This window comes from Salvelinus alpinus, chromosome 6 (genome assembly GCF_045679555.1).
Source record: "Salvelinus alpinus chromosome 6, SLU_Salpinus.1, whole genome shotgun sequence".
NCBI classification, from domain to species: Eukaryota; Metazoa; Chordata; class Actinopteri; order Salmoniformes; family Salmonidae; genus Salvelinus; species Salvelinus alpinus.
The window spans coordinates 14,495,252-14,639,430 of record NC_092091.1 but is presented as its reverse complement, the minus strand read 5'-3'; the positions used below and the strand labels follow the sequence as shown (position 1 = coordinate 14,639,430).

The 144,179-nt window shown below is 42.4% G+C and overlaps 1 protein-coding gene across 1 annotated transcript; it reads right to left on the bottom strand.

The window, feature by feature from the left end:
* Window positions 1-9,600: 9,600 nt before the first annotated feature.
* On the bottom strand, window positions 9,601-10,688 carry LOC139577539 (gamma-crystallin M2-like). Its single transcript, XM_071404590.1, has 3 exons — window positions 10,571-10,688; window positions 10,127-10,366; window positions 9,601-9,957 (listed from the first exon to the last, which is right to left on the bottom strand). Exons 1-3 carry the CDS (start codon window positions 10,601-10,603, stop codon window positions 9,682-9,684), a joined length of 549 nt encoding a protein of 182 aa, XP_071260691.1. The 5' UTR covers window positions 10,604-10,688; the 3' UTR covers window positions 9,601-9,681.
* Window positions 10,689-144,179: the final 133,491 nt, after the last annotated feature.

The following is a 144,179-nucleotide window of genomic DNA, read 5'->3' as shown; positions in this document are numbered from 1 at the left end:
CATGTTATTCAGGACATCACAGGTATTATTATTCATCCAGACCCATGTCATCTTCTAGGTATTTTTCCTGTGGATACACTCCAATCCTCCCCACTTAAATTGATAGATCATCTTTTAGCAGCAGCAAGGAAATATGCAACAAAATGCTGGAATAATTAACATGCACCCTCAAAAGATATGTGGTTAGGTCTATGCAAGGAACGTGCTGATATGGAGAGAATTACATACAATCTTTCAACATAGACAGCACAGGTATGAAGGTGTCTGGTCAGAGTTCCTGACATATCGTACAGGTCTTTTTCTTTAATTTATGGGCTTTTTGTTTGTTTTTTGTGTGGCTTAATCCAAATTGTATACTTATTCAGACTCTTGAAATATTTGCTCTATACAGCCAAAATATACCCTTAACATGTGAATGTAACTACGGTCCTTAGTAAAGACAGCAAAGATAAGTTGTGTATGTATGGTACATGTTCTTTATGTGCTCTTGATTGAAAATGTATGTAAAAAAAAAGATACAAGGTAAACTCAGAAAGTCCGTGTAGCTATTTTGTTAGTTATTTATCTGTTGTAATGCTTGGGAATAGAAGCTGTTCAAGAGCCTGTAAAAGACAGACTTGATACACCTCTACCTCTTGCCTTGCGGTAGCAGAGAAATATGTCTATCGCTTGGTTTGTTGGAATCTTTGACGATCCAGTTGCAGAGGGAAGTGTTCAGACCCAGAGTTCTAAGCTTGGTGACGAGCTTGGAGGGGACAATGTTGTTGAACGCTGAGCTGTATGAGAATGAACAGGGCTACATTAGAGAATAGAACTTCACAGATGCTGTATACTGTATCTCATGGCTAAACAGATGGCCCTATCATCTCAATGGCAGTATTTTCAAAGAAAATTTTAAAATTGGTCTCGGAATCGTTTCTCATTTAGCTGTGTTCTGCTACAGTAATGCAAATCTGTTCATTCTTATTTCCATTTCCTATTTTACGTGGCAGTCTTGGAATATATTATTGATGTATAACAAGCATGAAGAATATGATAATCAAATATATCATGGAACAGCTGCCTTCTAGGCATGTGAGGATGTGAGGTGCATAAAGAGATGGCTGGTTAAGTAATAAACAAATATAACTGCTGTTGTGCGATTTGTTGCTGTACAGAACAAAACAGAACTAAGATAGTCCATACAAAAGCTCTCATTATTTCACTATCTGTTGTTATTCTGTGACAGTTCATACTGGGCAGGTGGGAAAAGAAAGTCAATCATCTCGTGGATATTAGTAATCTTGTCTCTTAGTAGCCAGTAACCTGAGGCAATGTTGGCATCATCACCTGTTCAAACCTAGTCATCTCCACCGCATCTCAGGGATTGGCTCTATCGATCAATATCTGGCTTGAGCTGGAGGCAAACACCTCGCTCCAGCCATATCTTATACACTGTGACAGTTTACAGGTTTCACAGTATTGTAGATGCCATTCAATAATCCAACAAAATGCAGCTGTAAACATGGCACGGCACCTGCTATTTTATTGTTCTACAAATCATTGTACAAGTAGACTATGTATACAAAAGTATGTGGACACCCCTTCAAATGAGTGGATTTGGCTATTTTCAGCCACACAAGTGTATAAAATAGAGCACACAGCCATGCAATCTTCATAGACAAACATTGGCAGAAGAATGGCATTACTGAAGAGCTCAGTGAATTTCAACATGGCACTGCCATAGGATGCCATCTTTCCAACAAGTCAGTTCGTCCAATTTCTGCACTGCTAGAGCTGCCCCGGTCAACTGTAAGTGCTGTTATTGTGAAGTGGAAACATTTAGGAGCAACAACTGCTCAGCCGCTAAGTGGTAGACCACACAAGCTCACAGAGCGGGACCGTCCGAGTACTGAAGCTCGTAGCGGGTAAAAATCGTCTCTGCTCGGTTGCAACACTCACTACCGAGTTCCAAACTACCTCTGGAAGCAACATCAGCACAATAACTATTTGTCGGGAGCTTCATGAAATGGGTTTCCATGGCGAGCAGTCGCTTAAAAGCCTAAGATCACCATGCGCAAATGCCAAGCGTCGTCTGTAGTGGTGTAAAGCTCGCTGCCATTGGACTCTGAATCACTCCTCACCATCTGGCAGTCGGGCTGACAAATCTGGGTTTGGCAGATGCCAGGAGAACGCTACCTGCCTGAATGCATAGTGTCAACATTCAAGTTAGCTGGAGGAGGAATAATGATCTGGGGCTGTTTTACATGGTTCAGGCTAGGGCACTTAGTTCCAGTGAAGGGACATCTTAACACTACAGCATAAAATGACATTATAGACGATTCTGTGCATGCAACTTTGTGGCAACAGTTTGTGGCAACCTTTCCTGTTTCAGCATGACAATGCCCCCGTGCACGAAGCGAGGTCCATAAAGAAAAGGTTTGTAGAGAGCGGTGAGGAAGAACTTGACTGGCCCGCACAGAGCCCTGACCTCAACCCCATCAAACACTTTTGGGATGAATTGGAACGCTAACTGCGAGCCATGCCTATTCACGCAACATCAGTGCACGAGCTCACTAATGTTCTTGAGGCTGAGTGGAAGCAAGTTCCAGCAGCAACGTTCCAACATCTAGTGGTAAGCCTTCCCAGAAGAGTGGAGGCTGTTATAGCTCCTTCACCCAAATCCAGATAGCTGATGTTCTGAAAGAGCTGCAAAATCTGGACCCCTACAAATCAGCCGGGCTAGACAATCTGGATCCTCTATTTCTAAAATTATCTGCCGAAATTGTTGCAACCCCTATTACTAGCCTGTTCAACATCTCTTTCGTATCGTCTGAGATTCACAAAGATTGTAAAGCTGCCGCGATCATCCCCCTCTTCAAAGGGGGAGACACTCTACACCCAAACTGCTACAGACCTATACCTGTCCTACCCTGCCTTTCTAAGGTTTCGAAACCCAAGTTAACAAACAAATTACCGACCATTTTGAATACCACCGTACCTTCTCCGCTATGCAATCTGGTTTCAGAGCTGGTCATGGGTGCACCTCAGCTACGCTCAAGGTCCTAAACGATATCATAACCGCCATCGATAAGAGAATTACTGTGCAGCGGTATTCCTCGACCTGGCCAAGGCTTTCGACTCTGTCAATCACCACATTCTTATCTGCAGACTAAACAGCCTTGGTGTTTCAAATGATTGCCTCGCCTGGTTCACCAACTACTTCTCTGATAGAGTTCAGTGTGTCAAATCGGAGGGCCTGTTGTCCGGACCTCTGGCAGTCTCTATGGGGGTGCCACAGGGTTCAATTCTTGGCCCGACTCTCTTCTCTGTATACATCAATGATGTTGCTCTTGCTGCTGGTGATTCTTTGATCCACCTCTACGCAGACGACACCATTCTGTATACTTCTGGCCCTTCTTTGGACACTGTGTTAACTAACCTCCAGACGAGCTTAAATGCCATACAACTCTCCTTCCATTGCTTCCAACTGCTCTTAAATGCAAGTTAAACTAAATGCATGCTCTTCAACCGATCGCTGCCCGCACCTGCCCGCACGTCCAGCGTCACTACTCTGGACGGTTCTGACTTAGAATATGTGGACAACTACAAATACCTAGGTGTCTGGTTAGACTGTAAACTCTCCTTCCAGACTCACATTAAGCATCTCCAATCCAAAATGAAATCTAGAATCGGCTTCCTATTCGCAACAAATCATCCTTCACTCATGCTGCCAAACATACCCTCGTAAAACTGACCATCCTACTGATCCACGACTTCAGCGATGTCATTTACAAAATAGCCTCCAACACTCTACTCAACAAATTGGATGCAGTCTATCACAGTGCCATCCCTTTGGTCACCAAAGCCCCATATACTACCCACCATTGTGACCTGTACGCTCTCGTTGGCTGGCCATCGCATCATACCTGTCGCCAAACCCACTGGCTCCAGGTCATCTACAAGTCTCTGCTAGATAAATCCCCGCCTTATCTCAGCTCACTGGTCACTATAGCAACACCCACCCGTAGCAAGTGCTCCAGCAGGTATATCTCACTAGTCACCCCCAAAGCCAATTCCTCCTTTGGCCACCTTTCCTTCAAGTTCTCTGCTGCCAATGACTGGAAAGAACTTCAAAAATCACTGAAGCTGGAGACTCATATCTCCCTCTCTAGCTTTAAGCACCAGCTGTCAGAGCAGCTCACAGATCACTGCACCTGTACATAGCCCGTCTGTAAATATCCCTTCCATCTACCTCATCCCCATACTGTATTTATTTATTTATCTTGCTCCTTTGCACCCCAGTAACTCTACTTGCACATTCATCTTCTGCACATTATTCACTACAGTGTTTAATAGGTATATTGTAATTACTTCGCCACCACGGCCTATGTATTGCCCTATCTCCCTTGTATTACCTCATTTGCACACACTGTAAATATACTTTTTTTTCTACTGTATTATTGACTGTATGTTTGTTTATTCCATGTGTAACTCTGTGTTGTTTTATGTGTCGAACTGCTTTGCTTTATTCTTGGCCAGGTCGCAGTTGTAAATGAGAACTTGTTCTCAACTAGCCTACCTGGTTAAATAAAGGTGAAATAAAAAATAAAAAATGTGGAATGAAATGTTCGATGAGCAGGTGTCCACATACTTTTGGTCATGTAGTGTAGCTTCGACAACCTAAAATGCAATGCAATTTGTAAAGTACTAACACTTAAAAAATATGCATAATTACAAGTCAACTATTATTGAACTACTTCTACCAATCATCAATTTATGTCATCCTGATCCTTATTTGATCTTCCTCATCACCTAAGGACACTGCATTGGGAATCCAGCATTTTTTTGCATGGTAGAGGAAGCTAAGGAACGAGTTAGGGTAGAAAATAGAGAGCTAGGCTGCTGAGGGCCCAGAGAGGGAGAGGAGAAGGCTGTATCTGCCTTGTTGCCCTGGAGATTCATTACCTTCCTCATCAATCATCTTGGGCTGATGAAATTGTTCCTTCCCAAAGCGCCTCCTCTGGCCCAGATGAGTGGGGCATAAATCCTGCAGTCAGGTCGCAGTAATAGAAATGGAGGTGGATTATATGGTATGGTATATACTATATTATATGGTATGGTAAATATTATATGGTATATACTATGGTATGGTATATAATATATATTATATTATATGGTATATAATATATTTTATTATATGGTACGGTATATAATATAAACAGGGAGGTTCGAGCCCTGAATGCTGATAGGCTGACAGCTGTGGTATATCAATCCGTATACCATGGGTACAAATATGTATTTTTACTGCTCTAATTACATTGGTAACCAGTTAATAATAGCAATAAAGCACCTCAGGGGTTTGTGATATATGGCCAATATACCCCGGCTAAGAACAGCCCTTAGCCGTGGTATATTGGCCATATACCACACCTCCTCGGGCCTTAATGCTTAATTATATTATATGGTATGGTATATAATATATAATATTATATGATACAAATGAATTGTCACCTCCACACACAGTATTTTTGCCCATCTTCCAGAGGCAGTGGAGCATGGGAAAATGTACCTTGATGTCTAGGTTGTGTCTCAAGCCGTATCCTAGAATATACAGTACTACACTTTAGATTGTAGATTTGATTTATAGCATGGGTTGTTCCACACCCACTTGTTTGATTATCGAATTAACTTAATACATATCTTATACGTGTACAGTAACAATATACACTACATGGTGAAAGTATGTGGATACCTTTTCGTTGAACATCTCTTTCCAAAATCATGGGCTTTAATATGGAGTTGGTCCACCTTTGCTGCCAGAACAGCCTCCACTCTTCTGGGAAGGCTTTATGCTAGATGTTAGAAAGTTGCTGGGGGGTCTTGCTTCCATTCAGACACAAGAGCATTAGTGAGGTTGGGCACTGATGTTGGGTAATTAGGCCTTGCTCACAGTCGGCATTCCAATTCATCCCAAAGGTGTTCGATGGGGTTGAGGTCAGGGCTCTGTGCAGGCCAGTCAAGTTCTTCCACATGATCTCGACAAACCATTTCAGTATGGACCTCGTTTTGTGCACGGCGCTATGTCATGCTGAAAGAGGAAAAGGCCTTCCCCAAACTGTTGCCACCAAGTTGGAAGCACAGAATCGTCTAGATTCTAGATCATTCTAGACTCTAGAATGTCATTGTACACTGTAGCTGTAACATTTCCTTCACTGGAACTAAGGGGCCTAGCCTGAACCATGAAAAACAGTCCCAGACCATTATTCCTCCTCCACCAAACTTTAAAGTTGACACTATGTATTCGGGGAGGTAGTGTTCTCCTGGCATCCGCCAAACCCAGATTTGTCTGTTGGACTGCCAGATGGTGAAGCGTGATTCAACACTCCAGAGAATGTGTTTCCACTGCTCCGGAGTCCAATGGCGGCGAGCTTTATGCCACGCCAGCCGACGCTTGGCATTGCGCATGGTGATCTTAGGCTTATGTGCGGCTGCATGGCCATGGAAACCCATTTCATGAAGCTCCAAATTAACTGTTCTTATGCTGACGTTGCTTCCAGAGGCAAGTTAGAACTCGGTAGTGAGTGTTATGACCGAGGACAGAATATTTTTCCGCACTTCAGCACTCAGCGGTCCAGTTCTGTGAGCTTGTGTGGCCTACTACTTCGCGGCTAAGCCGTTGTTGCTCCTAAACGTTTCCAATTCACAGTGGCATATAGTACTTAAGTAGACATACTTTTAAGTACTACTGAAATAGTTTGTTATCGTATCGTATCTGTACTTTACTTTACTATTCATATTTTTGATTACTTTTACTGTAACTTCACTAAATTCCTAAATAAAATGTACTTTTTACTCCCTACATTTTCCTTGACACCCAAAAGTACTTGTTACATTTTGAATGCTTAGCAGTACAGGAAAGTTGGCCAATTCACACACTTATCAAGAGAATACGCGGTCATCCCTATTGCCTCTGATCTGTTGGATTCAATAAACACAAATGCATCGTTTGTAAATTATGTCTGAGTGTTGCAGTGTGCCCATGACTACACGGACATTTTAAAAACAAGAAAGTGGTGCCGTCTGATTTGCTTAATATAAAGAATTTGAAATGATTTATACTTTTACTTTTGATACTTAAGTATATTTTATCAATTACAGCTACTTTTGATATTTGAGTATATTTAGAACCAAATACTTTTAGACTTTTAATCAAGAAATACTTTACTTGGTAACTTTCACATTTACTTGAGTAACTTTCTATTAAGGTATCTATAATTTTACTCAAGTATGACAATTGGGTACTTTCACACCACTGCCATTTCACAATAATAGCACTTACAGTTGACCGGGGCAGCTCTAGCAATTTGACGAACTGACTTGTTGGAAAGATGCCATTCTATGACAGTGCCACGTTGAAAGTCCTTGAGCTCTTCAGGCCATTACACTGCCAATATTTGTCTATAGAGATTGCATGGCTATATGCTCGATATTATGCCCCTGTCAGCAACGGGTGTGGCTGAAATATCCGAATCCACTAATTTAAACAGGCGTCCACATACTTTTGACAATGTAGTGTATCATTCATCGTGCTGGCATTGTCTCAGTATGCAGTGAAGTATAACTAACGTAGGTCCTTATCGGCATCAAGGGCAAATCCTCATAACTTTACAGAATCTTTGACTCAGTGTGTTTATTTGATGGATTACACGTATGCCTGACCTTCTTCCTTGGTCCCATCTGCACCTATTAAACCTGTTAAGAAAACACACAGACATCTATATTGCCTGTCATGAAAAGAGACCCCAACAACTCTATCTCTCAAGATATCGATCCACTTCAGGCTCTCGCCCATTGATATCTCCACACAGCCTGACCCTATCCCAACCCTGCGTTTCCACACAGATTGACCCTTGACCCTGACATGGCTCCAGGCCACTGACTGAAGACACTGATCTAGGACATGATGTTTGACTGTGTACAAGGCTCCCTTCACCACCCTGCTCATGTTTCATGCAATGCAGAGGTGCACAGGTCTCAGTGTCTGCTAGTTTCTGCCCTTTTTAGCACAGGGAAAACAGGTTAGTTGTATATCTGTCCAATCATTCATACACAGCAAATTCTCCAGTGTTAAAACAACACTGATAGTGATCATTGGGCCAGTGTCTATACAGGTCCACACTTTTCAGTGTTAAATTAACACTGTGCTTAGTGCTGACACTTTTACACCTTGTCCAAGTTAGGAAATTAACACTTGCATTGTTACACATTAACACTTCATATAGAGTTTTTAACCATCACACAAAGAGGTCTAAATCTCTTGACAAGGTAACTAATTTTATAACCCTTTAAAAATCCACTTATATAAGCATTGATGAAGACTACAAGACCTGCAGCAAATAGCTTCAACATAATCATATACTATTTCAACTGGTACAACAATTCCACTCACGGGTTGCCAAAATAAACTAATTGAAAACCACACACCTACTAAGCCACGCCTCCAATATAATTTCCCAGTGTGCCTTGGCTTTTTGAAGGGAATTGTAGAGTTACCATCCAGGACTGTATTTGTTAGGGACAGAGACATGGTTATTGAATTCAATCAGCTGCAGTTCTATGGACTTCACCTAATGAGTTCCTGGGAATATAATCAAGATACTCTTTAGGGCAATAATATGAAATAAATCATAAGGTCTTAAACAGTGATGTTAAGAATCTCCTGGTTTACAGGACACTTTAGGCCTGAAAGGCACAACACACTGGTTTGCAAAGTGAAATTCCTGTTGGAATCCAGGCAGAGAAAGGACATCCAACAGTTGGAATTGTATTCACCTGCAACTTGCCTTCAGAACAACTGACAGAAATAGGAACAATGTGAAGAGACACTACATAAACAATTTAAACTGGAACAACCATTTCAGTAATGGGTGCAATAAATCGAACTAACTGAGTGGATTTGTTTAAAAAAATGTATGTTATTTACCTGTGTGTTGCATAAGATTAATCAATCAATGTACATGCAAAAACACAGATATTACAAACAATCCTAAAAATGTTTAGCTGCAGTAGAGCATCCTTGGAATTCTGATAATGATGGGGCTGTGGTTTTGATTGGAATGTTTTACTCTCCACATAGTAAAACTGACACAATCACTCTCACACTCAACATTGGTTATTAACACCAACACTGGGGTTATTTTACACCACTGAGTGCTAATTTAACACTTACAGAGTTAATTTAACACCTGAATCAACACTAGAAATGTAACACTGAAAATCAACACTAGGTAATACTGTCCAATTTGCTGTTTAAATATTGCTTATTTAACAGCATACGTTTTCTATTCGAAAATTTGAATTTCTGGAACAGGGTGCTGAGTCTGTTTTTGAGTTTATGCAAAATATGTAAATGTCTTTCCTCTCAATTTGATTTAGAATCTGCCATGTTGAGTAGCTTAATGTTAGAACAATAATTTCTTTGTCAACTGACATTTATATTCTTTGAGATGATAATGGTATTAAAGACGTTTCATTGTTGAGAATGGCTTAGGAAAGTGATACATGTTGACCTAGATGACATGGGTTCAGGTTAAGTGTAAAAAATCCATTTGCAAGATGTCCTTTTTTTCAATGTTTTTATTCACTGGCTTCTCGTATTTGTTCACTGGCTTCTCGTATTTGTATCAGTAAAAGCTATATCTAGTAACAGGACTCGTTGATACGTCTCATGCTCATGAACCTCATGCCCATGCCCATCTGGTTAAAGTTTCTGTACTCTCCAGGCCTCATGTACATCATCCTGCCTTTGTATTGGGGCTGCTCATACATGAGCCAGTGGCCGTCCATAACGTTGCAGGACATGCAGTTGTTCATGCGGTAACGATCCATGATGCTGTCACAGTCGTCCATCATCTCGTGCATCTGACCTCCAAAGTTCTCCCTCTCGTAGATCCTCATCCTGAAAGATCCTCTGTGCTGTAACATGATGAACAACATGTTTTAGGGAGAAATCTGCACAGCTCAAAAGCTCTGGAACCTTCCTAAAAAATGTGTTATGGAGTATCATTGATTGTAGACAAATTGAGTAATGGACATAGATCAAAAAAGCTAGAAGAGGCGTCAAACTGAAAGTTTTTGTGCTTACCATGGAGATCATGCGGCAGGACCTGATATCGGTCATTCCCATCATGCGCTGATAGTCAGAATACTCTCCCCTCTTCATGAACCACTGGTTTCCCATGTAGTTGGGGCGGTCGTACACCATGAAGCAGCCGCTCTCAACCCTGCAGGACTGGCAGCGGCTCAGGTAGGAGGACATGTCAGGGCAGTCGCTGCTGCACTCATAGGAACGACCCTGGAAGTTCCTGTCCTCGTAGAAGGTGATCTGAAAATAAGCAAGAATCGTTTCTGTTCACCATTCAAACAGACAAAAACACAATGCTACATGTTGGGCCTTGCCCAATCCCACTGACAATCAGCTTTCTGGGATTAAGGTTGCCTTGTGCTCTGACACTAGAGTACTAAAGTGCACTCAGTCTAACAAGCTAGGAACATTTATATTAATAAATACACTAAATATAATACTTACTCTGCCGTTCATGTTCATGCCGGTAGAGGTCATTTTGTCTCTCTGTGCTGCTGCTGCTCTTGCTGGGGAACTGTTATCCTACTGGTTTAAAACCTTTCTTTTTATACCTGTGAACCCCATTGTACTAACCCCTGACTCAGCAACATGGAATAGAGGGCCATAGAGCACTGAGGTCTGTCCACATGTCCAGGGACACATGTCTCTCAAAAGAACAAAGTACTGTAACAATGAGCCTTTGTGAAAGGGTTTTAACAACAACAAAAAAATCACACCTTCGCAATTGTAAAGTGTGCATTTTGTTGATCTCACAAAACGTTTCTAAATTTAAGATTTACCCCTTAGTATTTTACTATTGGAAATGCTATATTGTGAAATATTGTGGATGTTTGAAATGTGTTCCTTTATCAGGTGCTTCATTTTGTGAATCCATCATAAAAACCTTAAACTTAGCTCAAGTTTGATGAATTAGAATATATGTACAGCATGTACACATACAGTACCAGTCAAAAGTTTGGACACAACTATTCATTCAAATGTTTTTCTTTATTTTTACTATTTTCTACATTGTAGAATAATAGTGAACACATCAAAAATATAAAATAATAAATATGGAATCATGTAGTAACAAAAAAAGGTGTTAAATAAAAAAATATGTTTGATATATATATATATATATATATATATATATATACACACATTTCAGATTCTTCAAGGTAACCATCTTTTGCCTTGATGACAGCTTCTTGGTCAAATAGCCCTTACACAGCCTGTATGTGTGTTTGGTCATTGTCCTGTTGAAAACAAATGATAGTCCCACTAAAAGCAAAACAGATGGGATGACGTATCGCTCCAGAATGCTGTGGTAGCCATGCTGGTTAGGTGTGCCCTGTATTCTAAATAAATCACTGACAGTGTCACCAGCAAAGCACCCCCGCACCATCACACCTCCTCTACTCTGCATCTCACAAAGACATGTCGGTTGGAACAAAAAATCTCAAATTTGGACTCAACAGACCAAAGGACTAGCTCAAGCAAGTCTCTTCTTATTATTGGTCTCCTTTAATCGTGGTTTCTTTGAAGCAATTCGACCATGAAAGACTGATTCACAAAGTCTCCTCTGAAAAGTTGATTTTCAGATTTGTCTGTTACTTGAACTCTATGAAGCATTTATTTGGGCTGCAATCTGAGGTGCAGTGAACTTATCTTCTTCAGCAGAGGTAACTCTGGGTCTTCCTTTCCAGTGGTGGTCCTCATGAGAGCCAGTTTCATCATAGCTCTTGATGGTTTTTGCAACTGCACTTGAAGAAACTTTCAAAGTTCTTGGAATTTTCAGAATTGACTGACCTTCATGTCTTAAAGTAATGATGGACTGTCATTTATCTTTGCTTATTTGAGCTGTTCTTACCATAATATGGACTTGGTCTTTTACCAAATAGGGCTATCTTCTGTATACCACTCCTACCTTGTCACAACTCAACTGATTCGCTCAAACGCATTAAGAAGGAAATAAATTCCACATATTAACTTTTAACAAGGTACACCTGTTAATTAAAATGCATTCCAGGTGACTACCTCATGAAGCTGGTTGAGAGAATGCCAAGAGTGTGCAAAGCTGTCATCAAGGCAAAGGGTGGCTACTTTGAAGAATCTCAAATCTCAAATATATTTTTATTTGTTTAACACTTTTTTTGCTCACTACATGATTCCATATTTGTTATTTCATAGTTTTGATGTCTTCACTATTATTCTACATTGTAGAATTGTAGAAAATAGTAAAAATAAAGAAAAATCCTTCGATGACAAGGTGTTTCCAAACTTTTGACTGGTATTGTATTTGTAATTCAAAGTGACAATTTGATTTAGCTGAATTGTGTAGGCATTATACGAGAAAGTATCCATATTGTCTTGAGTAAATTAGTGTTTTCATGTCTGAATCGGGCCCTGAATGATTTGCCTTGAATTACCCTGTTCATGTCCTACACTCGCGGACTATTGCAGCAACCACTGTCAAAGTACAATCTCTGGAATTTGTATTAATTATATCTGTATTATACCAGTTTAAAAGCAGATATGAAGAGTACTTAAACAAACACACATCAGGTGTCATGAATGGAAGAGTGGCCATGAAAAAGCCATTGCTTAAAGAAAGAAATAAGTAAACACATTTGGTGTTCGCCAAAAGGCATGTGGAAGACTCTCCAAATATATGGAAGAAGGCACTCTGGTTAGATGAGACTAAAATTGAGCTTTTTGGCCATCAAGGAAAACGCTATGTCTGGCGCAAACCCAACACCTCTCATCACCCCAAGAACAACATCCCCATAGTGAAGAATGGTGGTGGCAGCATCATGCTGTGGGGATGTTGTTCATCGGCAGGGATTGGGAAACTGGTTAGAATTGTAGAAATGATGGATGGCGCTAAATACAGGGAAATTCTTGAGGGAAACCTGTTTCAGTCTTCAAGAGATTTGAGACTGGGACGGAGGTTCACAATCCAGCAGGACAACAACCCTAAGCATACTGCTAAAGCAACACTCAAGTGCTTTAAGGGGAAACATTTAAATATATTGGAATGGTCTAGTCAAAGCCCAGACCTCTATCCAATTGAGAACCTGTGGTATGACTTAAATATTGCTGTACACTAGCGGAACCCATCCAACTTGAAGGAGCTGGAGCAGTTTTGCCTTGAAGAATGGGCAAAAATCCCAGTGGCTAGATGTGCCAAGCTTATAGAGACATACCTCAAGAGACTTGCAGCTGTAATTGCTGCAAAAGGTGGCTCTACAAAGTATTGACTTTGGGGGGATGAATAGTTATCACGTTCAATTTTTCATTTTTTCTTTTCTTATTTCTTGTTTGTTTCACCCCCCAAAATATATTGCATCTTCAAAATGGTAGGCATGTTCTGTAAATAAAATGATACAAACCTCCCCAAAAATCTATTTTAATTCCAGGTTGTAAGGCAACAAAATAGGATACTTTCGCAAGCCACTGTAAGTATTCACACCGCTGAGTCAATACTTTGCAGAAGCATCTTTGGCAGCAATTACTGCTGTGAGTCTTCCTGGGTAAGTCTCTAAGAGCATTCCACAGAAAGATTGTGCAAAATTCCCATTATTCTTTTCAAACTTCTTCAAGCGCTGTCAAAATGGTTGTTGAGCATTACTAGACAACCATTATTAGGTCTTGTAATACATTTTTGACTTAAATCTACTTGAAAATCTAAGTCAAAACTGTAATTTGGCCACTCAGGCACATTCACTTTCTTCTTGGTATTTAACTCCAGTATAGATTTGGCATTGTGTTTAAGGTTATTGTCCTGCTGGAAGGTGAACTCATCTCCCAGTGTCTGGTGGAAAGCAAATTGAATCAGGTTCTCCTCTAGGATTTTGCATGTGCTTAGCTCTATTCCATTTCTTTTTTCATCCTGAAAAACTCCCCAGTCCTTAATTAAGCTTACCCATAACATGATGCAACCACCACTATCCTTGAAAATATGGAGAGTGGTACTCAGTAATGTATTGTATTAGATTTGCCCCAAACATAACACTTTGTATTCAGGACAAAAAGTTAATTGCTTTGCCACATTTTTTGCAGTATTACTTTAGTGCCTTGTTGCAAACAGGATGCATGTTTTGGAATATTTGTATTTAGTACAGGCTTCCTTCTTTTCACTCTGTCAATTAGGTTAGTATTGTGAAGTAACTACAATGTTGTTGATCTATCCTCAGTTTTCTCCTATCACAGCAATTCAACTCTAACTGTTTTGAAGTCACCATTGGCCTCATGGTGAAATCTCTGAGCTGTTTCCTTCCTCTCTGGCAACTAAGTTAGGAAGGAACCCTGTATCTTTGTAGTGACTGGGTGTATTGATATACAGTGGCAAGAAAAAGTATGTGAACCCTTTGGAATAACCTGGATTTCTGCATAAATTGGTCATCAAATTTGATCTGATCTTCATCTAAGTCACAACAATAGACAAAAATAGTGTGCTTAAACTAATAACACATAAATTATCGTATTTTTCTTGTCTATATTGAATACATAATTTAAACATTCACAGTGTAGGTTGGAAAACGTATGTGAACCCCTAGGCTAATGACTTCTCCAAAAGCTAATTGGAGTCAAGAGTCAGCTAACCTGGAGTCCAATCAATAAGACGAGATTGGAGATGTTGGTTAGAGCTGCCTTGCCCTATAAAAATCTCTCACAAAATTTGAGTTTGCTATTCACAAAAAACATTGCCTGATGTGAACCATGCCTCGAACAAAAGAGATCTATGAAGACCTAAGATTAAGAATTTTGGACTTGCGTAAGGCCGGAAAGGGTTACAAAAGTGTCTCTAAAATCCTTGATGTTCATCAGTCCACGTTAAGACAAATTGTCTATAAATGGAGAAAGTTCAGCACTCTCCCTGAGAGTGGTCGTCCTGCAAAGATGACTGCAAGAGCACAGTACAAAATGCTCAATGAAGTTAAGAAGAATCCTAGTGTCAGCTGAAGTCTTACAGAAATCTCTGGAACATGCTAAAATCTCTGTTGACGAGTCTACGATACGTAAAACGCTAAACAAGAATGGTGTTCATAGGAGGACTCCACGTAAGAAGACACTACTGTCCAAAAAAAAACATTGTTGCGTGTCTGAAATTTGCAAAAGTGCAGCTGGACAGATTAAACTAAAGTGGAGTTGTTAGGAAGGAACAAACAACACTATGTGTGGAGAAAAAAAGGCACAGCACAGCACACAAACATCAAAACCTCATCCCAACTGTAAATATGGTGGAGGCAGCGTCTTGGTTTGGGGCTGCTTTGCTGCCTCAGGGCCCGGACAGCTTGTTATCAGACAGAAAAATGAATTCCCAAGTTTATCAAGACATTTTTCAGGAGAATGTTAGGCTATCTGTCCGTGAATTGAAGCTCAACAGAAGTTGGGTGATGCAACAGGACAACGACCCAAAACACAGAAGTAAATCAACAACAGAATGGCTTCAACAGAAGAAAATATGCCTTCTGGAGCGGCCTTGTCAGAGTCCTGACCTCAACTCGTTTGAGATGCTGTGGCATGACCTCAAAAGAGCAGTTCATACCAGACATCCCAAGAATATTGTTGAACTTCAACAGTTTTGTAAAGACGAATGGTCCAAAATTCCTCCTGACCATTGTGCAGATCTGATCCCCAACTACAGAAAATGTTTGGTTGAGGTTATTGCTGCCAAAGGAGGGTCAACCAGTTATTAAATCCAAGGGTTCACATACTTTTCCCACCCTGTACTGTGAATGTTTACACGTGTGTGTTCAATAAAGACATGAAAACGTATAATTGTTTGTGTGTTATTAGTTTAAGCAGACTGTGTTTGTCTGTTGTTGTGACCTAGATGAAGATCAGATCAAATGTTATGACCAATTTATGCAGAGATCCATGTTTTTCCAAAGGGTTTACGTACATTATTGCCACTGTACCATCCAAAGTGTAATGAATAACTTCACTATGCTCAAAGGGATATTCAATGTGTGCTTTTTTTTCCCGTTTTCCTTTTTTCACCCACCTATCAATAGGTGCCCTTCTTTACAAGGCATTGAAAAACCTCCCTGGTCTTTGTAGTTGAATCTGTGTTTGAAATTCACTGATCTACTGAGGGACCTTCAATTATCTGAATGTGAGGAGTACAGAAAACATTCAAAAATCATGTTAAAAACTATTTTTGCACCCAGAGTGGGAGTCCGTGCAACTTATGTGACTTGTTAAGCAAATGTTTACTCCTAAACGTATTTAGTCTTGCCATAACAAAGGGATTTGAATGCTTATTGACTCCAGACATTTAAACTTTACATTTTTTATAAAATTGTTAAACATTTGAGAAACATAATTCCAATTTGACATTATGGGGTATTGTGTGTAGGCCAGTGACAACAAAATGTAGGAAAAGTCAAGGGGTGTCAATACTTTCTGAAGGCACTGTACATCATTAAACATCAAATACACAAACAGATGGTGCAGGCTTGGGGGTCTCGCCCAATTCAAAGTTGACTTGCACTGACATTGCTGATAACTACTTTGTTGATAGAAAATATACTTGCTTTGACTGTGATATGTGGTTGTCTCACCTAGCTATCTTAAGACGAATGCAATAACTGTAAGCCTCTCTGGATAAGAGCGTCATTTTAATGACTAAAATGTAAAATTAAATGAATCACTATTTTGGCCTGATTTATTTTTTGTCCCTATCCTTGTTTTCACACTCGCAACTCCACCTCACAGTTTGGGTAGCAGAGGCCTATCTTTACCTCAGAGAAGCTTTTCCAAAAGTCATCCTCATTAGTGTTTAATACAGGACTCCCGTTGGCAAGGTCACCGTCGCCCCCAGCGACATTCTGTTGTCAGGACGATGCCAGGAATAATGAAAAGGCTACCATCAGTAGTGGGGGAAATCACCTTACACTAGTGTTTTGGAATGGTCAGAAAATTGTGAAGAACATCCCCACAATAGACAAAATCTGTCAAAGCTAATCTGGTAATTCTTAGTTGCGAGCGTCAGAAAGCTGGACTCGAGAAAGCATAGGAAAACATAGGAAACAGTATGCAGACCACTGCCGGACTAGCAACATTTTCAAATTAATAAAATAGTCTGTTTTTTATAAAAAAATGTCTATAAAATCATCAACACTACTCTCTTGTTACCAAGGTTCCATTTGTCTAGCTTGTCAGCTAGAAAGGTAGTTTGCTTCGTTCATGGAGGAAATGCTAGCTTGGTACAAAGCTGCATTGTCTTGGTTGAAGCTGACCTGTATGCTAGCCAGAGCCTTGTATTTATGTGTATTTTTTAAATAAATAAATTATACTACATAACCAAAAGTATGTGGACACCTGCTTGTCGAAAATCTCATTCCAAAATCATGGACATTAATATGGAGTTGGCCCCCCCTTTGTTGTTATAACATCCTCCACCTTTCTGGGAAGGCTTTCCACTAGATGTTGAAACATTGCTGCGGGGACTTGCTTCCATTCAGCCACAAGAACATTAGTGAGATTGGGCACTGATGTTGGGCGATTAGGCCTGGCTCACGGTCGGCGTTCCAATTCATCCCAAATGTGTTCGATGGGGTTGAGGTCTGGGCTGTGTGGAGGCCAGTCAAGTTCTTCCACACTGTTCTCAACAAACCATTTCTGTATGGACCTCGCTTTGTGCATTGTCATACTAAAATAGGAAAGGGCCTTCCCCAAACTGTGGCCACAAAGTTGGAAGCACAGAATCGTCTAGAATGTCATTGTATGCTGTAGCATTATGATTTTCCTTCACTAGAACTAAGGAGCCTAGTATGAACCATAAAAAAACAGCCCCAGACCATTATTCCTCCTCCACCAAACTTTACAGTTGGCAAGCTTTACATACTCCAGCCGATGCTTGGTATTGTGCATAGTGATTTTAGGATTGAGTGCGGCTGCTCGGCCACCGGGGCAGCTCTAGCAGGGCAGAAATTTGACCAACTGACTTGTTGGAAAGGTGGCATCCTATGACGGTGCCACATTGAAAGTCACTGAGCTTTTCAGTAAGGCATTCTACTACCAATGTTTGTCTATGGAGATTGTATGGCTGTGTGCTTGATTTTATACACCTGTCAGCTACAGATGTGGTTGAAGTAGCCAAATCCACTAATTTGAAGGGGTGTCCACATACTGCTGTATATATAGTGTACCTAGCCGTAATTGCAATGTTGTATAGATAGCTAATCGTTTCCATTCATGAAAACAACAACAATTATCTCAGGGGCATTTTAAGTTATCCAATCTTCACACACCGGCACTTTGTAGCCTGCATATATCCAAAAACAGTTGCTAGCTAATGTTAGCTAGCCCACCTGAAGCCCCCAACTACCTAGCTAACTAGTTAGTTAGCTAGCTGAGTTCCAGTTATTGTGTTATTTTTCAGCTATCTTGTTTGAACACCCAATGACCACAAGCTGCCTGCCAGTGGGTGTGGTAGCTAGCTAGCTAGCTCTGCCATGCCGTTGCATTGGGTATCTTTCCAGCACGGATGGATGAATGCAGATGTCAGTCTTGTAACGTTAGCAAGCACAGACAACCCTTGTTTTCAATGAATAAGGTGGCTTGGTAGCTACATCAGCACACAAATATGTCCTTACCCAATGATGGGTAATTATTGTGATTATATTATATAATTACTGTGATTATTATTTGACCATGCTGGTCATTTATGAACATTTGAACATCTTGGCCATGTTCTGTTATAATCTCCACCCGGCACAGCCAGAAGAGGACTGGCCACCCCTCATAGCCTGGTTCCTCTCTAGGTTTCTTCCTAGGTTTTGGCCTTTCTAGGGAGTTTTTCCTAGCCACCGTGCTTCTACACCTGCATTGCTTGCTGTTTGGGGTTTTAGGCTGGGTTTCTGTACAGCACTTTGAGATATCAGCTGATGTACGAAGGGCTATATAAATACATTTGATTTGATTTGATGGTTCCATAGCCTGCCATACTCTGAGCTGGGGCTGGGAGGTTATCAGAAAGTGTACTAGCTAGTTTAACAAGCTGCCTGTCTTGCATAAGCCTGTAATCATTGCAATGTGGAAGATGTTTTCCTCTGCTAGCCATCCAGCAACCAGGTTTGGACTAGTCCGCTTGCTTGCTAGTAGATAATGTTATACACAGAAAATAACAATCTCTGTTTAAAATACAATATTATTGCTTGACTGTGATATCATTCCCCATTGTTCATTTGCGAACAAGCAGTTTTGGACGTGGCACGCTAACGTCACATAGCCAGTTTATGGAGTTACACTAGTGCCTCACTCCCGTCATCTGCAAGATAATTTTGAGATTACACCATGAAATAGCACTGTGACATTGACAATGGTTCATGTTATTGGAAAGTTGATTTACTATACTATCAAATACATTATGCGATTACTGATTTGTAAATACTGAGCACATCCATGCAGAGAACCACACAACTTTCTCTACCCGGAACTAAATTTGCTTGCTATTGACATCATGGTGATCTCTTGTATTACACGCCTCAAGGAAAGAGAAAAAGTAAAGGGGGGAATGACGTGAAAGGGGAATTTGTAATGGAAAATGTTTAATTGTTCAGCGTTTGATTATGTTTTATGTTGCTCGAACCGACATATTAGAAAAAACAATCTTGTTAAAACCTGTTAAATATTTTCATTTCGTTCTGTTTGCTTTGCCCTTGTATTCATTTTCACATCAATTCTATCTTTTGTGTAATAGGATTAGAAGGAATGACAGATAATTAAAGGATTGTTTGAGGACAGGAATATTGGCTGGTTGCTGAGGTGAAGGGTTGTTTTGGACCACATTCAGTTTGAGTCACACATAAGGGACTGAGGCGGTCAGACACTCTGGATCTGTACACTTAATGAATTGATGACCTGCCCTCGTGTGTGTGTGTGTGTGTGTGTGTGTGTGTGTGTGTGTGTGTGTGTGTGTGTGTGTGTGTGTGTGTGTGTGTGTGTGTGTGTGTGTGTGTGTGTGTGTGTGTGTGTGTGTGTGTGTGTGTGTGTGTGTGTGTGTGTGTGTGTGTGTGTGTGTGTGTGTGTGTGTGGGCATTGTAAAAAATATTTGTTGATTTAACTTAAAATATTAAGGCAACCAAGCTGCAAAATAGCATTGAAGTTTGTTCAACTTGAACTATCAATTTGGGTATACTAGCTAAACCAACATAGATTTTCAAATTGAATTGTGTGTTTGCTCAACTTAAAAATGTATTCTACAATATTTTCATATTTCCCATTGTGCCTTTCAAGTGAATTGCAGTTACCACCCATGACTGTATTTGTTAAGGACAGAGACATGCTCATTGTATTCAATGGCTTTCCGTCCTGTATCCTTCACAAAGTAAGTGTCTAAGGGCTCTTTCATACCGGTAGCATTTGCTGGCTGAGAGTACTTAGTAATTTGTGAACAAAGTGTGCACTGATTTCATATGTAGAATTGCAAGAAAAATGTCAGAAGTCTACGGCGGGTGTTCCCTAAAACACAGCACGCTGAACGGTCGTCGGCAGACAAACGCAGGTTCACATTTAGTGCGATTGTTTTTCAAGCCTTTTGTGAATAAGTTTGAAAAAAACATCATAAGGAATAAGGTTTTGAATTGCCTGTCCTATATATCTAGGAGAAATAATAAAGCTCAGGAAATATATATATATATTTTTACACATATATATAAAAATATAAGACGTAAAAACGAAACGTAAGAATGGAAAACATAGAAATAGCGCACATAGAACAGATATACGGGTTCTTAGACTTGACAATGACAATGACCGATATATAACTTACATTTCTATGTGAATTTGGTCGTGTCGCCCCAAAAGTGACATATTGCAGCTTTAAGCAATAGGTTAAGTTGTCATTTTTACAGTGTGTTTATGTGTGCATTTCTGCAAACTAAGAACTGGACTGGCATCTATCCTCCCACTTCAGTTGACTGCTGAATGGATCACTATGAGGATTTCACATAGTGTTTAAAAAATTGGGGTTTGTTTTTTTACTTTAATTGAAAATTGTGTAGCTGCACAATCTTAAATTGAGCCAGTTTGCAACAGCAGGAAAATAATCCTGCAGCAAAAGGAAATGTGCATTACTATGTGGATTATAATTAATGGACATTTTGGAAGGTGTTGATATATTTTTTGTAAGGGAAACTCAAGTCTGCAATTTGTAAGTGGAAATTACAAATGTCAGACACCTTTTAAAACCTCAAATACACTACAAATTTTACATTTCCTTCATTGCTGAAAAGTTCTCCTGCAACAGGGTGATCAAATTAAGATCCTACATCTGTATCATAATCTTCAGATGTTGGTGGAGCATGTCCCGAATAAAATCACATTTTCAGTGTTTGATGCCAGTATCCGGAAGCCCAGAAAGGTTCCAGCTTTCCAATGGCACCACAGGATCGACCAGGATGGATAGTCCATTTGAATTTTAGTTGGACTATCAAGACTTGCCCCACTCTCCCAGCTCACCTATCAATGATCTGTTATAGTTACTGCACCCACCATTTCTAACCCATAACTTATCTCTTAACTAGGTTCGTATTGCACCCTCTGCCATTTTAGCCCACACATAACATCCAGGCCAATTATTTGTGACATTACCCCTCCCACGACCATCACCCTACCTAAAACTGTTGCTAGGCAACTTGGCAATTGGCAGCAAGCAACATGAGCTCCTGAAAAATATCTTGAAAAGTTGTTTATTTTTTAAACTGAATAAGGAAAACAATAGTTGTCATAAAACCATAAACCTCAGAGACAGAAGCACAAAAGGTAAGACCTCTGAAATACCAAGAACCTTAAAGAAAACACCAACAAACCGAGAAGCTAATGTGCTATTAGCATTAGCATAAACAAGCTCAACATGCTGAACACATACTGATGTCATAATGAAGTACCAAGCCATAGTCCCAGTCGGTATTCACATAATAATAAGAAATTCCCCTTGACCACACCCACAAATTAGGAAAACCAATATACTTTCCTATTGACCCCCATTGTAAAAAAGGCAACTTCGTCATCGATTTTTTTGCTATACAAAAATAACAAAACATGCCGAAAAGCTGCTGTGTTGTTAAATCTACATGTAGCCAGGTCAAAAATCCTATGCTATGGTTCACAATGCTCCCACACAGGGAAATAGAGCCTGTGAGAAAAGCCCTGTTGCTTCAGGCTAATCATTGTGGGAGAGTGGGAAATGTGGGGATGTGGTGTCCAAGTAGGCTACACGCAGCTATGTGTGTGGAAAAAATATAATCACAGGTAAGACACTCTGCTAGCATTGTCATGAAAAGGGGCATGCCCTACAATATTATGCTTTTCTAAGTAGTGTCTGCACTAGGGAGCAGGCAATGTTGAAAAGTAATCTTTAGACATGTTTTACTTTTCTTAAATGTAGTTTTGTAATTTACTAAAAGAAGCAGACAACAAGAAAATTGCATTTGAATTGCTGTGAGGCAATTGGGTAACCTAGGTAACAACAGGTTGTTTTCTTCACACGCGGGCATGGTCGCGACATTCTATCTAATACCGACGTTGTCTGTAGCAAGCCATGCAGGCCCAGGTGCATCTTTTTAAAATATAAACAAGGTTGAAATTGAATACCCTACAGATATTACAACAATCATAGAAAATAAGCAATTCAAACAGAAGACCCAGAGGGACCACCCAGAGACCATTTGAGTGACTTTAGTGGACCTGAAGAGAGGAGAGTGAGATGCAACCTGGAAGAGGAAGGACATTTACAGTTAACAGTTACAACAATGGAACAACAATGGTTTAGGATCCTGAGAGCAGTGTCATGTGTCTGGACTATCATTAAAGGTGACTTATTTATATCAAATCAGTTCTCTAAGTGTAATTATTATGTGATTAAACAAATCATGTAAACATGAATTAGACTAGGAAGTCGGGGAACCACAGAAGATGTTGAGATTTACAGAGTTGAAATTTTCTGAATATAACTCTTCAGATCTGATCAATTAGTCTTCTATTAATTAATTATTATTATTACCTCATCAGTTCTCATTACTGAACGTCGCAAACCGTTGGATATCTGCACAAACCCTAGTTTCCATAATGAATCAGCAATATACAAATTTACTTAATTATTTATTTACTAACTAACTAATCACAGAAATACAAAACAAACAAACAGTAGATATTGGTAACTAACAATGATAGAAAAGTCCCTAGTGGGCTAATCCGATATGACGGCATGGTAGACAAAGGAAAGGGGTGGGGACTGAGAAAGAGCGGGAAAGACAAAATGGATTCACGTCACACAGCAGATGATTATAATCATTGAACGGCCACTCATTCGAGAATAATTGCAATGTATATATTTACCCCCGTATGTCGTTGTTGTTTTCTCGTTCTAGATTTACATAATTTGTAGCTGCAGACTAGTAATTTGTGTCGTCTAGAAAAAGTCAAAGTCATAAAACTTGTGGTGGTAAGAGTGAGAGTGGGGGGGAGCCACGATATACACCTCCAAAGGGCCACGTCGTGACAGCAGCCTGGAGGGGTTCAAAAAGAGAATTTCCAATACTAAAAGCGGCTATAGGGCGCTTTAAACAGGAGAAGCCGGAGGCTACACATGAAGATGTGTCAACATCAGAAACAACAACAGGGTACCCCTTCCCCACCTCCTCATTCACACCATTCCCCCAGAGTTAACGCTCTGAAAGACAGCCTGGCTGAACAACAGAGAGACTACACTGTCTAAAGTGAAAAGACCATCTCCAGCAACCAGATCAGACCTAACCCACAGACCTGCAACCAGCTAACATCACAGATACAACATATGTGCTGTGCTGTAAAGCAAGAACTGCGGATGGAGCTGAACCGCACAAAGGAGGAACTCATCAGGAGGGAGCAGCACAGCCAGTCCCTGGAGAGACAGCTGGAAGAGATGAGGACCATCCTGCTGTCCACCCTGAAGACAGACATCCACACACACCACACACACTACTGGCACACAGACCCACAACCTCTCCAAATTCAACACCCTTCATTAATAGCCATACACCCAACATTGACAGCCACACAACCAACCTCCCCAGCACTAACACACACGCACACATTCTCAACCCCTGCCCCATGGAGAGCGTCACTCCAGACACCACCCACGACAGCAGCACACAGCGAGAGAAACAGACTGAGGACAACATTGTCATCCTGTGTGACTCCAATGGAAAATACCTTGATGAAAGACTGCTGTTCCCAAGGAGAAGAGTGAGGAAGATCTGGTGCCCAACTAAGCAGTCTGCCCTTGGATAACTGGCAGAGCAGAGACTGAAGGCATCGACCCACATAATCCTCCACACAGGGACAAATGATCTCAGCACAGGCAGGGTGGATGTAACTAAGGCTCTGACCCAGGTGGCTATAACAGCCACACAGGCCTGCCCCACAGCCAAGATCATCGTTTCCACTCTTCAAATCAAATCAAATTGTATTTGTCACATAAACGTGTTTAGCAGATGTTATTGCGGGTGTAGCGAAATGCTTGTGTTTCTGGCTCCAACGGTGCAGTAATATCTAACAATTTCACAACAATACACACACATCTAAAGTAAAGGAATGGAATTAAGAATATATAAATATTTGGGTGAGCAATGTCAGAGCGGCATAGACTAAGATACAGTAAAATAGGATAGAATACAGTATATACATATGAAATGAGTAATGCAAAATATGTAAACATTATTAAAGTGACTAGTGTTCTATTATTAAAGTGGCCAGTGATTTCAAGTCTATGTATATAGGCAGCAGCCTCTAATGGCTATGATGGCTATTTAACAGTCTGATGGCCTTGAGATAGAAGCTGTTTTTCAGTCTCTCAGTCCCAGCTTTGATGCACCTGTTCTGACCTCACTTTCTGGATGATAACGGAGTGAACAGGCAGTGGCTAAGGTGATTGTTGTCCTTGATCATCTTTTTGGCCTTCCTGTGACATCGGCTGCTGTAGGTGTCCTGGAGGGCAGGTAGTTTTCTCCCGATGATGCATTGGGCAGGCTGTCTCGTCATTGTTGGTAATCAGGCGTACTACTGTTGTGTCATCTGCAAACTTAATAATTGAGTTGGAGGCGTGCTTGGCCACGCAGTCATGGGTGAACAGAGAGTACAGGAGGTTGCTGAACTCAGGAAGTCCAAGACCCAGTTGCACAGTGCGGGGTTCAGACCCAGGGCCTCGAGCTTAATGATGACCTTGGAGGGTACTATGGTGTTGAATGCTGAGCTATAGTCAATAAATAGCATTCTTACATAGGTATTCATCTTGTGAAGATGGGATAGGGCAGTGTGCAGTGAGATGGTGATTGCATCGTCTGTGGATCTATTGGGGCGTTAAGCAAATTGAAGTGGGTCTAGGGTGTCAGGTAAGGTAGATGTGATATGATCCTTGACTAGTCTCTCAAAGCACTTCATGATGACAGAAGTGAGTGCTACGGGGCGATAATCATTTAGTTCCAGTTACCTTTGCTTTCTAGGGTACAGGAAAAATGGAGGCCATCTTGAAGCAAGTGGGGACAGCAGACTGGGATAGGGAAAGATTGAATATGTCTGTAAACACACCAGCCAGCTGGTCTGCGCATGCTCTGAGGACGCGGCTAGGGAGGCTTAAATGTCTTACTCACGTCGGCCACAGAGAAGGAGAGCCCACAGTCCTTGGTAGTGGGCCACGTAGGTGGCACTGTGTTATCCTCAAAGCGGGCGAAGAAGGTGTTTAGCTTTTCTGGAAGCAAGACGTCGGTGTCCGCGACGTGGCTGGTTTTCCTTTTGTAGTCCGTGATTGTCTGTAGACCCTGTCACATACGTCTTGTGTCTGAGCCGTTGAATTGCGACTCCACTTTGTCTCCATACTGAAGTTTTGTGTGTTTGATTGCCTAACGGAGGGAATAACTGCACTATTTGTATTCTGCCATATTCCCAGTCACCTTGCCATGGTTAAATGCGGTGGTTCGCGCTTTCAGTTTTGCATGAATGCTGCCATCTATCCACGGTTTCAGGTTAGAGTAGGTTTTAATAGTCACAGTAGGTACAACATCTCCTATACCGTTCCTGATAAACTCAGTAACCGTATCAGTATTTTCATCAATGTTATTCTCTGAGGCTACCTGGATCATATCCCAGTCCACCTGGAGTGGTAGGTAGCTTAGTGGTTAGAGCGTTGGGCCAGTGATCCAAATGGTTGCTAGATCGAATACCTGAGCTGACAAGTTAAAAATCTGTCGTTCTACCCCTGAACAAGGCAGTTAACCCACTGTTCCTAGGCCGTCATTGTAAATAATAATTTGTTCTTCACTGACTTGCCTAGTTAATTAAAGGTTTAAAAAAATATATACAGTGGGGAGAACAAGTATTTGATACGCTGCCGATTTTGCAGGTTTTCCTACTTACAAAGCATGTAGAGGTCTGTCATTTTTATCATAGGTACACTTCAACTGTGAGAGACGGAATCTAAAACAAAAATCCAGAAAATCACATTGTATGATTTTTAAGTAATTCATTTGCATTTTATTGCATGACATACGTATTTGATACATCAGAAAAGCAGAACTTAATATTTGGTACAGAAACCTTTGTTTCTGTTTCTGTAGTTCTTGACCAGGTTTGCACACACTGCAGCAGGGCTGTCGCTGGGCAATACGGACTTTCAGCTCCCTCCAAAGATTTTCTATTGGGTTCAGGTCTGGAGAATGGCTAGGCCACTCCATGACCTTGAGATCCTTCTTACGGAGCCACTCCTTAGTTGCCCTGGCTGTGTGTTTCGGGTCGTTGTCATGCTGGTAGACCCAGCTACGACCCATCTTCAATGCTCTTACTGAGGGAAGGAGGTTGTTGGCCAAGATCTCGCGATACATGGCCCCATCCATCCTCCCCTCAATATGGTGCAGTCGTCCTGTCCCCTTTGCAGAAAAGCATCCCAAAAGAATGATGTTTCCACCTCCATGCTTCAGGGTAGGGATGGTGTTCTTGGGGTTGTACTCATCCTTCTTCTTCCTCCAAACACGGCGAGTGGAGTTTAGACCAAATAGCTAAATTTTTGTCTCATCAGACCACATGACTTTCTCCCATACCTCTTCTGGATCATCCAGATGGTCATTGGCAAACTTCAGACGGGCCTGGACATGCGCTGGCTTGAGCAGGGGGACCTTGCGTGCGCTGCAGGGTTTTAATCCATGACGACGTAGTGTGTTACTAATGGTTATCTTTGAGACTGTGGTCCCAGCTCTCTTCAGGTCATTGACCAGGTCCTGTCGTGTAGTTCTGGGCTGATCCCTCACCTTCCTCATGATCATTGATGCCCCACAAGGTGAGATCTTGCATGGAGCCCCAGACCGAGGGTGATTGACCGTAATCTTGAACTTCTTCCATTTTCTAATAATTGCGCCAACAGTTGTTGCCTTCTCACCAAGCTGCTTGCCTATTGTCCTGTAGCCCATCCCAGCCTTGTGCAGGTCTATAATTTTATCCCTGATGTGCTTACACAGCTCTCTGGTCTTGGTCATTGTGGAGAGGTTGGAGTCTGTTTGATTGAGTGTGTGGACAGGTGACTTTTATACAGGTAACGAGTTCAAACAGGTGCAGTTAATACAGGTAATGAGTGGAGAACAGGAGGGCTTCTTAAAGAAAAACTAACAGGTCTGTGAGAGCCAGAATTCTTACTGGTTGGTAGGTGATCAAATACTTGTGTCATGCAGTAAAATGCTAATTAATTACTTAAAAATCATACAATGTGATTTTCTGGATTTTTGTTTTAGATTCCGTCTCTCACAGTTGTACCTATGATAAAAAATGACAGACCTCTACATGCTTTGTAAGTAGGAAAACCTGCAAAATCGGCAGTGTATCAAATACTTGTTCTCCCCACTGTATATAATAATAAAAAATCAATTAAAATCATAACAACATTGAAGTGTGGATTCCACACCAGTGGTGTTTATGGGCTGTGCTTTGGCAAAGTGGGTGGGGTTATATCCTGCCTGTTTGGCCCTGTCCAGGGGTATCGTCGGACAGGGCCACAGTGTCTCCCGACCCCTCCTGTCTCAGCCTCCAGTATTTACACTGCAGTAGTTTGTGTCGGGGGGCTAGAGTCAGTCTGTTATATCTGGAGTATTTCTCCTGTCTTATCCGGTGTCCTGTGTGAATTTAAGTATGCTCTCTTTAATTCTTTCTTTCTCTCTCTCGGAGGACCTGAGCCCTAGGACCATGCCTCAGGACTACCTGGCCTGATGACTCCTTGCTGTCCCCAGTCCACCTGAACGTGCTGCTGCTCCAGTTTCAACTGTTCTGCCTGCGGCTATGGAACCCTGACCTGTTCATCGGACATGCTACCTGTCCCAGACCTGCTGTTTTCAACTCTCTAGAGACAGCAGGAAAGGTAGAGATACTCTAAATGATCGGCTATGAAAAGCCAACTGACATTTACTCTTGAGGTGTTGACCTGTTGCACCCTCGACAACCACTGTGATTATTATTATTTGACCCTGCTGGTCATCTATGAACATTTGAACATCTTGGCCATGTTCTGTTATAATCTCCACCCGGCACAGCCAGAAGAGGACTGGTCACCCCTCATAGCATGGTTCCTCTCTAGGTTTCTTCCTAGGTTCTGGCCTTTCTAGGGAGTTTTTCCAAGCCACCGTGCTTCTACACCTGCATTGCTTGTTGTTTGGTGTTTTAGCCTGGGTTTCTGTACAGCACTTTGAGATATCAGCTGATGTAAGAAGGGCTTTATAAATAAATTTGATTCGATTCCGATTGGACAGACCAGCTTTGAATAGTCCTCAGCACTTCCTGTTTGAGTTTCTGCCTATAGGAAGGGAGGAGTAAACTGGAGTCATGATCAGATTTGCTGAATGGAGGGTGGGGGAGGGCCTTGCAGTGGTTGAGTTGCAGTGGTTGAGTGTTTTAGCAGCGTGAGTACTACAGTCAATGTGTTGATAGAACTTCGTTAGCACTTTCCTCAAATTTGCTTTGTTAAAATCCCCAGCTACAATAAATGGTGCCTCAAGATATGTTGTTTCCAGTTTGCATAAAGTCCAGTGAAGTTATTTTAGGGCCGTCATGGTATGGACGTGAGGGGGAATATACACGGCTGTGACAATAACCGAAGAGAATTGTCTTGGGAGATAATACGGTCAGCAATTGATTGTGAGGTATTCTAGGTTGGGAGAACAAAATTACTTGAGTTCCTGTATGTTATCACAATCACACCATGAGTAGTTAATCATGAAACATACACCCCTGCCCTTCGTCTTCCCGGAGAGATATTTATTCCTGTCTGAGCGATGAACTGAGAACCCAACTGGCTTTACGGACTAAGACAGTAAATCCTGAGAGAGACATGTTTCCGTGAAACAGAGTATGTTACAATCCCTAATGTCTCCCTGGAAGGAAATCCAGAGACTGAACATTAGTGAGTAATATACTCGGAAGTGGTGGGTGGTGTGCATGCCTCGTGAATTGGACTAGAAGTCCACTCCGAGTACCTCTTCTCCGGTGGCGATGTTTAGGGTCAGCCTCTGGAATAAGTTGAATTGCCTGGGGGATTCGGGAAAGTCGTTTTCCTGGTCATAATGCTGGGAGTTACCGCACCGCCACTCTGATATCCAAAGTTCTTCCCGGCTGTATGTAATAACACAAAACATTTTCTGGCCTAATAATGTAAGAAATAACACATAAAAAATCGAAAAACTGCAGAGTTGCTGGGGGCTAGAACCACGGTTGCCTTCTATATCGCCGCCATTTTTCTAATTTTTATTTCGTCACCAAAGCCATGTTCACTGCACATGTTGCTGAACTATTCAACCCTTTTGTTAGTGTCATTGATATGGAAATGCACATACAAATATTTAGTTCAGAAACATTGACTGTAATACCTCTAGGATCCTGTGGTGAAAGACTGCTGTGCAAGGTATTTGGCAGCAGCTTTCTTCCCGAGCCCATATTTACAAAGTGTCTTCAGAGTAGGAATAGTGATCTAGGACCAGCTCCCCCGTGTCAATGTAATCATTAATTGTGATATAAAAGGAAAAACTGATCCTAAAATCAGTACACAGACTGAGATGCTTTGTGAATACAGGCCCTGGTCTGTCTGCATGCTGCTTTCTAGTGATCCAACTCCCTCTTTATCTGAAATGCAACAGCACCAAAAACATGAACAAGAATTAGCGTAGTCAGTTAGTAACATAATTAACTAATGAAACACTAATGTAAATGTTCACAAGCCTCTTCAGACAAATTATACCATAACAACAGCATATTTACAGTGAAATCAAGAGGGGCAACTTTTTCAGTCACAAGTGCAACAATAAACAGGCAGAGGAACAAAGTATTTTGACAAAAATTGTTCACACTAGTCAGTATTATAGCTAGCAAATATATAGTTGTTATTTTGTAGAAACCTAGCTACAGCCCACTTAGCTAGCTAAGGTGGTGACCTGACTGATAGTGGGAGTTAGGAAACATTAGCTAACTTTCCCCCAGCAGTATCAATATAGCTAATGGGATTTGTATCAACTTTATCAATCAGATGGATAGCTTAGCAAATATAGCTATTTGTTTTCTCATCACATCTAAAGCTGCCTGATACAGCTTGCCAGTTGCTAGTAAAGTGGGATGAATAAGTCAGAAGCCATCGAGCAATGCCAAGTTCAGGCCTTTTACTAACACAAATCATGTACAAAAGAGACAATTACCTTCAAGCAGATTTTTTTAGTTTTTTTCTAGGACTTCAGACCAAGGAGTAATAGCTACTTGTTTGTAGAACTGGCATCTACCAGATGTTGTCCACAGTCAGCTCCAGAGTCTTCACCTGGATCACCGTCACAGGCAAAATCACAGGCTGCGTCATGCACTTGAGTACTTCACACATTTCTTTCTTCAGTAGGCTGGGCGGAAAAATCGAAGCTTTTTTTTATTGTCATCTACAAGGGGTGTATATTCTAGTTATATTGGCAAATTTAACTTGCAACATGGCCTTTAAGCTCTGTCAAGTTGGTTGTTGATCATTGCTAGACAGCCATTTCCAAGTCTTACCATAGATTTTCTAGCCAACTTAAGTCAAAACTGTAACTATAGTAGGACACTCAGGAACATTCAATGCTGTCTTGGTTAGCAACTCCAGTATAGATCTGTTGGAAAGCAGACTGAACCAGGTTTTCCTATAGGATTTTGCTCCCTAGTCCTTGCCGATAACAAGCATACCCATAGCATGATGCAGACACCACCACGCTTGAAAATATGAGGAGTGGTACTCAAATCAAATCACATTTTATTTGTCACATACACATGGTTAGCAGATGTTAATGCGACTGTAGCGAAATGCTTGTGCTTCTAGTTCCGACAATGCAGTAATAACCAACGAGTAATCTAACCTAACAATTTCACAACAGCTACCTTATACACACACAAGTGTAAAGTGATGAAGAATATGTACATGACGATATATGAATGAGTGATGGTACAGAACGGCATAGGCAAGATGCAGTAGATGGTATCGAGTACAGTATATACATATGAGATGCGTGATGTAGGGTATGTAAACATTATATTAAGTGGCATTGTTTAAAGTGGCTAGTGATACATTTTTTACATGTATGGCAGCAGCCACTCAATGTTAGTGGTGGCTGTTTAACAGTCTGATGGCCTTGAGATAGAAGCTGTTTTTCAGTCTCTCGGTCCGTGCTTTGATGCACCTGTACTGACCTCGCCTTCTGGATGATAGCTGTGTGAAAAGGCAGTGGCTCGGGTGGTTGTTGTCCTTGATGATCTTTATGGCCTTCCTGTGACATCGGGTGGTGTAGGTGTCCTGGAGGGCAGGTAGTTTGCCCCCGGTGATGCGTTGTGCAGACCTCACTACCCTCTGGAGAGCCTTACGGTTGTGGGCGGAGCAGTTGCCGTACCAGGCGGTGATACAGCCCGACAGGACGCTCTCGATTGTGCATCTGTAAAAGTTTGTGAGTGCTTTTGGTGACAAGCCAAATTTCTTCAGCCTCCTGACGTTGAAGAGGCGCTGCTGCGCCTTCTTCACCACGCTGTCTGTGTGGGTGGACCAATTCAGTTTGTCCGTGATGTGTACGCCGAGGAACTTAAAACTTTCTACCCTCTCCACTACTGTCCCGTCGATGTGGATAGGGGGGTGCTCCCTCTGCTGTTTCCTGAAGTCCACGATCATCTCCTTTGTTTTGTTGACGTTGAGTGTGACGTTATTTTCCTGACACCACACTCCGAGGGCCCTCACCTCCTCCCTGTAGGCCGTCTCGTCGTTGTTGGTAATCAAGCCTACCACTGTAGTGTCGTCTGCAAAGTTGATGATTGAGTTGGAGGCGTGCATGGCCACGCAGTCGTGGGTGAACAGGGAGTACAGGAGAGGGCTCAGAACGCACCCTTGTGGGGCCCCAGTGTTGAGGATTAGCGGGGTGGAGATGTTGTTACCTACCCTCACCACCTGGGGGCGGCCCGTCAGGAAGTCCAGTACCCAGTTGCATAGGGCGGGGTTGAGACCCAGGGTCTCGAGCTTGATGACGAGTTTGGAGGGTACTATGGTGTTAAATGCTGAGCTGTAGTCGATGAACAGCATTCTCACATAGGTATTCCTCTTGTCCAGATGGGTTAGGGCAGTGTGCAGTGTGGTTGCGATTGCGTCGTCTGTGGACCTATTGGGTCGGTAAGCAAATTGGAGTGGGTCTAGGGTGTCAGGTAGGGTGGAGGTGATATGGTGCCTGACTAGTCTCTCAAAGCACTTCATGATGACGGAAGTGATGTGTTGGATTTTCCCCAAACATAACACTTTGTATTATGGACAAAAAGTTAATTTCTTTGCCACATGTTGTGCAGTATTACTTAATTGCCTTGTTGCAAACAGGATGCTTGTTTTGGAATACGTTTTATTCTGTACAGGCTTCCTTCTTTTAATTTAGGTTAGTTTTGTGGAGAAACTAAAATGTTGTTGATCCATCCTGTAACTTAAAATCAACATTGGCCTCAGGGTGAAATCTCTGAGTGGTTTCCTTCCTATCCGGCAAGTGAGTTAGTTAGGACGCCTGTATCTTTGTATCCAAAGCCTAATAACCTTACAATGCTCAAAGGGATATTCAGTCTGCTTCTTTTATTTGTTTATTTATCTACCAATCGGTGCCGTTCTTTGCAAGGCTTTGGATATCCTCCCTGGTCTTTGTGGTTGAATCTGTGCTTGAAATTCACTACTCGATTGAAGGACCTTACAGATAATTGTATGTGTGGGGTACAGAGTAGGGGTAGTCGTTCAAAAATCATGTTAACCCCTATTATTAAACACAGAATGAGTCCATGCAACTTATTATGTGACTTTTTAAGCAAATGTGTACTCCTGAACTTATTTAAGCTTACCATAACAAAAGGATTGAATGCTTATTGCCTCAAGACATTTCAGCTTTTCATTTCTAATTAATTTGAAAACATTTCTAAAAACAAAATGTAGATCAGTGACACAAAATCTAAATTCAATCCAAGGCAGCAGCTATTCTTCCTGGGGACCTGCAAAATTAAGGCAGTTATACAATTTATTTATTTTTTTAATTTTTTTTATAAATTTTATCCCCTTTTCTCCCCAATTTCCGTGGTATCCAATCGCTAGTAATTACTATCTTGTCTCATCGCTACAACTCCCGTACGGGCTCGGGAGAGACGAAGGTCGAAAGTCATGCGTCCTCCGAAGCACAACCCAACCAAGCCGCACTGCTTCTTAACACAGCGCGCCTCCAACCCGGAAGCCAGCCGCACCAATGTGTCGGAGGAAACACCGTGCACCCGCCCCCCTCAGTTAGCGCGCACTGCGCCCGGCCCGCCACAGGAGTCGCTGGAGCGCGATGAGACAAGGATATCCCTACCGGCCAAACCCTCCCTAACCCGGACGACGCTAAGCCAATTGTGCGTCGCCCCACGGACCTCCCGGTCGCGGCCGGCTGCGACAGAGCCTGGGCGCGAACCCAGACTCTGGTGGCGCAGCATAGCACTGCGATGCAGTGCTCTAGACCACTGCGCCACCCGGGAGGCCAGTTATACAATTTTAAAAACATTACAATGCATTAATTTCACAACGCACTAAGTGTGTGCCCTTAAAATGCAGGCTATAAAATAAAAGGGTATAAAATACTTTCTGAAGGCACTGTATATCATGCTGTTTGGTACATGGCAAAGAATAAACTCCACAGCTGGCAATTTCAAAATTCATGCAAGTGATGGAACAATGCGTGAAACTGTTGATTGTTTGAAATATCTGGGTTTGAGGATAGATTCTGAATTATCTTTTGGAAAGAACATTGATTTTATGAAAAAAAAAAAAAATTAACTATAAGCTTGGGTTACTATACAGATCTAAGAATTGCTTTAGTGTATCCATTAGAAAGACCTTAGTGACCCAACTGATGCTTCCTCTCCTAGACTATGGTGACTGTAATGAATACTCAGGGAGGAAAAGGTGTAGATTCACGTGCAGAGAGCAGCAGATGTTTATTTCGCCTTCGCAGAAGGCAGGAATCGTGGTCACAGGCAGGCAATGGTCATACACAGGTAGGCAAACAGGCAGGTGATTCAAAACTAGGACTGAAGGCTATAACTGGTTCTGAACAAACGAGCTAGGAAAAGGCTTAGTAGAGTCAAAACGAACACATTGAAGCAGAACACAAGGTTGACTAAGAAAATAAATACAGAACCTTATCTATCAAAACATCATCTATCAAAACTTACTTTGCGAATTAGATGTCATTCATTACAATCTTTGCAGATTCATTCTTGGATGCCATTAAAAGACACATCATTGCATAATGTAGAATCACTAAATTGACTAAATAAGTCACTCTCAAACAGAAGACAAATGCATTGGTACAGTACAAATTTATTTTTAAATGTATCAACTTTAATGTCCCTGTATATATTAAGGAACACCTAACTTTACAAAGACCCTACTGACTGGAATAATTTACCTATAGAAATCAGGCCATTAAAATGACACAGTGAATTTAAGAAAGCAATTTTTCAAACGTTAGAAACAAACTGTTTGTGTTTTTAACTAATAGAATCAACATGTGAAAATATGTATAAATATGTACGTACTGTATGTACAGCATATATTACACATACTTCGTTTTCTTGTTGTTGTATTAGTAGTTGAAGCAGTAGTTTGTATTAGTTGTAGGCCTATTAGTAGTTGTACGGCAACTTTTCTACGCTGTTATTTTACATTTTTTATTATTTAATTGTTATTATTATTAGACAGTAGATGCCATATTATTATTGTTACAAAGCATCTTTTATAAATACTTTTTTTGGGACACTTGAAAACGAGATGGTGCATCTCAAGAGATTTCATCATACAAAATACATAGATATTTCCATTAGTTGAGACAGTATCTTTGGAGAGAGGAAAAGCAATCTAATTTCAAATGCTCATCTAGGCAAAGGTGGAATCCCAGCTACAGCGATGAGTGATTTTTTGGAAATGTGCAAGTGTCACATTTCAAAGTGGAGAGGTAGAGTGGTGTCTCCAAGGGTTCAACTTAGAATAACAGCAAAGAGCTGCTGCGATGGAGAAGCCAAAATATCAATCTCAGCAGCCTTGTGGGAGCAGACCTGTCACAAGTCGCCCTGCTACTTCTCTCTCCCTCTAACAAGCACACCTCTCACACTCCTTTCTGGCCACCTTACCCAAATTCCACACCTGGTTAAGTCTATCTAATGATTCTTACACCCGGCAGACAGTCCACAGTGCCTTTCTAAGTGGTACTCATGTCTTAGAACAGCACAAAAGAAAAGAGGGAATCCTCCTGGCCATGTCGGATCTCTCCGTAGAATCTTGCATACATTACACTAAGTACTCTTCATTTCCGAGTAGTGGTTCGACTAATTCCTCGTCATTAGTTCCCTTGTTGAAAAACAATATGGGGATTTCAGTTATGTGTAACCCTGAAATTGTGTTATGTTAATGTTAATGTTAATAAATACAAAAATAAATAAAAATAATGTTAATAAAAATAAAACGTTTTGTACATTTTTCACGCCATTTATGATCATGCGTATCATTCTTGTATAACATGAATGGCTGTTGAAGGGTTATCATTTATTCCTATGCCAAGTTTATTTATAATCTATAACCATCAAACTCAACTCTGGACCTTTAAGCCAGTTCCACTGCATTTTTTCATTGTGCCCCGATAATCAGGGACTGATTTAGACCTGGAACACGAGGTGGTTGCAATTCATTATAAGGTAGAACAGCCAGCAGGCTCCGGACCTCGTAGGGTAAGAGTTGAATACCCCCAATCTCTAACATGACAGTCAATTCCACCTAACATATCCTGCAGCTGCAAATATAGGACCTGAATTTTACATACAGTTCAAGTCAGAAGTTTACATACACTTAAGTTGGAGTCATTAAAACTCATTTTTCAACCACTCCACTAATTTCTTGTTAACAAAATATAGTTTAGGCAAGTCGCTTAGAACATCTACTTTGTGCATGACACAAGTCATTTTTCCAACAATTGTTTACAGACAGATTATTTCACTTATAACTCACTGTATCACAATTCCAGTGGGTCAGAAGTTTACATACACTAAGTTGACTGTGCCTTTAAACAGCTTGGAAAATTCCAGAAAATTATGTCATGGATCTAGAAACTTCTGATAGGCTAATTGACATAATTTGAGTCAATTGCAGGTGTACCCTTGGAAGTATTTCAAGGCCTACCTTCAAACTCAGTGCCTCTTTGCTTGACATCATGGGAAAATCAAAAGAAATCAGCCAAGACCTCAGAAAAAGAATTGGTTCATCCTTGGGAGCAAAATGCCTGAAGGTACCAAGTTATTCTGTACAAACAATAGTATGCAAGTATAAACACCATGGGACCACACAGCCGTCATACCGCTCAGGAAGGAGACGTGTTCTGTCTCCTAGAGATGAACATACTTTGGTGTGAAAAGTGCAAATCAATCCCAGAGCAACAGCAAAGGACCTTGTGAAGATGCTGTAGGAAACAGGTACAAAGTATCTATATCCACAGTGAAACGAGTCCTATATTGACGTAACCTGAAAGACCGCTCAGCAAGGAAGAAGCCACTGCTCCAAAACCGCCATAAAAAAAGCCAGACTACGGTCTGCAACTGCACATGGGGACAAAGATCGCACTTTTTGGAGAAATGTCCTCTGGTCTGATGGAACAACAATTGTTCCAAGAACTGTTTGGCCATAATGACCATTGTTATGTTTGGAGGAAAAAGGGGGAGGCTTGCAAGCCAAAGAACCCCATCCCAACCGTGAAGCACGGGGGTGGCAGCATCATGTTGTGGGGGTGCTTTGCTGCAGAAGGGACTGGTGAACTTCACAAAATAGATGACATCATGAGGACGGAAAATGATGTGGATATATTGAAGCAACATCTCAAGACATCAGTCAGGAAGTTAAAGCTTGGTCGCAAATGTGCCTTCCAAATGGACAATGACCCCAAGCATACTTCCAAAGTTGTGGCAAAATGGCTTAAGGACAATAAAGTCAAGATATTGGAGTGGCCATCACAAACCCCTGACCTCAATCCCATAGAAAATGTGTGGGCAGAACTGAAAAAGGGTGTGCGAGCAAGGAGGCCTACAAACCTGACTCAGTTACACCAGCTCTGTCAGGAGGAACGGGCCAAAATTCACCCAACTTATTGTGGGAAGCTTGTGGAAGGCTACCCGAAACGTTTGGCCCAAGTTAATCAACTTAAAGGCATTTCTACCAAATACTAATTGAGTGTATGTAAACTTCTGACCCACTGGGAATGTGATGAAAGAAATAAAAGCTGAAATAAATCATTCTCTCTACTATTATTCTGACATCTCACATTCTTAAAATTAAGTGGTGATCCTAACTGACCTAAGACAGGTAATTTTTACTAGGATTAAATGTCAGGAATTGTGAAAAACTGATTAAATGTATTTGGCTGAGGTGTATGTAAACTTTCGACTTCAACTGTATATTGTCACAGAAAAATTATTCTGCAGCAACAGGATTATTTAGTCGGTAGTTTAGTTGCTTGATCAGTTGTTAGGCTGCTTGGTCAGCGGTTAGGCTATTAGCTGGCCAAAAGTAGGCTACATGAAAAGTGCAATACTGTTAATATAAATGTGTGGTAGTATGGGTTTTCAGTGAAGTTATGTAAATCTCAAAACATCCTGTAAAGCTCAACTGTATTTCTCAGCAACAAAGAATGATCAAATTAAGATCCTAAATACATCAGTGCATCAGTGCAAGATCATCTATGAATATTTGATAAACATGATGTTCTCTGCCCTTCTATTTGACATGCTCTGAGAGGTCCCGAAAGGTCCTAACCATTTCAATATGTTTTTGCTTTGACAAAGTAGTTTCTGAGGATTATTGTTTATTTCAGGTGATTAGTTATTAATTTATGCATGTCCCTCATTTTAAGGTCGACCTTGTTACGTGAATTGAACTCTTGTTTCAATTTGGTGAAACTATTCCTTTTCAAATTGTATTTTAAAAAGAAACATTAAACATCTAATGGTCATATCATAGTGTAAAAGCAGGTGAGCTGTTTCTACTCTTTTTTGCCATTTTCCGGTGTTTTGTGGTGGAAAACTGAGCCGGTCGAGCATAACGTGTCAACCCTGTTACCCATAGATAGACATCCTAGACATATTTTATTAATTTCAATTTTTCTGTGGAGCTTGCATTCAATTGCCCCTCCCTGTTGCACACAACAAGCTTCCATTCCCCCTGTCACAAGAAGATTAATGGCTGATTTAAGATGAAAACCTTAACCCTGTCACGGTCAACTCTGTTTGTGGAAAAACGTGTGGTTAACCCGAGGGTGCTTGTTTCTCAGTAAGTTTTGTGCGGGAAAAAAAAAGGAGAGCTCAGATGTAATAATTTAATAACCAACGTATGGACAGACAAGCTGTCTTCATCAGGTTATAATGACAAACACTGCGGGTTGCTAATTTCTATAGTTTTAAAGGAGACACAGGTGTGTGTAACCATGGCCGGGTGTGGCTTGATTTCATTGGTTAATTCACAGATGTAAATAGAACATATAAACATCATGGGGTTTAAAACAGACAGAAGATTAGAAGTGAGGAATATGTTCAGAATTATGTTGTTTGTTTTTCTTGTATACTGTACAAGTATGATTCCTGCAACGCTGTGCACATAACACCTCCCTGTCAGATAAATTATATGTCAGTAGAAATGCTTTACAACCCTATCACAATAAATATGATCCTGTTCACCTTGCCATCAGCCTATGCCACTGCTAAAGAGTGGGCCTTCAAAACCTTTCTGACCCATTAGACTACAGCAACAGGTCCTGCCTTATGCCATTTTAGATTGTAATTACAGTTGATGTGCTGTCATGAAAATCTCATTCACAGGATACTCAGTGCAATTTATCTGCAGGCACCAGCATTAACCTTTCAGTTTGAGAAGCACTGGGTCAATGGGTAGATCGCTCAAAGGAGAAAACATCCCTGGGCATTTGTGTCCTCTGATGACTGTGTAGACAAATTGTTTTTACTATATATCTCTCCTGAAACTCTCTCCCTTTTACTGTGTCTGTGGTGTGACTTAAAACACTTTTGCATTCTGCCATTCTATGACACTTATGTTATAAACAAGGTTGTTAACTAGACTGTCCACGTGGTAGCCATGATGCTCTTTGCAGTCTTCCTGGTACAGCTATTGTGACTTCTTACTGTAGCGTACACACTCTAGAGAAAATAGAATCTGTGTACAGTGTTATTTCAGTCTGTCACATTTACCCTGTTAGGACATTGGAATGGATGTGTACAAACAAAAATCCATAGAGAGCCAGAGTTCCAGTGTTTCAGTAATACAATGTGACTTTTAAATGCCGATTTAGAGCACAGCACTCAGGCCGGTGAAAACACTTCATCTCTCGTTTAACAAAACATTCATAACCAATTCTCCTACAGAGCTGCTGAAACAGCAGCAAGCATTTAAAAGAATAACAGCTCCAGGATAGCTCATTAGGAACTAAACTAAACTAGTTTTGGGCTTTTGTAATTCAAATTGTAAAGCTTTCTGAAGCACGATCCATGAGGCACCAATCTGCAATTTATGTGAGTGACGGTGAATTTGAATAAACGTGAATACATTTTGTGGCTTTTCCTGTGAAATACCGCCTTCATCAGGTTTCCAGTCATTTAAGTGGAACTGACAGCATTTTAGCAACATGAAATCTTATTAAAATCTGTTCATATACACCCCCATGAAGAATATTACACTTTTTAAAACATTTTTGACAAGCGAGCACTTAGATATGGTCATTTTCACGTTTTCATAAATTCTTAGAATGTTTGGGAATTACATGTACTAAGGCATTTGGGGAAATTATATAGCAATATAGAGGGCTTGCAGTTATGTCACAAATCACCTAACATTAGCAACCGCACAAAGTGCCATGTTGGAAGACCAAACTCAGTCTGTTATATTAGTTAGTTAGCTATTTTGATGTATTTATCACTGTAACTCCAAATGCATTTGTAGCTAGCTAACAGTCATGGAAAAGGGTGAAAGGATTAGCTACCACTTCGTCTGTTGGAAGTCCTCCAATCGTCCACATGGCTGGCTGCGTTTTGCTACCACCGGATACTTTTGGAAGATTTTCCATTATTTCGTTTTTATAAGGAACCAGAAAACAGAGGCAGTTCGAGAAGCTATTCAAGTAAGTAAATATATTATATATAAGTTAACAATGTATTATTAGCTAGCTAGCTAGCAACAGAAACTTAGTGTGCAGGCTAACGCAAATGAGCTGCTAATGTAATGTTCCCTAGTTAGCTAACTTTACATACTGTATCGCAGGCTAGGTGAATTAAATATCAACCGCTTGCTTACTTCATATTAGTTAGTTAGCTATTTTGATGTATTTATCACTGTAACTCCAAATGCATTTGTAGCTAGCTAACAGTCATGGAAGAGGGTGAAAGGATTAGCTAGCACTTCAAGCTGTCAGAGAAGGGAGAGTAGGCTACTCGGGTTAGAGCAAGGAGCCTTTGTGGGAAGACATTATAAAACTATTCTCCAGTTCTAGTCCTTAGCGAGAAAAACTGAGGACAGAGAGATTATAGCAACATAAAATTCAGGGCTGTCTAACTTGAGTATAATGCAGCGTGTTTCTTTGTGATTTTTTCTGGCCTAAGATATAGAGAGCCATCCAACCCTGTATGCAGATGAAGAGGTCCCAATGAATGTCCCAAGAGTATAAAGGGTACATGTGTAACAGTTAACTTTAGTCCGTCCCCTCGCCCCGACCCGGGCGCGAACCAGGGACCCTCTGCATACATCAACAACAGTCACCCACGAAGCATCGTTACCCATCGCTCCACAAAAGCCGCGGCCCTTGCAGAGCAAGGGGAACCACTACTTCAAGGTCTCAAAGCGAGTGACGTAACCGATTGAAACGCTATTAGCGCGCACCACCGCTAACTAGCTAGCCATTTCACATCCGTTACACATGGTTATATGTTAGCAAATTTTGTGAACAAAAATACAGTTTAAAAGGTGTGCAGGCTTCTGTTCCAGCCTAGTACTAACGCACCTGATTCAACGTATCAAACCTAACTAATAATCAAGTGTGATATTGCTGGGCTGGAACAGAAGTCTGCTCACCCAGTAGATCAGGGATCAGTGGAGTGAGGTTGGCCACCTCTGGTATTGACTTTTGTTTGTTAATTAACCTGAAATTGTTTTAGTAATAATAGCCTCCTTGTTACTAAAATGTCTAACCTTTACATATTAATTAGTTTACTTGTACACTTTGAAATGATATGAAAGTGTTGAGTCTTTGAAGTTATGCATTTAAATGTGTTTTAATTCTTAATTTAACTATTATTCAAGATAAAGTAGTGTCTGTGTTTTATTCTTCACAATCCTGCAATAAAGGAGGGGAAGGGAATCTGTTTCTGATTTGTCTGTGTAGTATTCTCAACTGAACATTAACTTTTTGTTCAATCATAAGCTCTCCAATTAGTTTTATTTGATTGTCAAATTTTTTTCAGGATATCAGCCATGTGAACCCATTTTGCAGCTGATAGGCATGCAATGCCAACGCAGCCATAGGCTTACAGCCGAGGTTCCCAGCTCCAGTCCTTGAGTACCTCCAACAGCACACATTTTTGTTGTAGCCCCGGACAATACTATACCTGATTCAACTAATTGAGGGCCTGATTATGAGTTGACTAGTTGAATCAGGCTTGTTTGTCCATGGCTACAATATAAACTGTACCGTTGTGGGTACTGGAGGACCGGAATGGCCTACAGTATGGCCTACAGTACGATAACATTAGCCTCATGGGCATTTGCAATGTACCCCTTGACATATTGCATCTGAAGCAGAGAATAGCTTAACTCACACATTGTTTACATATTGTTCAGCTATATGTTCTCAATTTAAAAACAATACCAGTAGACAATGTATACGAGGCTAATCATTATAATAGATTATATAGTTTGGCTATAAACAACAACAAAAAAATTCAATGGGGCTAGGCAAAGCAGAGATGACAAAATACTTTTCACTTCATCCATACAACAACATAGCCTATTATTAAAGTACAGTATGTTTACAGCAGCAGTAAATAACAATAGCGGGGCTACTGTATATACCTTTGGTACCAGTACAGAGTCTATGTGTCAATATCAGGGGGTACCAGTGTCGAGGTAATTGAGGTAATTATGTACATGTAGGTAGAGTTATTAAAGTGATAGATAATAACAGAGAGTAGCAGCGGGGGGGACAATGCAAATAGTCTGGGAAGCCATATGATTAGCTGTTCAGGAGTCTTATGGCTTGGGGGTAGAAGCTGTTTAGAAGCCTCTTGGACTTAGACTTGGAGCTCCGCTACCACTTGTCGTGCGGTAGCAGAGGGAACAGTCTATGACTAGGGTGGCTGGAGTCTTTGACCATTTTCAGGGCCTTCCTCTGACACCGCCTGGTATAGAGGTCCTGGATGGCAGGAGGCTTGGCCCCGGTGATGTACTGGGCTGTACGCACTACTCACTGTAGTGCCTTGCGGTCGGAGGCCGAGCAGTTACCATATCAGGCAGTGATGCAACCCATCAGGATGCTTTCGATGGTGCAGCTGTAAAATCTTTTGAGGATCTGAGGACCTATGCCAAATCTTTTCAGTCTCCTGAGGGGAAATAGGTTTTGTCGTGTCCTCTTCATGACTGTCTTGGTGGGCTTGGACCATGCTAGTTTGTTGGTGATGTGGACGCCAAGGAACTTGAAGCGCTCAACCTACTCCACCACAGCCCAGTTGATGAGAATGGGGCGTGCTCGGTCCTCCTTTTCCTGTAGTCCACAATAATCTCTTTTGTCTTGATCACGTTGAGGAAGAGGTTGTTGTCCTGGCACCACACAGTCAAGTCTCTGACCTCCTCCCTATAGGCTGTCTCATCGTTGTCGGTGATCAGGCCTACCACTGTTGTGTCATCAGCAAACTTAATGATGGTGTTGGAGTCATGCCTGGCCATGCAGTCCTGAGTGATCAGGGAGTACAGGAGGGGACTGTGTCATGTTTTGTCTTTGATCATGTCTTGTCCCTGTGCTTCCCTCTGCTGGTCTTATTAGGTTCTTTCTCTTTCTCTCTCTCTATCGTTCCGTTCCTGCTCCCAGCTGTTTCTCATTCTCCCTACGACCTCATTTACTCTTTCACACCTGTCCCCTGTTTTGCCCTCTGATTAGAGTCCCTATTTCTTCCTCTGTTTTCCGCTCCTGTCCTTGTCGGATTCTTGTTTGATGTTTGCTGTTCCTGTGTCCTTGTTTCGCCCTGTCGTGTTCTTTGCCTTCTTCAGATGCTGCGTGTGAGCAGGTGTCTATGTCAGCTACGGCCAGTGCCTTCCCGAAGCGACCTGCAGTCTGTGGTCGCGTCTCCAGGCGTTCCTCTCTATTGACGAGAGGATTTCAGTTTCCTGTTTTAGATTACCATTGATTATATCCAGGAGAATCATTATTTGTTTAATACTGGAATAAAGACTCTGTTACTATTACGTCGCTTTTGGGTCCTCATTCATCAGCATAACAGAAGAATCCGACCAAGATGGACCCAGCGACTATGGATTCTCTCAACACTGCCGTCGAGTTCCAGGGAGCAATGCTCGGCAGACACGAGCAGGAATTGTTTGCTGCTCGTCATGCCGTTGAGACCCTGGCCGCTCAGGTCTCCGATCTCTCTGGACAGTTTCAGAGTCTTCGTCTCGTGCCACCAGCTACTTCCTGGTCTTCCGAGTCTCCGGAACCTAGGGTTAATAACCCACCATGTTACTCTGGGCAGCCCACTGAGTGTCGCTCCTTTCTCACCCAGTGTGATATTGTGTTCTCTCTCCAGCCCAACACGTACTCAAGAGAGAGAGCTCGGATCGCTTACGTCATATCACTCCTTACTGGTCGGGCTCGGGAGTGGGGCACAGCTATCTGGGAGGCAAGGGCTGAGTGTTCTAACGATTATCAGAACTTTAAAGAGGAGATGATACGGGTTTTTGATCGTTCAGTTTTTGGGAAGGAGGCTTCCAGGGCCCTGGCTTCCCTATGTCAAGGTGATCGATCCATAACGGATTACTCTATAGAGTTTCGCACTCTTGCTGCCTCCAGTGACTGGAACGAGCCGGCGTTGCTCGCTCGTTTTCTGGAGGGACTTCACGCTGAGGTTAAGGATGAGATTCTCTCCCGGGAGGTTCCTTCCAGCGTGGACTCTTTGATTGCACTCGCCATCCGCATAGAACGACGGATAGATCTTCGTCATCGAGCTCGTGGAAGAGAGCTCGCGTTAACGGTGCTTCCCCTCTCCGCATCTCAACCATCTCCTCCCACCGGCTCAGAGACTGAGCCCATGCAGCTGGGAGGTATTCGCATCTCGACTAAGGAGAGGGAACGGAGAATCACCAACCGCCTTTGCCTCTATTGCGGTTCTGCTGGACATTTTGTCATGTCATGTCCAGTAAAAGCCAGAGCTCATCAGTAAGCGGAGGGCTACTGGTGAGCGCTACTACTCAGGTCTCTCCATCAAGATCCTGTACTACCTTGTCGGTCCATCTACGCTGGACCGGTTCGGCTGCTTCCTGCAGTGCCTTGATAGACTCAGGGGCTGAGGGTTGTTTTATGGACGAAGCATGGGCTCGGAAACATGACATTCCTCTCAGACAGTTAGGGAAGCCCACGCCCATGTTCGCCTTAGATGGTAGTCTTCTCCCCAGTATCAGATGTGAGACACTACCTTTAACCCTCACAGTATCTGGTAACCACAGTGAGACCATTTCCTTTTTGATTTTTCGTTCACCTTTTACACCTGTTGTTTTGGGTCATCCCTGGCTAGTATGTCATAATCCTTCTATTAATTGGTCTAGTAATTCTATCCTATCTTGGAACGTTTCTTGTCATGTGAAGTGTTTAATGTCTGCTATCCCTCCTGTGTCTTCTGTCCCCTCTACTCAGGAGGAACCTGGTGATTTGACAGGAGTGCCGGAGGAATATCATGATCTGCGCACGGTCTTCAGTCGGTCCAGAGCCAGCTCCCTTCCTCCTCACCGGTCGTATGATTGTTGTATTGATCTCCTTCCGGGGACCACTCCCCCTCGGAGTAGACTATACTCTCTGTCGGCTCCCGAACGTAAGGCTCTCGAGGATTATCTGTCTGTTTCTCTCGACGCCGGTACCGTGGTGCCTTCTTCCTCTCCCGCCGGAGCGGGATTTTTCTTTGTTAAGAAGAAGGACGGTACTCTGCGCCCCTGCGTGGATTATCGAGGGCTGAATGACATAACGGTTAAGAATCGTTATCCGCTTCCCCTTATGTCGTCAGCCTTCGAGATTTTGCAGGGAGCCAGGTGCTTTACTAAGTTGGACCTTCGTAACGCTTACCATCTCGTACGCATCAGAGAGGGGGACGAGTGGAAAACGGCGTTTAACACTCCGTTAGGGCATTTTGAATACCGGGTTCTGCCGTTCGGTCTCGCTAATGCTCCAGCTGTCTTTCAGGCATTAGTTAATGATGTACTGAGAGACATGCTGAACATTTTTGTTTTCGTTTACCTTGACGATATCCTGATTTTTTCACCGTCACTCGAGATTCATGTTCAGCACGTTCGACGTGTACTCCAGCGCCTTTTAGAGAATTGTCTCTACGTGAAGGCTGAGAAGTGCGCCTTTCATGTCTCCTCTGTCACTTTTCTCGGTTCTGTTATTTCCGCTGAAGGCATTCAGATGGATCCCGCTAAGGTCCAGGCTGTCAGCGATTGGCCCGTCCCTAAGTCACGTGTCGAGTTGCAGCGCTTTCTCGGTTTCGCTAATTTCTATCGGCGTTTCATTCGTAATTTCGGTCAAGTGGCTGCCCCTCTCACAGCTCTGACTTCTGTCAAGACTTGCTTTAAGTGGTCCGGTTCCGCCCAGGGAGCTTTTGATCTCCTCAAGAAGCGTTTTACATCCGCCCCTATCCTTGTTACTCCTGACGTCACTAAACAATTCATTGTCGAGGTTGACGCTTCAGAGGTGGGCGTGGGAGCCATTCTGTCTCAGCGCTTCCAGTCTGACGATAAGGTCCATCCTTGCGCTTACTTTTCTCATCGCCTGTCGCCATCGGAACGCAACTATGATGTGGGTAACCGCGAACTGCTCGCCATCCGCTTAGCCATAGGCGAATGGCGACAGTGGTTGGAGGGGGCGACCGTCCCTTTTGTCGTTTGGACTGACCATAAGAACCTTGAGTACATCCGTTCGGCCAAACGACTTAATGCACGTCAAGCTCGTTGGGCGTTGTTTTTCGCTCGTTTCGAGTTCGTGATTTCCTATCGTCCGGGAAATAAGAACACCAAGCCTGATGCCTTATCCCGTCTCTTTAGTTCTTCTGTGGCTTCTACCGACCCCGAGGGGATTCTCCCTGAAGGGCGTGTTGTCGGGTTGACTGTCTGGGGAATTGAGAGACAGGTAAAGCAAGCACTCACTCACACTGCGTCGCCGCGCGCTTGTCCTAGTAACCTTCTGTTCGTTCCTGTCTCTACTCGTCTGGCTGTTCTTCAGTGGGCTCACTCTGCCAAGTTAGCTGGCCACCCCGGCGTTCGGGGTACGCTTGCTTCTATTCGCCAGCGGTTTTGGTGGCCTACTCAGGAGCGGGACACGCGTCGTTTCGTGGCTGCTTGTTCGGACTGCGCGCAGACTAAGTCAGGTAACTCTCCTCCTGCCGGTCGTCTCAGACCGCTTCCCATTCCTTCTCGACCATGGTCTCACATCGCCTTAGACTTTATTACCGGTCTGCCTTCGTCTGCGGGGAAGACTGTGATTCTTACGGTTATCGATAGGTTCTCTAAGGCGGCACATTTCATTCCCCTCGCTAAGCTTCCTTCCGCTAAGGAGACGGCACAAATCATCATTGAGAATGTGTTCAGAATTCATGGCCTCCCGTTAGACGCCGTTTCAGACAGAGGTCCGCAATTCACGTCACAGTTTTGGAGGGAGTTCTGTCGTTTGATTGGTGCTTCCGTCAGTCTCTCTTCCGGGTTTCATCCCCAGTCTAACGGTCAAGCAGAAAGGGCCAATCAGTCGATTGGTCGCATTTTACGCAGCCTTTCGTTTCGAAACCCTGCGTCTTGGGCAGAACAGCTCCCCTGGGCTGAGTACGCTCACAACTCGCTTCCTTCGTCTGCTACCGGGCTGTCCCCGTTTCAGAGTAGTCTTGGCTACCAGCCTCCTCTGTTTTCGTCCCAGCTCGCCGAGTCCAGCGTTCCCTCCGCTCAGGCTTTTGTCCAACGTTGTGAGCGCACCTGGAGGAGGGTCAGGTCTGCACTTTGCCGTTACAGGGCGCAGACTGTGAGAGCCGCCAATAAACGTAGGATTAAGAGTCCTAGGTATTGTCGCGGTCAGAGAGTGTGGCTTTCCACTCGTAACCTTCCCCTTACGACAGCTTCTCGCAAGTTGACTCCGCGGTTCATTGGTCCGTTCCGTGTCTCTCAGGTCGTCAATCCTGTCGCTGTGCGACTGCTTCTTCCGCAACATCTTCGTCGCGTCCACCCTGTCTTCCATGTCTCCTGTGTCAAGCCTTTTCTTCGCGCCCCCGTTCGTCTTCCCTCCCCCCCCCCCGTCCTTGTCGAGGGCGCTCCTATTTACAAGGTACGGAAGATCATGGACATGCGTTCTCGGGGACGTGGTCACCAGTACTTAGTGGATTGGGAGGGTTACGGTCCTGAGGAGAGGAGTTGGGTTCCATCTCGGGACGTGCTGGACCGTTCGTTGATTGATGATTTCCTTCGTTGCCGCCAGGGTTCCTCCTCGAGTGCGCCAGGAGGCGCTCGGTGAGTGGGGGGGTACTGTCATGTTTTGTCTTTGATCATGTCTTGTCCCTGTGCTTCCCTCTGCTGGTCTTATTAGGTTCTTTCTCTTTCTCTCTCTCTATCGTTCCGTTCCTGCTCCCAGCTGTTTCTCATTCTCCCTACGACCTCATTTACTCTTTCACACCTGTCCCCTGTTTTGCCCTCTGATTAGAGTCCCTATTTCTTCCTCTGTTTTCCGCTCCTGTCCTTGTCGGATTCTTGTTTGATGTTTGCTGTTCCTGTGTCCTTGTTTCGCCCTGTCGTGTTCTTTGTCTTCTTCAGATGCTGCGTGTGAGCAGGTGTCTATGTCAGCTACGGCCAGTGCCTTCCCGAAGCGACCTGCAGTCTGTGGTCGCGTCTCCAGGCGTTCCTCTCTATTGACGAGAGGATTTCAGTTTCCTGTTTTAGATTACCATTGATTATATCCAGGAGAATCATTATTTGTTTAATACTGGAATAAAGACTCTGTTACTATTACGTCGCTTTTGGGTCCTCATTCATCAGCATAACAGACTGAGCATGCACCACTGAGGGGCCCCTGTGTTGAGGATCAGCATGGCAGATGTGTTGTTACCTACCCTTACCAACTGGGGGTGGCCAGTTAGGAAGTCCAGGAGACAGTCGCAGAGGGAGGTGTTTAGTGCCAGGGTCCTTAGCTTAGTGATGATCTTTGAGGGCACTATGGTGTTGAACACTGAGCTGTAGTCAATGAAAAGCATTTTCACATAGGTGTTCCTTTTGTCCAGGTGGGAAAGAGCAGTGTGGAGTGCAATAGAGATTGCATCATCTGCTGATCTGTTGGTGCGGTATGAAAATTGGAGTGGGTCTAGGGTTTCTGGGATAATGGTGTTGATGTGAGCCATGGCCAGCCTTTCAAAGCATTTTATGGCTACAGACGTGACTGCTACGGGTCAGTAGTCATTTCGGCAGGTTACCCTAGTGTTCTAGGGCACAGGGACTATGGTGGTCTGCTTGAAACATGTTGGTATTACAGACTCAGACATGGAGCGGCTGAAAATGTCAGTGAGGACACTTGCATGTTGGTCAGTTCATGCTCGGAGTACACGTCCTGGTAATCCGTCCGGCCTAGCGGCCTTGTGAATGTTGACCTGTTTAAAGGTCTTACTTAGAGGAGAGCGTGATCACACAGTCGTCCGGAACAGCTGATGGTCTCATGCATGTCTCAGTGTTACTTGCCTCTTAGCGAGCATAGAAGTTATTTAGCTCGTCTGGTAGGCTTGTGTCACTTGGCAGCTCTCGGCTGTGCTTCCCTTTGTAGTCTGTAATAGTTTGTAAGCCCTGGCACGTCCGACGAGCTTTGGAGCCGGTGTAGTACGATTATACAGTGGGGCAAAAAAGTATTTAGTCAGCCACCAATTGTGCAAGTTCTCCCACTTAAAAAGATGAGAGAGGCCTGTAATTTTCATCATAGGTACAAAATCCAGAAAATCACAAAAAATCCAGAAAATCACATTGTAGGATTTTTAATGAATTTATTTGCAAATTATGGTGGAAATAAGTATGTGTTTGTTTTCTCATTTTGTCTGTCATAGTTGAAGTGTACCTATGATGAAAATTACAGGCCTCTCTCATCTTTTTAAGTGGGAGAACTTGCACAATTGGTGGCTGACTAAATACTTTTTTATATTTTTTGAAATATATACAGTATTTATTTTGTTATATATTTTCCCTTTTTATTATTTTATTCTTTATTCTTTTCCCCTAACCCTACCACCCCTCCCCACTACAGACCCCGTGAAATGTATGTAGTATGTAAGTGGAATTCTAAATACTGTTGTCTGTTAGTTTACTAGTAACAATATTTAGGCTTCCACTTCCACCTTATACATGCTACATACATTTCACGGACAGTATATTTGACATTAGTTATCTTTTGTTAGACTAAAAACAATCTCTGAAGACCATCCAGTAATAATTTCTAGCTGCCTGTCACGTTCCTGACCTTATTTCCTTTATTTTGTCTTTGTTTAGTATGGTCAGGGTGTGAGTTGGGGTGGACATTCTATGTTATGTGTTTCTATGTTGGGTTCAATGTATTAGCCTGATATGGTTCTCAATTAGGGGCAGGTGTTTTACGTTTCCTCCGATTGAGAACCATATTAAGGTAGGCTATTCTCACTGTTTGTTTGTGGGTGATTGTTCCTGTGTCAGTGTTTGTGCCACACGGGACTGTTTTCGTTCGTTTCTTTCATTTCGTGTGTTCCTTCCTGTTCGTGCGTTCATGTTGTATGTTCTCAAGTTCAGGTCTGTTAATGTCGTTTATTGTTTTGTAGTTTGTTTAAGAGTTTTTCCTTCTTCGTCTTTCTGAAATAAACAAATATGTATTCAACCCACGCTGCGTTTTGGTCCGATCCATGCTCCTCTTCAGACGAGGAGGACGAGCGTTACACTGCCATATATTTTTCAACAGTGCTATGATCTTTAACAAAAGTTCGGAACCTTTCTATTCTCATACTTTCTACAGTTTCTATGACTTTTCAAATCACCCGGCAGGGCTACTTGCAGAGTAAGAAAATGTTGCCATTTTTCAGCCATTCCTCAACCTGCGTCCAAAAACAAGCTACATATGTGCAGTACCAAAATAACTGATCTAATGACTCTGTCTCTTCACAGCAAATCTGTAGAGCTAGGATGGTTGTATCCCCATATATATAACATTATATTGGTTGTAAGAAGTTTGTATAAGAATTTATTAATCACAATTTTCTATAGCCAATTTTGGTCTTTAATGCAGGGCCGACAGACAAGTTCCTTACATTCTCCCCTTTCCACTTGCCTCCTACATTTTTGCGGTAATGCTGCAATCGGTTGTAATTTTGGGTAGAGCAGACATTTCCATATATTTGTGTTAACTGCATGTGTGACATAACTCCACCAGCCCTATTTATGATAAAATATTATAGAGTTAAAAAAATGTCTTCTCCAAAAGTAAGATACATTTTTTTAGTTTGAGTTTAACAATCATTTTTGTTCTAATATTTGTTCTGTCTTTTCTGGTGCAATTTCAGTTTAATCCAATCACCTTCCTATTGCTTGTTTTAAATTAGCGATATTTTGGAGATCATTTAATTTTCAAACAACCGAAAGTGAAAGGTTGTAATCTGAATGAAAGGAAAAGGCCATTCTTGAACATGGGTGAGCCATTCTTACTAATCGACTAGAACCAGTTCGGATTTAAGTATAGTTTTTGTATGATTGAAACAATGTACCTTTGACACCTTTGTTCTTAAGCCTTGGATTTCTAGCTCCTTGATATAATTGTTGGATCTGATTTTAATAGCTAACAATTCGATGGCCATAATAAATAGATATGTCAATAGTGATCAACCTTGTTTAACTCCTCTTGACAATTTGATACTTTCTGAGAAGTAGACATTATTTACTATTTTACACCTGGGCTTACTATACATAACTTCAACCCTTTGTATGAGAGATTCTCAAAAATTAAAGTAGTCTAAGGATTTATATATAAATTCCAGTCGTACTTATTCAAATGCCTTTCCAAATTCAGCTATGAATACCAGGCCTGGTTTCCCAGATTTTTCATATTGTTCAATTGTTTCTAGTACTGTCTTATATCAATCAAATGTATTTATAAAGCCCTTCTTACATCAGCTAATGTCACAAAGTGCTGTACAGAAACACAGCCTAAAACACCAAACAGCAAGCAACGCAGGTGTAGAAGAAGGGTGGAAGCAATGCAGGTGTAGAAGAAGGGTGGCTAGGAAAAACTCCCTAGAAAGGCCAGAACCTAAGAAGAAACCTAGAGAGGAACCAGGCTATGAGGGGTGGCCAGTCCTTTTCTGGCTATATTATCTCCAATGTACTGTCCATATAAAAACATGTCTGATTAGGATAAATAATATCTGACAATACCTTTTAAATTCTATGCGCTATGCATTTTGCTAGGATTCTGGCATCACAACAGTGAAGTGTAAGGGATCTCCACTTTTTTAAGTGGACTGGATCTTTATATTTACCACCTGGGTCCTGTGTCAGCAATAGTGAAATCAGACTGAGTATATGATAGAAGTGGTTAAAACATGTGGTTAAAACAGGACCTTTGAGTACATCGAAAAATGTATGATATACCTTAAATGTTATGCCATCCATCCCTGGAATTTTCCAGGACTTGAAGGCTTTAATTGCATCTAGAAGTCCCTCCTCTATAATTAAGGCTTCACATGAGTCTTTCTGTATAGCTGTTAATATTACACTATTAATATAAAAAATATTCTAACAATGAACTTATGTTAGTGGAAATGGAGGAGACTGAAATTAAAGTATATGGTTAAAGTACTTTGCTTCTTCTTTCAAAATATTGTTTGGTGAATGGATGACATTTTTCCCCATATTCCATCCAGTTTGCTATATTTTTATAATATATTACACTTCATCTTTCTTGAATAAGTTCCTCCATTTCTTTTTGTTTTTCCTCAAATGTATTCTGCGTCTCTGTTCCAGTTTTTATTGCTATTTATCTGTACAGTTAGTTCCTCTATTTCCTTTTTGTCACGTTGGCATGAAGGATCGGAAGAACAGGCGCAGGAATGCGCAATATTTATTTTTATTAAGCCAAAATTACGACATGCGTGTAAAGGCACGGGGACAAAGACCAAACAAACACATAACAAAAATATAGGGTTGATACCTAAACAAGAGTGAGGAGTACCTCGAATAAATAACACGCTCACAATGATTAACACACGGGACGAGGCACGGTAATCATCTGCGCAATCATCAAGGGCACGAAAGCCCAAAACACAGCACAGGTACTCACACGCACCAACGGACATTGGAACAATAATCGGCAATACCGTGGTGAACAAAGAGCACATACAGTGGGGAGAACAAGTATTTGATACACTGCCGATTTTGCAGGTTTTCCTACTTACAAAGCATGTAGAGGTCTGTAATTTTTATCATAGGTACACTTCAACTGTGAGAGACGGAATCTAAAACAAAAATCCAGAAAATCACATTGTATGATTTTTAAATAATTAATTTGCATTTTATTGCATGACATAAGTATTTGATCACCTACCAACCAGTAAGAATTCCGGCTCTCACAGACCTGTTAGTTTTTCTTTAAGAAGCCCTCCTGTTCTCCACTCATTACCTGTATTAACTGCACCTGTTTGAACTCGTTACCTGTATAAAAGACACCTGTCCACACACTCAATCAAACAGATTCCAACCTCTCCACAATGGCCAAGACCAGAGAGCTGTGTAAGGACATCAGGGATAAAATTGTAGACCTGCACAAGGCTGGGATGGGCTACAGGACAATAGGCAAGCAGCTTGGTGAGAAGGAAACAACTGTTGGCGCAATTATTAGAAAATGGAAGAAGTTCAAGATGACGGTCAATCACCCTCGGTCTGGGGCTCCATGCAAGATTTCACCTCGTGGGGCATCAATGATCATGAGGAAGGTGAGGGATCAGCCCAGAACTACACGGCAGGACCTGGTCAATGACCTGAAGAGAGCTGGGACCACAGTCTCAAAGAAAACCATTAGTAACACACTACGCCGTCATGGATTAAAATCCTGCAGCGCACGCAAGGTCCCCCTGCTTAAGCCAGTGCATGTCCAGGCCTGTCTGAAGTTTGCCAATGACCATCTGGATAATCCAGAGGAGGAATGGGAGAAGGTCATGTGGTCTGATGAGACAAAAATAGAGCTTTTTGGTCTAACTCCACTCACCGTGTTTGGAGGAAGAAGAAGTATGAGTACAACCCCAAGAACACCATCCCAACCGTGAAGCATGAAGGTGGAAACATCATTCTTTGGGGATGCTTTTCTGCAAAGGGGACAGGACGACTGCACCGTATTGAGGGGAGGATGGATGGGGCCATGTATCGCGAGATCTTGGCCAACAACCTCCTTCCCTCAGTAAGAGCATTGAAGATGGGTCGTGGCTGGGTCTTCCAGCATGACAACGACACGAAGCACACAGCCATGGCAACTAAGGAGTGGCTCCGTAAGAAGCATCTCAAGGTCCTGGAGTGGCCTAGCCAGTCTCCAGACCTGAACCCAATAGAAAATCTTTGGAGGGAGCTGAACGTCCGTATTGCCCAGCGACAGCCCCGAAACCTGAAGGATCTGGAGAAGATCTGTAGGGAGGAGTGGGCCAAAATCCCTGCTGCAGTGTGTGCAAACCTAGTCAAGAACTACAGGAAACGTATGATCTCTGTAATTGCAAACAAAGGTTTCTGTACCAAATATTAAGTTCTGCTTTTCTGATGTATCAAATACTTATGTCATGCAATAAAATGCAAATTAATTACTTAAAAATCATACAATGTGATTTTCGGGATTTTTGTTTTAGATTCCGTCTCTCATAGTTGAAGTGTACCTATGATAAAAATTACAGACCTCTACATGCTTTGTAAGTAGGAAAACCTGCAAAATCGGCAGTGTATCAAATACTTGTTCTCCCCACTGTATATAAAAATACAATCAGTGGGAATAGGGGACAAGTGTGTGTGATGAAAGTTCCGGAGGGATCCGTGACATTTTTTTAAGATGAACTCTTTTTACCTAAATTGTTTTTGTTTTAAAGATGAGTATTGAATTGCATGCCCTCTAAAGATACATTTAAAGGTACCCCATACAATAAGAGGATCTGCAGTACTTACTTTATGTTATGTAGGAAAAAGTCAGTTATAAAGTATTATGTCTTGTAATCCAATAATCTTTGATTCAATTTCCAATATCCTCGCCTTAGCGGAAATTCTGTAACAGTACTGTGTATACCAATTATTGATCGTTCGACCAAATTCTATCCCCTATAAACACTCTTTTAACTTTTGGTACCAGCGAAAATGACTTAAGAAAGTAGTCAATAATGAATATACTTAATTGGAAAGAAAAGCAGAACATACTTGATGTTTGATTTTACTGTAGCTGAACATAGAGATTTCTGTTCATATCCAGTCATTAGGAAGCTCATACTTATTTGTGGGTGATAGTCTGGAGTATTAAGTGTTTTTGTTCTATACCTTTCTATCCATATGTCCTATACTGTAAATGCAATTGAAAGTGAGGATGTCAGTAAGTAAAAATGAGGGCGAAACATCCGCTGAAATCCATTCTCAATTTAAACGATGTTGACTGGAGTATGGCAAGATGCAATGAAGAGAACATCATCCAATGACTATCAACTGACACTCCAATGCTACCACGTGTTTTTCAAAATGTTGTTTTTTACTATGTACTATTTCATCACTCTGCCACATTAATATTGCATATTACATAACGTGCATAAACACACATGCCAAACAAGCTTCAATCATCAAACGCGTCATTTCTTTGACACTCCCCTGGTTGGCTGTATATCCCAGACAAAAGGCCCCAGACTGCCGCTTCCTGCTAGTGCTGTAGCTACAGCTGTGGCCACTTCCGCCACCACTCTCGAGAAGCATGAATAAACAAGCGCTAGCCAATGAAATATTGAAATCGAGATGCGAGTTAGAAAGCCAGCGAGGGGCGGGTTTAACAACTGTTGGAGATTTGCTATCACAGTGTTGTACCTGTGCTTTCAGTCATTTGATATTTTCTCCTTCAGCTATGTTTACATTCAAGTCCACGTGTTGCCCATTTCTTTGTCTATCTAGTTCACAGTGTGTGTGTGCTAACCAATTAGCTATGCCACTAACCAACTAGCTATCCTATCTATCATTTGAAAACAGCACTGATTGATAGAACCAATGTAACTTTAATCAACCACATTACCATTGAACTAACCTGTCTCTTGTCTTCAGTTCCCTTTCATTCCTCTGGGACTGAGTCCTGGTCTCTCTCCTGGGAAGTAGAGATTAAATCATATCAGGTCAGTTCCCCTGGGCCACCATCACATGAACACAGACTTCCCTTCATGTCAGACGTGAGAGAGAACCCCCATGGGACAATTCTCCCTATGAGTAACAGAGCAAGGTATGAAACACATGCAAGTATGTACAGTACTAGGCACACACAGACACATGCACACCTACTCAAATCAAATCAAACTTTATTCATCACATGCGGAGAATACGAGTGTAGACCTTACCGCCAAATGCTTACTAACAAGCCCTTAAGAAGCTTTTTGGTCCTAGACTTGGCGCTAAGGTAGGGTTTTCCGTGCGGTAACAGAGAAATTAGTCTATGATTTGGGTGACTGGAGTCTCTGACAATTTTATGGTCCTTTCTCTGACACTGCCTATTATATAGGTCCTGGATGGCAGGAAGCTTGGCCCCAGTGATGTACTGGAACGTACGCACTACCCTCTGTAGCGCCTTACGGTCAGATGCCGAGCAGTTGCCAAACCAGGCGGTGACGCAACCGGTCAGGATGCTCTCGATAGTGCAGCTGTAGAACCTTTTGAGGATCTGTGGACCCATGCCAAATATTTTCAGTCTCTTGAGGAGGAAAAGGTTTTGTCGTCACGACTGTCTTGGTGTGTTTGGACCATGATAGTTCATTGGTGATGTGGATACTCATGCACAAACACACACACACACAGGCACACACACACACACAACTTGAAAGGGGTTATATATCAATCAATCAAATTTGTGATGTCACAAAGTGCTGTACAGAAACCCAGGCTAAAACCCCAAACAGCAAGCAATGCAGGTGTAGAAGCACGGTGGCTTGGAAAAACTCCCTAGAAAGGCCAGAACCTAGGAAGAAACCTAGAGAGGAACCATGCTATGAGGGGTGACCAGTCCTCTTCTGGCTGTGCCGGGTGGAGATTATAACAGAACATGGCCAAGATGTTCAAATGTTCATAGATGACCAGCAGGGTCAAATAATAATAATCACAGTGGTTGTCGAAGGTGCAACAGGCCAGCATCTCAGGAGTAAATGTCAGTTGGCTTTTCATAGCCGATCATTCAGAGTATCTCTACCGCTCCTGTTGTCTCTAGAGAGTTGAAAACAGCAAGTCTGGGACGGTAGCACGTCCGGTGAACAGGTCAGGGTTCCATAGCCGCAGGCAGAACAGTTGAAACTTGAGCAGCAGCACGGCCAGGTGGACTGGGGACAGCAAGAAGTCATCAGGCCTGGTAGTCCGAGAGAGGGAGAGAGAAAGAAAGAGAGAGAATTAGAGAGCGCATACATAAATTCACACAGGACATGGATAAGACTGGAGAAATACTCCAGATATAACAGACTGGCCCTAGCCCCCCGACACAGAAACTAATGCAGCATGAATATATATATATATGTAACCCATCACGGTTTGGTAGGTTACTTTTAAATGCAATCCATTGCAGTTGCTAGTTACCTCTGTAGTCATGAAGTGCTTTGAAAGGCTAGTTATGAAAGGCTGGTCATCAACACCATTATCCCAGAAACCCTAGACACACTCCAATTTGCATACTGCCCCAACAGATCCACAGATGACGCAATCTCTATTGCACTCCCCTTTCCCACCTGGACAAAAGGAACATCCACGTGAGAATGCTTTTCATTGACTACAGCTCTACGTTAAACACCATAGTGCCCTCAAAGCTCATCACTAAGCTAAGGACCCTGCGACTAAACACCTTCCTCTGCAACTGGATCCTTTACTTCCTGACGGGCCGACACCCAGGTGGTAAGGGTAAGTAACAACACCTCTGTCACACTGATCCACAACACGGGGGCTCCCCAGGGGTGCATGCTCAGTCCCCTCCTGTACTCCCTGTTCACCCATGACAGTGGCCAAGTACGACTCCAACACCATCATTAAGTTTGCCGACGACACAACAGTGGTAGGCCTGATCACCGACAACGATGAGACAGCCTATAGGGAGGAGGTCAGGGACCTGGCAGTGTGGTGCCAGGATAACAACCTCTCCCTCAACGTGATCAAGACAAAGGAGATGATTGTGGACTACAGCAGAAAGAGGATCGAGCACGCACCCATTCTCATCGACGGGGCTTTAGAGGAGCAGGTTGAGAGCTTCAAGTTCCTTGGCGTCCACATCACCAACAAACTAACATGGTCCAAGCACACCAAGACAGTCGAAGAGTGCACGAGAAAATGTATTCCCCCCTCAAGAGACTGAAAAGATTTGGCATGGGTCCTTAGATCCTCAAAAAGTCATACAGCTGCACCATCGGGCGCATCCTGACTGGTTGTATCCGCCCCTTTCTGGCAACTGCTCAGCCTCCGATCGCAAGGCACTACAGAGAGCCACCCTAGTCAAAGACTGTTCTCTTTGCTACCGCACAGCAAGCGTGTTAAGGCTTCTTAACTTCTTGGAACTATAGGGGGTGCTGTTCCGCATTAGCATATTTGTGTCTCCAAATTAAACTGCCTCGTGCTAAATTCTTGATCGTACAATATGCATATTATTGTTATTATTGGATAGAAAACAGTCTATAGTTTCTATAGGAGTTGAAATTTTGTCTCTGAGTGGTACAGAACAATTTCTACAGCACTTTTCATGACAGGGTTCAGATTTCAGAAATTTTTACCTCTGATCTGGGGTCTGTTTATAAGGCCACAGTGAATGCTATGAAGAAACCGACACTGCCTACGTCTTCCTCTGGGTGTCTGTACGTCATCACGTTTTCAATGAAGTCGATGGGATATTCCCAGCCATTATAAAAGCCCAAAATGTACAGAGACCCCCCTTTCTCAACGTGCGCCTCAAGCGTGAAGGCCATCGGACCTGCCTCGTTCCAAATCGTTTTCTAACCAGCAGTATTTCTCCGGTCATGTTTTCAGTCGTTATAGTTGTTAAAAACATCATAAGGTAGTGAATTTTAACCGTTTTATAGCAATTTATATCCGTTTAGTGCGATTCTGAGGAATTTATTTGTCGTGCACTTTCTAGCTTTGGGAACGTTTCGCGGTCTCGGTCGTTGTTAGTGGACATTTCGAAGGACAGAGGACATCTATCGACCAAAAGACGTTTATAACATAGAAAGGATACATTGCCCAAGAATATGATGGAAGATCAGCTCAAAGTAAGCAATATTTAATATGATAAACCGTGTTTCTGTCGAAATATTTTAAACGCATATTTCGCCATTTTGTTTGGTATAGCTTCACCTGGCGAACCCTGTATTGAAAAGTAAGGATAATTTTAAAAATGTAAATCAGCGGTTGCATTAAGAACTAATTTGTCTTTCGATTCCTGTCTACCCTGTATTTTTTAGTCAAGTATATGATTAGCTTTCAATTAAACTAGATCACTCTGATAGATGACGTCAGACATATTGAGGCTTGATTTCCTAGTATTTTTATTGTGTAACCACGGTTTTGTATGGCTAAATATGCACCTTTTCGAACAAACTGTATATGTATGTTGTAAAATGATGTTACAGGAGTGTCATCGGAAGAATTCTGAGAAGGTTAGTGAAAAAATTAATATCTTTTGGCGGTGATTACGTTATAGCGCTCTTTGGCTGGAATCGATGCTCTGGTAACGTTTTCACATGTAGTATGCTAACTTATCGATTTATTGTGTTTTCGCTGTAAAACGCTTAGAAAATCTGAAATATTGTCTGGAATCACAAGATCTGGGTCTTTCCATTGCTATGCTTTGTCTATTCTTATGAAATGTTTTATGATGAGTAAATTGGTCATACACGTTGCTCTATCTAGTAATTCTAGTCGATTTGCGATGGTCGGTGCAATTGTAAACTGTGATTTCTACCTGAAATATGCACTTTTTTCTAACAAAAACTATCCTATACCATGAATATGTTATCAGACTGTCATCTGAAGAGGTTTTTTCTTGGTTAGTGGATATCAATATCTTAGTTGAGCCGAATTGGTGATAGCACCTGAAGGAGTAAGAAACTGATGGAGTTAGAATAGTGGTGTATTTTGCTAACGTGTTTAGCTAATAGATTTACATATTTTGTCTTCCCTGTAAAACATTTTAAAAATCTGAAATGGTGGCTTTATTCACAAGATCTGTATCTTTCATCTGGTGTCTTGGACTTGTGATTTAATGATATTTAGATGCTACTATCTACTTCTGAAGCTATGCTATCTATGCTAATCAGTGTGTGGGGGGTGGGGGGTGCTCCCGGATCCGGGGTTAGTAGCCGTGAAAGGTTAACAGCTTCTACCCCCAAGCCATACGTCTCCAGAACAGCTAAACAAATGGCTACCCCGAATATAATATGACTCAAACATTGGGTCAACTACATTCCAATATATTCAAACTTCCTATCCTGTTAAGCAGTTGTATGCATGACTTTGAATGGATATGTGGGGTTTCATTACAGTTTTGTAACAACAGTGTCCACAATAAAGTGATCAAAGTCATAAGACCCCAATGGAAAAATCATTGGTTGAGTATTTATGATGCATGCCAGGAAGATAGCACTAGGAAACACCACTTTTATAGTTATATTAATATAGCTGTTATAGAGACATGTATAGTCCCATGTTACAGGGTTGGAAAATGTTAAGGAGGTTACCCCACCAGGCGCTAAAAGCACTATGCAATAATAATCTCCATAAGATATGGTGAATATGATCCTGTAAAACTATGAGAGTAGGAGAGTGAGTGGTCAAATAAAAGGACAAATATGAATCAGATAACTTCTGGGAATCATTATTTGTGAATGCTCTGGTAAAGGAAAGAGTAGTGTGTTTGTTGGCTGCATTTAGACACGCTGCATTATGGAACACATCATTATTCAGGCTGCACTGATCCTGCCTGAGGTGAAACCATACAGACATTGCATCGCAAGTCAACTCTCCTCATCATCAACATGCAACTCATCATTGACATGCAACTTTAACCCTTCCCTGCTCTTTTCCAAGTCTGACCAATGCCTGTCCACTGCACACAGACACATCTACAGTATGTAATGTGTGCAGTAAGGCATAATACATTATATTACCTTTTACTGATAACCAATCATGGACTGGTTAAAACTTCTTATGGCTGAGATCCCGTTAATGGGATCGGTATGACAACAGCCAGTGAAAGTGCAGGGCGCCAAATTCAAAACAACAGAAATCTCATAATTAAAATTCCTCAAACATACAAGTATTTCACACCATTTTAAAGATACACTTCTTGTTAATCCCTCCACAGTGTCCGATTTCAAATAGGCTTTACAGCGAAAGCACCACAAACGATTATGTTAGGTGAGTGCCTATTCACAGAAAAACACAGCCATTTTTCCAGCCAAAGAGAGGAGTCACAAAAATAAGTAATAGAGATAAATGAATCACTAACCTTCGATGATCTTCATCAGATGACACTCATAGGACTTCATGTTACACAAGACATGTATGTTTTGTTCGATAAAGTTCATATTTATATTAAAAAATCTCAGTATACATTGGCGCGTTATGTTCAGTAGTTCCAAAAACATCCTGTGATTTTGCAGAGAGCCACATCAATTTACAGAAATACTCATCATAAATGTTGATGAAAATGCAAGTATTATACATGGAACTTTAGATAAACTTCTCCTTCATGCAAAAACCTTACCGAAAAAGCAATAATCCAAGCAATAAAACCATGCAATAATCTGAGTACGGTGCTCAGAGCACAAAACAACATCCGCCATGTTGAAGTCAACAGAAGTCAGAAATAGCATTATAAATATTCACTTACCTTTGATGATCTTCATCAGAATGCACTTCCAGGAATCCCAGTTCCACAACAAATGTTTGTTTTGTTCGATAATGTTCATCATTTATGTCCAAATAGCTCCTTTTGTTAGCGCGTTTAGTTCACAAATCAAAATTCATGATGCTCGTTCACTAGGAGCAGACAAAGTCAAAAAGTTCCGTTACAGTCCGTAGAAACATGTCAAACCAAGTATAGAATCAATCTTTAGGATGTTTTTAACATAGATCTTCAATAATGTTCCAACCGGAGAATTCCTTTGTCTGTAGAAATGCAATGGAACAGACCTCGCTCTCACGTGAACGAGCGTCACGAACTCATGGCATTCTGCCAGAGCCCTGACTCATTCCCCTCTCATTTGCCCCCACGTCACAGTAGAAGCATCAAACAAGGTTCTAAAGACTGTTGACATCTAGTGGAAGCCTTAGGAAGTGCAACATGACCAATATCCCACTGTATCTTCAATAGGGAATGAGTTGAAAAACGACCAACCTCAGATTTCCCACTTCCTGGTTGGATTTTTTCTCAGGTTTTTGCCTGCCATATGAGTTCTGTTATACTCACAGACATCATTCAAATAGTTTTAGAAACTTCAGCGTGTTTTCTATCCAAATATACTAATAATATGCATATATAAGCAACTGGGACTGAGTAGCAGGCAGTTTACTCTGGGCACCTTATTCATCCAAGCTACTCAATACTGCCCCCAGCCATAAGAAGTTAAACGTATATTTAATTAATGTGTTGTAGAGTTTCTAGGTTATTTGAATATATTGTATTGCGTCTATTTTAGTGTGTAGTGTATTATTGCGATGTTGGTGTCACGTTGGTATGAAGAGATGCATAATATATTTTTTTATTGTACCAAATTACGGTGTGCCGTATAAAGGCACAGGGACGAAGACCAAACAAACACTATACAAAACATAGGGTAGAAACCCAAAACAAAAGAGCGAGGAGTACCTTGAATAAAAAACACAATAATTAAACCACAGGACGAGACCCGTAATCATCTGCGCAATCCACAATGGCATAAAAGCCAAAACACACAGCACAGGTACTCACACGCACCAACGGACATTGTTACAATAATGGGAAGCCCAATGGAAACCAAAGGGCACATACAGTTGAAGTCGGAAGTTTACATACACCTTAGCCAAATACATTTAAACTCAGTTTTTCACAAATCCTGACGTTTAATTCTAGTAAATATTGCCTGTTTTAGGTCAGTTAGGATCACCACTTTATTTTAAGAATGTGAAATGTCAGAATAATAGTAGAGAGAATGATTTATTTCAGCTTTTATTTCTTTCATCACATTCCCAATGGGTCCGAAGTTTACATACACTCAATTAGTATTTGGTAGCATTGCCTTTAAATTGTTTAACTTTGGTCAAATAAAATGTTTCGGGTGGCCTTCCACAAGCTTCCCACAATAAGTTGGGTGAATTTCGGCCCATTCCTCCTGACAGAGCTGGTGTAACTGAGTCAGGTTTGTAGTCCTCCTTGCTCGCACACGCTTTTTCAGTTCTGCCCACAAATTTTATGTAGGATTGAGGTCAGGGCTTTGTGATGGCCACTCCAATACCTTGACTTTGTTGTCCTTAAGCCATTTTGCCACAACTTTGGAAGTATGCTTGGGGTCATTGTCCATTTGCGACCAAGCTTTAACTTCCTGACCGATGTCTTGAGATGTTGCTTCAATATATCCACATAGTTTTCCTGCCTCATGATGCCATCTATTTTGCACCAGTCCCTCCTGCAGCAAAGCACCCCCACAACATGATGCTGCCACCCCGTGCTTCACAGTTGGGATGGTGTTCTTTGGCTTGCAAACCTCCCCCTTTTTCCTCCAAACATAACGATGGTCATTATGGCCAAACAGTTCTATTTTCGTTTCATCAGACCAGAGGACATTTTTCCAAAAAGTACAATCTTTGTCCCCATGTGCAGTTGCAGACCATAGTTTGGCTTTAGTATGGCGGTTTTGGAGCAGTGGCTTCTTTCTTGCTGAGCGGCCTTTCAGGTTATGTTGATATAGGACTCGTTTTACTGTGGATATAGATACTTTTGTACCTGTTTCCTCCAGCATCTTCACAAGGTCCTTTGCTGTTGTTCTGGGATTGATTTGCGCTTTTCGCATCATCTCCAGGAGACAGAACGCATCTCCTTCCTGAGTGGTATGACGGCTGCGTGGTCCCATGGTGTTTATACTTGCGTACTATTGTTTGTACAGATGAACGTGGTACCTTCAGGCGTTTGGGAATTGCTCCCTTTTTCTGAGGTCTTGGCTTATTTCTTTTGATTTTCCCATGATGTCAAGCAAAGAGGCACTGAGTTTGAAGGTAGGCTTTGAAATTCATCCATTCTTGAGCCATGACATCATTATCTTGAATTTTTCAAGCTGTTTAAGGGCACAGTCAACTTAGTGTATGTAATCTTCTGACCCACTGGAATTGTGATAGATTGAATTATAAGTGAAATAATCTGTCTGTAAACAATTGTTGGAAAAATGACTTGTGTCATGCACAAAGTAGATGTCCTAACCGACTTGCCAAAACTATAGTTTGTTAACAAGACATTTGTGGAGTGGTTGGAAAACAAGTTTTAATGACTCCAACCTAAGTGTATGTAAACTTACGACTTCAACTGTATATACAAACATGAATCAGTGGGAACATGGGACAGGTGTGCATGTTGAAAGTTCCGGAGGTACCCGTGACAGTACCCCTGTACCCCTGCAACAGCAGCGCAACGATACCGGCCTCGAAGACGATCATAGGAACGCAGTGCGGGTCGATCAGGACCCAATGCAGCTGCCGAAGTTGCGTCGTTGTAGGACGGGCCAGTTGCTGCTGCCGAAGTTGAGTCAGACTGACCAGTAGCAGTGGTGTCAGACGGACCGGTTGTGGCGTCGTCGGACGGACCCGTTGTGGCGACGTCAGACGGCCCAGTTGCAACTGCCGAAGTTGAGGCGACGCCGGACGGACCATTCCCGCTGTCTCCCTTAATGGTCCATTATTCTGTCACATTGGCATAAATGATTCGGGAGACAGGCGCAGGAATGCGTAATAGTATATTTTTTTACGCCCAAAATTACATCGTGCCGTGTAAGGGCACGGGGAACAAGGCCAAACAAACACTATACAAAACACAGGGTTGAAACCCAAACAAAAGAGCAAGGAGTACCTCAAATAAATACACACGCGCATAATGATTAACACACAAGATGAGACCCGTAATCATCTGCGCAATCCACAAGGGCACGAAAGCCCAAAACACACAGCACAGGTACTCATGCACCAAGAGACATTGTAACAATAATCGACAGCACCATGGTAAATAAAGGGCACATATATACAAATACTAATCAGTGGGAACAGGGGACAGGTGTCCGTGACTAAAGTTCCGGGGAGATCCGTGACAGTTGGCTTGCACTTTAAAGGAGCTACAGTACAGTGAGAGTGCCCCAGACTGAGCTTTACAATGTTACAAGAGACTTTGACAAACAAACAAGTAATATCCATACAAAAAATTTGACTTCCCAGGAGTAATCCCATCTTTCATAAATATTTCAAATAAACAAATTTAAGATTTAACCTGCCTGCACTGTTTCTGAATTTTCACAGAATGTAAAAAATATTTTGCTGTATCTCAAAAGACAAAATTATTAACTTTCAACTGAAAATAACAAATGCATTGCAAAACAAAAGTTAATGATTAATTGTATCATAATACCTTTCTCCCTACTAATGTCAAGCGACACTGACACATATTTAGTACTTGTTGAACTGTAGGTTATCCAGTAGTAAAGTAGCCATCATTCAATGTTACTGAAAGGTTATTAATCCAAATACAGCCTGCCAGAGTCCCGATGTACATTGGTATCATTTAGGGGTGTATAGTGACAGTTGTTACTGGTGTCGGTGGAAATCAAAAATGCGTTTTGATGTGCTTTCCGTGCTGTAGAGACATGTCATGCCTCACCAAATCAATCAGGGGCCTAAGAGGACTGTATTCACTCATATCATTAACCTTTCAACATAGAGACTGAGAGCTCTCTAAATGTCATCTTTAATGAAGTGAACTCTGGGCATACAGTACTTAGAGCATCCATATTCCACATATGACGGCTTTTGTGATGGGGGAGGTGGTGGTGGAATTCTAGGTAGGCTATTCCAGGTAGTGGTGGAATCCGAGGCAGGCTATTCAAGCAATAAGGTTTTGAAGTGTCTGTCCTATATCTAGGAGATATAAGAAAGCTCAGTAAAGATTTTTTTTTAATTGGACGCATACAGGCAATTGGGAAAGTATTCAGACCTCTTCTCTTTTTCCACATTTTGTTACATTACTGCTTTATTACATTACAGCCTTATTCACACAATATCCCATAATGACTAAGTGAAATGTTTGCAAATGTATTAAAAATAAAAAACAGAAATACCTTATTTACATAAGTATTCAGACCTTTTGCTATGAGACTCAAAATTGAGCTCAGGTGCATCCTGTTTACATTGATCATCCTTGAGATGTTTCTACAAATTGATTGGAGTCCACCTGTGGTAAATTCAATTGATTGGACATGATTTGGAAAGACACCCACCTGTCTACTTGACAGTGCATGTCAGAGCAAAGGAATTGTCCGTAGAGCTCCGAGACAGGATTGTGTCGAGGCACAGATCTGGGGAAGGGTACCAAAAAATGTCTGCAGCATTGAGGGTTCTCAAGAACACAGTAGCCTCCATCATTCTTAAATTGAAGAAGTTTGGAACCACCAAGACTCTTCCTAGAGCTGGCCGCCAGGCCAAACTGAGCAATCGGGGGAGAAGAGCCTTGGTCATGGAGGTGACTAAGAACCCAATGGTCATTCTGACAGAGCTCCAGAGTTCCTCTGTGAAGATGGGAGAACCTTCCAGAGGGACAACCATCTCTGCAGCACTCCACCAATCAGGCCTTTATGGTAGAGTGGCCAGACGGAAGCCACTCCTCAGTAAAAGGCACATGGCAGTTGGAGTTTGCCCACTTGGAGTTTGCCAAAAGGCATCTAAAGGACTCTCAGACCATGAGAAACAAGATTATCTGGTCTGATGAAACCAAGACTGAAAGCTTTGGCCTGAATGCCAAGCGTCACGTCTGGAGGTAACCTGGCCCCATCCCTACGGTGAAGCATGGTGGTGGCAGCATCATGCTGTGGGGATGTTTTTCAGTGGCAAGGACAGGGAGACTAGTTAGGATCGAGGGAAAGATGAACAGAGTAAAGTACAGAGAGATCCTTGATGAAAACCTGCCCCAGAATGCTGAGGACCTCAGACTGGGGCGAAGGTTCATCTTCCAATCAGGACAGCGACCCTAAGCACAGAGCCAAGACAATGCAGGAGTGGCTTCGGGACAAGCCTCAATGTCCTTAAATGGCCCAACCAGAGCCCGGACTTGAACCCGATCGAACATCTCTGGAGAGACTTGAAAATAGCTGTGCAGATACACTCCCCATCCAACCTGACAGAGCTTGAGAAGATCTGCAGAGAAGAATGGGAGACACTCCCCAAATACAGGTGTGCCAAGCTTGGAGCATCATACCGAAGAAGACTTGAGGCTGTAACCGCTGCCAAAGGTGCTTCAGGAAAGTACTGAGTAAAGGGTCTGAATGCTTATGTAAATGTGATATTTCCGTTTTTTATGTTGAATACATTTGCAAACATTTCTAACAATCTGTTTTTGCTTTGTCATTATAGGGTATTGTGTGTAAATTAATGAGAAATAAGTTTTGTTGTCACAAAACTACCTCCAAACTTCCATTCATTTGTATGGGTTACCTTCAGATGAGTCCCTTGTTGGGGGTCATAGAGCAAAGTGGAGAAAATGTTGTGTTATTCGTGAGAGTCTCCACTTTTCATTGAGTGATAGTAATATTTTTGTAGGCCAAACCGTTCGGTAGCTACAGACGTTTTCATGAGAATACCGATTTCCGGGATGTCTCATGGGTTGACAAACACGGCTGTAGCTCGGCCCCCTTCCACCGCAGATGTGGAAGGCCGACATAGACAGATGTGGTGGAATGATGCATCTTAAAAACTGATCTCTCTCTAGCCTAAACTGATGGAATTTGAAGTGGATTTGTTTTATTATGTTACTTAGATTGATGCACAGGAGTGTCAATAGACTCTTAAGGATTAAGAGAAAGCAAAAAGTACACCACTTAATTTTTACTTATAGTTAATGAGGCTTGCAAAGCAAGTGTCCCCACTTTAAAACTTTGACAGACTTCTGACTTTGTGTTATTCTTATTCTTCAGCACACTACTCCTCTTACACCTATTAAGGTAGATATGCCGTTTAAACTTTAAAACTTGTAGACTGGTATGGGCTGGCAAAAATAAGTGGTTAAATACATGTAAAAAAAAATCTAACAAATGTTTCCTGATGTTCCTTATATCTCTCATATTTTCATTAAATATTTGTTGTATATTTGTTTAAGAATAGCAAAATGATCCTTGGTATGACCTTCTTAAAACAATTCCATATATCTTAGATACTATTATGCAGTGGATAGTTCACCTACTGTAACACACAAAACCTATTTAAAATGGTGTACAGATGCATCCCATGTACTTGAAGTAATGTGAATGGTAACTCTTAACTGGGCTGAGAAGCTGGGGAGAGACTGATTTAACAGCTGGTACGGCACTAATGAGAGACTAATATGATTGACAATGCAGGACTGATTTGCTGAGGTAAGCACTTCTAGGTAACTGGAAACTGGTAGCGGCTCACCTTTATTGAGATAGCCGCAGGGCTTAGTGTCATGGTTTGTCTGCAGCGGTTCCTAGAGGGCAAGATGCAGTGTAATTGCACACACTGTTGGCCTAATAAATGTCAAACGCAGTAGGGCTCCCTTTCTATCCTCTCGCTCACCTCCAAGCACAGGATATGGGTCATGCATCTGGGTAATTATGTGTGTCAGAGTGTCATTGTGTGTGTTTCTGAAGACTTTATCTTGGCCCCCTGTAGACTGGTGAGCCACAGTTAATTGCAGCATCCTGTTCCTTTCCTGTTCTTGCAAATCCACACTGCCTGGACAAAGACAGTAGCCTGATCCCAGGCAAACACTAGCCCTACTCCTATAGGCCATTCTTGATCCCCCATTTTCACATATGAAACAAATCTCATATGTTATGAAACCATCACAGGAATACTAAAACCTTAGACACTGGGGAAACACATGGATAGACTTCATTTCTGCATCATATGACTCCAAATCAATAACCGTCTGTATTATTAAAAAAAAAAAAAAGTTTTTGTCTTTGAAGTGAAGAACTCAGCTCTTCAGTATAGCTTGAAAGTAGACTCTCATGCAATACTGAGGCTTGTTAGAGCATTTGGCCAGTAACCGAAAGGTCGCTAGTTCAAATAGCTGAGCTGACAAGGTGAAACATTTGCCAATGTGCCCTTGAGTAAGGCTCTTAACGCTAATTTGCTGCAGGGGTGCCTTACTACTATGGCTGACCCTGTAAAACAGCACGTTTCACTGGACCTATTCGGTGTATATAAAACATCTTAGTTGCTGGGGACAGACCTCTCTGAAGACAGCCACATGTTCTCAGAGAAGTGCCCTGCATGAAACACTGCATGCTGGTTTCATGCAGGGCACAGCCACATGATTCATAAACAGTTCTGAATTCATTTAAAGACACAAAATCTGCGGAGCCTAACTCTTGCCGTTGATCAATATTTCATACCGTTATGGGATAATGTTCTGATGGGTCGCAGGGGCTGCATATGAAATCGATTTCCAAAAGCCTCTCTTCTGAGTTCACTCCCCACAATATCTACCAATATTCATCTTTGGCCTGATGTGGCATATAGAGAGCTTCTTCACTGTCTTGTATCTCAATGTGTCTTCAAACTCTTGGACAAGCATAGCTTTGTCCACATAGAATAACATTAAAAGTCGATCTCAGCCCACTTGACTTCATCACTGTTGGGATATTGCTGTCCAATATAAATGACTAAATCAGAATGCATCAAAAAGAAAACTCTGACACAAAATAAGTAAATGTACTTAAATGCAGCAGCAAAAGTCACATAAATATTTAATAGCGTATTACACTTACCGGTTGATTGACTACTCTGTGAGGAGAGAAACAAGGCATATTACAAGCTGACGGTGAGATCCATAGAAATCTCTGCTAATTTGCAGGCGTTTCAGGCAGTGTATTTCAGACCAAAGAAATTATTGAACTTTTTTAAAGACATTTTTTTTGTGTAATATATTTTTTTCTAGTCTCTTATCTTCGGATTGTAGAATTCATGTGTTACAGAAACAATGTCACGCCCTGACCATAGTTTGCTTTGTATGTTTATATGTTTTGTTTGGTCAGGGTGTGATCTGAGTGGGCATTCTATGTTGTATGTCTAGTTTGTCTGTTTCTGTGTTTGGCCTGATATGGTTCTCAATCAGAGGCAGGTGTTAGTCGTTGTCTCTGATTGGGAACCATATTTAGGTAGCCTGTTTTGTCATTGTGGGTTGTGGGTGATTGTCTATGTGTTAGTTGCCTGTGTCTGCACTGTTATATATAGCGTCACGGTCGTTTTGTATTAGTTTGGTTAGTGTTTCTTCTTAAATAAATAGAAGAATGTCTTCACTTCACGCTGCGCCTTGGTCCTCCTCTCTTCCTCCATACGACGAACGTGACAAACAAGGTGACAAAGTTCCTGTGAGACCCATTCCGTTACACTCGTAGAAATGGGCCCAAATGGATGGGGCCAAATTGAAATGTTTCTAACAAAAAGCATATGCATGACCATGGTAGCAGTTGAAAGAGAACATTGGAGATTATGCAAAAATGATCAGACCAAGGCAATGACAACAGTTCACCTGACAAGACTGAATCCAAACATTACGCTGTTGATGCTATGTGCATTTTACCTTTACTGTACTTTTCCTTGCATTTTGTCAATAACAAAATCTGAAAATACTCTGGATACATTCAGTAACATAATAGAAATATTCGTTGACATTTTGGAGTAGGTGCAAGTTAAACAAAACGGTTACAAGGGTTTGAGTGAGAGGTCGAACTCAATGCCTCATCTTTCAGAACACATTGACTCGATTTACAGCATTTCCCTCACTCAGACAACAAGAAATGTGCAAAAGTAGCCCAACTAGCAGGAGGAATGGGGGCAACTTCTTGTCACGTGCTGTGCTCACGTTTATAACAACCCATACAGCGCTGTGAAGCAGAGAACCTGAGCTCCAATGTCATGTATACTTTGTTACTGTACAGCCACATTCACCGGTTACTGCATTGTACATTTTACTGGAATGTAAAGTGTTCATTTCTGTTGATAGGTTATGACTGCAATTTAGGTGCTTATCAATGACAAAATCTGCCATTTTCAACCCGTATACAGGATGACAGGGGCTGTGAGTGGAAATGGCTACCCAACAACACCTAATTGTTATAGTATCTCCTCAATTTGTTTTGCTATTTGAGTGCAACTCAAAGATGTTACTGCAAATAAATAAGTTATTGTGTCTACATTCCAGCCAATTTTACTCTGAAGCTAACTGCCAAGAATATTTCTTGTTTTACCATATTTCCACTTTAATTCCAGCACTGTGTAATTGTGTAGAGCAATGCAATGGCCTTTTTACACATAAAGGCTTAGGGCAAATGGCAATATGGTTACAGTGATTCTAAACCAGTCTTCCATGCAGACTGGTGGGCCAGTTAAACATGTCACGTTCAATCTGCTTCCCGCCTGTCCTGCAGTGTAGCCCAGGGCCAGTCTGACTAGTGGAAAAGCAGAGAGAGAGCGAGAGAGAGATTCAAAGCAAGGGAGTCTGGTCCTCATTACCACTGCCATATAATGTCTTTGCTATTGGAAAGGGGCCAGATAGGATAGATGACTCCCTCACGGAGTCGCAGACCGGAGTTGTGCATAGTTTAACGATTCTATCGGCAGTGCACCAGAAGTCTATATGTTGTTGATGCAATTGAGATTTTAGTATTTAGTTATTTTATTACAGAGAACCAAATGTTCAAGTTGTGGGCTCCTATAACTATTGCTGGTGTTGCATCTAATTCTGATGGCATTATAAGTCAAATGGACAATATACAGCAATTTAATGGGGGAAACACATTGAAAGGAATTGCTATGTGATTCTAATTAAACATTTTTTCCCCGAACAAAGAAATGCTACCAAGGAGAATATGAGAGGCGGCGCCTGGAATTGGGAGCAGAGAATGATCGATGGCTCTGAGACTCAGGAGGACGGCGTTTCATTAACCCCTGTGTTGCTCCACTGTCAATAGGCTACAGTTGATTGAATAGTGACTGTGACAACACAGAGCATGTCACTAGGTGATAATTAGGACTGGGAGGTAACCACCTCAGATTGCTTCGCCCTGAGCAATGAGAAATTTGCTCGTATTCTTAGATACTTTATAAAACCAGATGAATGCAATAAATGAAGAAAATTAGAAACTTTCATTAGCCAGTGCTGTTAGCCGGAAAAAAAATTAACACTGCCTTATTTGAACGTGGCCTTAATCTTTACACAAAAGGTCATCCAACAGCAGATACACATACTCCGTCCTATCCTGAGGCACATATACTCCAAACAGTCCCAAAACAAACAATACCTGGCCACCAGGGTTTAGATTAGAACCGGTACAGGGAACATAAACAAAACATTTAAAATAACGTCATTTTTCGAGGAACAGAATCAGAACTGGAAACAAAAGTGATCTATACTGTTCCGGAACAGAACCAGTATGTTGAAAGTATGGGAACCGGGTAATAACGTTATTTTTGTTCCAGGCATTTTTTTCCAATCCCACAAAAAAAATGCAACAAAGAGCCTATGCAAAGTTCTCAATCTGTCACTCAAATATATTCCAGAGTCTGCCTGCTAGCTGAAAATCTTTGCAGTGGTGTGCGTGTGTAGGCAACCTAACCCTCTCCTCCGAAGCAAGGAAATTGTAAACTACTGCCGTTACAAGCCTGATTCAAAAATTAGGGAGAGAGATGTTTTATTAGAGAAGAATGGATTAACTTTTTCATTGCTACTTTAGGATACTATATTTATCACGTCACATTGGATTTATTAACTACAAAAAGGTCAAGTCTTTTTATTTTAATTCTGGTGTTGCGCACACACAAGTTTGTTATCTAGCTGGTCCAACGTTAAGCCAACTCTCGCAAATTCAAAAACATTGAAAGTTTATATATATTTGATTTGATATGCAGTTGACCTTGGTGGGACAAAGCAAGGCCTAGAACCTTGTAGGCGTAATGCGAACTATTGCTCCCTGGCTCAGAGACGAGACGCACCGAGCACTCTACATTACATTGTAAACAGATTTCATTGCTTTAATGTATTGCTTTAGCATAAAATATGGCTGCTCAAGGGGGGGGGGGGGGGGGCTAAGCATGAAGCTATGAATAAAATACTGGTCTGACTCAAATCAGGGGAGCGATTTGGACAACGAGGATATCGGCTCAGCCGACGAACCACTAAACTCTCATGGCCATTGTGTATTTGTGGTTCTCACCTCTGCCTTTGTCTCCAAAGTGTTACTGTTTGCTTCCTGTGTGTGCTTCACACCTATGTGAGTGTACATAGGCTTGGTGTTTTTACTTAATTAACAGTAATGTCGTTTTGTAAATTGAGTCAACTAAATCTGTGTGTCTTACAACAATATACCTTTATTTGATTCACTACAGAGTGGAGGATGCAGAGGATTTGGATGATGACGTTTGGGAGCCACCCCTCCCCAGCAAGCGCCCCCACCGGTCAAGGTCTTCACACCCCACTGCTATGTCAATCACCCCGTCTAATGGTTCTACATCCACTTTTCATAGAACTCTTGAAAAAGAAAATAGGGATTGTGGAACGATTCGTCCTAACAGAATCGGTTTCCCCAATACCAAGATAAACGACATGACAAAGACAGCGGAGAGGGAGACCATACGTCGGATCAGGACTAACAAGCTTCTTTTTGTGAAATGGAAGGACAAGTAACCATGCTCACCACACAGCGTAAGCCATTCAATAATGACCATGTCTCAAGGAGGGTGAAGGAAGAATGCCCTCATTCCTGTTTCTTTGAAGGACTACAATGCCAGCATGGGGGGTGTTGACCTATTGGATGCTCTGATATACCACTTACTGGTCTTGTGGAGGACCTGGTAGTAGCCTAAGACTTTTTTTTACCACTTTGTGGACATTGCTACAGTAAATTCTTTCATTCTCCACAAGCAGATGGCCAAAGCAAAAGGTCAAACCCCTCTCTCCCAGTTGGCCTTCGGAGAGCAGCTGGTGTTGGAAACGGCTGAATTGGGGGCCCACAGCAACCTCACAGGACCCCCAATCAAGGTGAGCGTCACTATCCAACACACATGCCAAAAGATAAAAGGAATAACTAAGTATTGCACAAAACACAGGGGGGAAAAAAGGGGGAAATGCCAGATCTTCTGTCCAAAATGCCAGTTCATTTTTAGTTTCCTGGCAGAGAGGGACTGCTTCAAAGGCAAACACGACATACACAAGCTACGGTGAAAGTGAAATCTAATCATCTACACCTGGGATATAAAACGAATACGAATGTCATTTGTAAATAGTTCAGCTTATTTCTATTTTTGCTAAATGTTTAGTGAAGGACACGTGTGTAACCAAATTTGTGTTTTATAAGACATTTGTCTATATTTTTTTAAGTATATCTGTTGCTTTTATATTGTTTTTGTAAACAGTTCATTTGTATGTGGAACCAATACATTGGATATGCCTAGGCTAAACGTTCAGGCACTTTGGAGAGGTTGAAAGGACACTTGAATGTACCCTGGATACCCCATAACACCAACACAATGTTAAAGTGAGGTTGATATGGTAGAAATTGTCTTTTTTTACTGAACAAATTTACAGACATGTGTAATTATATTTACTTATTTATTTTATTTAACCCTTATTTTACAATGTAAGTCGACTGAGAACAAATTCTCATTTACCTATGCCCCTTTGGAGAGGTTTAGGGACACTTGGAAACGTCCTGTGACCACACCTGAAACCACTTACTAAACATCTGCCCATTTCAAGTTGTTAGGTCTATCAATCCCATTTTTTTTTCACATGTTGTGGAAACCATCTGATGTGTTTCCAGCTCTGGGCATCAATAATTACCTCATAGCTTGTCCACGAAATATGAAATTAAAAAAATTCAATCAAAAAATTTAAAGAAATGTTATTTTGTGTGTGCTTGAGCTTGTGTACTCTGAACAATGTAACTCCTATCTATCTTCTGATCACTTCCTCATTATCTCCCAGATATTTTCTTTCGAAATATATCACGTTTTGCCATGTCAGAATCATGTAATTAAACATGAATAGCAGTTACTTTTGGGTATGTCTATTTAGGTGGAAATCTTAATTTTGCCATTGCATTAGATTAAAAGTTCATTTGTGGAATTTCTTTCCTTCTTAATGTGTTTCAGCCAATCATTTGTGTTGTGACAAGGTAAGGGGGGTATACAGAATATAGGCCTATTTGGTAAAAGTCCATATTAACAGCTCAAATAACCAAAGGGAAACCAGTCCATCATTACTTTAAGACATGAAGGTGAGTCAATATGGAAAATTGGAAAAACTTTGAAAGGTCAGTCAATATGGAAAAACTTTGAAAGTTTCTTCAAGTGTAGCCAGAAAAACCATCAAGCATCACGATGAAACTGGCTCCAATTAGGACCGCCACAGGAAAGGAAGACCCAGAATTACCTCTGCTGCAGAGGATGAGTTCATTAGAGTTAACTGCACCTCAGATTGCAGCCCAAATAAATGCTTCACAGAGTTCAAGTAACAGACACATCTCAACATCAACTGTTCAGCGGAGACTGAATGAATCATGCCTCCAAGTTTGAATTGCTGCAAAGGAACCACTACTAAAGGAGACCAATAATAAGAAGAATCTTGCTTGGGACAAGAAACACCAGCAATGGACACTAGACCGGTGGAAATCTGTCTTTTGGTCTGAAGAGTCAAAATTTGAGATCTTTGGTTCCAATCGCAGTGTCTTTGTGAGATGCAGAGTAGGTGAACGGATGATCGCCGCATGTGTGGTTCCAACCAGGAAACATGGATGAGGAGGTGTGATGGTGTGGGGGTGCTTTGCTGGTGACACTGTGACTTATTTAGAATTCAAGGCACGCTTAACCAGCATGGCTACCACAGCAGCGATACGCCATCCCATCTGGTTTGCTTTTAGTGGGACTATCATATGTTTTTCAATAGGATAATGACCCAAAACACTCCTACAGGCTGTGTAAGGGCTATTTGACCAAGAAGGAGAGTGATGGAGTGCTTCATCAGATGACCTGGCCTCCACAATCACCCGACCTCAACCCAATTGAGATGATTTGGGATGAGTTGGACCGCAGAGTGGAGGAAAAGCAGCCAACAAGTGCTCAGCATATGTGGAAACTCCTTTAAGACTGAAAAGCATTCCAGGTGAAGCTGGTTGAGTGAATGCCAAGAGTGTGCAAAGCTGTCAAGGCAAAGGGTGGCTACTTTGAAGAATCTAAAATATATTTAGATTTGTTTAACACATTTTTCATTACTACATGATTCCATGTGTGTTATTTCATAGTTTTGATGTCATCATTATTATTCTACAATGTAGAAAACATTACAAATAAATAAAACCCTGGAATGAGTAGGTGTGTCCAAACTTTTGAGTGGTGCTGTATGTACAATCTCCTGCTTCTCTCTTACCGGCATTATAACCTCTGTCTGCCCGATAACCCTCCTTGTGATTTGTGCACACACCCACTCTGCTGGCAGTACTTTAATGTCAATTAGGAATGCTTTGTATACTGAATACCAGCATGGGTATGCTGATAACCTCCAACTTCACTTTCAAGCCCAGTGATTTCTATCAAAGTCATTGAAGTGTGTAGTTGTTTGTTGGGTACAGATATGTTAATGGGGTAGTTTGTTTGGACTGTACAAAAAGTAGCCAGCAGGGGTTGGAACCTAAATCATTTTCCAATCGTTTCGCTCTGAATGTAACCATTATTTGTTTCGATGGGTTCCACTTTTCCAACCAGCAAAATAAAGTTCTGAACTGGTTGGAACCCCCAAAATGTACTGGTTTATATAGTTCCTTTCTGTTCCTTTTAAACCGCTGAAATACATTTAGCTTGACATTAATTATTTCACCAATCAGTGCGGATAGAGCAGCTTGCTATGGAGTGGGCAGGCTGTAGTTGTTTACATGCATTGGACAAACAAGTGTAGGGCGAGAGATGCGATTGAAATTCTTTCTTGTAGGGAGAGAAGAAGAGAGGGTGGAGGAGTAGGCTTGGCTTGAAAAATAAAATAAAATTGAATTAGCCACATGCGCCGAATACAACAGGTGTAGACCTTACAGTGAAATGCTAACTTACGAGCCCCAAACCAACAGTGCAGTTTAAAAAAATACAGATAAGAATAAGAGATAAAAGTAACAAGTAATTTAAGATCAGCAGTAAAAAATAACAATATATACAGGGGGGGTCCGGTACAGAGTCAATGCGCGGGGCCTCGGTTAGTTGAGGTAGTATGTACTGTACATGTAGGTAGAGTTAATTAAAGTGACTATGCATAAACGACAACAGGGAGTGGCAGTGGTGTCGAGGGGGGGAGCAATGCAAATAGTCTGGGTAGCCACTTGACTAGATGTTCCGGAGTCTTATGGCTTGGGGGTAGAAGCTTTAGAAGCCTCTTGGACCTAGACTTGGAGCTCTGGTACCGCTTGCCGTGTGGTAGCAGAGAGAACAGTTTATAGGGCCTTCCTCTGACACCACCTGGTATAGAGTTCCTGGATGGCAGGAAGCTTGGCCCCAGTGATGTACTGGGCCGTTCGCACTACCCTCTGTAGTGCCTTGCGGTCGGAGGCCGAGCAGTTGCCATACCAGGCAGTGATGCAACCAGTCAGGATACTCTCAATGGTGCAGCTGTAGAAACGTTTGAGGATCTGAGTACCCATGCCAAATATTTTCAGTCTCTTGAGGGGGAATAGATTGTGTTGTGCCCTCTTCACGACTGTCATGGTGTGCTTGGACCATGTTAGTTTGTTGGTGATGTGGACACCAAGGAACTTGTAGCTCTCAACCTGCTCCACTGCAGCCCCGTCGATGAGAGTGGGGCCGTGCTAGATCCTATTTTTCCTGTAGTCCACAATCATCTCCTTTGTCTTGATCATGTTGAGGGTTGTTGGTCTGGCACCACATGGCCAGGTCTCTGACCTTCTCCCTACAGAATGTCTCGTTGTTGTCGGTGATCAGGCCTACGACTGTTGTGTCATCGGCAAATTTAATGATGGTGTTGGAGTCGTGCCTGGCCGTGCAGTCATGAGTGAACAGGGAGTACAGGAGGGGGCTGAGCACGCACCCCTGAGGGGCCCCTGTGTTGAGGATCAGCGTGGCGGATGTGTTCTTACCTACCCTTACAACCTGGGGGCGGCCAACCAGGAAGTCCAGTGCAATAGAGACTGCATAATCTGTGGATATGTTGGGGTGGTATGCAAATTGGAGTAGGTCTAGGGTTTCTGGGATGATGGTGTTGATGTTTTTTTATTTATTTAATTTTATCTCTATTTCTGCTTTTTGTGACTACTATTTTTTGCTGGGAAAATGACTGTGTTTTTCTGTGGCTATGTTCTGAGCTAACATAATCGTTCTGTGTGCTTTCGCCGTAAATCCTTTTTGAAATCAGACATGTTGGCTGGATTCACAACATGTGTAGATTAAATTTGGTGTCTTTCATGTGTGATTTCATGAAAGATAGATTTTTATAGTAATATATTTGAATTTGGCGCTCTACATTTTTCCTGGCTTTTGGCCTAGTGGGACGCTACCGTCCCACATATCCCAGAGAAGTTAAAAGGCATAGTCAACTTAGTGTATGTAAACTTCTGACCCACTGGGTTTGTGATACAGTGAATTATAATTGAAATAATCTCTCTGTAAACAATTGTTGGAAAAATGACTTGTGTCAAGCAAAAAGTACATGTCCTAAACAACTTGCCAAAACTATAGTTTGTTCACAAGAAAATTGTGGAGTGGTTTAAAAATGAGTTTTAATGATTCCAACTTAAGTGTATGTATACTTACGACTTCAACTGTAGGTGTTCCTTTTGTCCAGGTGGGAAAGCGCAGTGTGGAGTGCAATAGAGATTGTATCATCTGTGGAGCTGTTGGTTCGGTATGCAAATTGGAATGGGTCTAGGGTTTCTGGGATAATGATTTTGATGTGAGCCATGACCAGCCTTTCAAAGCATTTCATGGGTACAGATGTGAGTGCTACGGTCGGTAGTCATTTAGGCAGGTTACCTTAGTGTTCTGGGGCACAGGGACTATGGTGGTCTGCTTGAAACATGTTGGTATTACAGACTCAGAAGGGGAGAGGATAAAAATGTCAGTAAAGACACTTGCCAGTTGGTCAGCGTATGCTCGGAGTTCACATCCTGGTCATCCGTCTGGCCCAGTGACTTAGTGAATGTTGACTTGTTTAAAGGTCTTATATTGGCTGCGGAGAGCGTAATCACACATTCATTTGGAAGAGCTGATGCTGTCATGCATGTTTCAGTGTTACTTGCCTCGAAGCGTAAAAGTAATTTAGCTCGTCTGGTAGGCTCATGTCACTTGGCAGCTCTCGGCTGTGCTTCCCTTTGTAGTCTGCAAGCCCTGCCACGTTCGGTGAGCGTTGGAGCCGGTGTAGCACGATTCGATCTTAGTCCTGTATTGACGCTTTGCCTGTTTGATGTTTCGTCGGAGGGTGTAGCGGGATATCTTATAAGATTCCGGGTTAGAGTCCCGCTCCTTGAAAGTGGCAGCTCTACCCTTCAGCTCAGTGCGAATGTTGCCTGTAATCCATGGCTTCTGGTTGGGGTATGTACGTACAGTCACTGTGGGGACGACATCGTCAATGCAGTTTTTGATAAAGCCAGTGAGTGATGTGGTGTACTCCTCAATGCCATCGGAAGAATCCCGGAACATATTACAGTCTGTGCTAGCAAAATAGTCCTGTAGTTTAGCATCTGCTTCATCTAACCACTTTTTTATAGTCCGAGTCACTGATGCTTCCTGCTTTAATTTTGCTTTAAAGCAGGAATCAGGAGGATAGTATTATGGTCAGATTTGCCAAATGGAGGGCGAGCTTTGTACACATCTCTGTGTGTGGAGTAAAGGTGGTCTAGAATTTTTTCCCCCTCTGGTTGCACATTTAACATGCTGATAGAAATTAGGTGAAACTGATTTAAGTTTCCCTGCATTAAAGTCCTCGGCCACTAGGAGCGCCGCCTCTGGATGAGCATTTTCCTGTTTGCTTATGGCGGAATACAGCTCATTGAGTGAGGTTTTAGTGCCAGCCTCAGTCTGTGGTGGTATGTAGACAGCTACGAAAAATACAGATAAACTCTCTAGGTAGATAGTATGGTCTACAGCTTATCATGAGATTTAAAATATATATATTAATGTTTTTAACCTTTATTTAACTGGGCAAGTCAGTTAAGAACAAATTCGTATTTACAATTACAGAGGAACAGTGGGTTAACTGCCTTGTTCAGGGACAGAACGACAGATCTTTACCTTGTCAGCTCATTGATTCAATCCAGCAACCTTTCAGTTACTGGCCAAATGCTCTAACCACTAGGCTACCTGCCGTGATACTCTACCTCAGGTGAGGAAAACCTTGAGACTTCCTTAGATATCGTGCACCAGCTATTGTTTACAAATATGCATAGGCCCCCGCCCTGTGTCTTACCAGAGGCTGCTGTTCTGTCCTGCCGATAGAGTGTATAACCCGCCAGCTGTATGTTCTTAATGTCGTCGTTCAGTCACGACTCTGTGAAACATAAGATATTACAGTTTTTAATGTCCCGTTGGTTGGATATACGTGCTTTCAGTTCATCCCATTTTCCCAGCGATTGAACGTTAGCTAGCAGAATGGAAGGAAAGGGCAGATTAGCCTCTCGTCGCCTGATCCTCACAAGGCATCCTGATCTCTTTTCGCAAAACCTAAGTTTCCCTTTCCAGCGAATCACAAGGATCTGGGCCTGGTAGGGTGTCCGTAGTATATCCCTCGCGTCTGAATAATTGAAGAATAACTCCTCGTCCAATTTGAGGTGAGTAATCCCAGTTCTGATGCCTAGAAGCTCTTTTCGGTCATAAGAGACGGTAGCAGCAATCTTATGTTCAAAACAAGTTAATGGTAATAAATGTATTGTGACATTTTGGAGTCATTTTTATTGTACGTAGGAATAGAATATGTTTCTAAACACTTCTCCACTCATTTGGATACTACCATGATTACGGATAATGAATCGTGAATAATGATGAGTGAGAAAGTTACAGACGCATAAATATCATATCCCCAAAACATGCTAACCTTTCATCATTACAATAACAGGGGAGGTTACATTTTTTGGGGGGATATGATATCTGTTTGTCTTACTTTCTCACTTGTCATTATTCACGATTCATTCAGGATTATCTGTAATCATAGTAGCATCCACATTCATGTGGAACTTTAACTTCATAGTCATTGTATCATTTAAAATCCAAAGTGGTGGGGTACAAAACAACAAATATGTGTCACTGTCCCAATACTTTTGAAGCTCACTGTATGTCTACTACTGTATATATAAACAAATGTAGAGCTAAAGACGCTGAAGCCGCAATTTCTCCTTCGTTTTTTCAGTTAATTTACTGTTAGCTTTTTCGATCACTTGCTATATATCTGGTACGGGGCTGGAGAAATGTAATCACTATCAAAATTATAGATGTTCCTACGGATGCGAAGACTGGCAATCTATGGTAAGTCCATGGTAACAGCTCATAGATTGATGTTGAATGTTGGCATCATTTCCAAATGCAGGTTTAGAAGTAGAGAAGTCTTCAGGTACCTATATTGTAGATTTTTGAACAAACCAGGTAATACATGTTACATCACCCATGCTGAATAAACATCACATGCCTCCTTAACGTGTCTGTTGTTCATCTAAAACCACTGAGTGCTTGCTTGTTATCAATGTATTCATTAATTGTTATGTGTTAAGTCTCCCTGATGAAATGTTTTGCATATTAATAACCTCTTGGGTTGAATTTAATAAATGGTTCATTCCCTGGGCCTTTTGAAAAGAAAAATATGTGGGTAGAAATATGCACAAACAATAAGTCCTGATATTGTTCTGTCTCAAGAGCCTGGTATTTTGAAGCTGGGAAATTTGTGTTTCATGTAAATCAGCACTTCCTTAAGTAATTACATTATTAATTTGAACATTTTTGAAGGAGCTAAACACTCACGCATGGGGTCTATGAACATTTCATCTCTCTGTTAGCTTAGTCAATTAAAAACTCAATGCCCATGCCTCTGGGTCCTCTATTGAAGTGGTTCCCAACACAGAAAACTAGGACCCCTCGGGGTACTTGGCCTATCCACAGGGGCTACTTGAGAAGACTCATGAGACCATAGGCCTACTGGTAAAATGCACGAGTGGGTACTTCAGGAGTACTCCGGACAGAAAGAAATTCAGTTGGCGGTACAGTAACCGAAAAAGGTTGGGAACCACTGCTCTATTGACTAACAAATTTCATGAACATATTTGTGTGGATGGTCATGATGCGTGTAGTTAACTGGGGAACCTCTATTTTATTTAAAACTACTGCCTATGAGGCAAATGTCAAATAAGTAGTTATAAAACAACTGATTTGCATGCCTAATGTCACCTTCCCACGTTAACTCCACACTGAATTCCATTGAGTACAGTTGGAAGACGTGAGATGTAGAAGAGTTAAATTGTCTCAACAAAAATGTAACTATAATGGGGCTTCTAAACACTCGGTGGTCTAACATATTTAGCAGCTTTGTAAGAGTAGGCTATCACCTTTATGTTGATCTACTTCTACCACAACAGTAACTCCACCAGTGATATACATCTTTCCCCTCATACTACAATGATGGAAACATTCCCATATGTAAAGAATGTTGAGGCAATAGTCAGATGACTGATTTGATTGTTGGGGGGTGCTGATGAAAGCCTAGCTTGGTGATGTGATATAGTGGTTGATTAGTGTTCAGGCAGCATGGAATCTCAAGGTTGTAAAAAACTCTGTCATCCTAGTCCAATTAGAATAGTGCATACCTGCTCAATACAAAACATTTCTCTTCAAAATGGCTTTCATGGAACTATTTTTAAATCTCTGACACATTGATAACCTATCTGACCTTTGACATTTTGCCCTTCCCTTAGGTCATATAGAATCTAAGCATGGGTCTCCTTCCATCCTCACCATCTTGCCACATAGCCAAAACACCCTCTCTTAATTCTCATAACCACCCCAGCCACAATCTTCTCAAGTTAGAGTGAACAGAGATGAGGGTCATGACATCATCTCGAATATTGGTGTCCACCGTAGTTTCAGCTCGGTTTAGACAGTTCTCTAAAGCTGCCTCCTTTTAAAATTCGCTAACTCCCTCTGAGTATATGATGAATATTAATCCCAATCCCAAAAGCCAAGATGCATAATAAATGTTTTAAGGAACCCTGGCTCAGTCTGAATCCAATAACATTTATAAACAGGCTATGGCTTGGTTGAACTCTTTTAATGAGATCTTAGTAACACTAGGACTGTTGAGTGTTGCCCCAGACAGCAGGTTAGTCATCGCAATGAGGGTCAATGACCCACCGCTCTACCTTGGCTAAAAAAGGAATATAAGCAAACATACACACCACATTTTATTAATCTCTTGCCTTTGGGAACTTGGCTTTTTTATTTTGTGATGGTGCATAATATACCTCTATGACAAGTTGCATTTTCTCAAAGTGACTTGTGCTCTCAATGAATTAGGGTTCCATTCAAAAGTTGGCATCTGACACACTTACGTGTGCCTTTGTGCAAGCAGTAAGATGTAGCATGTCTACCCTCACTAATATACACTTACTTAGTCGTGAGCAAAGTGAAGAGGACTCACATAATACGAGAGGCAATTTAAACAAAATACTTTGACACTTGGCTTTTGGCTGAGTGTGCATGCAGTCCATAGCTGCATGGCATCACACCATGAACAATAATGTAGCCTCAACAACAAAAAAGCCTCTTCTGTTTGGATCACAAAGAAAGGTGCTTGTTGAGCAACTTTTTCAAAGAGGATATATGTTTTATTGTACCAGTGGTAGAGGACATGTAATCCCAGAACATGGAAAAATTTCCTTTTAAATTGATTTCTAATGGAAACGTCAACATTTCTCCTCTTCCAGCCAGTCTGTCTCTTCAATCTTTTACCTGAGATCTGAATGGGCCATTAAGCATGGCTATGGGTGTCAGGAAGTATGGCTCAGCAAGGCTGTCCATCAACAGAGGCAGGAATATTATTGGTCCAAACTGGACACAGGTGCACAGGATCCTTGTGATAAAAGATGAAAGGCTCAGAACTGACCATGGGAAATTTAGCCCTGGAGAAATGGAAAGGACGAAGGGATTGATGCAGCTCTGTGGCAGCCCACGCGAGCTCACCAGTCTTTAGAAATCAACTAGCATCTGCCTTATACAACTCTAGTTATCTAGCCTCCATAGTTCAGAGGCCCTGAACACACAGTCTTTCTTCCCTCCAGAAGTGACCGTTTACTTTCTTGGCAGTCTAGCCTCTGTCCTTAGGAGTGTGGTGGTGTACCTTTTGATGTCTCCTTTTTCAAAGTATACACACCTAGAGGTGAATAAACCCTTTGTCAAAGCCAAGCTAAGTACTTCTATCAGTATTCAAAAGCCCCTATAAAATATAGCCTAAGTTCAGCTAATAAGAAATCCTGAAACTAAGATGTTTCAGAGGGAACCTGGCCTGTTGCCCAGAGCTTTGTATAAAGGCATATTATTTAACAATAATCACCTCCATAAAGGTCAGACATTAATCTGTAATATGAATGGTTAAATTGCACCACAACTATGTCTAAATCAAACATGTATCATCATTTTTCCTTTATTTGTTAAACATTACAAGCTATGTATGTGTTTTATGCATAAGAGCCCCAGGTGCCTACATGCCACTGTAAGAATTTGTCAACTTAACTAAATGCATGGATATAACTAATAAAAAACATGTTTTTATGTTTTATACATGTTTTTGTATATATAAACAAATACATTGATGATTACTCCATATTTAATGTGGTTAACTTAATTTAAAGAGTCAGGGATATTTCACCACTGTTTAGTACTTAACAAAGAATATGCTCAATGGAAGGCTATTTGCTATCCAGGCAAAAATGCATACAAAGGAACACCTTACTACCATAGCCTTGGGGTCAAAGTGCTAGACACAATTGCACAGCAGAGAGAATTGGTTCCGCACAACTGCAAAATGAAGTCAGTATATTTAGAAAATTGCTCTCATAACAGACCGAGAAATTGTTCACAAACACACCTAATAATACTGTGTGCTAGAATATGGGTTACAAAAAAAAAAATCTGGTAGAAATATGTTAACCCTCCCGCTGTGAATGAAAAACAAACCTGGTATACTGGCAGCCTTTTGAAGCCCCTGTTCCCATTTTAAAGTTCTAGCACTTAAAATAAGACTCTCTGGTAATAATGCATTTAGGAGAGTAGGATACACTACTGTATTCCCCTAGTGAGAAACAAGTTTGGCCAAATTGACTGTTTTAAAAGCACCTGGTTCACTACAAGTTTGAACATAATTTCTTTACATTGGCAAAGTCCTTACATGGACAATCTAAAAATAAATGCATGATTAATCAAAGACCTATGATTCTGTTCGTTCCCAAACCTGATCCTTGGACAGCCAGAAACGTTTTCCATTCCAGTATTCACACTAAAATATTCTCAGAGCAGATCAGACAAAATATAGAACTTATTAAAAGTTATGTTTCTATGTACCTTACCTCAGTGTACAGTGCCTTGCAAAAGTATTCAGACCTCTTGTATTTCTTCACAGTTTATTGTGTTACAAAGTGGGATTAAACTGATTTAATTGTCATTTTTTGCTACACAAAATACTCTGTAATACTCTGTAATGTCTAAGTGGAAGAAAATGTCTGACATCTTTTAAAGATGAATTAAAACTAAATAACTCAAATATAGTTGTTGCATAAATATTCAGCTCACTGAGTCAATACTGTACATGCTAGAAACACCTTTGGCATCGATTACAGAGTCTGCTTGGGTAAGTCTATAAGAGCTTTGCACACCTGGATTGTGGAATATTTGCCCATATTTGCCCATTATTATTTAACCTTTGTGAACATGTTGGGGATTATGGTTAGAAATCAATTTCAAGTCTTAGATTTCCAAGCAGATTTAAGTCAAAACTCTAACTTGGACCCTCAGGAACATTCACTGTCTTCTTGGTAAGCAGCTCCAGTGTAGATATGTCCTTGTGTTGTAAATTATAGTCCTGCTGAAAGATGAATTCCTCTCCCAGTCTCTGGTGTAAAGCAAACTAAAGCAGGTTGTCCTCTAGGATTTTGCCTGTGATTAGCTCCATTCCATTTATTTTTATCCTGGAAAAACTCCCCAGTATTTGCCGTAAAGCATACCCATATCATGATACAGCCACCACCATGCTTGAAAATAAGGAGGCAGTTACTACGTTTTGTTTTTGCAGTATTATTTTTAGTGCCTTGTTGCGTACAAGATGCATGTTTAGGTACATTTTGATTCTGTATATTTGTATTATTCTTTTCACTCTGTCATTTAGGTCATTATTATGGAGTCAATGTTGTTGATCCATTCTCAGTTTTCTCCCATCACAGCCATTGAACTCTGTTGCCATTTTAAAATCACCAATGGCCTCATTGTCACGTCCTGACCATAGAAAGACTGTATTTTCTATGGTAGAGTAGGTCAGGGCGTGACTAGGGGTTTTAGTCTAGTTTATTATTTCTATGTGGGGTTCTAAGTTTTTTCTAAGTTTCACTTTCTTTAATAAATAATGTGGAACTCTACGTATGCTGCGCCTTGGTCCAACCATTATTACGAGCTACGTGACAGAATATCCCATCAAAACAGGACCAAGCAGCGTACCCAGGAGGAGAAGACATTCTGGACTTGGGAGGAAATTATGGCTGGAGACGAAAGCCTTCCATGGAAGCAGACGCAAGCGGTGAGGGAAGGACAGCGACGATGCCAGGGTTCGCGGCCACAACGCAAGCCCAAAAGACAGCCCCAAATATGTTTTTTGGGGGGGGGGGGGGGGCACCCGGGGTGGTCGGCAAAACTGAGGGGTGAGTCAGAGACCGAGGAGGAATATTGGGAGAGATTGAGCGAGGAGTGTTTGGCGAAAGTTGAGGAGAGTAATGAGAGAGAGCTGTTGGTTTGGCTGGAGAGGCAAGACAGTCATCCTGAGGAGCGTGTTAGCCGTCCGATGCCACCTGTGCCAGCTCTCCGCACTCGCTTTGAGGAGAGTGTCATCGTTCCGGTACAATGTGTGCCGGTTCTACGCACCGTGTCTCCAGTGCGCCTTCACAGCCCAGTACGTCCTGTGCCAGCTCCTCGCACTTGCCGGGCGAGGTGTGTCATCAAACCGGTACCATTGATGCCGGCTATACGCACCAGGTCTCCAGTAAGTCTCCACATCCTGGTATGTCCTCTGCCTGCTCCTCGCACTCTCCCTGAAGTGCGTGTCACTAGTCCGGTGCCACCTGTACTGGCCTCACGCATCAGACCTCCAGTGTGCCTCCCCAGTCCAGTACGTCCTGTGCCTGCTCCTCACGCTCGCCCTGAGGTGCGTGTCACCAGCCCGGTACCACCACTGCCGGCCCCACGCACCAGGCTTCCTGCGACGATCCCTAGTCCAGAGCTTACGGCGACTGTTCCCAGTCCAGAGCTTCCGGCAACAGTTCCCAGTCCAGAGCTTCCGGCGACAGTTCCCAGTCCAGAGCTACTGGCGGCAGTTCCCAGTCCAGAGCTTCCGGCGGCAGTTCACAGACAGCTTCCGGTGACAGTTCCCAGTCCAGAGCTTCCGGCGACAGTTCCCAGTCCAGAGCTTCCAGCGGCAGTTCCCAGTCCAGAGCTTCCGGCGACAGTTCCTAGTCCAGAGCTTCCGAACCTCCTGAGACGGTCCATGGTCCGGAACCTCCTGAGATGGTCAACGGTCCGGAACCTCCTGCCACGGTCAACGGTCCGGAACCTCCAGCTCCATGGCCGGAGCCTTCCCCTGTGCCGATGCCCAGTCTGAGCACGGCGTCAGTTCAGCTCCAAGGCCAGAGTCTTCTTCTGCGGTGGTGCCCAGTCCAGGCACAGCGTCCAGTCCCGCTCCATGGCGGGAGCCTTCCCCTGCGCCGAAGTCCAGTCCAGGCACAGTGTTCAGCCTGGGTCCATGGCTGTATCCGCAGGATGAGCAGAGACTTCGTCCCGAACCAGAGCCGCCCCCGACACTAGACACCTCCCCTAACCCTCCCTTTTTTGTTTCAGGTTTTGCGGTCGGAGTCCGCACTTTAGGGGGGGGGGGGGTACTGTCACGTCCTGACCATAGAAAGCCTGTATTTTCTATGGTAGAGTAGGTCAGGGCGTGACTAGGGGTTTTAGTCTAGTTTATTATTTCTATGTGGGGTTCTAGGTTTAATTTTCTATGGTGGTGTTTGTGTATGATTCCCAATTAGAGGCAGCTGGTTGTTATTGTCTCTAATTGGGGATCATACTTAAGTTGCATTTTTCCACCTGTGGGTTATGGGATATTGTTTATGTTTAGTTGCCTGTTAGCACTGCATTGTTGTCATGGTTCGTTTATTCTTTATTGTTTTGGTTTTTTCTAAGTTTCACTTTCTTTAATAAATAATGTGGAACTCTACGTATGCTGCGCCTTGGTCCGACCATTATTACGAACTACGTGACACTCATGGTAGCATCCCTGAGCAGTTTCATTCCTGTCCTGCAGCTCAGTTCAGAAGGATGACTGTATCCTTCTTGTGTCTAGGAGGTTTAATCCACAGCATATAAATACTATTTGAGAGTAAGTCCATGTAATTTATTATGTGATTTGTTATGCCAAAATTTACTCCTGAATTAATTTAGGCTTGGCCAATCAAAGGGGCTGAATACATTTGCAACGACTATATTTTAGTTTTGAATTTGGTATTCATCTAAATAAATAAATAAAATAAAACATTATTTCACTTTGACAGTACAGAGTATTTTTTATTGATTGTTGACAAAAAAAATGACAATTAAACTTCTTTGAATCGCACTTGTAACGCAATTAAATGTGAAGAAATCCGAGGGGTCTGAATACTTTTGCAAGGCACTAAGTGGATAAAGATACTAAAATTGTGTGGTGCAAAGCAAAGTGTATCTTATTTAATGGGATGATTATGTCAGTGTGATTAAGCAGCAGTGCTCATTGTCATATGTCTAATACATTAGTGCTAATAGCACACTATTTATAGTCAACTAATGTGGTCTAATGTGCTGCGCTCTCAATTAGAGCAAGTTTCACAGTGTAATTGAATGATCATCATTCTAATTTGACTAAACTTTGGAGTTAGGGGAATTGGCATTTTGATAAATTCCAAAAACCTTATAAAGTGTTTTCAAATGGTTACTTGAAGCATACAGTGGTAAGAAAAAGTAGGTGAACCCTTTGGAATTACCTGGATTTCTGCATAAATTGGTCATAAAATTTGAGCTGAACATCATCTATGTCACAACAATAGACAAACACACTACCCATCCCGGATCTGGGAACATTCTCATCAGAAACGCTGACTAGCATAGCCTAGCCTAGCGCCACAGGGATATAATATAATATAATTTCATGAAATCACAAGTCCAATACAGCAAATGAAAGATAAACATCTTGTGAATCCAGCCAACATGTTCGATTTTTAAAATGTTTTACAGCGAAAACACAACATATATTTATGTTAGCTCACCACAATAGCCCAAAACACAACGCCATTTTTTCACCGTAAAGATAGCTTTCACAAAACCCACAAATAGAGATAAAATGAATCACTAACCTTTGAACAACTTCATCAGATGACAGTCTTATGACATCATGTTATACAATACATCTATGTTTTGTTCGAAAATGTGCATATTTATAGCTACAAATCGTGGTTTTACATTGGCGCCATGGTCAGAAATGGCTCCAAAACAGCCAGAATAATTACAGAGAGCAACGTGAAATACAGAAATACTCATCATAAAACATTTATGAAAAATACATGTTGTACACATAATTAAAGATAAACATCTTGTGAATTCAGCCAACATGTCCGATTTTTAAAATGTTTTACAGCGAAAACACAACATATATTTATGTTAGCTCACCACAATAGCCCAAAACACAACGCCATTTTTTCTCCGTAAAGATAGCTTTCACAAAAGCCACAAATAGCGATAAAATGAATCACTAACCTTTGAACAACTTCATCAGATGACAGTCTTATGACATCATGTTATACAATACATTTATGTTTTGTTTGAAAATGTGCATATTAGCTACAAATCGTGGTTTTACATTGGCGCCATGGTCACAAATGGCTCCAAAATGTCCGGAGAAATTTTAGAGAGCCACGAAATCTAACAGAAAAACTCATCATAAACTTTGCTGAAAAATACATGTTGTACATATAATTAAAGATACACTGGTTCTTAATGCAACCGCTGTGTTAGATTTAACAAAATTACTTTAGTAAAAAGCACAGCATGCAATAATCTGAGACAGCGCTCAGCCATTCTCCGCCATGTTGGAGTCAACAGAGTCAACAAAAATACGAAATAACATCATAAATATTCCCTTACCTTTGATGAACTTTCATCAGAATGCAGTGCCAGGAATCCTAGTTCCACAATAAATCGTTGTTTTGTTTTAGAATGTCCATTTCTTCTGTCGAATTAGCAACTTTGGCTAGCATGTGTAGCTCACGTGTCCATGAAGATTTGACGCATTGAACGAATAAACTGGTCAAACTCAGTTGAGAATCAATCTTCAGGATGTTTTTCTCATATATATCCAATAACGTCCCAGACGGAGCATTTCTTCGTGTCTACCTAACGCATTGCAGACAAAGATATGACATACCCAGGAGCGTTGCCAAGTACTGCCAATATGGCTGACCTGTCACTCCAAAAGCTATCATTCGGTCCCACATCAGGCTAGACACCTCATTCCATGTTCTACTGCCTGTTGACATATAGTGGAAGGCGTATGAAGTGCATACAGATCCATAAATACAAGGCAATTGAATAGGCGATGCCTTTCACAGAGACCCATTTCAGAATTTTCACTTCCTGTTTGGAAGTTTGCCTGCCAAATGAGTTCTGTTTTACTCACAGATATAATTCAAACAGTTTTAGAAACTTCAGAGTGTTTTCTATCCAATAGTAATAATAATATGCATATCATATGATTTAGGACAGAGTACGAGGCCGTTTAATTTGGGCACCATTTTATCCAAAGTGAAAAGGGCGCCCCCTATTTCCAAGAGGTTTTTAAACTAATAACACAAAGTATTGTATTTTCTTGTCTATATTGAACACACCATGTAAACATTCACAGTGCAGGGTGGAAAAAGTATGTGAACCCTTGGATTTAATAACTGGTTGACCCTCCTTTGGCAGCAATAACCTCAACCAAACGTTTTCTGTAGTTGCGGATCAGACCTGCACAACGGTCAGGAGGAATTCTGGACCATTCCACTTTAAAAACTGTTGAAGTTCAGCAATATTCTTGGGATGCCTGGTGTGAACCGCTCTTTTGAAGTCATGCCACAGCATCTCAATCGGGTTGAGGTCAGGACTCGGACTGGGCCACTCCAGAAGGTATATGTTTTTTTCTGTTGAAACAATTCTGCTGATTTACTTCAGTGTTTTGGGTCGTTGTCCTGTTGCATCACCCAACTTCCGTGGAGCTTCAATTGGCGGACTGATAGCCAATGAGCCTGTCCACCTTTACAATGAGCCCGTCCTCCCACCAACCTCCTCTGGTACAAATATGAGTTTACAGTTCAAACAGATCCCTGAAACAAGGACTAGGAATGTGTACGTGTGAGTTTTTCTCGTGCTAGCATGAGAAAATGTGTAATGCAAAATTGACGATGGGTTTAAATGGAGAGAGTCCTGGATGAACTCATAGAAATACATCATCTTGAAAGAGAGTGATGACCCCTTTAATTAGGGATATTATTCATATTCCCATCAGCAGTAGGGTACAGGCTGAGATAAAATGGAACACACAGAGGCACGGTCACTCGACACACGCAGCAGGGTCTCAATGGCCCTGGCACCAAATTACAGCTCCTCCCTCCCTCTCTATCTCTCTCTAATTATAGATGCCTACTAGAAAAGACTTCCAAAGCTCACGAATCGACTCTCTAATGCCTGTTTGTTCAGACATTAATATGAAATTATCAACAAAGCCATTATAAATTGTCAGATTTTTTTTTAATGTTCCGCTACCAGAGAGAACAACCTTGAGACAAGTGACAGAGTACTTCTGGCCTTTGAGATGTTGTAATAGCCATGTGAAATATCGCTTTGCCAACAGAAAATGGATTAATATACATGTTGAAACATGTACTCAATGCTTACTCTATTCTTCTGTCTTATGTATTCTGTCCAAGTGTCTTTTGGCAGCTATAGGAGTATCATCACTTCCTGGTCTAGGGCCAGCAAATTTTTGGTACTCCATCATCATCAGCGTAGTCAGTTGTTAGGGGCAGAGAGTAACTAGAGCCAGTCCTTGATGGCAGGACCCAGAACCCTTAGTTTCTCTACATCTCCTTAGTGGTGACCTTGGTACTATACAGTCTCCCGTTCTGGCCAAATGGCCACGCTCATGGATTCTGTATCTAACTCTAATTTAAAGGAGCGAGAGAGTCAATGCACAGAACAGGATAATTAATTAAGCTGTCCGTCAGGAGTGTAAGTGAGGGTGTGCTGAGATAGTGAAGGCCTCCACCAAGCCTCTGGACATGTTGATAATTGGACTAAGGAGGCAGAGAACGAAGAGGAGGGAGAAAAGGGAAAGACATGCTTGAAATGGAGAAATAATAAAGACAGAAATGAGGAGTCGAATCGGGACGGGGACAGATTAAAGAGTTAAGTCAATATAAAATGGCGGTTTGAAGGGGACAGATTAAAGGGTTAAGTCACATAAGATGGCGGTTATTAATATGTCTGTCAAGACTGCATGGCCAGGGCAGTCGTACAATCTTTTAAATACCCTTCAACCGAGAAGGTTGGACTCCACTTTCTCGGTGGCTAGAAGTCCAAATTACAGGGTGAACTGTGAACTGGAAAGGATGACACTCCAGAGTCAGGGAACAAAAGCAGTGGTTTGCTGGTAGAACCACGTCAATATTTGCACAGGGCACCATTCAGTTTTCAATTCAATTTCTGAACTGACTGAATACGAGGTTACGAGGAGCATTTGAAGGCAGCAAAACATTCAAATATCTCAACAGGTTGGCACAACGCCTGTGGTCATTAAAATTGTACCACCATTGTTTGTCCTCTGATTACAATTACCAGTCTATAATTATCTCCAGATGGATAATTTAATTAGAAGTTTGAAAAAAGCAAACATTGATAGAGACTAAGACTGGAGTAGTGATTAGGCCAGGTTCACAGAGCAACAGATGGCTTGCTGTTCCAAACTTCTCCCTGTTCTCTGCACCCTTCAGACAGTCACACCAACACAACAACACTTATGGGAAGGGGGAGGAGGGGAGGATGAGATGAGGAGGAAATTAAAGAATTGAGAGAGAGAGACTAATTAAGAGTTTGGAAAGGATATGAGATATCTTAAGAAAATGCGAATGTTGAGCTGAGGAGATGGTGATGAACTCTTGAGTTTCTAGAATGTAGTGGTCTGAATGAACGGATGCTGACAGTGGCTCAGATGGGGAGATGGCTGCGGACGACAGCTCTTAGCCAGGTGAAAAATGAATTGCGACAATTTGACGAGACTATTTTTTCATCAACCCACACACGAATTAGGATAGGCTACTCCATTTCTTAATTAATCTCATATTCTCGAAGAACAGGAATTCCAAGGAGAAATGCCATCCACTCAAATAGAGCCAGGATACTGTAAGAGATCATGGCAGTTTGATAGCTATTAACTCTCCCCTAACACCCCAAGCCTTCTCACATTTAATAACTGGGCCCACTTGATCATGACTGCCTAACTGGCAATTAAGAGTACATTGTAAAACCCATAGTCATCCCATCACCATCCACTCTGTCTCTAGTTGGGATATTATAATTACCAATATGTTTGCGTCAAGGGGTCAAAAAGCTAATTGAGTGTGGCAGGCAAGGATCTCAGTTTGGTTCTCAACTTACTGTTGAGTGTTAGAATAGTAGAATACACAAGGTGCAATTTCAAAATGTGGTTGTGCATGAGCAGTTTTTCTCTTATTATGTCAGTCACTGACAGTCACTCAATTAGCCCATGGCAGCTAAAATGTTTTAGTTTGTTAAGTTAGTCTACCCAGCTATCTAAAACTTGTAGTAATCATGGCCGAATTATCGTCATGCTAAATAGTGCCCGCAGTCTTATGGCTTGGGGGAAGAAGCTCTTAAGGAGCCTTTTGTACCTAGACTTGGCGCTCCGGGACAGCTTGCCGTGCGGTAGCAGAGAGAACAGTCTATGACATAGGTGGCTGGAGTCTTTGACAATGGGGGGCATGTTCAGCCCTCCTTTTCCTGTAGTCTACGATCAGCTCCTTTGTCTTGGTCACGTTGACGGAGAGGTTCACCACACTGCCAGGTCTCTGACCTCCTCCCTATAAGCTGTCTGATCGTTGTCGGTGAATAGGCCTACCACCGTTGTGTTGTCAGCAAACTTAATGATGGTGTTGGAGTTGAGCTTGGCCATGCAGTCGTGGGTGAACTGGGAGTACAGGAGGGGGACCCCCGTATTGAGGGTCAGCATAGATGATGTGTTGTTGCCTACACTTACCACCTGGGGTGGCCCGTCAGGAAGTCCAGGATCCAGTTGCAAAGGGAGGTGTTTAGTCCCATGGTCCTTAGCTTAGTGATGAGCTTTGTGGGCAGTATGGTGTTGAACGTTGAGCTGTAGTCAACGAACAGAATTCTCACAGAGGTGTTCCTTTTTTCCAGGGGGGAAAGGGCAGTGTGCAATTGAGATTGTGCCCCCGCACATTACTGTGTACCGTTACCCCTTGTATATAGCCTTGTTACTGTTATTTTATTGTTGTTTTTTAATTTGTTATTTTTCTATTTTCTTCTTTTTTTCCCATTTCTATTTATTTATTGTTTACTTCAGTTTATTTAGTAAATACTTTTTAAACACTTATTTTTTCTTGTTAACTGCATTGTTGGTTAAGGGCTTGTAAGTAAGCATTTCACTGTAAGGTGAATTCGGCGCATGTGCCAAATAACATTTGATTAGATTTTTTGATTTGTAGTGCTGTTGCGGTGACCGTATTACCGCCACACCAGCGGTTACGAGTCATGAAGGCAGTCAAATTCCAAGTGACTGTTTAGTCACGGTAATTAGGCTTCTCCAAGCTCTATGCTGCTGATGGTCATTAGTAGCCTACCAAACTTGCTACTTGCCTGGTACTCAGCACTCTATTGTCCCGCTACTCACTCTGACATCAATGCAAATGTATAAAAAAATCGAATCAAACACTTCATGAGATACCATGAGCTCATGTTGCGCAACATTTCAATAGGCTATGCAATTGTGCGAGAAAACAGTGATGTGCTCTACTAAAAAGAGAAGGATCAGCTTTGGCATGAAAAATGGCTGGCATGAAAATAAACCACAAGGAAAAGCTTCCTCTATTCGCTGCCCCTTTCGATACAGGTGCATGATAATGGTCAATTCTAAATCAAAACAAATTTCCCACATATATTATTTAGTATATGTAAAGACAAGATTAAATCAAGAATAGTCTGATGGCTGACAATATTAGCCTATCGCTTGGCAATCATATATTTTCACTTGTGAATGATGCCCAGCATAAGAAACAATGCCCTTTTTGTGACTTTTTCGAATCATAGTCACACACCTCATGTAGCCTAGCCCATAGGACTACTATATGTTTTAATACGTTTTTTATCAGAATTAAAGTGTCCAGATAACTTTTTTAAATTAATGCATTAATCCGCTTTAATGCATTAATCCGCTTTACAAGGGGTGTAGAGCCTAACTGGCATACATAAGCAGAATGTGAGTTTCAAGTTTGGGGGGGAAAATATTCACCATAAAAGTGCACCTTTATAAGAAAAGCATTACATCCATAATTGCATTTGAGTTCACTTTTTATAATGGTGTTTTCTGCTAATGGAACATTTGCATTTATACTGCCATGTGCGCATTGCTGCACTTATAATGTGAAGAAATACCTTAATAGTTTATCAACATTTTAAGCTGAATGTTCTGATCAGTTTCGTCAGCCACATTGCGTAAAAACGTTTTTTTGATGCTAGTGGTTACATTAATTTGGGATCTATCGCATCCCACAACTGTCCCAGACTATGTTTGGAATATTTATTTCGCACACAGAATAGAATAGGTCAACTTTTGTACTATGGGGGATAGTAGATTGACATCAGCTAGTGCTTTTGCTGTTTGTTAGACCTACTCATCTTGGACCTCGGATTTGGATGAGGATGCACACAGTTGCGCCCCTAATGTGTCTATCTTCACCTGTAGCCTGTGAGAAACATCCAATCATGTGATGGAGCATGCAGCCCTCTTGGAGAAGGTCACAACGGCCACTGGCAAAAGGCATGGATTTTTTAAGGGTGCATTACTGCCACACAAAGGGGATGCCGCCGTGAAATTCTAGGCATTATCAAGTGCTTGTCAAATTGTGAATGAGTGACTGATTTAGTGACTATAGCCTGCGCAAAAAAACAAAGCAGAGCTCATGCCTTTCAAGCAACCTTTTCCAAATTATCATTAGAGTTCCATCATGCAGCTTTACAATGTATTAAAAATCAAAACATATAGCCCAATGTTTGTAGAACAGCTGAAGCTAATGACTCTAAATTAAGCATATAGGGATAACCATTTCTTTGCAAACTTCTTAACACAGAATGGCCGCATTTGCGCACTCCCTCAAATCGTTTAGAGAAAATATTCTTTCTATTTTATTCAGCTTTGTTCAACTGTATTCTTCATACTATAAAATAATGCCACGGAATTCTAAGCAAATCTTGTCTGCTAAATTAACTAGTCTAGCCCACAGCCATTTGGCACAGCCAGATCAGGACAACTCAGAGTATGATATTCTGTTCTTCTGAAATAGACTACATTTTCTTCATATCATGCTTCTTTAGACCTGTCTAAAATAAGGTGTAGGCTATATTACATGGATTTATTAGACTGGTAGATGTTCCAATGGTCAGTGTCAGTGGCTTGTAGGCCATGTGTGGAAGCCAGGAGATGCTAAATGTTTTTATGTTAATTAACGGTCAATTACCGTGAGACCGAGAGTTATTTGCTTGAAAATCACTGGCTGAGACAATTGTGTGACTGCCACGTGTGACTGTTGATGTGAGCCATGACCAGCCTTTCAAATCACTTCATGGCTACAGACGTGAGTGCTACGGGGCGGTAGTCATTTAGGCAGGTTACCTAGGCGTTCTTGGGCACAGGGACTATGGTGGTCTGCTTGAAACATGTAGGTATTACAGACTCGGACAGGGAGATGTTAAAATGTCAGTGAAGACGCTTGCCAGTTGGTCTGCGCATGCTCTGAGACACGTCCTGGTAATCTGTCTGGCCCCGGGGGCCTTGTGAATGTTGACCTGTTTAATGGTCTCACTCACACCGGCTATGGAGAGCGTGATAACACATTCGTCCGGAACAGCCGGTGCTCTCATGCATGCTTCAGTGTTGCTTGCCTCGAAGCATGTATAAAAAGCATTTAGCCTGTTTGGTAGGCTCACCTAACTGGGCAGCTCGCGGCTGGGGTTCCCTTTGCAGCCCGTAATAGTTTACAAGCCCGGCCACTTCCGAAAAGCATCAGAACCGGTGTTGTAGGATTCAATTTTAGTTCTGTATTGACACTTAGACTGTTCGATTTTTCGTCTGAGGGCATAGTTGTCACGTTCTGACCTTAGTTCCTTTTTATGTCTTTGTGTTAGGTTGGTCAGGGCGTGAGTTGGGGTGGGTAGTCTATGTTCTTTTTTCTATGTTATTGTATTTCTGTGTTTGGCCTGGTATGGTTCTCAATCAGAGGCAGCTGTCGATCATTGTCTCTGATTGAGAATCATACGTAGGTAGCCTGTTTTCCCCATTTTGGTTGTGGGTGTTTATTTTCTGGTTAGTGTTTGTTGCACCTGTCAGAACTGTTCGTTGGTCGTTTTGTTGTTTTTGTTCGTGTATTCATTTTGATTAAAAGTATTGTGGATACGTACCACGCTGCACTTTGGTCATCCTCTCCTTCTCCCGACGACTTTCGTTACAGAAACACCCACCAACAAAGGACCAAGCAGCGTGGGAACATGGACTCCTGGACATGGGAGGAAATTTTGAAGAAAAAAGGAGCTGGAGGCAGCTAGAGTGGAGCGGCGCCACTACGAGGAATTGGCGTGAGGTAACGGGAACGAACTACCCGGGGCACACGGGTAGATTGGCGGACTCAGGTAGGAGACCTGAGCTACCTCCCCGGGCTTACCGTGGCGAGAGAGTGACTGGGCAGGCACCGTGTTATGCGGAGAAGCGCAAGGTGTCCCCAGTGTGCACGCATAGCCCGGTGCGCTACATCGCAGCTCCTCGAATCGGCCGGGCTAGAGTGGGCATCGAGCCAGGAGGGATGATGCCGGCTCAGCGCATCTGGTCTCCAGTGCGTCTCCTCGGCCCGGGGTATACTGCACCAGCCCTTCGCACGGTGTCTCCAGTTCGCCAGCACAGCCCAGTGCGGCCTGTTCCAACTCCCCGCACTTGCCGGGCTACAGGGGGGATCCAGCCAGGACGAGTGGTGCTAGCTCTGCGCTCGAGACCGCCAGTGCGCCTCCACGGTCCAGTGCATCCAGTGCCTCAGCCAAGGACAAGGCCTCCTGCATGTCTCCCCAGCCTGGTGAGTTCTGTGCCTGTGCTAAGCACTAACCCTTCTGCATGTCTCCCCAGCCTGGTAAGTCCTGTGCCTTCTCCCAGAGCCAGGCCTCCTGTGTGTCTCTCCATTCCAGTGATAATCCATGGCACGAAGCCTCCAGTGATGATCCATGGCACGAAGCCTCCAGTGATAATCCATGGCAAGAAGCCTCCAACAAAGAACGTCAGTCCGGAGCCTCCAGCAACGCCTTCTAGTCCGGAGCCTCCAGCGTCGCCCTCTAGTCCGGAGCCTCCAGCGACGCCCTCTAGTCCGGAGCCTCCAGCGTCACCCTCTAGTCCGGAGCCTCCAGCGTCGCCCTCTGGTCTGGAGCCTCCAGCGACGCCCTCTGGTCCGGAGCCCCCAGCGTCGCCCTCCGGTCCGGAGCAGCCAGCGTCGCCCTCCGGTCCGGAGCAGCCAGAGTCTCCCTCCTGTCCTGAGCTGCCAGAGCCGCCCGTCTGTCCTGAGCTGCCAGAGCCTCCCGTCTGTCCTGAGCTGCCAGATCCGCCCGTCTGTCCTGAGCTGCCAGAGCCGCCCGTCTGTCCTGAGCTGCCAGAGCCGCCCGTCTGTCCTGAGCTGCCAGAGCCGCCCGTCAGTCAGGAGCTGCCAGAGCCGCCCGTCTGTCCTGAGCTGCCAGAGCCGCCCGTCAGTCAGGAGCTGCCGGAGTCGCCCTTTACTACGGCGCTGCCGGGGTCGCCCTTCCTACGGCGCTGCCGGAGTCGCCTTTCACTACGGTGCTGCCGGAGTCTCCCGCCTGTCCGGCGCTGCCGGAGTCTTCCCATCTATTCGGGGCCCGCTGCAAGGGTCCCCAGTCCGAGGTCGGCGGCGAGGGTCGCCGCTCTAAAGGCGCTACTTAAGGTGGCAAAGATTATGGTGGAGTGGGGTCCGACGCCCACCCAGACCCTCCCCTATAGGCAACAACAAATTCAATCACTTCTAGACAATTTCCTGGACAAAATGCTTCACTGTAGTAGTGAAGGTGTAAACTTGGCAGTAGAAAACCTAAACAGTATATTTCACCTCTCAGCATCCCTATCAAATCAAAAAATTCAAGAAAACATCCTAATAATATTAATAACAATGACAAATGGCTTCATGAAGAATGCAAAAACCTAAGAAAGATATTGAGAAACCCATCTAACCAAAAACATAGAGACCCAGAAAACCTGAGCCTACGCCTTCAATATGGTGAATCACTAAAACAATACAGAAATACACTAGGGAAAGAGAAGGAACAGCAAGTCAAAAATCAGCTCAATGTAATAGAAGAACCCATAGAATCTTGGCACGCAGAGTTATCTACCCAAAATGAAGATGCATGGATAAACCACTTCTCCAATCGTTTTGGCTCTATAACAAAGAACAAACAGCAAAAACATATACATGATCAAATACAAATCTTAGAATCAACTGTTAAAGACTATCAGAACACACTGGATTATCCAATTACATTGAATGAACTACAGGACAAAAGACAAACCCTCCAACCCCAAAAACCTGTGAGGTTGATGGTATCCTTAATGAAATTATAAAATATACAGACCACAAATTACAATTGGCTATAATTAAACTGTTTAACATCATCCTCAGCTCTGGCATTTCCCCCAATATTTGGAAACAAGGACTGATCACCCCAATCCATAATAGTGGAGACAAATTTGACCCCAATAACTACCGTGGGATTTGCTTCAACAGCAACCTTTGGGATATCCTCTGCATTATCAATAACAGCAGACTTGTACATTTCCTCAGCGAAACAATGTACTGAGCAAATGTCAAATTGGCTTTTTACCGAATTACCGTACGACAGACCACGTATTCACCCAGCACACCCTAATTGACAAACAAACAAACCAAAACAATGCTTCTCATGATTTGTTGATTTCAAAAAAGCTTTCGACTCAATTTGGCATGAGGGTTTGCTATACAAATTCAAAGTGATGCTGGGGAAAAAAAACATACTGTATTATAAAATCCATTTACACAAACAACAAGTGTTTGGTTAAAATTGGCAAAAAAAACCACACATTTCTTTCCACATTGCCGGGGAGTGAGACACCCTCTTCAACATATATATCAACGAATTGGCAAGGGCATTGAAAATGTCGGCAGCACCCGGCCTCACCCTACTAGAATCTGAAGCTTTTGATCTCCTGTGGTTCTGCCATGTTCCGAGACGGAGTTGGGGAGATGAGACGACGACCAGCTTGAGCAAAATTCAAGCCCCTCTTCCGAGACGGTCTGCCTGTCGAGAACAAGAGACAGGAAGAACTAGCCACAGCAACTCCTGTCGCTTGATTCTGCCTCTTCCCTCTCTCCTTATCCTTTAACTCTTTCTCCCAGGAAGCGTATAAGAAATCCCGCTATGCCCTCCGACAAACCATCAAACAGGCAAAACGTCAATACAGAACTAAGACCGAATCACACTACACCGGCTCCGACGCTCGTCGGATGTGGCAGGGCTTGCAAACTACTACAGACTACAAAGGGAAGCATAGCCGAGAGCTGCACAGTGACACGAGCCTACCTGACAAACTAAATGACTTGAGGCAAGTAACACTGAAACATGCATGAGAGCATCAGCTGTTCCAGACGACTGTGTGATCACACTCTCCGCAGCAGATATCAGTAAGACCTTTAAACAGGTCAACATTCACAAGGCCACAGGGCCAGACGAATTACCAGGACGTGTACTCCGAGCATGCACTGACCAACTGGCAAGTGTCTTCACTGACATTTTCAACCTCTACCTGTCTGAGACTCTAATACCAACATGTTTCAAGCAGACCACCATAGTTCCTGTGCCCAAAAACACCAATGTAACCTACCTAAATGACTACCGACCCGTAGCACTCACGTCTGTAGCCATAACTACAGCTCAGCATTCAACACCATAGTGCCCTCAAAACTCATCACTAAGCTAAGGACCCGGGGAATAAACACCTCCCTCTGCAACTGGATCCTGGATTTCCTGGCGGGCCGCCCCCAAGTAGTAAGGGTAGGTAACAACACATCCGCCATACTGATTCTCAACACGGGGGCCCCTCAGGGGTGCTTGCTCAGTCCCCTCCTGTACTCCCTGTTCACTCATGACTGCACGGCCAGGCATGACTCCAACACCATCATTACGTTTGCCTATGACACAACAGTGGGAGGCCTGATCACCGACAACGACGAGACAGCCTATGGGGAGGAGGTCAGAGACCTGATTGTGTGGTCCAAGGACAACAACCTCTCCCTCAACGTGATCAAGACAAAGGAGATGATTGTGGACAACAGGAAAAGGAGGACCAAGCACGCCCCCATTCTCATTGATCGGGCTGCAGTGGAGCAGGTTGAGAGCTTCAAGTTCCTTGGTGTCCACCACACCAACAAACTAACAATCTAAGCACACCAGAAAGTTGTGAAGAGGGCACGACAAAACCTATTCCCCCTCAGGAGACTGAAAAGATTTGGCATGGGTCCTCAGATGCTCAAAAGCTTCTACAGCTGCACCATCGAGAGCATCCTTCTGAGACTGGCTGCCTGTTGAGAACAAGTGACAGGCAGAACCTCCCACCCACCCACACAGCACTCACCTCTCTTTTCCACACACCAGAATTGAGTATTGCAAATCAAATCAAATCAAATTGTATTTGCCACATGCGCCGAATGAAACAGGTGTAGACCTTACAGTGAAATGCTTATTGGCAAGCCCTTAAGCAAAAATGCTTTAAGAAATTAAGAAAAAAATAAAAATAAGTGTTTAGTAAAAAAATTGATAAAAAAAAAAAAGGAACAAATAATTAAACAGCAGCAGTAAAATAACAAGCGAAGCTATATACAGGGGGTACCGAAACAGAGTCAATGTGCGGGGGCACCGGTTAGTTGAGGTAATTGAGGTAATATCTACATGTAGGTAGAGTTAAGTGACTATGCATAGATTATAAACAGAGAGTAGCAGCAGCGTAAAAGAGGGGTCTGGGTAGCCCTTTGATTAGCTGTTCAGGAGTCTTATGGCTTGGGGGTAGAAGCTGTTATTAAGAAGCCTTTTGGACCTCGACTTGGCGCTCCGGTACCACTTGCCATGCGGTAGCAGAGAGAACAGTCTATGACTAGGGTGGCTGGAGTCTTTGACAATTTTTGGGCCTTCCTCTGACACCGCTTAAACAGTCCTGTAGCTTAGCATCTGCTTCATCTGACCACTTTCTTATTGACTGAGTCACTGGTGCTTCCTGCTTTAGTTTTTGCTTGTAAGCAGCAATCGGGAGGATAGAATTATGGTCAGATCGGCCAAATGGAGAGCGAGGGAGAGCTTTGTATGCATCTCTGTGTGTGGAGTAAAGGTGGTCTAGAGTTTTTTTCCCTCTGGTTGCACATTTAACATGCTGATAGAAATTAGGTACAACTTATTTGAGTTTCCCTGCATTAAAGTCCCCTGCCACTAGGAGCACTACCTCTGGATGAGCGTTTTCCTGTTTGCTTATGGCCATATAATGCTCATTGAGTGCGGTCTTAGTGCCAGCATCGGTCTGCGGTGGTATAAAGACGTCTATGAAAAATATAGATGTAAAATCTCTTGGTAAATAGTGTAGTCTACAGCTTATCATGAGATACTCTACCTCAGGCAAGCAAAACCTTGAGACTTCCTTCGATTTCGTGCAAAAGCTGTTGTTTACAAATATGCACAGACCGCCTCCCCTTGTCTTACCAGAGGCAGCTGTTCTATCCTGCCGAAAAAGCTTAAAACTCGCCAGCTGTATGTTAATCATTTCGTCGTTCAGCCACAACTCGGTGAAATGTAATATATTACAGTTTTTAATGTCCCGTTGGTAGGATATACGTGCTCGTAGTTAATCTATTTTGTTATTGATTGATTGCAAATTGGCTAATAGGACCGATAGTAAAGGTAGATGACCCTTTTGGCAACGGATCCTGACAAGGCACCCGGACCGTCGTCCACGATACCTCCGTCTTTTCCTCCATCGAATGACGGGGATGAGAGCCTTGTCGGGTGTCTGGAGAAAATCCCATCCAACTCGTTGAAGGAGAATTCCTCCAGTACGGGGTGAGTAATCGCTGCCTTGATATCAAGAAGCTCTTTTCGGTCATAAGACACAGTGTTCGAAACATTATGTACAAAACAAGTTACAAATAATGCAAAAAACATACACAAAAGCACAATTGGTTAGGGGATTGTAAAACGGTGCCATTGAGTCAGTCTATGATTGCCTTGTGAGTGTATAAAAAATCTGTGAAATTAAATGAATGACACACCTGTTCCACAAAAAGTTCAAGTTGATATATTTACATTTTAAATATTGCCAGGTTGGTTTTCACAACTGTTTCACAAGGTGTTTATTGTTGTAAATTGCAACGTATCCCTTGAATGGTATTTGTTAGTTTAACATTATTCATTGTTGTATCCTAAGACCTACAGTACAGTATGTACATATATATTCAACCACAAGGGTGTACTAATAAGGTATACAAGATATTTAAAAAAAATCATAATAGAGTATTAATGATTTTTATTTAATTTCAGTGTAGACAAGACCAGCGAAGCACAAAATAAAAGCATTTGGTATTTTATTAGGATCCCCATTAGCTGGTGCAAAAGCAGCAGCTAATCTTCCTGGGGTCCACACAAACATGAAACATGACATTATACAGAACATTAATAGACAAGAACAGCTCAAGGACAGAACTACATACAGTACATTTTAAAAAGGCAGACGTAGCCTACATATCAATACACACACACACACAAATTATCAAGGTCAAATAGGGGAGAGGCGTTGTGCAGTGAGGTGTTGCTTTATTTGTTTTTTGAAACCAGGTTTGCTGTTCATTTAAGCAATATGAGATGGGAGTTCCATGCAATAATGGCTCTATATAATACTGTACACTTTCTTGAATTTGTGCTGGATTCGGGGGCTGTGAAAAGACCCCTGGTGGCATGTCTGGTGGGGTAAGTGTATGTATCAGAGCTGTGTGTTAGTTGACTGCAAGCAATTTGGAATTTTCAACACATTAATGTTTCTTATAAAATGTGATGCAGTTAGTCTCTCCTCAACTGTTAGCTAAGAGAGACTGGCATGCATATTATTTACAGTGCTGTGAAAAAGTATTTGCCCCCTTCCTGATTTCTTATTTTTTTGCACATTTGTCACACTTAAATGTTTCAGATCATCAAACACATTTTTATATTACACAAAGATAACCCAAGTAAACACAAAATGCAGTTTTTAAGTGATAATTGTATTTATTAAGGGAAAAAAGCTATCCGAACCTTCATGGCCCTATGTGACAAAGTAATTGCCACCCCTTGTTAAATCATGAATTTACTGTGTGTAACGATTCTCGTGAGCTAAAGGAAGAGTGGACCAAGGTGCAGCATTTAAAGTGTTCATGATTTAATCCCAAAAAACGAATCGAACAAAACAACAAACAGGAGAACGAAAGCGAAACAGTTCTGTCTGGTGCAGACACAAAAACTGAAAACAACTACCCACAAAACACAGGTGGGAAAAGGCTACCTAAGTATGGTTCTCAGAGACAACGATAGACAGCTGCCTCTGATTGAGAACCACACTTGGCCAAACACATAGAAATAGACAACATAGAACAAAAACATAGAATGCCCACCCCAACTCACGCCCTGACCAACCAAAATAGAGACATAAAAATGATCTCTAAGGTCAGGGCGTGACACTGTGGTCAATCACATTTTTTGGAAAGCTGAGTTCAATTTCACTAGCCACACCCAGGCCTGATTACTCCCAGACCTGTTGAATCAAGAAATCACTTAAATAGAACCTCTCTGACAAACTGAAGTAGGCCAAAAGATCTCAAAAAGCAAGACATCATGCCACGATCCAGAGAAAATCAGGAACAGATGAGAAACAAAGTAATTGACATCTATCAGTCTGGAAAGGGTTACAAAGCCATTTATAAAGCTTTGGGACTCCAGCGAACCACAGTGAGAGCCATTATCCACAAATTGAGAAAATTTGGAACAGTGGTGAACCTTCCCAGGAATGGCCGGCCTACCAAAATTACCCCAAGAGCGCAGCGACGACTCATCCAAGAGGTCACAAAAGAACCCACAACAACATCTAAAGAACTGCAGGCCTCACTTGCCTCAGTTAATGTCAGTGTTCATGACTCAACCATAAGAAAGAGACTGGGCAAAACTGGCATCCATGGCAGAGTTCCAAGGCAAAAACCACTGCTGACCAAAAATAACATAAAGGCTCGTCTCACTTTTGGCAAAAAACATCTTGATGATCCCCAAGACTTTTGGGAAAATATTCTGTGGACTGACGAGATGGAAGGTGTGCGTCCCCTTACATCTGGCGTAAAAGTAACACAGCATTTCAGAAAAAGAACATCATATCAACAGTCATATGGTGGTGGTAGTGTGATGGTCTGGGGCTGCTTTGCTGCTTCAGGACCTGGACGACTTGCTGTGATTGATGGAACCATGAATTCTGCTCTCTACCAAAAAAATCCTGAAGGAGAATGTACGGCCATCAGTTCGTGACCTCAAGCTGAAGCGCACTTGGGTTCTGCAGCAGGACAATGATCCAAAACACACCAGCAAGTCCACCTCTGAATGGCTTAAAAAAACAAAATGAAGGTTTTGGAGTGGCCTAGTCAAAGTCCGGACATGAAGCCGATTGAGATGCTGTGGCGTGACCTTAAAAAGGTGGTTCATGCTCGAAATCCCCCCAATGTGGCTGAATTAAAACGATTCTTCAAAGAAGAGTGAGCCAAAATTCCTCCACAGCGATGTGAAAGACTCATTGCCAGTTATCGCAAATGCTTGATTGCAGTTGTTACTGCTGAGGGTGGCACAACCAGTTATTAGGTTTAGGGGGCAATTACTTTTTCACATAGGGCCATGAAGGTTCGGATAGCTTTTTCCCTTAATAAATAAAATCATCACTTAAAAACTACATTTTGTGTTTACTCGGGTTATCTTTGTGTAATATTAAAATTTGTTTGATGATCTGAAACATTTAAGTGTGACATGTGCAAAGAAATCAGGAAGGGGGCAAATACTTTTTCACAGAACTGTATATTAGCCCTCTGATTACAATTAAGAGCAAGACGTGCCACTCTGTTTTGGGCCAGCTGCAGCTTAACGAGGTCTTTCCTTGCAGCACTCGACCACACGACTGGACAATAATTGACTGGACAAAGTGTGGTGTCAAAAACGCAGAGCATCTCTTTATTACGGACAGACCTCTCCCCATCTTTACAACCATTGAATCTATATGTTTTGACCACGACAGTTTACAATCTAAAGTAACACCAAGTAGTTTAGTCTCCTCAACTTGTTCAACTCAACTTGTTCAACAGCCACACCAGTCATTACCAGATTCAGCTGAGGCCTAGAACTTAGGGAATGATCTGTACCAAATACAATGCTCTTAGGTTTAGAGATGGTCAGGACCAGTTTATTACTAGCCACCCATTCCAAAACAGACTGCAACTCTTTGTTAAGGGTTTCAGTGACTTCATTAGCTGTGGTTGCAGATGCATATATGGTTGAATCATCAGCATACATGGACACACATGCTTTGTTTAATGCTAGTGGCAGGTCATTGGAAAAATAGAAAATAGTCGAAGGCCTAGAGAGCTGCTTTGCAGTACACCACACTTTACATGTTTGACATTAGAGAAGCTTCCATTAAAGAAAACCCTCTGAGTTCTGTTAGATAGATAGCGCTGAATCCATGATATGGCAGAGGTTGAATAGCCATAACACATACGTTTTCTCAACAACAGGTTATAGTCAATAATGTTAAAGGCTGCACTGAAATCGAACAGTACAGCTCTCACAATCTTCTAATTATCAATTTTGTTCAACCAATCATTAGTCATTTGTGTCAGTGCAGTACATGTTGAGTGCCCTTCTCTATAAGCGTGCTGTCAGTATGTTGTTAATTTGTTTACAGAAAAATAGGATTGCATTTGGTCAAACAACAACAGTTTGCTAAGAGCTGGCAGCAAGCTGATAGTGTCACACCCTGATTGGTTTCAGCTGTCTTTCTGATTGTCTCCACCCCCCTCCAGGTGTCGCTCATCTTCCCCAGTATCCCCTGTGTATTTATACCTGTGTTCTCTGTTTGTCTGTTGCCAGTTCGTCATGTTTGTCAAGTCATCCTGCGTTTTGTTTCTCAGCTCCTGCTTTTTCCCAGTCTCTCTTTTCTCGCACTCCTGGTTTTGACCCTTGCCTGTCCTGACTCCGAGGCCGCCTGCCTGACCACTCTGCCTGTCCCTGACCCGGAGCCTGCCTACCGACCTGTACCTTTGCCCCCCGCTGGATTTGTGATCTCTGCTTACCCTGAGCCTGCCTGCCGTCCGGAACCGTTGCCTCACCTCTGGTTACTGACCCCTGCCTGCCTTGACCTGTCTATTGCCTGCCACTATAGGATCATTAAACTATTGTTTATTTGATGTGGTCTGCATCTAGGTGCTACCTTCATACCCGATAGATAGGTCTGCTGTTAGAACCAGTAAAGGCTGCTTTAACACTATTGGGTAGCGGAAAGATGAAAGATGGAGTTGAATTGATCTTTCTGCCCATCATTTAAAGTACTCCAAAGTTTTTTTCCCATCTTTCTTTATATCATTGATCTTGGCTTCATAATACAATAGTAGCAGTCCCAGCAACTGATGTCCAACCGTGTTGCAGGCTCCAAACTCAAAAGGTAGCTAGCTACTAAGAAACTTTTAAATCCACTTTCTAAACTTTCCAAAACAACAAGCTTTCCAAAACAACAAACCGAGTTCTCACTCATTCCTCATACTAGCCAGACAAGTCAGTGTATGAATCAAATGGATTTGTGTATGAAGGGAGTTCAAATCAGCTGACTTTGTGATCTGTATGGTAAGTAATATTAATGTGTCAAGCAGATTATACGTTTTCTTTGCTATTTCCGCATGTTTAAGACATGAATTTCATGTTGAAATGTTAATAAGGTACCCAAAAGTCATTTGAAGTCATATTTTTATCTCCAGCGGGTCCCCATGTATTTTGTTAGTCATTCTCAGTCAGATAATATATTAACATGGTAGAAGTCAAGGCAAAATGTGCAATTTGTGCAAACGAGTAGAATTGTAAGCAGAGTAAAATTGCTAAATCTTCTGTTCGCTCCATGGCAAAATGTGTAGAACTGCAAAAAACTTGCTTTAAAAATACATTTTCTCTACGCCCAATGGCAAAATGTGTAGAATTGTAGGAAATAAAAATGTTGCTCACAAGGTGGGTGCCTCCCCCCCAAACAAATCTCGCCTACGGCCCCAAAAAGGCTAGAGCCGGCCCTGGTAGCAGGCTAGCTAATTAGACAACCTTAAAGGTCCCCCTAAGAGTATAAGGTAGAGAATATACAAAATGTTTGGACATTTGCATTTGAGAAGACATTTAGCCCTCAAATCAAAGCCATTAACCATGTTTCAGAGACGGTAACAGAGAGTATCCTTCCTGTTAAACAGGAAACCTTTTAAGCATTTTATTAACATTGTAAACATTATTTTGTCGAGACATGAATCCAGATGAATTGACTAGTTATAGAGTTTGATCGAATAGAATATGTTTAAATAGACTTGATCGATCCCACGACTGCTGTTGATGGGTAAATTGCCCTGTGAAGTCATATAGAGGCCTATTAACATGATATAGATATGATAGTCCCCAGAGTAACTCTAATCACCAAATATTAAAATGTTTTGAAATAGATCCTTAATTAACCCTTCGTAGTGAGGCGTTTCATGAAATTTGTCTGAAGGACATTTAACGACCATGTTTGCTCCTTAGGGTTAACGAGACAAACATACAATCAACTTATATTGGTCACATACACGTGTTTAGCAAATGTTATTACAGGTGTAGCGAAATGCTTGTGTTTCTAGCTCCAACAGTGCAGTAATATCTAACAATTTCATTTGAATAGGATAGAATACAGTATATACATATGAGATGAGTAATGCAAAATATGTAAACCTTTTTCAAGTTACTAGTGTTCCATTATTAAAGTGGCCAGTGATGATTTCAAGTATTTTATGACATTTTTATTGAACCTTTATTTAACTAGACAAGTCGTTTAAGAACTGTCAGACAAGAACAAATTCTTATTTACAATGACGGCCTACCAAAAGGCAAAAGGCCTCCTGTGGGGATGGGGGATGGGATAAAAAAATTATACATGAAAAATATATAAATATAGGACAAAACACACATTACGACAAGAGAGACAACACAACACTCCATAAAGAGAGACCTAAGACAACAACATAGCTAGGCAGCAACACATGACAACATAGCTATATATATATATATATATATATATATATATATATAGATAACTGGATATCATAAGGTGAATGCACCAATTTGTAAGTCGCTCTGGATAAGAGCGTCTGCTAAATGACTTAAATGTAAATGTAAATAGCATGGTAGCAACACAATATGGTAGCAACACAACATGGAGGCAGCAGAAAACATGGTACAAACATTATTGGGCACAGACAACAGCACAAAGGGCAAGAAGGTAGAGACAACAATACATCACACAAAGCAGCCACAACTGTCAGTAAGAGAGTGTCCATGATTGAGTCTACGTACAGTACCAGTAAAAGTTTGGACTCACCTACTCATTCAAGGGTTTTTCTTAATTTTTTACAATTGTCTACATCATAGAATAATAGTGGAGACATCAAAACTATGAAATAACACATGGAATCATGTAGTAACCAAACAAGTGTTAAATCAAAATATATTTTAGATTTTAGATTCTTCAAAGTAGCCACCCTTTGCCTTGACGGCAGCTTTACTACATGGTTCCATATGTGTTATTTCATAGTTCTGATATCTTCACAAGTTTTCTACAATGTAGAAAATAGTAAAGATAAAGAAAAACCCTTGAATGAGTAGGTGTGTCCAAACTTTTGACTGGTACTGGCCTGTAATGTGCTAGTGATGGCTATTTAACAGTCTGATGGCCTTGAGATAGAAGCTGTTTTTCAGCCTCTCGCCTCCCTCTGCTGTTTCCTGAAGTTCACAATCAGCTCCTTTGTTTTGTTGATGTTGAGTGAGAGGTTATTTTCCTGGCACCACACTCCCAGGGCCCTCACCTTCTCCCTGTAGGCTGTCTCGTCATCATTGTTAGTAATTAGGCCTACTAATGTTGTGTCTTCTGCAAACTTGATGATTGAGTTGGAGCCATGAGTGGCCACGCAGTCATGGGTGAACAGGGAGTGCAAGAGGGGGCAGAGCACACTCCATTGTGGGGCCCTTGTGTTGAGGATCAGCGAAGTGGAGGCGTTGTTTCCTACCTTCACCACCTGGGGGGCGGCCCGTCAGGAAGTCCAGGACGCAGTTGCACAGGGCAGGGTTCAGACCCAGAGCCCCGAGCTTAATGGTGAGCTTGGAGGGTACTATGGTGGTGAATGCTGAGCTATAGTCAATGAACAGAATTCTTACATACAGTAGGTATTCCTCTTGTCCAGATGGGATAGAGCAGTGTGCAGTGGGATGGCGATAGTATCGTCTGTGGATATATTGGGGCGGTACGCAAACTGAAGTGAGTCTAAGGTGTCAGGTAAGGTAGAGGTGATATGATCCTTGACTAGTCTCTCAAAGCACTTCATTATGACAGAAGTGAGTGCTACGGGGCGATAGTCATTTAGTTCAGTTACCTTTGATTTCTTGAGTACAGGAACAATGGTGTACATCTTGAAGCAAGTGGGGACAGCAGACTGGTATAGGGAAAGATTAAATATGTCTGTAAACACTCCAGCCAGCTGGTCTGTGCACACTATGAGGACATGGCTAGGGATGCCGTCTGACCTGGCAGCCTTGCAAGGGTTGACACGCTAAAATATCTTACGTCGGCCATGGAGAAGGAGAGCCCACAGTCCTTGGTAGCGGGCCACATTGGTGGCACTGTGTTATCCTCAAATCGGGCGAAGAAGGTGTTTAGCTTGTCTGGAAGCAAGACATCGGTGTCCGCAACATGGCTGGTTTTCCCTTGGTAGTCCGTGATTGTCTGTAGACCCTGCCACATACGTCTCGTGTGTGAGCCATTGAATTGCGACTCAACTTTGTCTCTATGCTGACTTTTTGCCTGTTTGATTGCCTTACTGATGGAATAACTACACTGTTTGTATTCGGCCATATTCCCAGTCACCTTGCCATGGTTAAATGCGGTAGGTTCACGTTTTCAGTTTTGCACAAATGCTGTCATCTATCCACAGTTTCTGGATAGGGTAGGTTTTAATAGTCACAGTGGGTACAACATCTCCTATACACTTCCTGATGAACTCAGTCAGCATGTCAGTGTATTCGTCAATGTTGTTCTCAGAGGCTAATATCCCAAAAACCAAACAACCTTGATGCGTTTATCCGATTGGTCAGACCAGCTTTGAATTGTCCTTAGCACGGGTACTTGCTGTTTGAGTTTCTGCCTATAGGAAGGGAGGAGCAAAATGGAGTTGTGATCAGATTTGCCGAAGGGACTGCGCGGGAGGGCCTTGTAGGCATCCCGGAAGTTGTGTTGATAGAGAACTTCGGTAGCGTTTTCCTCAAATGTACTCTGTTAAAATTCCCAGCTACAATAAATGCGGCCTCAGGATATGTGGTTTCCAGGTTGCATAAAGTCCTGTGAAGATATTTGAGGGCCATCATGGTATCGGCTTGAGGGGGAGTATACACGGCTGTGACTATAACCGAAGAGAATTCTCTTGGGAGGTAATACGGTCGGCATTTGATTGTGAGGTATTCTAGGTTAGGTGAACAAAAGGACTTGAGTTCCTGTATGTTATTACAATCACACCATGAGTAGTTAATCATGAAACATACACCCCTGCCCTTCTTCTTCCTGGAGAGATATTTATTCCTGTTTGCGTGATGAACTGAGAACCCAACTGGCTGTACGGACTCAGACAGTATATCCCGAGAGAGCCATATTTCCTTTAAACAGATTATGTTACAATCCTTGATGTCTCTCTGGATAGAAATCCTCACCCTGAGCTTGTCAACTTTATTATCCAGAGACTGCGGGGTACGAACAAAGGATCAAATTTCGGGAAAGTCGTATCCCCGGTCGTAATCCTGGTAATGCTGGTGAGTTACCGACGCTTGAAAAAATGGTGACATTTGATTAGCCTCCTCTGCGTCTTTCAGCCAGTTAATTGAAGTGTCCATGCCATGCAAGGAACTAAGCACCTCAAACTTAATGTAACTTTGTCCTTCCTTTGGAGCGAAATAATAAAAAAACAGCAATGAATCCTTGATTCTCCTTTAACAGGAAACTAATAGTTTTGTGTCTGGTTAAATTGGAACTGAAATTTTGGATCAGCCTCTGGAATCAGTTCAATTGCTCTGGGGGGTACGAACAAAGGATCAAAATTCAGGAAAGTCGTATTCCTGGTCGTAATGCTGGTGACATCGTATTCTTGGTCATAATAATGGTAATGCTGGTGAGTTACTGCCTCTCTGATATCCAAAAGTTATTTCCAGCTGTATGTAATAACACAAACATTTTCTGGGCTAATAATGTAAGAAATAACACACACTGCAAAGTTGCCTAGGAGCTACATGCACGGCTGCCCTGTCTGTCGGCGCCATTCTTACAACAGTAGGTGTAAGACAACTGCCATCTGGTCATTTTGAATGTTTCCAGGAGATTATAAGGCAGTCTACATAGAAATGTGTTAATTCACCAGAGATGTACTGTGCCTGTTATAGCGACTATTAGCCATTTCTATCACTTAAGGAAAGCCAATGTGTAGATGTGTACCAGCTAGAACCGTAAAAAGGTACAACATCCTTCTGTGAAATAATCCAAACAAATAACATAATCAATCCAATAGTCCATGAACACTGCAGCGATTCGTATCTCCCCATTGGTTGAATCAAAAAGCTCAACAAGATATCCCCAGCGTGAGGACAGACAGGATAAGAAGCTTTCCTTTGCCACGAACAATATCCTGCAAAAGAATTAGCCACATAACAGCACTGAAGGACTGATTTAAATCACCCAAATCCAGTTCTCTTTAATCAAGCGCTTTGCTCACACTATGAAATCTTTTATTTTTTATTTTTCCATTTGATTAGTTCCCTTATCTGTAAAGATGATTGATTTTTCTTCTTTGAAATCTTTTGGCCAAGCGGCTCGTTGAATTGGTTCCCACCATGGTGTTGAGCCAGATAAAAACCTAACAAAAAAATGTGGTGCTTTCTGTCGTCCAAGCCAAAGCTCGCCTCATTCTGACAGTTTTACTGACAGCACAATGACAACTCTGGCCTGTTAGACCATTGTTTTAAGGGAGAATGACTACAGGTTTCAACATGGTGTGGCTAAGATTTCTTAATCAGTTCTGGAAATGTGTGCAAACACTTACAAACATCTAAATCTACACACCTAAACCTACACACGCACACACGTACACACGCTGACACATGCCGACACACACCGACACACACCGACACACACACACACACACACACACACACACACACACACACACACACACACACACACACACACACACACACACACACACACACACACACACACACACACACACACACACACACACACACACACACACACACACACACACACACGAGCTATCAGTTCACCGGCTTTAGACTTTTTGTTCTTTCTTTAAGCACCCCTGTGTTATACTTGTGTGGAGGAGTGATTGATTGTGCGAGACTTTCACAAATTAATTGAAATGATGAAATGGGATTGTACTGTGTGCTAGCAACTCTTTCAAACCATGCATTCACTGTATATAGGAAAATATGCATAAGATTTTCCATTCTATATTTTCAGATCATGTTTTTATTTTATTTTATTTTACAAGTGTATGTCCCAGCAGCGTTCCTTTTGGATATGTGCCCTGGTTCATTCAAGCACTATTGCCTCAAGGGGAATGCTTGTTTTAGCCTGAATCACTGAACAGAGGTCAACCTACTCCAACGTGTATAGTTTCATACTGTAAAGGCACAATTGTGTTTTATGTAATCATACTTCAGAATGTAAATGAGAAAAGGAAAGTTTATGCTCAACAAGACTAAAAAGTACTGTGAGCTTTACTATTGACTCTGGAAAGCCTTATTGTACATTAGGTCAGTCAAGTATTTCAAATTCGATTTTCATAAGGTGAAGTTATTATATTTGTAACTCAGTTACATAAAAGCCCTTAAAAAAATGATGCTCAGAAGTGGCACTAATTTACATATGAAATCGCCTCACTAACCTTTTTTTCAGAGGCTACACACCACAAAGAACAATAATTATGTCCAAAGCACTATAGCCTTGTGACCAATGCAATAATAACAACATTAGCAAGACGCAGTCTAAATTGACATGTAATATTCACTGAAGAAAGAGTGACATTTGAATAGCCTCCTCTGCGTCTTTCAGCCAGTTAATTGAAGTGTCAATGCCGTGCAAGGAACTAAGCACGTCAAACTTAATGTAACTTTGTCCTTCCTTTGGAGCGAGAGAGAAAAAAAACAGCAATGAATCCTTGATTCTCCTTTAACAGGAAACTAATAGCTTTGTGTCTGCAGCTAAATTGGAACTGAAATTAACTTTCTAAATTACTTTTCAAGCATTTGTTCAATACCCTTGTTCTGTTCATTAGTAACAAGATCCTTGATAAATGGGAGCGGCCACTGCACAATCCACTCAATCTTTTTCTACTGTGATACTTCGGGGAGGGACTTCAGGATTAATCTACTGCATCATCTGTTGCCCACATGCTGCTAAATGAGGCATCATATACTTATGTAAATATGCTCATACTTTAATACTTATACGCAGATTTGTATTCATTTATGCGTTTGTGCCATATGTCACTGTTCACCCTGCACACAGCTAACCGCTAAGTGGTAATAATGAAACCAATAATCACATTGCAATGAATAATGATACTTTTTTTGCAGACAAAAAAACATCAATTTGCTTATGTAAAGCACAGAACGTGAAGCTAATCTGAAACAAAGAGAAGGCAATGAGGGGAGAAATTATTGTCATGCTTTCTGAGTGATTCTTACAAGCTTACGTTTTGTCTCTGGGAGAGGCAGAAAACATTCCCATAATACACTGCAGTAATGCAGCGAGGAAACCAACGGTGTTGTTTCGAGTCGACTCATTGGTGCATGTAACCCCACGTGATTGGACTTGATCATAAAGTGGTGCGTTAGGATGTAGGAGGCTTTGTTTATTCATACTTGGCTTTTGTTTAGAGCTCCATGTACCTTAAGGGTACTTGCACTGACTCTCGGCACACTCATAGGACTGTACACTATATATACACACACACTACACTGACACTGACACTCTCACACAAACCCACACACATTCACATACACTACATATGCACACATACACATAGCACACAAACGCATACAGACACCTTTGTTGTGGATATTCAGTACTGAGAGAGACTTGGTCATTTCTTCAAACAATCATCATATTTAATATCGATTAATTATTGAAATAATGAGGCTGGTCGATCCCCCCCACCGTTGAGTGTTGGACAGAGTAACCTAACCTTTACACACATGCAGAGTACTATATATATAGCTGACACTAACAATACTCAGTCATGGTTGGTTCAACCGCCCTCATGCAGACCAAGGAACATCATAAACCCCTCTGGGTTCATCCTGTCGTAATCTGCACCCTGGTTTAGTTTCCCAGATGCAAGGATGATTTTGAGACAATGAGGGATTGTTCTACTCCCAAACTATCTCTAGTAAAACACATTCCTGTCTATGTAATGCATAGATGTCTTTAACTCATTAACTCATTAATGTCTTTAACTCATTTGTCAACTCAAGCCATCTCCGGTGACCATACGCCCAGATTAGCTGCTGGGTACTAGTGGAGCCCATGAAAACACAGACACTAACAGGACAGAAATGGCTTACTATTAGTTAAAACCTCTTAGTGCGGAGATCCCGCTAGCGGGATCAAATTCGACAACATCCGGTTAAATCGGAGTGCGCCAAATTCAAAATACAAAATTGGAATATTAAACATTCATGAAAATACAAATGTCATACATGATTCTTTAGCTTAGAATCTTGGGAATCGAACTGCGTTGTTAGATTTCAAAAAGGCTTTACTGCGAAAGCATAGCATTCGATTGTCTGAGGACAGCGCCTCACATTAGCATATTTTCCAAACCAGCACAGGCATCACGAAATAACAAATAGCAATAAAATAAATCACTTACTTTTGAAGATCTTCCTCTGTTTGCAATCCCAAGGGTCCCAGCTACACAATGAATGGTCATTCTGTTCAATAAAGTCCTTCTTTATATCCCAAAAACGCTGTTTAGTTGGCGCCTTTGAATTAAAAAATCCAGTCCTTCAACATGCATACAAAGGATTCCAAAAAGTTAGCAGCAAAGTTCGTCCAAACGAGTCAAACAATGTTTTTAATTAATCCTCAGGTTGTCTAATATGTAAATAAACGATAATATTTCAGACGGAGATTACTATGTTCAATAGCAAAGGAAAAAAACAAAGAGCGAGCCCATGTTCACGCGCGCAAAAAGACTACTTTTGCCCTGGCACTCAAATTGGAAAGACTACAAATATTTCCAAATTTTTCAAAAAAACAAGCCTAAAACCTTGTTAAAAGACTGTTGACATCTACTGGAAGCCATAGGAACTGCAATCTGGGAGGCGGAAATTAGATCTTTCAATAGCATTGCATTGGAAGTCATTCGGAGCTCCAAAACCTTTTTTTACGGATTGATTCTCCTCTGGTTTTCGCCAGCTACAGTGGGGAGAACAAGTATTTGATACACTGACAATTTTGCAGGTTTTCCTACTTACAAAGCATGTAGAGGTCTGTAATTTTTTATCATAGGTACACTTCAACTGTGAGAGAAGGAATCTAAAACAAAAATCCAGAAAATCACATTGTATGATTTTTAAGTAATTAATTTGCATTTTATTGCATGACATAAGTATTTGATACATCAGAAAAGCAGAACTGAATATTTCGTACAGAAACCTTAGTTTGCAATTACAGAGATCATACGTTTCCTGTAGTTCTTGACCAGGTTTGCACACACTGCAGCAGGGATTTTGGCCCACTCCTCCATACAGACCTTCTCCAGATCCTTCAGGTTTCGGGGCTGTCGCTGGGCAATACGGACTTTCGGCTCCCTCCAAAGATTTTCTATTGGGTTCAGGTCTGGAGACTGGCTAGGCCACTCCAGGACCTTGAGATGCTTCTTACGGAGCCACTCCTTAGTTGCCCTGGCTGTGTGTTTCGGGTCGTTGTCATGCTGGAAGACCCAGCCACGACCCATCTTCAATGCTCTTACTGAGGGAAGGAGGTTGTTGGTCAAGATCTCGCGATACATGGCCCCATCCATCCTCCCCTCAATACGGTGCAGTCGTCCTGTCCCCTTTGCAGAAAAGCATCCCCAAAGAATGATGTTTCCACCTCCATGCTTCACGGTTGGGATGGTGTTCTTGGGGTTGTACTCATCCTTCTATTCCTCCAAACACGGCGAGTGGAGTTTAGAGCAAAAAGCTCTATTTTTGTCTCATCAGACCACATGACCTTCTCCCATTCCTCCTCTGGATCATCCAGATGGTCATTGGCAAACTTCAGACGGGCCTGGACATGCGCTGGCTTGAGCAGGGGGACCTTGCGTGCGCTGCAGGATTTTAATCCATGACGGCGTAGTGTGTTACTAATGGTTTTCTTTGAGACTGTGGTCCCAGCTCTCTTCAGGTCATTGACCAGGTCCTGCCGTGTAGTTCTGGGCTGATCCCTCACATTCCTCATGATCATTGATGCCCCACGAGGTGAGATCTTGCATGGAGCCCCAGACCGAGGGTGATTGACCGTCATCTTGAACTTCTTCCATTTTCTAATAATTGTGCCAACAGTTGTTGCCTTCTCACCAAGCTGCTTGGCTATTGTCCTGTAGCCCATCCCAGCCTTGTACAGGTCTACAATTTATCCCTGATGTCCTTACACAGCTCTCTGGTCTTGGCCATTGTGGAGAGGTTGGAGTCTGTTTGATTGAGTGTGTGGACAGGTGTCTTTTATACAGGTAACGAGTTCAAACAGGTGCAGTTAATACAGGTAATGAGTGGAGAACAGGAGGGCTTCTTAAAGAAAAACTAACAGGTCTGTGAGAGCCGGAATTCTTACTGGTTGGTAGGTGATCAAATACTTATGTCATGCAATAAAATGCAAATTAATTACTTAAAAATCATACAATGTGATTTTCTGGATTTTTGTTTTAGATTCCGTCTCTCACAGTTGAAGTGTACCTATGATAAAAATGACAGACCTCTACATGCTTTGTAAGTAGGAAAACCTGCAAAATCGGCAGTGTATCAAATACTTGTTCTCCCCACTGTATATCAGTTCTGTTATACTCACAGACATTATTATTTTAACAGTTGTAGAAACTTCAGAGTCTTTTCTATCCAATTCTACCAATTATATGCATATCTTAGCTTCTGGGCCTGCGTAACAGGCAGTTTACTTTGGGCACGTCAGACAGGCGGAAATTCAGGAAACTAGCCTTTCTCGCAGAGAGGTTAAATATTAATTGTTAACCATTAATATCAAATATACCAGGTAAATACATAATTTTATCTATCACACATACTTTTATACTCATAATTTGCTACTTTGTTCTTTATTTTACTCTGATTATTATCTATCCTGATGCCTAGTCACTTTACCCTGCCTTTTTGTACATATCTACCTGAAATATCTTGTATCCCTGTACATTGATATGGTACTGGTACTCCCTGTATATAGCTTAATTCTTGTGTGTGTATTTTATTCCTCTTGTTACTATTTGTATTTTCTAATTGTATTATTTTAACTCATTGGGAGGGCTTGTAAGCAAGTCACCCTTTGTCTTGATATATATATATATATATATATTTTTAAAACTTTTAGCCTTTTTTCTCCCCAATTTCGTGGTATCCAATTGGTAGTTACAGTCTTGTCTCATCGCTGCAACTCCCGTACGGACTCGGGAGACGAAAGTCAAGAGCCATGCGTCCTCCAAAACATGACCCACCAAGCCACACTGCTTCTTGACATAATGCCCGCTTAACCCGGAAGCCAGCCACACCAATGTGTCGGAGGAAACACCGTACATCTGGCGACCGTGTCAGCGTGCATGCGCCCAGCCCACTTGATGACAGCTTTATACACGCTTGGCATTCCCTCAACCAGCTTCACCTGGAATACTTTCCTACAGTCTTGAAGGAGTTCCCACATATGCTGAGCATGTGTTGACTGCTTTTTCTTCACTCTGTGGTCCAACTCATCCCTAACCATCTCAATTGGGTTGAGGTCGGGTGATTGTGGAGTGGACATTTTTGACTGGTACTATGCATATATATATATATATATATATATATATATATATATATATATATATATATATATATAAACTCAGCAAAAAAAGAAATGTCCCTTTTTCAGGACACTGTCTTCCAAAGATAATTCGTAAAAAATACAAATAACTTTACAGATCTTCATTGTAAAGGGTTTAAATACTGTTTCCCATGCTTGTTCAATGAACCATAAACAATTAATGAACATGCACCTATGGAACGGTCATTAAGACACTAACAGCTTACAGACGGTAGGCAATTAAGGTCACAGTTATGAAAACTTAGGACACTAAAGAGGCCTTTCTACTGACTCTGAAAAACACCAAAAGAAAGATGCCCAGGGTCCCTGCTCATCTGCTTGAACGTGCCTTAGGCATGCTGCAAGGGGGCATGAGGACTGCAGATGTGGCCAGGGCAATGAATTGCAATGTCCGTACTGTGAGACGCCTAAGAGAGCGCTACAGGGAGACAGGACGGACAGCTGATTGTCCTCGCAGTGGCAGACCACGTGTAACAACACCTGTACAGGATCGGTACATCCGAACATCACAGCTGCGGAACAGGTACAGGATGGCAACAACAACTGCCGGAGTTACACCAGGAACGCACAATCCCTCCATCAGTTCTCAGATTCTCAGCCTATTGCGGACAGAGGCTGGACTGAGGGCTTGTAGTCCTGTTGTAAGGCAGGTCCTCACCAGACATCACCGGCAACAACGTCGCCTATGGGCACAAACCCACCGTCGCTGGACCAAGCAGGACTCGCAAAAAGTGCTCTATACTGACGAGTCGCCGTTTTATCTCACCAGGGGTGATAGTCGGATTCTCATTTATCGTCGAAGGAATGAGCGGTACACCGAGGCCTGTACTCTGGAGCGGGATGGATTTGGAGGTGGAGGGTCCGTCATGGTCTGCGGCTGTGTGTCACAGAATCATTGGACTGAGCTTGTTGTCAATGCATGCAATCTCAATGCTGTGCGTTACAGGAAAGACATCCTCCTCCCTCATGTGGTACCCTTCCTGCAGGCTCATCCTGACATGACCCTCCAGCATGACAATGCCACCAGCCATACTGGTCGTTATGTGCATGATTTCCTGCAAGACAGGAATGCCAGTGTTCTGCCATGGCCAGCGAAGAGCCCGGATCTCAATCCCATTGAGCACGTCTGGGACCTGTTGGATCGGAGGGTGAGAGCTTGGGCCATTCCCCCCAGATAGGTCCTGGAACTTGCAGGTGCCTTGTTGGAAGAGTGGGATAACATCTCACAGCAAGAACTGGCACATCTGGTGGAGTCCATGAGGATGAGATGCATTGCAGTACTTAATGCAGCTGGTGGCCACACCAGATACTAACTGTTACTTTTGATTTTGACCCCACTTTGTTCAGGGACACATTATTCCATTTCTGTTAGTCACATGTCTGTGGAACCTGTTCAGTTTATGTCTCAGTTGTTGAATCTTGTTATGTTCATACAAATATTTACACATGTTAAGTTTGCTGAAAATCAGCGCAGTTGACAGTGGACGGTGGACAGAGGACGTTTCTTTTTTTGCTGAGTTCATAAATATATATTATGGAACAGATTTTCAAATTTACAATCACTTGGAGCTGATTTGCTGGTGTTTTTACAGTCTTTAACTGGGGGTTCCAGTAGGGGAACCCTGCTCCAAAGCAGTCTCATGGTCACGCATAATATGATAGTCAAACAATTTAACATTGAGTGTAGCAATGGCTGTTAATGTTTTGGTTGTCAGCTATACAGATGTAGGATCTTAATTTGATCATTCTGTTACAGGATACGTTTCTGCAGGACATTTAAAACGTGTAGTCTATTCAATGTTTCTGGAAAGGCTTCTAATGGTTGTAATTTCAGACTTTATTTTCCATTATGAATAATCTATCAACCCCTACAAAAATCTCCATTAATTATAATCCACATAATAATTCACATTTCCGGTTGCCGCAGGATTATTTTCCTGCTGTAGCAAACTGGCTCAAATTAAGATCCTGCATCTGTATGTAACATGATACTGGAACTATAGCTGTATGCACATTTTTATAATGGCTTTTATGACACGATCCAGTCTTAAGAAAATAGCGGCATTTTCAAGCAATGTTGACAGGGAAAAAAAGTTTTAAAGCGAAAATATGTTTTAGCGAGCAATCATAGCTTTGTGTGAATCTGAAACAGAAACATGCACATACTGTATGTCAAAGTTGTGGACAAAATTGAATGCAACAGCTTTAATTTCAAGGATTCGTCACAACTACGATTAACATTCCTACCATACAGGTAAACAATCAAACAGCACTTTAAGATATAAAAGATTAAAGGATGTATATTCCGTACACACCAATTGAGCCCATGCCAAGCTTGAGTGGCCATGAAGATAGAAATAGACCACTGAAATCAGAAATTGCCTCACTTTCCCCACATCCCTTCCTTACTTATTTAAGCCTTGATTCTTCCTGCCTCTGTTATACGAACCAGAGCATGTTTAGTGACAATCCAGTAAAATAAGATAGGGAATATCAGTGACTAAGGCAGAACTAAAAAAATCTAACGCCTGGCTGCTTTCACAACCAGAGATAGAGCTTGCTGCAGAGAACCAGCGAGGACAGGATGCATTAAATGAGTTTTTCTATTACTTCAGAATGCTTTAGAAATATCACCCTGAGATTGCATGAAATTGTGAGACATTCAGGCCTAGGTGACATATTTGAATATTGTTATTCTTTATTACCATGAAAATGAAAAGTGTGTGTGTGTCTCTCACTTGAATGGCACCTCTCCAAAAATTGTTGGCTGTGCGTCACCTCATGCTTTTTTCTAAATAATGGACGACATTTTACACTTCCTATCGATTTGCACAAAACGTGGAGATCTCCAGTGCAGAGTTGGTATTTTCCACATCTATACTAAGGTTAACCTGAGCAATGCACACTTTATTCAGTGTGAAAGAGAAATGAGTTGTAGAGTGTGCGATATAGCATTGGACAGGACCAGGAATGTCACCCCAGTAAACACACAGATGTTGAATACACAATCTGGGGTACACACACTCACAGAAATGTGCTATTTCAGAACGGTATAATATAGTCATTAACTATGTAAAGTATTATCCTGGTTTGTAATTTATCCAAATTATTTCATATCCTGTAGGATACGCTCCTGAATTGCAGTTGGGAAAAAAGTGTCTGAGCCGTTTACTACATCAGTAGCAGCAGATATACAGTACTGGCAGCAGACACACACTATTTTCCATTGACAGTAACGAGGACATGCAAATTGCTAGCTCTGCTTAACCATTGAGGCATGTAACCACTAAGTCGGTAATTGCAATGCAAATTCTGCCTGGGAACCAGTCCCACTGAAGAATAGAATGCTCCACTTCGTCAATTCATATAAAAGTAACTTGGGCATCAAATCATCTTAGATGTCTTACTTTAATTGGTGGCTAAATTGTATGCACCACAGGTAATGATTTCATCTTTCTACATTTCTTTACGGAAGAGTTTTGTTTGTGGTGGCACCTACAGGCACACACAAACATACAAAAGCCTCATATTACTATAACATGGTATTATTATAAAATGTGCATACACTCAGGAAGTGGATAAACCACTGCATTCCTACTTTTTGCAGTCTGGGCCTCACAAAACTCCTATTCTGAAGTGTGACTCTTGAAGGGATTTTGGCAATGAAGCCCTTTATCTACTTCCCAAGAGTCAGATGAACTCGTATACCTTTAAAATCACAAATAAAATTCATAAAAACGTCTCAAAGATTCACTTACACCCCAGCCCCCAGTTTGAAGATACACCTTTATCTCCTTCTGCAACTGGATCCTGGACTTTCTGACGGGGCGCCCCCAGGTGGAAAAAGTAGGCAACAACACGTCACCCACGACTGCGTGGCCAAACACGACTCCAACACCATCATTAAGTTTGCTGACGACACATCAGTGGTAGGCCTGATCATCGGCAACGATGAAATAGCCTATAGGGAGGAAGTCAGAGACTTGGCAGTGTGGTGCCAGGACAACAACCTCTCCCTCAATGTGAGCAAGACAAAGGAGATGATCGTGGACTACAGGAAAAGGTGGGCCCATTCTGATCGACGGGGATGTAGTGGAGCGGGTTGAGAGTTTCAAGTTCCAAGGTGTCCACATCACCAACGAACTCTCGTGGTCCAAACACACCAACCCTAGTCATGAAGATGGCACGACAACACGTTTTCCCCCTCAGTAGACTGAAAAGATTTGCATGGGCCCCCTGATCCTCAAAACTGTTCTACAGCAGTACCATTGAGAGCATCATGACCGGTTGCATCACCGCCTGGTATGGCAACTGCTTGGCATATGACTGTAAGGTGCTACAGAGGGTAGTGCGCATGGCCCAATACATCACTGGGGCCAAGCTTCCTGACATCCAGGACCTACAGTTGAAGTCAGAAGTTTACATACACTTAGGTTGGAGTCATTAAAACTCTTTTGTTCAACCACTCCACAAATTTCTTGTTAACAAACTATAGTTTTGGCAAATCAGTTAGGACATCTACTTTGTGCATGACACAAGTAATTTTTTCCAACAATTGTTTACAGACAGATTATTTCACTTATAATTCACTGTATCACAATTCCAGTGGGTCAGATGTTTACATACACTAAGTTGACTGTGCCTTTAAACAGCTTGGAAAATTCCAGAAAATTATGTCATGGCTTTAGAAGCTTCTGATAGGCTAATTGACATAATTTTAGTCAATTGGAGGTGTACCTGTGGATATATTTCAAGGCCTACCTTCAAATTCAGTGCCTCTTTGCCTGACATCATGGGAAAATCAAAAGAAATCAGCCAAGACCTTGTAGGCCTCCACAAGTCTGGTTCATCCTTGGGAGCAATTTCCAGACGCCTGAAGGTACCACGTTCATCTGTACAAACAATAGTACACAAGTATAAACACCATGGGACCACGCAGCAGTCATACCGCTCAGGAAGGAGACGCGTTCTTTCTCCTAGAGATGAACGTACTTTGGTGCGAAAAGTGCAAATCAATCCCAGAACAACAGCAAAGGACCTTGTGAAGATGCTGGAGGAAACAGGTACAAAAGTATCTATATCCACAGTAAAACGAGTCCTATATCGACATAACCTGAAAGGCCGCTCAGCAAGGAAGAAGCCACTGCTCCAAAACCGCCATAAAAAAGCCAGACTCCGGTTTGCATCTGCATATGGGGACAAAGATTGTGCTTTTTGGAGAAATGTCCTCTGGTCTGATGAAACAAAAATAAAACTGTTTGGCCATAATGACCATCGTTATGTTTGGAGGAAAAAGGGGGAGGCTTGCAAGCCAAAGAACACCATCCCAACCATGAAGCACGGGGGTGGCAGCATCATGTTGTGGGGGTGCTTTGCTGCAGGAGCGACTCGTGCACTTTACAAAATAGATGGCTTCATGAGGCAGGAAAATGATGTGGATATATTGAAGCAACATCTCAAGACATCAGTCAGGAAGTTAAAGCTTGGTCGCAAATGTGCCTTCCAAATGGACAATGACCCCAAGCATACTTCCAAATTTGTGGCAAAATTGCTTAAAGACAACAAAGTCAAGGTATTGGAGTGGCCATCACAAAGCCCTGACCTCAATCCTATAGAAAATGTGTGGGCAGAACTGAAAAGGCGTGCAAGCAAGGAAGCCTACAAACCTGACTCAGTTATACCAGCTCTGTCAGGAGGAATGGGGCAAAATTCACCCAACTTATTGTGGAAAGCTTGTGGAAGGTTACCCGAAACGTTTGACCCAAGTTAAACAATTGAAAGGCAATGCTACCAAATACTAATTGAGTGTATTTGTAACGATCTTCGTTTGGAGAAAGAGAGGAGGACCAATGTGCAGCGTGGTAAAGTGTTCATGATGAATATTTAATGGATCAAACTGAACACTGAAATACAAAACAATAAAGTGAACGCACGAAAACCGAAACAGTTCCGTGTGGAAAACACAGACACAGAAAACAACTACCCACAAAACACAATAGAAAACAGGCTCCCTAAATATGGTTCCCAATCAGAGACAACGACTAACACCTGCCTCTGATTGATAACCATATCAGGCCAAACGAAAAACCCAACATAGAAAAACAAACACAGATAACCCACCCAACTCACGCCCTGACCATAAAACAAAGAAATAACAAAAGAACTAAGGTCAGAACGTGACAGTATGTAAACTTCTGTCCGACTGGGAATGTGATGAAAGAAATAAAAGCTGAAACAAATCATTCTCTCTACTATTATTCTGACATTTCAGAATACCGAGCGCCAAGTCTAAGACCAAAAGGCTCCTCAACAGCTTCTACCCCCAAGCCATAAGACTGCTGAACAATTAATAAAATCGCCACCGAACACTTTACATTAATCCACCCCCTCCCTTTTGTACACAGCTGCTACTCGCTGTTTATTATCTATGCATAGTCACTTCACCCCCACCTACATGTACAAATTACCTCAACTAAACTCTACCCCCGCACACTGACTCGGTACCGGTGCCCCCTGTATATAGCCTTGTTATCGTTATTCTTATTGTGTTACTTTTTATTCTTACTTTTTATTTTAGTCTAATTGGTAAATATTTTCTTAACTCTTCTTGAACTGCACTGTTGGCTATAGGCTTGTAAGTAAGCATTTCAAGGTAAAGTCTACACATGTTGTTTTCGGCGCATGTGACAAATAGAGTTTGATTTAATGTATGCATCACTGGGCTTCGAGGCATCTTCCAGTCACATTTTCCAAAACCAGATGGCCCTGAATACTTTCAAAAATTATTACATCCCCCTTTGTGTATAGGAATGATAAACACAAGAGACTGGCTTTGAAAAAGCAGAGGGTGAGATGTAAAGGTATTAAAAGGAAGGACAACATTACGCGCTAGGCTAAGGCTTGCTTGTTCTGCCTACCCTTGCCTCTGCCAGGCTTGAAAAAGACTGTCCCTGTAAAAAAATATATATAAAAAAAATGATGAGTGAAAGGCCCTGGTAATTGATTTTATCATGAGCATGTTTTCTACATGGGGGCCTGGTCGTGTGGGGGAACAGAGACATATGGCAGGTGGATTCTGCAATCCGGTGGGACGAAGCCAGCGACAGCTAGAGGTGACAGGTGAAGGGACATAGCACAGCTGGGTGGCGTGTACCGGTGACAAAGCCTCTGTTGGATATCACGGCATATGTGTCACCAAGGTCCTCTAGGTTCACAACTCCAGAGGGTCACCTCAGTAGCTACAGTTGTCTGGGAAAGGAGTGCAGCTCTTCCAGAGTGCATTGCTTATTTGATATATGAAACGTATAGAAATAGTTTTACCTTAACTGTAAAGAATTTGGCACTATATGTCTCGAAATAATCACACATACAAGGGGTTTGAGTAAAATAGGGTATTGACACCTGTTGAACAGAAACTCACAGAACAGTATATTCATTTATCGTTTTATCAAAGTACTACAAAATCAGGAAATCCAGATTGAAGATGTTAGGACAAAAGTACAGAACACTTGTTCACCCTTATCATCAACAGGCTGTTCATTTGGACGTCTTCCGACCCATAAAGCCTTAATTCTGCTGCCCGAATGTCGCATTGCGAGAAGACCACATCGACGTTGAGGTCTTTCTCACGTTCCTTGCCACACAGTTTCCGTCCAATCAGCTCTATTCACCAAGAGGCTGGGTTCTGACGGTGCAGCATTATGCCGTACAGAGTACAAACACTCAAGCACTCCCACATTCCTCCTCACACTGATAACAGCATAGCCACTGACCCTGTCTACACTAACAAAGGCTGTGAATGAAGGGGATGGCTGTGTGCATATTCACATGTATGTGTTGAGGTAGGTAGGGATTTTGGTTTTGCATGTGCATAGCCTCTGTGGATTCATATTCCGTGGTGGAGTTTGTGCCTATGTGAATGCTTCCTTTTACAGTACCATAAACACCTGGGTAATTCTTAGAAACTCATTTGAAGTTAAGTGGTAATTAGGTTCTGAGATTTGCCACATATGGGGTAATTAAACAAGCACTTTAGTTAAGCTTAATTTAAACGTCATTACCTGCTCTCTTTATGTACAGACCTCTTCTTTGTTCTTTCATTTGAAACACACATGCATCATTAAGTCAGCTGTAGAAATGCCTGTATCTAAACACATTACATCAATATCAGTATGGCATTGAGAAAGAGCACTGAAACTGGATAGATGGAGCCTCCCCAGCAAACTGGGAACATTCCCAGAACATTAGCTGACATTCCCATTAAGTCATATTTAGGGTTTGAGCTAACAGTATGATGATAATGTCTAATGTTTGAAATGAAATATCCTTGGAATGTTTCAACATTAACTAAACTGTTGCTCACAACATCTGTAAACACTACCACAAAACATTCTCCTAAGATTCTCATTAGGTTGCCAGGGAATGTAATAACAAGTGACAGTGCGTGGGTAAAAGGACTGCAGAAGCCAAGCCAAGGCAGTAAAAAAATCCATATTACAACCTATGTTGTGATAATTGCGTAGTTTGCTCTATAACCCATTTGTTCAAACTCCACCGTGATGTACAATAAGAACGTGGCAACAAAAAGACAACAGTCACACAGCGGTGGAATAAATTCAACTAAACATACGTTTGTTTCATCACAAAACCTGAGAGCAACATCTGTCCGGTGAAGTCCACAAAGCAAATGTTGCACACAATGCAGACACAATGCAGATAGCCCGGTTAGCCAATGTGCGAGAGCACTGGTTGGTCGGTCCAATGGAGGAAGTATGTACGTACATGAGTGTATAGTTAAAGTGACTATGCATATGTGATAAACAGAGAGTAGCAGCAGCCTAAAAAGAAGGGTTAGGGAGGGGTTGGGGGGGGGCACATAATGCAAATAGTCCGGGTAGCCATTTGATGACCTGTTCAGGAGTCTTATGGCTTGGGGGTTAAAACTGTTGAGAAAACTTTTTGTCCTAGACTTTGCACTCCGGTACCGCTTGCCATGCGGTAGTAGAGAGAACAGTCTATGACTGGGGTGGCTGGGGTCTTTGACAATTTTTAGGGCCTTCCTCTGACACCGCCTGGTGTAGAGGTCCTGGATGGCAGGCAGCTTAGCCCCAGTGATGTACTGGGCCGTTCGCACTACCCTCTGTAGTGACTTGCGGTCAGAGGCTGAGCAATTGCCGTAACAGGCAGTGATGCAACCAGTCAGGATGCTCTCGATTTTGCAGCTGTACTACCTTTTGAGGATCTCAGGACCCATGACAACTATTTTTAGTTCCCTGAGGGGGAATAGGCTTTGTCGTGCCCTCTTCACAACTGTCTTGGTGTGTTTGGACCATTCTAGTTTGTTCTTGATGTGGACACCAGGGAACTTGAAGCTCTCAACCTGCTCCACTACAGCCCCGTCGATGAAAATGGGGGCGTGCTCGGTCCTCCTTTTCCTGTAGTCCACAATCATCTCCTTAGTCTTGGTTACGTTGAGGGATAGTTTTTTTTTTTGGCACCTCCCGGCCAGGTCTCCGACCTCCTCCCTATAGGCTGTCTTGTAGTTGTCAGTGATCAGGCCTACCACCGTTGTGTCGTCTGCAAACTTAATGATGGTGTTGGAGTCGTGCCTGGCCATGCAGTCGTGGGTGAACAGGGAGTACAGGAGGGGACTGAGCACGCACCCCTGGGGAGCTCCAGTGTTGAGGATCAGCGTGGCAGATGTGTTGCTACCTACCCTCACCACCTGGGGGTGGCCCGTCAGGAAGTCCAGGATCCAGTTGCAGAGGGAGGTGTTTAGCCCCAGGATCCTTAGCTTAGTGATGAGCTTTGAGGGTACTATGCTGTTGAACGCTGAGCTGTAGTCAATGAATAGCATTCTCACATAAGTGTTCCTTTTGTCCAGGTGGGAAAGGGGAGTGTGGAGTGCAATAGAGATTGCATCATCTGTGGATCTGTTTGGGCGGTATGCAAATTGGAATGGGTCTAGGGTTTCTGGGATAATGATGTTGATGTGAGCCATTACCAACCTTTCAAAGCACTTCATGGCTATGGGCATGAGTGCTACGGGTCTGTAGTCATTTAGGCAGGTTGCCTTTGTGTCCTTGGGCACAGGGACTATGGTGGTCTGCTTGAAACATGTTGGTATTACAGACTCAATCAGGGACATATTTAAAATGTCAGTGAAGACACCTGCCAGTTGGTCAGCACATGCCCGGAGCACACGTCCTGGTAATCCGTCTGGCCCCACAGCATTGTGTATGTTGACCTGTTTAAAGGTCTTACTCACATCGGCTACGGAGAGCGTGATCACACAGTCGTCCGGAACAGCTGATGCTCTCATGCATGCCTCAGTGTTGCTTGCCTCGGAGCGAGCATAGAAGTGATTTAGCTCGTCTGGTAGGCTCGTGTCACTGGGCAGCTCGTGGTTGTGCTTCCCTTTGTAGTCTGTAATAGTTTGCAAGTCCTGCCACATAAGATGAGCGTCGGAGCCGGTGTAGTATGATTCAATCTTAGGCCTGTATTGACGCTTTGCCTGTTTGATGGCTCGTCACAGGGAATAGCAGGATTTATTGTAAGCTTCCAGGTTAGAGTCCCGCACCTTGAAAGCGGCAGCTCTACCCTTTAGCAGTGTGAATGTTGCCTGTAATCCATGGCTTCTGGTTGGGTTATGTACGTATAGTCACTGTGGGGACGACGTCCTCGATGCACCTATTGATAAATCAAATCAAAATCAAATCAAATGTATTTATATAGCCCTTCTTACATCAGCTGATATCTCAAAGTGCTGTACAGAAACCCAGCCTAAAACCCCAAACAGCAAGCAATGCAGGTGTAGAAGCACGGTGGCTAGGATAAACTCCCTAGAAAGGCCAAAACCTAGGAAGAAACCTAGAGAGAAACCAGGCTGTGCCGGGTGGAGATTATAACAGAACATGGCCAAGATGTTCAAATGTTCATAAATGACCAGCATGGTCAAGTAATAATAACCAATAATAATTGGCTTTTCATAGCCGATCATTAAGAGTATCTCTACCGCTCCTGCTGTCTCTAGAGAGTTGAAAACAGCAGGTCTGGGAAAGGTAGCATGTTCGGTGTACAGGTCAGGGTTTCATAGCCGCAGGCAGAAACAGTTGAAACTGCAGCAGCAGCACAGCCAGGTGGACTGGGGACAGCAAGGAGTCATCATGCCAGGTAGTCCTGAGGCTTGGTCCTAGGGCTCAGGTCCTCCGAGAGAGAGAAAGAAAGATAGAATTAGAGAGAGCATACTTAAATTCACACAGGACACTGGATAAGACAGGAGAAGTACTCCAGATATAACAAACTGACCCTAGCCCCCCGACACATAAACTACTGCAGCATAAATACTGGAGGCTGAGACAGGAGGGGTCAGGAGACACTGTGGCCCTATCCGATGGTACCCCCGGACAGGGCCAAACAGGAAGGATATAACCCCACCCACTTTGCCAAAGCACAGCACCCACACCACTAGAAGGATAACTTCAACCACCAACTTACCATCCTGAGACAAGGCCGAGTATAGCCCACAAAGATCTCCGCCACGGCATAACCCAAGGGGGGGCGCCAATCCAGACAGGAAGATCACGTCAGTGACTCAACCCACTCAAGTGACGCACCCCTCCCAGGGACGGCATGAAAGAGCACCAGTAAGCCAGTGACTCAGAGGCAGAGAATCCCAGTGGAGAGAGGGGAACCGGCCAGGCAGAGACAGCAAGGGCGGTTCGTTGCTCCAGAGCCTTTCCGTTCACCTTCACACTCCTGGGCCAGACTACACTCAATCATATGACCCACTGAAGAGATGAGTCTCCAGTAAAGACTTAAAAGTTGAGACTGAGTCTGCGTCTCTCACATAAAGCCAGTGACTGATGTGGTGTACTCCTCAATGCCATTGGAAGAATCCCGGAACATGTTCCAGTCTGTGATAGCAAAACAGTCCTGTGGTTTAGCATCTGCTTCATCTGACCACTTTTTTATAGACCTAGTCACTGGTGCTTCCTGCTTTATTTTTTGGTTGTAAGCAGGAATCAGGAAGATAGAGTTGTGGTCGGATTTACCAAATGGAGGGCGAGGGAGAGCTTCGTACGCGTCTCTGTGTGTGCAGTATAGGTGATCCAGATTTTTTTTCCATATGGTTGCACATTTAACATGTTGATAGAAATTTGGTAGAACTGATTTCATTTTCCCTGCATTAAAGTCTCCGGCCACAAGGAGCGCCACCTCTGGGTGAGTGGTTTCATGTTTGCTTATTTCCTTATACAGTGGACTGAATGCGGTCTTATTGCCAGGACAAATGGTCTTTTTGTTCGATTAATTTCGTCGATATATATCCAAAATGTCAATTTATTTGGCGCGTTTCATCCAGAAAAACACAGCTTCCAACTTGCGCAACGTCACTACAAAATATATCAAAAGTTACATGTAAACTTTATCAAAACATTTCAAACTACTTTTGTAATACAACGTTAGGTATTTTTAAACATTAATAATCGATCAAATGGAAGACGGGATGATCTGTGTTCAATACTAAAAGAAAACAAACTGACGCAACTTTTCTGGTAATGTGCCTCTCTCAAACAATTTACTTCAAGTGACCCTCATTTAAGATGGCCGTACTTCTTCATTACACAAAGGAATAACCTCAACCAATTTCCAAAGACTGGTGACATCCAGTGGAAGCGGTAGGAACTGCAAACAAGTCCGTTAGAAATCTGGTGTCCCAATGAAAGTTCATTGAAAAGACAGTGACCTCAAAAAAAAAAAAATATCTGAATGGTTTGTCCTCGGGGTTTTGCCTGCTACATAAGTTCTGTTATACTCACAGACATGATTCAAACAGTTTTAGAAACTTCAGAGTGTTTTCTATCCAAATCTACTAATAATATGCATATCTTATATTCTGGGGATGAGTAGCAGGCAGTTGAATTTGGGTATGCTATTTATCCAAAAGTGAAAATGCTGCCCCCTACCCCAAAGAAGTTAAACAATGGCTTTTTTCTGGACACTCTTCCGTAAAGCCCAGCTCTGTGGAGTGTACGGCTTAAAGTGGTCCTATGGACATATACTCCAATCTCCGCTGTGGAACTTTGCAGCTCCTTCAGGGCTGCCTTTGGTCGCTTTGTTACCTCTCTGATTAATGCCCTCATTGCCTGGTCCGTGAGTTTTGTTGGGTGGGCTCTCTTGGCAGGTTTGTTGTGGTGCCATATTATTTCCATTTTTAAAATAATGGATTTAATAGTGCTCTGTGGGATGTTCAAATTTTCGGATATTTTTTTATAACCCAACCCTGATCTGTACTTCTCCACAACTTTGTCCCTGACCTGTTTGGATAGCTCCTTGGTCTTCATGGTGCCCCTTGCTTGGTGGTGTTGCAGACTCTGGGGCATTTCAGAACAGGTGTATATATACTGAGATCATGTGACAGATCATGTGACACTTAGATTGCACACAGGTGGACTTTATTTAACAAATTATGTGACTTCTGAAGGTAATTGGTTGCACCAGATCTTATTTAGAGGCTTCATAGCATAGGGGGTGAATACATATGCACGCACCACTTTTCCATTTAAAATTTTTAAGAATATTTTAAAACAAGTACTTTTTTTCATTTCACTTCACCAATTTGGACTATTTTTGTCCATTACATGAATTCCAAATAAAAAGTCATTTAAATTGCAGGTTGTAATGCAACAAAATAGGAAATATGCGTAGGGGGATGAACACTTTTGCAAGAAACTGTATAAGGAAAATATATGGATTATTTGTATTTGTCAAACAGCAACCAAGCATCGATCATCATGTCAGTAGAATAAGACCTATGATATTTATTGGAAAGGAACATCAAGCTCATCACTGTGCACTTTCACCACCTCGTGAACTTTATCATAACTTATTTAATCTGTAGCCTGATAAACTGCATTTCTGTAATGGGAGGTCACTTGACTATTGTTATAGTCTGGCTTTTTTTATGGCGGTTTTGGAGCAGTGGCTTCTTCCTTGCTGAGCGGCCTTTCAGGTTATGTCGATATAGGACTCATTTTACTGTGGATATAGATACTTTTGTACCGGTTTCCTCCAGCATCTTTACAAGTTCCTTTGCTGTTGTTCTGGGATTGATTTGCACTTTTCACACCAAAGTACGTCCATCTCTAGGAGACAAAACGCGTCTCTTTCCTGAGCAGTATGACGGCTACGTGGTCCCATGGTGTTTATACTTGCGTACTATTGTTTGTACAGATGAACGTGGTACCTTCAGGCATTTGGAAATTGCTCCCAATGATGAACCAGACTTGTGGAGGTCCACAATTATTATTCTGAGGTCTTGGCTGATTTCTTTTCATTTTCCCATGATGTCAAGCAAAGAAGCACTGAGTTTGAAGGTAGGCCTCGAAATACATCCACAGGTACACCTCCAATTGACTCAAATTATGTCAATTAGCCTAACAGAAGCTTCTAAAGCCATGACATAATTTTCTGGAATTTTCCAAGCTGTTTAAAGGCACAGTCAACTTAGTGTATTGTAACTTCTGACCCATCTAGTGAAATAATCTTTCTGTAAACAATTGTTGGAAAGATTACTTGCGTCATGCACAAAGTAGATGTCCAAAACCGACTTGCCAAAACTATAGTTTGTTAACAAGACATTTGTGGAGTGGTTGAACAAAAGAGTTTTAATGACTCCATCATAAGTGGATGTAAACTTCCGACTTCAACTGTTTATCGTGATGTCCCCATCCTGTTCCCACAACCTAATGACACATTCTGGGAACCTTTTAAAGAACAAACCAAATGTGTTCTGGGAAGGTATTTTTAACATCATGTGAATGCTTTATACAAACACTGTATAATCATCAGCACAACTGAACCGTTTGTGTGTCATTAGAACATTTGGGGCAACCTAATTTATGTTCTGCTAGCATTCACAGAACCAATTATGGTTTGCTTGATCTCTTCATAGAAAAATACTGGACTTCATCAAATAAATATTAAAACAGCTTAAATGGATAGCTCACCCAAATTGCAAAATCACATATTGGTTTATTTACACTGTAAGCAGGACAAGGCATGCGGGTCTCAATTTGTGGCACAAATCCCATTCATGTCATGGGACCGATACTAGCATTTTTCACGTATCATGTCCAAATAATCCGAAAGCATCTCAAATTGATTATGAAACTCAACAAAGTCACTTATAATTGTTTTGAACTTGATGTGCAAGATATTCTAATATCGGTCCCATGACTTGAATGGTATACATGCCAAAAAGTCTAAAAAAGTTAGCATATGGAAACAGGGAAATTAACCAAAGCATTGCTTGCTGTCATACTTTGTCCATAGACTGCTTACAGGGTAAGGAACTCAATATTTTATTTTGTAATTTGGTTCACTACCCCCTTAAATATGTAAATTGAATGCATGGATTTTTCATTTATATTTTTGGTATTTCATTCTGGATTGTTGGATATTCCAAATTAGCATACAAACAGTTACATAAATTCACCGACATGAGTGTGCTGTGGTAAAAGCAAACCCTTGAATATCCTTGCATTTAAATAATTCAGTTCATAATCAGGAGGCAAATTTCACCAGTTTCATATCTCTGCCACGTCACTTGTTATAATGCGATAAGCTGGTCTCTAATGAGAGCGCATTTGCTGCTGATTGCTCACACTAAATGCCAGACAGGTTTGACATTTTGCTGTTTGTGACCCAGCGTTGGCCTCAGCAGCGGCACAGCCTGGAGCCATGCCACGCGTGGCACAACAAAATATTCCTTAGAGAGAGAACAGTCTACACACACCCACACACTCATCACCATGGGAGAGTAAGTAAGTCTTCTTGGATCCCAGTTCCTAAAAGGTGAAGCCAAGACACGTTTGTGGGGCCAGACACAAGAGACCCTGTGGTAATAGCCTAACAGCAAGTGAGTCTATGAACCCAATGGAGGATTTCACTCAGAGATTAAAGGAGTAAGTTGTTCGATATTATTCTAGCTACTCTAAGTCTATGTCTCTCAGGAGGAGAGTTCATTTAGAGGTAGCCTTCTTCACTGTGACTAAAAGTACTTATGGCTATGTATCCTTAGTCATGCTCCATCTAGCTTGCAAACTAGCTTGTATCCTACTGTACCTTTTGTCAGAATGCATTTTGCTGTAATATGGCTGCTAGCCAAGTATGGATTGCGTTTTTGGACAACCTGTTGATCATAAATTAGTTCTGGACAGTTTTTGAGTGGTTCTGAGCATCTCTAGTTCTCATTGGTGGACAAAGTGTTTACTTGGCAAATGAAAAGTCTGAACTATATCTTCAACCAGTGATATTGTAGCTATTTTTGGGCAGAGCCACGCTATTACCACATCTCAATCAATATAGACATGAGTCAACAACATGTCAGACAGAACTACAGTACCTTGGATTGTTCAATGGTAAATTTCTTGCTCAGGCTCTTGGCCATGGCCCCAGGTTAAGACACCTTCACATCCCTTGTCATCGGTATGGGGCCAACCTTAAGACCTGGGCCACTGTTTGGGATTTTTTCCCACCAGGACTGAGACTTTGTTCTTTCCAAGCCTCCATTCCAGATAGTTATGTTGAGAATCCACCCCTCCCACCTTTGCCCACAAAACAGCATCAAAGTACCTCCTAAAACACGGACTGAAATTCAGCAAGCTCAGTATGTCTCTGAAGCAGTGGCATTGCTGACTGCACAGAGACCCGCTGTAAGAAGGTGAACCAGGACTGTGCAGAGCCCAGGGTAAGACAGGCTTCAGATGTTAGAGGTTAAGTAGAGGGCAGACGGCAGACGGCAGAAGAGCAGCGGCTATGTGCCATGACTGCGTCAGGAGTCTATGCCGCAGTCAGAATAGAGGGTAAACTGTATGGTCATGGAAACTCATGGTGATGGTTTCTCTCTCTATTTCTCTCTGATGAGACAGACTTTAACAATGTTTTTTCATAATTGATGCCAGAAGTGATGGGTCATCTAATGTTTTAATAATAGAGCATATCAGTGGCGATCAGTGCCGTTTAAGATGAGGGAGGAAGATTTTTTTTTCATGAGCACGGCCTTATTCTAGTACAGCACATTGGATGACTGTCATTCATATTCCATTCACCCAGTTCTATGTAACAGCGATAGGCTTAGGCTGCTACATGAAACTCAAATTTTACCTTTACCCATCAACAAACTAGCCTATGAATGAAAGTTTACAACGTAGGTGCACACAGGTTGAGAGAAACATTTGAGGTGACAGACAGTGTGACACATGGACGGACAGTGACACATTCAATACTGCCTTGCACACTCTTGCCTGCATGTAGCTGAAATAGGGTGTAGTCATTAGTCCAACAGTTGCAAACAAGAGTTTCTATTGGACAAATTGAGGTATGTTTATCCTCGTTTAATTCCGTTTGCTTCCGTTTAAAAAAAAATCTTCAGAATTGGTGGTATGAATACAAGCCTGATAACGTGTAAACACAGTTCACTTTCATAGCAGCCACATTGTATTCATTCTCGCATCTATGCACTCTCCTCCTCTCACCTTTCCCCTTCGCTTGTGGACTTCAATTCAGCTGTATGTGACCAGGAGAAAAAACCTTTCCAAGCCAAACCGTAACCGCTACAAACAGCCTACATTTTTATCACCATATTAGCTAAAGTAACGTCATAGTCAACATAGCTAATAGAACTAACACGTTAGAAAAACCTGCTACAATCAGACAGTAACGTTACAATGTACAGTCAGTAATCAGTTAAGCACAGGGGTGGGCAAAGTTTTTGATTCGAGGGCCACATCGGGATTTTGAAATTCAACGGAGGGACGCATTTTTTGGGGGACCAATTGTTTGTTAAAATCAATTTGCAGGGGCCTCCCGAGTGGCGCAGCGGTCTAAAGCACTAAAGAGTGGCCCAGCGTCGTCCGGGTTAGGAAAGGGATTGGCAGGCTGAGATTTCCTTGTCCCATTGTGCTCTAGCAACTCCTGTGGTGGGCCGGGTGCTTGCACGCTGACACGGTCGCCAGGTGCTTGCACGCTGACACGGTCGCCAGGTGTACGATGTTTCCTCCGACACATTGATGCGGCTGGCTTCCGTGTTAAGCGGGCATTGTGTCAAGAAACAGTGCAGCTTGGCTGGGTCGTGTTTCGGGGGACGCACGGCTCTCGACCTTTGCTTCTCCCGAGTCTGTACAGGAGTTGCAGCGATGGGACAAGACTGTAACTACCAATTAGATACCACAAAATACATTTTTAAAAATAAAGATATATTTATATTTTTTTGTCTCGTGGGCCGGATTGAAGTGGGCCAGATTGAGGTGCTCGTACTATGCCCCCCCTTGACTTGGAAGAGTTCTAGGGTTCTATTGGATAGTCATAGCCAGCTAGCTAACATAGCATCCCTCTATTTGAACAGGGTGTTTGAGTAGGCTAAACTAGCTATTTGCATTTTATAGCCAAGTAAGTGAAACTGAAAGTAAAAAAAACTCTCTCTCTCTCGCACAAAAATGTATTTGTTCAGAACTGTTGTCTTTCTCTCTCTTTGTATCAATTACTCACCACATTTTATGCACTGCAGTCCTAGCTAGCTGTAGCTTATGCTTTCAGTACTAGATTATTTCTCTGATTTTTTGATTGGGTGTACAACATTCTGATAGGTTGGAGGACGTCATCCAGAAATTGTCATAATTACTGTCACGTTCCTGACCTGTTTTCTGTTGTTTTGTATCAAATCAAATCAAATCAAATTTTATTAGTCACATACACATGGTTAGCAGATGTTAATGCGAGTGTAGCGAAATGCTTGTGCTTCTAGTTCCGACAATGCAGTAATAACCAACAAGTAATCTAACCTAACAATTCCACAACTACTACCTTACACACACACACAAGTGTAAAGGGATAAAGAATATGTACATAAAGATATATGAATGAGTGGTGGTACAGAACGGCATGGCAGATGCAGTAGATGGTATAGAGTACGGTATATACATATGAGATGAGTACTGTAGGGTATGTAAACATAAAGTGGCATAGTTTAAAGTGGCTAGTGGTACATGTATTACATAAAGATGGCAAGATGCAGTAGATGATATAGAGTACAGTATATACATATGAGATGGGTAATGTAGGGTATGTAAACATTATATTAAGTGGCATTGTTTAAAGTGGCTAGTGGTACATTTTTACATAATTTCCATCAATTCCCATTTTTAAAGTGGCTGGAGTTGAGTCAGTATGTTGGCAGCGGCCGCTAAATGTTAGTGGTGGCTGTTTAACAGTCTGATGGCCTTGAGATAGAAGCTGTTTTTCAGTCTCTCGGTCCCTGCTTTGATGCACCTGTACTGACCTCGCCTTCTGGATGATAGCGGGGTGAACAGGCAGTGGCTTGGGTGGTTGTTGTCCTTGATGATCTTTATGGCCTTCCTGTGACATCGGGTGGTGTAGGTGTCCTGGAGGGCAGGTAGTTTGCCCCCGGTGATGCGTTCTGCAGACCTCACTACCCTCTGGAGAGCCTTACGGTTGTGGGCGGAGCAGTTGCCGTACCAGGCGGTGATACAGCCCGACAGGATGCTCTCGATTGTGCATCTGTAGAAGTTTGTGAGTGCTTTTGGTGACAAGCCGAATTTCTTCAGCCTCCTGAGGTTGAAGAGGCGCTGCTGCGCCTTCTTCACAACGCTGTCTGTGTGGGTGGACCAATTCAGTTTGTCCGTGATGTGTACACCGAGGAACTTAAAACTTTCCACCTTCTCCACTACTGACCCGTCGATGTGGATAGGGGGGTGCTCCCTCTGCTGTTTCCTGAAGTCCACAATCATCTCCTTTGTTTTGTTGACGTTGAGTGTGAGGTTATTTTCCTGACACCACACTCCGAGGGCCCTCACCTCCTCCCTGTAGGCCGTCTCGTCGTTGTTGGTAATCAAGCCTACCACTGTAGTGTCATCCGCAAACTTGATGATTGAGTTGGAGGCGTGCATGGCCACGCAGTCGTGGGTGAACAGGGAGTACAGGAGAGGGCTCAGAACGCACCCTTGTGGGGCCCCAGTGTTGAGGATCAGCGGGGTGGAGATGTTGTTACCTACCCTCACCACCTGGGGGCGGCCCGTCAGGAAGTCCAGGACCCAGTTGCACAGGGCGGGGTCGAGACCCAGGGTCTCGAGCTTGATGACGAGTTTGGAGGGTACTATGGTGTTGAATGCTGAGCTGTAATCGATGAACAGCATTCTCACATGGGTATTCCTCTTGTCCAGATGGGTTAGGGCAGTGTGCAGTGTGGTTGCGATTGCGTCGTCTGTGGACCTATTGGGTCGGTAAGCAAATTGGAGTGGGTCTAGGGTGTCCGGTAGGGTGGAGGTGATATGGTCCTTGACTAGTCTCTCAAAGCACTTCATGATGACGGAAGTGAGTGCTACGGGGCGGTAGTCGTTTAGCTCAGTTACCTTAGCTTTCTTGGGAACAGGAACAATGGTGGCCCTCTTGAAGCATGTGGGAACAGCAGACTGGGATAAGGATTGATTGAATATGTCCGTAAACACACCAGCCAGCTGGTCTGCGCATGCTCTGAGGACGCGGCTGGGAATGCCGTCTGGGCCTGCAGCCTTGCGAGGGTTAACACGTTTAAATGTTTTACTCACCTCGGCTGCAGTGAAGGAGAGCCCGCAGGTTTTGGTAGGGGGCCGTGTCAGTGGCACTGTATTGTCCTCAAAGCGGGCAAAAAAGTTGTTTAGCCTGTCTGGGAGCAAGACATCCTGGTCCGCGACGGGGCTGGTTTTCTTTTTGTAATCCGTGATTGACTGTAGACCCTGCCACATACCTCTTGTGTCTGAGCTGTTGAATTGCGACTCGATTTTGTCTCTGTACTGGGACTTAGCCTGTTTGATTGCCTTGCGGAGAGAATAGCTACACTGTTTGTATTCGGTCATGCTTCCGGTCACCTTGCCCTGGTTAAAAGCAGTGGTTCGCGCTTTCAGTTTCACGCGAATGCTGCCGTCAATCCACGGTTTCTGGTTTGGGAATGTTTTAATCGTTGCTGTGGGTACGACATCGTCAATGCACTTCCTAATGAACTCGCTCACCGAATCAGCATATTCGTCAATATTGTTGTTGGACGCGATGCGGAACATATTCCAATCCGCGTGATCGAAGCAGTCTTGAAGCGTGGATTCAGATTGGTCGGACCAGCGTTGAACAGACCTGAGCGCGGGAGCTTGTTGTTTGAGTTTCTGTTTGTAGGCTGGAATCAACAAAATGGAGTCGTGGTCAGCTTTTCCGAAAGGGGGGCGGGGGAGGGCCTTATATGAGTCGCGGAAATTAGTATAACAATGATCTAGGGTTTTTCCAGCCCTGGTAGCACAATCGATATGCTGATAGAATTTAGGGAGTTTTGTTTTTAGATTAGCCTTGTTAAAATCCCCAGCTACGATGAATGCAGCCTCAGGGTGTGTGGTTTCCAGTTTACAAAGAGTCAGATAAAGTTTGTTCAGGGCCATCGATGTGTCTGCTTGGGGGGGAATATATACGGCTGTGATTATGATTGAAGAGAATTCCCTTGGTAGATAATGCGGTCGACATTTGATTGTGAGGAGTTCTAGATCAGGTGAACAGAATGACTTGAGTTCCTGTGTGTTGTTATGATGATCACACCACTTCTCGTTAATCATAAGGCATACCCCCCCGCCCCTCTTCTTACCGGAAAGATGTTTGTTTCTGTCGGCGCGATGCATGAAGAAACCAGCTGGCTGCACCGACTCCGTTAGCGTCCCTTGAGTTAGCCATGTTTCCGTGAAGCAGAGCACGTTGCAATCCCTGATGTCTCTCTGGAATGCTACCCGTGCTCGGATTTCATCAACCTTATTGTCAAGAGACTGGACATTGGCGAGTAGTATGCTAGGGAGTGGAGCGCGATGTGCCCGTCTCCGAAGCCTGACCACGAGACCGCCTCGTTTGCCCCTTTTTCGGCGTCGCACAGGGTCGCCGGCTGGGATCAGATCCATTGTATTGGGTGGAAGGCAAAACACTGGATCCGTTTCGGGAAAGTCATATTCCTGGTAGGAACGATGATGAGTTGACGTTAATCGTATATTCAGTAGTTCCTCCCGACTGTATGTAATGAAACCTAAGATTACCTGGGGTACCGATGTAAGAAATAACACATAAAAGAACAAAATACTGCATATTTTCCAAGGAACGCGAAGCGAGGCGGCCATCTCTTTTCGGCGCCGGAATTCAATGTGTGTATGTGTGTGATGGTCAGGGCGTGAGTTTTGGGTGGGCATTCTATGTTGTGTGTTTCTATGTTGGTTTAGGGTTGCCTGGTATGGCTCTTAATTAGAGGCAGGTGTTTTGCGTTCCTCTAATTAAGAGTCATATTTAGGTAGGTTGTTTCACTCTGTTCGTTGTGGGTGGTTGTTACCTGTCTCTGTGTTTGTGTTCTGCACCAGATAGGTCTGTATCGGTTTTCACGGTTTGTTGTTTTGTTTGTTGTTTGTAGTGTTCACTTGTCGTCAAATTAAACATGTTGAACACTAACCGCGCTGCACTTTGGTCCTCTCCTTCACCCCTGGAAGAAACCCTTTACAGAACCACCCACCAAACCCGGACCAAGCAGCGTGGCAACAGGCAACGGCGGCAGCAGCAGCAGCAGCGGGAGCTAGCAAGGCAGAGTGGCTGGAAGCCCGAGAGGCTCCCCAAAGAAATTCTTGGGGGGGGGGGAACACGGGGAGTATGGCTGGGTCAAGTGGGAGATTTGAGCCAGTTCCCCGTGCTTACCAGAAGGAGCAGTGGGCTAAATTGAGGTACGAGTCGGAGAATGTGGAGGAGTTATTGGACAGATTGGAGGAAAGTGAAAGGATGGGAGATTATGAGACATTTGATGAGTTGTTGGTGATATTGGGGGAGAGCGAAGAGAGAGAGATGTTGGTTTGGCGTAGCATACACGGTACTCGCCCTGAGGTGTGTGATTACCGTGGAGAGCGGGAGAGCGGGCAGACACCGTGTTATGCGGAAGAACGCACGGTGTCCCCAGTACGCGTGCTTAGCCCAGTGCGGGCTATTCCACCTTGCCACACTGGGAGGGCTAGGTTGGGCATCGAGCCGGATGCCATGAAGCCGGCCCAACGTATCTGGCCTCCAGTACGTCTCCTCGGGCCGGCGTACATGGCACCAGCCTTACAGGTGGTGTCCCCGGTTCGCCTGCATAGCCCAGTGCGGGCTATTCCACCTCGCCGCACTGGCAGGGCTACGGGGACCATTCAACCTGGTAAGGTTGGGGAGGCTCGGTGCTCAAGAGCACGTGTCCTCCTTCACGGTCCGGTATATCCGGCGCCACCTTCCCACCCCAGCTCAGTACCACCAGTGCCTACACCACGCACCAGGCTTCCAGTGCATCTCCAGAGCCCTGTTCCTCCTCCACGCACTCTCCCTATGGTGCGTGTCTCCAGCCCAGTGCCTCCAGTTCCGGCACCACGCACCAAGCCTCCTGTGCGTCTCCAGAGCCCTGTACGCACTGTTCCTTCTCCCCGCACTCGCCCTGAGGTGCGTGCCCTCAGCCCGGTACCTCCAGTTCCGGTACCACGCACCAGGCCTAGAGTGCGCCACGAGAGTCCAGT

Excerpts from the sequence above, each read along its gene's own strand:
- LOC139577539 (XM_071404590.1), bottom strand. The coding sequence starts at position 10,603 with ATGACCTCTACCGGCATGAACATGAACGGCAGA. Across the intron at positions 10,367-10,570 it reads GCATGAACATGAACGGCAGA|ATCACCTTCTACGAGGACAG; the intron begins GTAAGTATTATA and ends GCTTATTTTCAG. Across the intron at positions 9,958-10,126 it reads CCTGCCGCATGATCTCCATG|CACAGAGGATCTTTCAGGAT; the intron begins GTAAGCACAAAA and ends ATCATGTTACAG.